Genomic DNA, 144,179 nt, shown 5'->3' on the forward strand with positions numbered 1-144,179 from the left:
CCTCAAAGGCCCTGTGGCACCCGCTTTGACTTGTTTATCATGCTGAAAACTCAGAACAAAACCCTGAAACCTCGTTTCCTCTCAAGCTGCTGGTTTCCCTCTCTTTTGGGGTTTCTTTGGCGGACTGTTTCCCAGCAGGGCTGGTTAATTTCTCTCTCCCCGGCCCCCAGAGGCTTGCGGTAATATGTGGGGAGGGGGAGATGCTATTTTTTCTCTCTCTTCCTCACTTGTCTGACTTCCTTTTAGTTTTATTTTATACTTCTAAAAAGGAGGGGGGGGCGGACTCATCAGCTCTGTCTCTCCAAATCGACAAGAAGGCAGAGCAAAGCAGAGATAAAGGCAGCTCTCTCCGCTATACCCAGGCTGATCAGTTGCAAAGGAAGTGGGTGGGCGAAGATGTCTTCCTCTCACCAGGCCTGCAGGAGTATTTGCGTCTGAACATTTCCCCTTGCGCATCAGGATTCAAGTGCCCCCCCCCCCGGCTCAACTGGTTATTTTGCATCCACTTAGCCAAGGTTCCTTATTTGCCTCTTCGCTTCTTAACTTCAATTTCCTCCTTGACAGAAAAGCGTGCCACTACCTTGTAGCAGGCAGAGGTTCACCTGGTAAAGCGTCTGCTCCATAGGGATAGCCACACACCTGCTGTCTTCAGGCCACACTCGTCACTGACTTTTCTTTGCCTGGCTGGAATAAGTCCAAGATTCTCTCTTGCTGGCCTGGATGGAGGGTGTGAAGGGGCAGATTCTTCTCTGGTCAGCTGTGCACCAGGTTGAGAAAATTGTCTGCGGGGGGGGTGGGCAGGGGTTCCAGCGACCTTTGGTGAGGAAGCTCAGGCAGGGCCTAATTCCACACCTTCCAACTTTTCTCCAGTGAAAATAGGGATGTCCTACTCCATAATAATAAATTTATTATTATTACAGTGGTACCTCGGGTTACATACGCTTCAGGTTACATACGCTTCAGGTTACAGACTCCGCTAACCCATAAATATTGCTTCAGGTTAAGAACTTTGCTTCAGGATGAGAACAGAAATTGTGTTCCAGCGGCGTGGCAGCAGCAGGAGGCCCCATTAGCTAAAGTGGTGCTTCAGGTTAAGAACAGTTTCAGGTTAAGTACAGACCTCCGGAACGAATTAAGTACTTAACCCGAGGTACCACTGTATTATTATTATTATTATTATTATTATTATTATTATTATTATTAATTATTTATACCCCACCCATCCAACTGGGTTCCCCCAGCCGCTCGGAGTGGCTTCCAACACATATGAAAACATAATAAAACTATACAGGGCTACATTCAGATGTCTTCTAAAGGTTATATTGTTATTTATTTGCTTGGTTTCGGCGTCACATAACTCCATATTGTCTAATATTTTTCCGATGAAAATAGGGACGTCCTAAGGAAAAGTGGGACATTCCAGCGTCAAACCAGAAACTGCGATGGCTTCTATAATTACGGGACTGTCCCTGGAAAATAGGGACACTTGGAGGGAGTGTAATTGTGACCCCCTAGGCCTCTGGTAAACCTTCCTGTGGTTCTCTCACCCCTCCTCTCTTCCTTGCATGCTTTTGAGTGGCTGGCAGGTGCCCTTTTGAACAATGGTAACACCTCTTGCTTTCCTAGGTGGATGTGCATAAAAACAAACAAACGCAACCCTCTGATAGTTGCAGGTCTGACCCCTACTGCACTGACCTAAAGATCACATCATTTGCACCAGCCACTTTTGAATGTGAGGGAATGTGGCTCTTGGATGGAAGAAAAAGGTTCCCCCCCCGCCCACTTTTAGGCTGTATGCACACTGTTAACTTTAGATGATATTTGGAGCACATTCTTTCCCTCAAAGAATTCTGGGAACTGTAGTTTATGGGTAACGTGAAATTGGAACTCTTTCTCAGACGGAACTTGCCGGAACCTCTCAGGTGGGCGCCATTGCCATTCTGAGAGAACAAGGAAGGTGTTCCTAGTGATCCCTGGCACCTCTTTTTCTATAAAAATAACACTGGGTCAAACTACATTGCCCAAAATTCTTAGAGAGAGAGAAGGGTGTGCTTTAAAAATTGCTTTAGAAGAATCCCAGCATGCAGGTGTGAATAGCTCAACAACTGGCAGGTCAATATATTCTGTTGCCTGAGGCCAACAAACCCTGACAAGTGCATAGAAAACCCCACAAGAACCTCTGCCCGACTATATAAGTACAATAATAATGAACTAAATATCTTGCTGCCCTCTCACAACATCCCAAATCAGCTGCCTGAGGTGGCTGCCTCGCCCTGGCTAATGAGAGGGCCGGCTCGGTTGACCGTAGTCTACTCTATACTCACTTTGGATTAGCCTCTTTCCTTGGTCATCCCTTACAACCATTGGAAATATAACTGAAAAAAATTAGTTTGGTTAAAATTCTGGATCATTGGAAATCTCACTTAATGGTGCATTCCTGATTGTGTATACTCAGAAGCAAGTGCTGCAGTGAGGCTTACTCCGGCCCCAGGTAAGTAGGGATATTGCTGCATTTGTAACTGAGAGCATTATTCATTTGTAAAGCACTAACCTCACACCAGGCATTGATTATTATGAAAAGTGAAGCAAACAAAAATCAAAAGGCAGTTTTGAAATAGTGGTTAGAATCAGTGCAGTTTTGCATCAATGTGTTGGTCCACTGTATCCAAATATAGACGGAAAGCTTTTCCTTGATCTCAGGAACGATTCTGCAAAATTTGATTAAAATTTTGGTAAAAAATGTTACCAAAATTTGGCAAAAATCAGTGCGTTTGAAGGGGGTAGTCCACCATCTTCGTTCAAAATGGCATCCAACTGTATCCAAACATAAACAAAAACCTGCTCCTTCATCTCAGCAACCATCGTGCAAAATTTGGCTGTGATAAGAGGTGACAAAATGCATAGGAAACAGACAAACCACTTTCCAAAATATATAGTAATGTAGTAGAAATATATTAGCAGAATCCTCTGCTTTTTAGTCAGCGATAGCAGCCGCATCTAAACTACCTGAGCTGCAATATTGTGACTAGTCTGTCTGGACGTCTGGTTTTTGGTAAGGAAATTGTTTGAGGTTAATGTTTCTCGACCTGTAGGGAAATCCAGCATTTTTGTAAAGCTAATGTGGTTTTTGTTCTTGTAGATTTACATTCTTGTTTTCCTGAGCAAACCTCTTGTTTGTTAGTTATCTGTTTTGCTGTGGATTATTCCAAAACTCTAGCTTTTCAGAACGCCACTGTTGTTATAACTTATTAAAACTGGTTTTTAATTTCAAGTAACAAAACGTACCAATACCTGATGGGACCCACTGCAGCCGCAAGAAGGCCCATTAGGGCAGGCTGCAGAATATTGAGGGGGCCCAGCACCCTCCTTGAAAATGGGGGGGGGGTTGGCCCCTTGGCACCCGCAAATGGTACTCCTGAGTAGGGCTAATTTTGGGTCTGGTCGTAACGATTGTCCCATCATTTGATTAATGAACCTGATTTGGCTGCTGCGCAAAAGGAGGAGTGTTGAGTTATTGGGACTAAAGTGGAATCAAAAGATAAATGTTTCAATCAAATCTGATTATAGAAAGAGGTTAGCAATGTCTTCTTGTCTATTTTCCAATAAGAGAGGGAACACATGAAGTCTCAGCCCCTATTAGCCTCCATTTTTAACCATGTGACCTGGTCTGAGCCTCGTAAAATCAAAAGGATATTGTATAAGTGAGCGGAGTCTTTATATCATCCGTTCTTGATCCTATAAAGGCAGCCGTGGTCTCTTGTTAATTTTATTAACATGAAAATTAGGTATGTTTATTGGTAAGACTCAGAATAAGTAAAAGGAAAGCACGGTAACAGCATCATTTTTGTTATAGAAACTCTACCTGCAACCATGACAATGTTAGCTTTGACCAATTTTTGAGCTTAGTTGTTAGACCTTTTGCAAGGGAGTCAATTTCAGTTGTTCTAGTTTAGATAGATTCTTAGGTATATTACAGAGTTTCAGGACAGTTGTTTTGTGCCAGTGCAGGTCTGGCAGGGTGTGTATACACACCAGCTCAGATTAGGTGAATTTAACTGTTAACCCATATATCGTGCCATATATAGCAAGCTGGTGCATAACAGCAGGTAATGAAGTTTCAGGATCAGAAAGGAATAGTGCAGCATTGTCTGCAAAATATTGATAAGATGGGTTTTCCCAAATAATTCAAAACCTTTTATCATCATCTGCTTTCAGTGCCAAAGCTCCATGGCCAGGTACCATGGCCAGGGCAAAAAGCAGAGACCATGGGTAGCTCTGCTACGTGCCCCAGCCAATGGGAAATGTCAAAACCTGGACCTGTGACCCATAGTATAAATTATAAAGCATATCCACACAGGATGCATTAATACCAAAGTGTTGTTATAACTTTTAGGACTATAGAGCTAAGTCAGCCAACTCCTGTGTATTTATTCATTTACTTATTTATTTTTCAAACTTTTATAAGAAAGCACCACATTACAATGCACATTTTAATTGGGATGGGAAACCAAACTGGACTTACTTTTGCATAACAGCAGCCTACATTATGCTGCTGCTGCTGCTGCTGCTGATTTGTTGGTTTTGGTGCTACCTTTTAACTATTTTATTGATTATTGCTATTTTGTTTTATGAGTTATTGTAAATCACTCTTGACGTTTTCAACTGGAGGGCAGTGTAGAAAGGTTTAAAATAAATCAATACAACTTTTATTTATTTATGGTGATTGCATTCAATTTTTCTGATGCATATGAGGCCCTCAGAGTAGCTTATAACCAGGGCTTTTCTTCTGCTGGAGCTCACCGGAGCTCAGCTCTGGCACCTCTCAGGTGGACACCATTGCCATTCTAAGAGAGAAGTTCATGGTGAGCTCCGGCACCTCTTTTTCTTGAAAAGTAACACTGCTTATAGTGCATGCAAGTAATTCCATTGGCATCAGAATGGAAAATATTTCTATTTACATAAAAATGCAAGACTGTTGTCATGCTGTAGTTTGCATGGCTGCCAACAGATGGCCACATCAACTCCAGTTGAAGCGAGCGTGGCGGCCAGGAAAGCTATTTAGTGGGGATGGTGAGCAGAGTCAGGGGTAGACTTTGGTAAACTTTCATAATACGACGCCCTGTGTGAGGCCAAAATTTGGCTCCCCCAAACGCAACTTCTCAATTTTGTGCCCTCTTGGGGAACCACCTGCCCAGTGGCGTAGCGTGGGGGGTGCAGGGGGGGGCGGCCGCACCGGGCGCAACTTTTGGGGGTTAGGGTTAGGGGGCGCAAATCCACGGGTTAGGGGGCGCAAATCCACGGGTTAGGGGGCGCAAATCCACGGGTTAGGGGGCGCAAATTACTTGCCTTGCCCCGGGTGCTGACAACCCACGCTACGCCACTGCACCTGCCCTGCCCTAAATGCAGAGCTGGCAGAGTCTACCAGCCTCTATCAGTTCAAGAGCAATAATCCAGTACAGTAGTTAGTTGATTAATCAACACAGTACCGGGATCAGCTGTTTAATCTACTAGTTAAAATTCGGATTGCATTTTTATCTATTATCTAACAGCAGAATTCTGCACAACTTTATGCAGAAGTAAATCCCAGTTTATTGAATGATGACTGCTCCCAGGGATGCTCATTAACCCAGGAGTAAACCCCATGTGAGTAGACATTCCTAGGGTTGGATTACGCTGCACAAGGCTCTCCAAATTACACCTTGGTTGCAAAAAACAACAACAACCCTGATAATTTCTGTGGCTTCACTGAAATATGCAAAAGACATTTAGGCTAAGCTGGGGGAAAGGGCAATAAATAAAATGAGTCATCTTCTAGAAGGAGGTTTGAGTGTCTCTGCAAAGATAAAATGTGTTAGATTGCAGGAAAAAAATAGCTGCAGTTAAATGTTTCCTCTCCTCCACAACCCAGGTGGTTGTTGAAGACTGGTAACATTTTAATCAGGCTTGAAGTAAATTTAATTAAAACGCTGAAGATAAAAATTCAATTACAAGGAGAAGTGCCCAGTTTGTCCTTAAGCATATAAATATTTCCTCTGTGCTTTTACTGAAACAATCCTATGCATTTTACTTAGCAAAAAGACTACATAACATATCCCAACATGTTTAAAGCACAAAGAATCTTGGAAACTGTAGTTTACTTCTCACAGAGCTATGATTCCCAGCACTGTTAACAAGCTACAGTTCTCAGGATTGTTAATTTTTTAAGCCATGTGTTTTAAATGGATGGTGTGTACACACTGGCTGTGTGTACTCATGTCGCTGTGCAGCTTTGCAGTGTTCTTCTTTTAGCGCCACCTAGTAGTGCCCCATTCTACATCTTCTTAGCTGCCTTCTGCCCTGCCAACTGCAAAGGCGGATCTACACACAGGAAAAAACACGCTATAAATAAGTCAGAAATTAGGTCGTTATAACAAAAAAAATTAAACCCCTTTGGAAAAATGTGTAGAAGGGTCGGATGGCCAAAGTATTGTGAGATCTTAGAACAGGATGGAGAGAAACTGAAATTGAAGAGCCATGAAAAACTAAAACCCAAAGTACAAGATTGGCTCCACTATTATCAAATAATGGAGGTTTTCAAACAAGACAGGAAAATTGGCTTCCAGGTGGAAAAATCAAAACTTGAGACAGAATTGTTAGAACCCAATACTAAGAATTTGTCAAGAATGTATAACTTGCTGTTGAAATGGAATACACAAGATGAAACAGTTAAATCAGCTATGATTAAGTGGGCACAGGACATTGGTCATAATATTATGTCTGCTGACTGGGAAAGGTTGTGGAACACCGGTATTAAATTTACGGCATGTAGTGCCTTAAAGGAAAATGTGATGAAAATGGTCTATAGGTGGTACATGACCCCAGTTAAGCTAGCAAAAATTTACCATTTGCCTGATAACAAATGTTGGAAATGTAAGGAAACTGAAGGTACTTTTTATCACCTTTGGTGGACATGCCCGAGGATTAAGGCTTTCTGGGAGATGATATATAATGAAATGAAAAAGGTATTTAAATATACCTTCCTTAAGAAACCAGAGGCCTTTCTCCTGGGCATTGTCGGCCAATTGGTGCCAAAAAAGGATAGAACTTTTTTTATGTATGCAACAACAGCAGCAAGAATACTGATTGCAAAGTATTGGAAGACACAAGATCTACCCACCTTGGAGGAATGGCAGATGAAAGTGATTGACTACATGACATTGGCGGAAATGACGAGCAGAATTCGTGACCAGGGAAAGGAGGCTGCGGAAGAAGACTGGAAGAAATTTAAGATCTATCTTAAGAACTATTATAAACTTGATGAAGTTTAGATTGTCGAGATTTTACAGAAAGAAAGGGTTGCAGTAATATAAGAATAGATCAAGAAAGGACTATGAGGAACCAGGATGGGAAAAAATATTTATAAGTTGCTATAAAATTTGGACATGAGGATGCAGAAAGGGGAGGTATGGGGAAGTCCGAGGAAAGAAGTCTATGAAAGGATATTTTGAAATTATATTTCTTTGTTTGTCTGTTTTTCTTTTATGTTTGTTTGTTATAAAAACTCTTGTAAAACTAATAAAAATTTTATAAAAAAAAGGAAAAATGTGTAGAAGAACTTAACTGCTTTCTAGCGTCATTGGTGTTGCATGTTTATAGCGCATTCAAATTGTCGTTTCTTTCCTAATTTGGCTGAGTCTCAATAGTCACCAGCCACCACCACTGCCTTTATTACAGTGATGTGTTTTGGTGTAATGGGAAGCTGTTCCTAACAAGACGTGGACGCAGATTTTATTTTAATCCCAGGTCTATTGGGGGCATTGCTAATTGTTTGCTATTTGTATGGATTTCCATGAATTTTTCATTAAACTCAGTAATTTTGGAGGGTTGTTAAATGCATTGCTAATTGTTTGCTATTTGCATGGATGGGCGTGTTGTTTTCATTAGTTTAATGTGTTTGTTTTGCTTTTGCTTTTTTAATGGGATATAAGCTTGTTATATATGGTTCATGGGGCCGAGCATTTAAGAAAGGCGGACTCAGCCTGGTTCTGCACCCATGCACCCATGTGCACCTGACTAGGTCTTTTAATAAACTGTGGCACAAAGGCAGGAGTTGCAGGTGGTGCTGAAAACAGCTGTCCAGCTGTGGAAGATGGCAGTCTCCAAAGACTAACCAGCCTTCCTGTTTGTCTTGTGGTGGCAATTAAGCAGGCGGCCTTCAAAAACATTTTACAGTACTTTGTCCCGTTCGCCTATTAGGTGTTGAAAAGGCAAGGAATGGATGATGCACAATGAGCTTTTAAAGTTGCCTAATTGGCCATAATTGTCACAGAGCTTTTTCTAAAAAAAAAAAAAGCGGCAGCCTTTGGGATGTTGGGCAGATTCCTATAAGGTCAGGAAGTATATTATACTGACTTCCTTGGTCCATTTAGCCTGGTATTATCTCTGTCCCATCCTTCGCCAGCCTGGTGCCCTCAGTATGCTTTGGGCTATAGTTCTGCTGCCAGGATTTTCCCAACCCTACTGGGAGATGCCATTGGTGACTGAACCAGGGATCTTTTGCTTATAAGCCAGAGGCTCTACCACTCAGCTGTGAAACTCTCTCTTAAAAGTAAAGCGAATATTCTAGTCCTCGTGGTTTATTTTATGTACTGTAATTAATGAGAAGAGTCTCATGCTCGACCGACTAAAATGTTACTCAAATAAAATGTGGGGTGTGATAGCAGAAGGTGCCTCATTTGTGGCTGCCAAGTGAGGTTGCCAACTGAGGGGGGGGGGGGAGCTGGGTCTGTTCTTATGCCTTTATGGGCAGCGTGAGATGCAGAAATCAGTGTGTGTGTGTGTGGAGAGATAGCAGGGGCATCATAATGAAATTATTATTTGAGGTGCCAAAGCTACAATGGGCAGCTGAAACGTTAGCAACCACACATATAACAATTAGCGCACAGCAACTTCCTGGTCAGACGTTCAAAAGTAATTGAACCGAGACACTTCTTCAAATAAGCAGAAGTTGTCTTCCGGTAAAAAGTGACTTACAGAAATATCTCCACATATAGCAAGGCAGGGTTGAAGGATTAAACCACCACCACCACCACAACCACCACCTCAGAGAAGCTCTGTAGAGAGGTTTGCGATGGCTAATAATTATTCCCTTATTAAAGGCATTTTCTGCTTGTCTGCAGCTTCCAAAGATTGAAGGGAATATGGAGCAGTAAAGCAGATTGCAAGTGCAATCTTAAAAACATCATAGACAATAAAACCATGAAAGGGGATTGCAGGAGGGGCACAGAGAACCCTGAAGGAAAGCCTGTTGCCTTGAATATAATTACATATTATTTTTTACAGTCCAATGTGTTCTTCATGGATACATATGTAGTGATTTGTTAGATTTTTGTACAGTGGTTTTCAAAATTCCTGGAAGTTGAACGTTTCTGTTTTTGAATGCCGAAAACCCGGAAATAAATGCTCCGGTTTTCGGACAAACCTCGGAAGTTGAACATGCTACGTGACTTCAAGATCTGGAGGCGTAGGTGTTGGCTATTGAGGTTTCGGTTTTTGAACATTTCAGAACGGATTACGTTCAAAAACTGAGGTACCACTGTACACTGTTGATCGAATTAGAGCTGAAAGCTTATGTTGGTCTAATCAGTGGATGCATCAGCTATAGCTGTAGATTAGCATGGCATCTGCCAATGTAGTGTGCACCAGGTGTATGGAACTTCTGTCAGCCTCACCAAGTCCAAAACACCTGGAGGGGCAGCAAAAGTTGGACTGGTTGGCAAAGAGCTACCGTATTTTTCGCTCCATAAGACACACTTTTTTCCTCTTAAAAAGTAAGGGGAAATGTCTGTGCGTCTTATGGAGTGAATGTGTTGTCCCCGGGACTGGGAGGGGAACCTGGGCTTCCCCCTCCAGCCCTGGGAGCAGCGGGCAGGCTGTGTGCAGATGCCCTGCGCTCCTGAGCAGCTCATGGGCTACCACAGAATCCAGAACAGCTAGAGGGAGCGCTGTGCAGCGCTCCCTCTAGCTGTTCCAGCTTCTGCCTTAGTGGCGCGAAGCCTCCGCAGGGCACGGGGAGCCTTCATCCCGCTGCCCTGCGGAGGCTTCGCGTGGCTATCCCTGGCTTTTGCGGGAGGTGGGGAAAGAGACAGAGCGCGGCTCTGTCCCTTCCCCCACCTCCCAGGAAAGCCCCCAAGAGCCGAGCTCCCTTTAAAGAGCCGTGTGGAGTGTGTGTGTGGCTCTTGGGGACTTTTCCCCGAGGAAAAGCCTGAAAGCGCCGCACGCATGCTCCACGCAGCTCGTGAAAGGGAGCGCTGAGCAGAGCCTGGGATGCATACAGGCTCTGCTCAGCACTCCCTTTAATTTTTTTCTCTCTTTCATTCCCCCTCTAAAAACTAGGTGCGCCTTAATGGTCAGGTGCATCTTATGGAGCGAAAAATGCGGTAATTGCACAGTGTTTCATTTGAAATAAAAATGGAGGTTATTTTCGTTCAGACATATGCAGTGCCACCCCAACTGAAAGAGAAACCTGCTAGCAGAAATGGTATTTCCTCCTGACAAGGAATAGAATCTTTCATTTCTTAAACACTGCCTTACACCTTTTTTCAGTTCTGCATTCTTAAAGCGAGGTCATTTTCAGTGTGGGAATCTTCTATGCTGTACTAAGGAGAGTGGGGAGGTATCAGTAGAATACCCTCCTAGTGTCCCTATTTTACAGAGACAGTCCTGGAACTACAAAAGCCATCCCAGCTTCTGATTTGATCCCAAATGCTTGGGGGGGGGGGTTGACCAAAAATGGGAGGTAGAGAAGGGGAGTGAGAAGTGTCCCCATTTTCATCTGAGAAATGTTGAAGGGTGTGCAGCAGTTGCAGCAGTGTGGGTGGGGCCCCAAGGGCCTCAAAATGAATAGCTTATCACTTTAAGAAACTGCTTTGGAACTGGGGCAGGGGACAAGATTTGTGGAAGTACCAAAAATAGTGGCACTTGTGGGGAGGGGAGAGGTCCCCAAACAGGTCCGTTGAGACTGAGCATGCTCCGTGGGCATGGAATGCTGAAAACTCTTTGTGTGGAGGGCAGGGGTCACCAATTTTTCTCGCCAAGTGGGCATATTTTGAATTTTGTGAGAGTGCTAGGAGTGCCTGTCACAAAATGGCTGCCATGGAGGAGGTGGTTAGTAAATGGCAGGTAATGATGATGATAATGATAATAATAATAATAAAAAAATAATACTAATGACACAACAGAGAAAATTATGCACATTTTGAGATTTCGACAAGGACTAGAACCGCCAGACACTTTCAAATATGATTTGGCAATCCTGTATGACATACAGTGAAACCACCATTATTAGGACAACCTTCGTCAGAAGCCTAGCAAATCTGGAACTAAATACTTGGTGATTTGTTAAAGGTGATCGTCTTGACTTCAATTTTAACACGTCTGCAACCACTGATTCTACATGCCTGTTTTCATAGTTTGGCTTTTCACCTTTTATTTTCCATCTGTTATGATTGTTCACTCTGTTTTATATATAATGACATTTAAAAAAATACTAAAATAATAATAATAATGGCGGACATGGGAAGCATGGCATAACAAAGAATTAGAGATACCTGAGGGTATGTTCTACTGCTCATGATTATGGATCTTTTTTGTTTTCCAGTTAAATCTGAGAGTCCGGGACACCTTGTGGGCCCCATGGTGGTAATAGGCACTGGACTGGCAACCCTTCGTAATAGAGGGATGGAATGGAGTATTCTGAAAAAGGGGGTGTTGTCCGGCTGGCACCATCAACAAGAGGACTCCACATTGTAATATTTTGTTAAAGGCCCTACTAGATATATCTAAAAGGCCACTGGTGCTCAGTGTGCTGCATTGAACATGTTTAACAGCTAAAATTGTGCATAAAGTTTTTTTGTTTTTTTTAAATTAATATTGGCAGAGAAAAATCAGATGTTTAAATCGACTCTTCAGAAATCCTGAATCACTCGAACTCTGGATAAAACAGCAGCAATAATATGGAAGAATGTTTTTAAGTGAAAGACGTTTTTTTAAGTGTAATACGTAATGGTTTTCCTAATGTTTTAACCGCTTTAGGACTTTGCTTCCTTTTTCAGACGTTGCATCTCTTTGCCGCCCTGCGTTCCTTGAGGAGGGAAGACAGGGTGCAAATTCAAGAAGCGATGGCAATGCCGCAGGGCGTCCTGTGTGGAGGCTGTTCGGGCCGGGGTGGTTGCCTGGGCTTGAGGGCTGATGGGAGTTGTAGTCCAGAACCATCTGGAAGGTAGCCGGTTGAGGAAGGCTGACCCTGTTGCTTTTGTGCGTGTTGCCTGCGAGAAAAAGTTGTCGGCAAACGCTTCCTGTTGCCGCAGAGACTTTGCAAACGGTCCCTTGGAAAGCGCCAAGCCCAGCCTTCGGGAAGGAGGGGGGTGCCGAAGACTTCCTAGGCCGGCGTTCTCCAGATTCTCCCTGGCAAGGTTTATTTTATTTTATTTTTTTCAGTTCAGTTCAGTTCAGTTCATTTTTATTTATATTTTCGGTCGGCGCCGGTCAAGAGATCCGCTTGCTTTCCTGCCGGGGAAGGGATCATGGATGCTATCCTCAGGTCAGTAGAAGGGGTGGTGGGCGCATCATGAATAAAGATTTGACACTGTATGTCAGCCTCTGCCCTCCCAGGAATCCAGAGTCTTCTCCAGCAGCAGGTCCTACTCGGAGTAGACCCATTGAAGTTAATGGGCTCGGCTCGTTTTAGGCTCATGAATTTCCATACTCTGAGATGGATCGTAGCAGGCGGCAACGCTTGGCTTATTCTGGGTTGTATCCAGCCCTTACTCAGAGTAGACCCTTTGAGATTAATGGGCAAGGCTAGCCCAGGCGCAATACTTTTGAATGGGTGTACTCATGAGTAAAACCTAGCAGGGATGCAACCCTCTGACTTTTATCCTGACTTTGAATTCCACCCCATTCCAGTCCTCCCAATTTAGGAGCACATGATGCTTGTTTTTCTCTGTGATGCTCTTTCTTTTCCTTTTTTGAAGAGGTGGGGACTTTTCTGGACTGAATTTCAGCCCTTGGGAATTGTGTGTCCTGTTACCCAGAGGGGTAAATATAAAATGGAGGTGAATGGAAATCTAGATTAGTTTCTAATGGTTGCTATGTGCACGTATAGGACCTTGAGCTCAATGCCTCTGAGCATGTTCAGAGTGCCCTTAGAACACTGTCTTCTACCAACTCAAACTGTTTATTCAGCCTGGTGTTCTGGTAGAGGATTTTCCCAGCAGATGCTGCTGGATTTATTTTATTTTATTTTAAATTACACACATATACAAAGAATTTACAATCTCATACTACAAAAAGAAAATTAAAGAAAAAACAATTAAGGAAAGAAGAAAATACAGAAAGAAGAAAGAAGAAAAAGCAGATTTACGTGCATAAAAAACCTTAATCTTCCTAATTAATACTTAAATAAACACTTAACTAAAAAGGCTTCTGACAAACTGAGTCTTCCAATCATTCTCATTGTACTGTTTATACTGTTGTTTTTTTCACACAGTTTTATATTGCTGCCTGATTTATTTTAACTGGAGATGCCGGGGGACCTTCTGTTTCTGTGAGCCATTCAACATTTCAGATTTGGCCATGAGAGATGCAAGGGCTCTGTGTCAGAACGTTGTGACGTTATAGGTACCTTTGTTATCCATGAAAAACTTTCAATAAAAACAAATTAAAATAATGATAATAACATTTGCCTGCATCTCAGCATCCTGACCTTAGGTGGGTCACCTCAGCAGGCACACTTATTATCGGATTAAAAAGTGGGTCCCCGAAATCATGTTTGGCTAAACATTTAGCCTTGATCTGAAAAGCTGGAGGACTGTTGCAAAGTACTGGTATATAAAATGTTAAAATTGGGGCTTGGAGGTCTGAAATAAAGGATGTCAATTTTGCAGTTGGGGTGGTAGATATTGTTGCTTTAGTGTTATGGGGAGAGGGGGGGAGTGGTCTTACTGCTGGGGTGTGTATGTCTTTGTATGGAGCAGACTTGATATTTTTTTAAGGATGCTGAGCTCTCTGAAGCTCAAGAGCTATGGGGTTGTTAATCTTCATTGTGGGGCCAACTGTTTGCTTCTTTCTCCTCAACCTTTTGAAGTATGATATGTTCTGAAAATAGTTTTACTTTGATTTTTACGGGGGGGGGGGGGCAGAAGTATTATATGCCATGCTATTCAGTTTTAACCCAGACAAGAAATAAATAACACCACGGGTCGGGTCTGTACTGGTTTGTTTATCTCAGCCTTGAAGCTAATCCCTATTTTGGTGCAAGATCTGGTATTCTGCGAATCTTCTCATTTATTTTAAAGGGGCATGCATTTATAAGACTTTAGTCCTCATTGCTATAGAGAGAAGCTTGACAAACCTAATCCGCACTCCTGTGCAAGATTCGGTATTCTGAGAATTTCAGTACCGTGGTACCTTGGGGTACAGATGCTTCAAGTTACAGACTCCTCTAACCCAGAAATAGTACCTCAGGTTAAGAACTTTGCTTCAGGATGAGAACAGAAATCGCGCAGCGGTGGGAGGCCCCATTAGCTAAAGTGGGAGCTCAGATTAAGAACAGTTTCAGGTTAAGAACAGACCTCCAGAATGAATTAAGTTCCTAACCTGAGGTACCACTGTATGTATTTATTTATAAGAGGGCTTACATTTCTAACGTTCAAGTCCTCATTGTTACAGGGGTTGGGGAAAGCTTGTGAAACATGGGCAGTGTTTGGCTGTTGGAAAATGTTTCATTTTCCTTTGAATTATGTATCAGTATATACAAACATGCATTATATTGGTCTCCTCCCAGCTTTATTAAGTCATCCTCTTCCTGTTATGCTCTGAAAATACCCCTGGCAAATAAATGCCTCATCTTTGCAGATGTCTCCCCCCACCCCCACCCACCAGTGTGGCCTGTAGAGGTTTTTGTTTCATGTGTTGTTGTTGTTTTCTATCCTAAGTGCAAGTTTGCCTGGCATTGTAAGTGCTTGGCAAGTCAGATTTGTAATAACAAAGCACTTAGTGTAGGGCTACTGTGTTATCAAGGGGAATGATAATTTGCTCTCTTAGTTAGCAGAGTAATATTTCTGCCTCTGTGACCTGTAGATGGACAGGGCTGGCTGGTAAACTAGCTTTGCTCCTGGGGTCTGGTTTGTGTGTGTGTGTGGGGGGGGGACTGGATTCACCCCCTCTGAAGGTCGAAGAGAAAAATGCAGGAATGTGGCATAAGATTCCAGAAATGGAATGGGAGGTCAGCAGCCATGGACTCATGATGTCACAGCTACGACGTCACCAGCACTGGCCTTTAGTTCCATGCGCTGCCAGAACAAAACACCTCTCCCTGCGGGGGGGGGGGGGGCAGGACAAGGAAAGTATTTGCTTGCTGTGTCAAGAACTCCTGTTTCTCAGCAACTGTTATTGGCAATCTTGCCTGTGCTGGGAAACGGGAACTTAACTGAGAACAGGCACTGTCTGGACTGATTTTATTGATGGCTGTGGACTCTGCTTGGAAACGACCTGGTCTGTTTTTTTATTTAAAAAATCTCAAGTGACCCCAAACAGCATTACATTCTGCTTGTTACTCAGTGTTCGGCACAAACGCTACTGTCAGGAGGGAACATCTGATTCCTCACTAGTCTGACCCCCCCGGCCCCCCCCAATCATTTGGACGACATGCTCCGAAGCAGAGCTATTTTGAATTTTCATTGTGCAGTATATTTTCAGTGGCATTGGCTGCCTTTGGATGTTTTGTCAGCATTGGAAAGATGAGCTGTAACATTTGTAAGATAAATAATATTCTGAGTTAGGAACATAGGAAGCTGCCTTACCATTGTTCCACCTACGTCTAGTGTTGTTCCACCTGAGTTCAGTGATGGACATGTTTGGGGAGCATGTGAGAAGTCCTAAATTCAGTCCTTATCAAAGGGGTGAGGACCCAGTGGTCCTCTAGCTGTTTTCAGTTTGCTCTAACCATCTCTAACCATTGGCTGGTGGGAGCTGGGAGCCCAACTATGCCTAGAGGGCCGCAGGTTCCCCATCCTGGAACTAGACTGCCACTTACTAACCCTACCTGCCTCCATCACTTGCCTTCACTGCCCTGAGTTTGAATCATAGAATCGTAGAGTTGGAAAGGAGCACAGTGGTCATCTACTCCAACCCCCTGCAATACAGGAATCTTTCACCCAATGTGGGGCTCGAACCCACAACCCCGAGTTTGAGTCTCATGCTCTACCGACTGAGCTATCCAGCCTCAACATTGCCTTCCTCTAAATGTTGCTGGACTGCGATCCCACCATCTCTGACCACTGGCCCTGCTGGGGCTGATGGGAGCTGGAGTTCAGCAAAGCCTCCCCAGCCTGCCATCTCTGCTTAGAAGTGTAGTGCAGTGGTGAAAGAACGATAAGAGAACTTCCAAGTTCAAAATCTACCGCTAGGCTGTCTCTCGGGCTTCTTACCTACCTCACAAGGCTGTTGTGAAAATTATGAAATGCAGTGGATGGGCGGGGTAGAGGTGGAAGAGAGGAAAAGAACCAGGTACTTCATCTGGGAGCCTTGAGAAAATGGGATAGAAAATGTGAAAAATAAAAGCATTGCTTTGTTGACAGGTGACAGGGAAAAAATCCTCTCTGTCTGAGACTCTGGAAATTTGCTGCCAGTTAGAGCAGGCGAATCCAGGGTAGATAGATCAGTGGTCATGCTTAGTTGGCATCCACATTTAAAAACACATTCAATGCACATTGAAAGCACATGGCATCCCTCAAAATAATCCTGGGAACTGCAGTTTGCTAAGGGTGCTGGGAATTGTAGTTCCATAGAAGTAAGCTACCGTTCCCAAGAACGGTTCCCCCAAAGAATCCTGGCCACCTTCGTTTGTTAAAGGCTCTCAGAATTGTAGCTTTGTGTGTGTGTGTGTGGGGGGGTAAAGTAGTTTCCAAAGAATCCTAGGAACCACAATTTACTAAAAGGGCTGGGAATTGCAGCTCTGTGTGGGAGTAAACGACAGTTCCCAGGATTCTTCTTTGTTGGGGGAGTATCATGTGCCTTAAATGTGTCATTTCAGGTGTTGTGATGTGAGCAGGAATTGCTAACTCTCACCCCACCTCTCACCCTGCACTAATGTATTTCAAATACAGCTGGAGTCTCCTGGGGCAGCATCAAATGTGTTTTTGTCCTCCCCCCCCCCCCGGCCACTCACCCCAGCCGAGTCATCCCTGGCTCAGCTTATGCATCTGTAACTCAAAACAAGCAACAGTCATAAATGCTTCTGGCATGCCAAAGCTCATCTTGTAAACATGTCTGGGGTTTGATGTGTGTGTCCCGGCTGCAGAGGGCAGGGAGAGTGTCAGTGAAGCCTCTTCTCTATTTCCTCTACTGAGCCCCCCCACCCTGCCTCACCACTCAGACCCCCAACCCCCCATGCTTATATTTCCTTCCCTTCCTAGGAAGTTGAATGTGTGGTTTGTGGTGGCTGCATCTTGGCCAAAAGGACTCAACAGATAATACTTTTTATTTTTTTTTAAAAAAGCAAGAACCACAGCCTGCATTTCTGGGAATTTTTGCACCCAGCTTAGCAACAGATGAGGAAATGGCACATACGCTCTGAGGGGCTGGCATGCAAAAGTAGTGAAGATTGACAAATGGCACCCGAGGGTCCAGCAAGCTGCATTATTTGGTGTGGGGTGGGATGTTGCTTCACACACACACACACACACACACACACACACACATCCTGCTCTTTCCCAGAAGGTTCTGGTGCCTCCTAGTCCTTTATCAGGTGTATTGTGGTAAGAAAGTCAGCACCTGGCACCGTCAGGATTTACATGGAGGTACTGCACTGGGAAGAAACCTCACCTGTTGAATCTCTGCCTCTCGTGTAGCTCTCTTGGGAAAGGGTGCAAGTTGGCTAATCTTTTTGAGACATGGTACCTTTATATTATTACCTTTCAGAATTAAGCATTGGAAACTTGCAGAGAGGCATAACTATTATTGCATCCATCCCATTCCAACTGAAAGGGAGACCTCTTTCCAATAATTATGGTGGGGTGGAGGTGGAAGTTTGTTTTTGTGTGTTCTAGGCAACCAATGACTTCCCTTTACTACTTATGGGTCCAGAAAAAATAGGATATCTCCCGACAACTGCCACAATCCTGGTGATATTTTTATTAGCATTAATTTCTGGCTAATGATCAGGTGGCGAATCCAGCCTCCCAAACTTCTTGGTATTATTTTGCTCTCTCTTTTTTTGGTTAAGTTTCTAGTCCTTAGGATTGCGTTCCTTCTCATAAGGACAGCAAACTTGCTTTTCAGGAAAGACGATCCAGGTGCTAAATTCTTTGTTTATAAACCCCTAGCTAGTTTCAGCCTGTTTGGGGGCAAAACTGAAAACCATCGCATATCTATCTGTCTTGAGACCTTATAGATACATAAGTTTAACTTGTCCTCTCTGCTTCTCCTTGGTGGCAGGCTGTAGCTGAGACCGGAGCAGGATGCCCCCTGGGATTGCTTGCCCCGTAGAATTTTGGTCCAAAGAAGCGAACCAGAGCATTCAAGTCGACTTCCTCTTACCCACTGGCATTTACTTGACCCTCTCCATTTCCTGCAATGCAAGTCTTAACACCATCAAACAGGTACTCAGCTCTTACTCTTTTTATCTTTCTCCATCACAACGGAGTTGCCAAACTCATTCCACATGTTTTCTGTAAGCAAGAGATTGTGCAAGGTCCCAAGGTTCTCTCATGCATCCCAAGCCAGGGCTGGAAAAATTCCATGAGGCTAAAATGTTGTTAGTGAAAAGAACTAACAATATATTCACCCAAGGGCCAAATGTGGCCCTCCAAGCTTCTCCGTTTGGCCCCCTGGACTCTCTCCCAAGACACACCTCTCAACAGCCCTGCCCTGCTCCCTCCTCACCTAGTCAGATGGGCAGGGTACTACTGCTGCTGCTGCTACTATTACTACTACTGCAATTATTATTATTATTATTATTATTATTATTATTATGCCCAGCTAGGATAGGTCATTGAACTCTGAGCATGCCTCTTGCTTGCTTTCCTGGACGGAGGACAGAGACAGATCTCTCTCTCTGTGTAGTCTACTATACAGAGATGAAATTTGCATTCATTGCCCCACCTACTTTCCCCTCTGGCCCCTCCCACCATTGGAATGCGGCCCCTGGAAAGCTGCCCAGAAGGGAATGCAGTTCTCTTATTTGAGAATGGTTCCCTGTCCACCTTCTGGCTCTTGCAGAGAACTGTATGCACCTTTCACACCCTCCCAGCAGCCGGCATCAAAGGCAGAAATCCTTGTATTTCCCTAGCCTTGGAGCTCAGCAGCTGTCCGTTTTGTTACAGGAGCTGAAGTGCAACCTGGGCAAAGCAGAAAGTCACTCTCTGTTTATCAAATAAAGGAAGTGGCAGTTGACCTGTTCGAGGTGAGGTTGCACTTCCCCTTCTTAAAAGATCCAAGATTGCATCTTGGCAGGTGCGTCTAAGACCTCATCTATTCCAGGAAATGCCCACATTTAGTTTTACTTACCTACCTGTTTCTCTGCTGATAAAAAAAAAAAAAATCCAAGCCGTTTATTTGATTCCCTCACCCCCAGGACTTTTATGTCAAAAACTTGCTGTGATACCTCAGTTAGTGCATTTGAATTAGTTTACAGGACAGGGCAAAAATTTCCGGAGTATGATCCTGATTTCGGGTACCAGTGGCCTGGCTAGCTATGGCGAGGCACCAGAAAGATTCATGAGGTGGGATTCATTGAGCGTTGTTATCATGAAATGTGTCATGTTGCCATGGTGAAAAATTACCACAAAACTGCAACTTACTCGGGGGACAAATTAAAGCAACTTGGTGGCGATTTGGCTTAACTTTACCATATTCCAAGGACACATTCCAGGCAGACAAGATGCTCAGAGTGCAATAAAGAAGGACCAGAGAAGGTGTGGCCTCAGGAGAGGTGGTGTGGTTTGGAGAGAGTTCTGAGGGCCAGATAAGAGAGGCTTTGAGGGCTGGCTCCCCACCCCCTGGCCTGAAGTTCCCCCGACATTATTGGTTAAGCTAACAAAATTAAAACCACAGCAAAGGTCCACTGTCACATGACGCAAAGCTCTGGAAGTCATAAGGCTTCCTATGTTTATACATCTGTTGTTTTCAGAACCGCCTGCAAACAAAACAACATAGGCAGTTCTTTCCCAGAATCTGGGCATTGTCCGAAGGTATGTTTCGTGAACAATGTTCTGTGCAGGAGAAAGAACACTTGGCATTGTTTGAATGGAGAGGAATTCTTTCTTTCCTCGTGCCACCGGTTTTACGCAATTTTGTTGTTTAGTCGTGTCCGACTCTTCGTGACCCTATGGACCAGAGCACTCCAGGCACTCCTGTCTTCCACTGCCTCCCGCAGCTTGGTCAAACTCATGTTCGTAGCTTCGAGAACACTGTCAAACCATCTCGTCTTCTGTCGTCCCCTTCTCCTTGTGCCCTCAATCTTTCCCAACATCAGGGTCTTTTCCTAGGAGTCTTCTCTTCTCATGAGGTGGCCAAAGTATTGGAGCCTCAGCTTCACGATCTTTCCTTCCAGTGAGCACTCAGGGCTGATTTCCTTAAGAATGGATCGGTTTGATCTTCTTGCAGTCCATGAGACTCTCAAGAGTCTCCTCCAGCACCATAATTCAAAAGTATCAATTCTTCAGTGATCAGCCTTCTTTATGGTCCAGCTCTCACTTCCATACATCACTACTGGGAAAACCATAGCTTTAAACTATACCAACCTTTGTCGGCAAGGTGATGTCTTTGCTTTTTAAGATGCTGTCTAGGTTTGTCATCGCTTTTCTCCCAAGAAGCAGGCGTCTTTTAATTTTGTGACTGCTGTCACCATCTGTAGTGACCATGGAGCCCAAGAAAGTAAAATCTCTCACTGCCTCCGTTTCTTCCCCTTGTATTTGCCAGGAGGTGATTGGATCAGTGGCCATGATCTTAGTTTTTTTGATACTGAGCTTCAAACCATATTTTGCGCTCTCCTCTTTCACCCTCATTAAAAGGTTCTTTAATTCCTCCTCACTTTCTGCCATCAAGGTTGTGTCATCTGCATATCTGACCCAACCACACACAATCAAAGCAGATTACAGGAATGATATAAGGCACACCAGAGAAATGGAAAGCAATGCATTTATTTTGCAACAGTGAAAATGCTAGGAAGTTTTAAACACTGCCGTGTGCGTGAATGTAGAGTAATGGGATAGAGCAGTCTGGATGAGTATGTAGTACATAAAAGGCCCCAGGTTAAATTCACCAGCATCTCTAAGTGGGGCTGGGAAGGTCCTTGTGCCTGAAAACCTGGAGAACTGCTGCCACCCAGTGTGGGTAATATTGAGCTCAAGGGACCAGTTGTCTAACTCAGTATAAGACAGCTTTCTATGTCTTAAGGGAAAGGTTTCAGCTCAGTGTCAGTGCATCTACTTTGCACATAGAAGATTCAATCCCTGGCATCTGGGAATGTCTCCTACCTGAAACCCCAGAGAGCAGCCAGTGTAGACAGTAGTGAACTAGACGGATAAATGGTCCTACTTGGCATAATGTACAATATGTGTCGTCATGTTCCTTATGTAACAAACACAACCAGGAATAAGACCCACAGAAATATAAATTATATAAAAATATCAATATATTTATAATGTATATAATGTATAGTGATAGATATAGATAGATAGATAGATAGATAGATAGATAGATGAATGAGCTGGTAGAGCATGAGACTCTTAATCACAGGGTTGTGGGTTTGAACCCCACACTGGGCAAAAGATTCTTGCATTGCAGGGGGTTGCACTAGATGACCCTTGGGGATCCCTTCCAACCTTACAATCCTATGATTCTGTGATCTGTAATGTACTTCAGAATACGAACAACGTATAAGTAGTTGTTCTGTAGTATAATTCTTCATTGCCTTATTTTTATGGGGGTTTTTTGAAGCACGTTTCAAGTATGTTTCTATCTGTGGGTCTTAACTGTTGGCTCAATATAAGGCAAGTTCGTATATCATAAGGGAAAGCGGTAAAACACTTGCTTTAAACACAGAGGATTCCTAGTTCATCATTTAAGTGTTTCCCATCCCTTTCCCCAGAATTCACCCTGTGAACAAACTTGAACTCGGCTAGCTGCCTTGATTGGACTCCCGTCTTAGGGAAGGCACCTGTTCAGATGTTGATGGGGCAACTCAAATGAGGGCCTCATCTGCACTATGCATTTGAAGCAGCATCATACCACTCCAAACAGCCATGGCTTCCTCCACAAAGAATCCTGGGAACTGTAGTTTGTTAAGGGTGCTGAGATTTGTTAGGAGGTCCCATTCCCCTCATAGAACTACAGTTCCCAGAGTTCCCTGGGAAAGGGGTATTGGTTGTTAAGCCACTCTGAGGGGAATGGGGGGTCTCTCTGGCCAACTCTCAGCACCCTTAACAAACTACAGCTCCCAGTATTCTTTGGGGAAGCCATGAGTGTTTAAAGTGGTGTCATAGTGCTTTAAATGTATAGTGCAGGTGGGAGCAAGGGAGAGGGGGGGAATAAGGTGTATACAGTGCTTTTTTTCTTAAAAGATTTTTAGGGGTACTCTCATTTTCCTACTCATATTGAAATACTGCCCTTCAATGAGGCCAAACTTAGATTCACAAAATCTAAGATTCACAGGGGTATGCGCACCCCTGTGTCCCCCCCAGAAAAAAGCACCGTAATGTCAAAAGAATACTAACTTCAGTGGACTTTGAATACCAAGGATCTGAGTACAAATTGCCAGCTGCTTCACCATACAATCTGTACGGCTCAGATCCAAATGTCTTTGCAATCCAAAAATGAAGAGCAAACAATGAAACACAGCATCTGATTTATACAGAGACGCACAAATATGCTACAAACATCACTAAGTTTTTTTAAAAAATAAAAAATAAAAATTGGATGACAGCTCTAATTAGGTTAGATTGTGGTCATCATAGAAAGAAGTGAGGCTGGAAGTGATTTGATCTATTTTAACGGCTGAGAACAGATTTCTTTTCACCCAAAGACTTGTTGTTTAATTGTTCAGTCACATTAGTATTTTAAAAGCATTTCCTTCCTTAGAGGTACAAAAAAATGATCTATTTTTTGTGATTAGCATTAATATTAAACCTGCTGATTATTTGTTTTATGTGTGTTTATGTGTGCCAGAGGCAGCCTAACAATTGCTATTTATTTATTTTTTAAAAAAAGAAAACAAAAAATGGAAATAAAGGGTTGGATCCAGTGTTTGTCCTATTTAGAGCAAGCCTGTTGAGATTAAGTTAGTCATGCTAACTCCTCTGAGTAGGACTAATGTTCAGTACAACCCAGTGCAAAGAAATGGGAACTATTTTCTTTTTTAAAAAAGTTTGTAAAGCAGGAATAGAGTATCTGTTGCCCTCCAAATGTTGTTGGATTCCAACAACATGTGCTGACTGTGGCTGGTGGGGAGTTGCAACCCAAAACAACCCTTGATGGCAGCAGGTTGGTGTGGGCTCTAGAGGGCTAGATATTCTGATCCCAGAATAAAACATCATCTCCTTCTCTCCCTGTGTTTCAGATGGTCTGGCACCATGCTCAGTTTGAACCCCTCTTCCACATGCTCAGCGGCCCAGAGTCCTACGTCTTCACCTGTGTCAACCAGACAGCCGAGCAGCAGGAGTTGGAGGACGAGCAGCGGAGGCTCTGTGATGTCCAGCCCTTCCTGCCGGTCCTGCGGCTTGTGGCCCGTGAAGGCGACCGAGCTAAGAAGCTGATCAACTCTCAGATCAGCCTCCTCATCGGCAAAGGTGAGGCGCAACCTTGAGGGATGGTAACTGGGGTTGGATTAACCCAGCCTTGCTCTGCCTGCTGCCTTCCAGGTGGTTTGGACAATGACTCCCATCAGCCCCTGGTGCCAGGGCCTTCAAATCCCATCAGCCCCTGGTGCCAGGGCATTCAAATCCCATCAGCCCCTGGTGTTTTGGACTCTCGTCAGCTGGATAGTAGTAATAATTATATTGTTGTTGTTATATAGTGGTACCTCAGATTACATACGCTTCAGGTTACATACGCTTCAGGTTACAGACTCCACTAACCCAGAAATAGTGCTTCAGGTTAAGAACTTTGCTTCAGGATAAGAACAGAAATCGGGGGCAGGCGGCGCAGCAGCAGCAGGAGGCCCCATTAGCTAAAGTGGTGCTTCAGGTTAAGAACAGTTTCAGGTTAAGTACAGACCTCCGGAAAGAATTAAGTACTTAACCTGAGGTACACACTTTACTTATATCCCACCTTTCCTCTAAGGAACTCCAGTACAGTGGTGCCTCGGGTTAAGAATTTAATTCATTCTGGGGGTCTGTTCTTAACCTGAAACGGTTCTTAACCTGAAGTACCACTTTAGCTAATGGGGTCTCCCGCTGCTGCCGCGCGATTTCTGTTCTCATCCTGAAGCAAAGTTCTTAAACCGAGGTACTATTTCTGGGTTAGTGTAGTCTGTAGCCTAAAGCGTCTGTAACCCGAGGTATCACTGTATATAGTTTAATCTTCACAACAGCCCTGTGAGGGAGTTCAGGCCAAGAGAAGGTGACCCCCCCAGTCAGCTGTATGACTGAGTGTTAGGAGACACTGATGTGAGAGCACTTTCAAAAGTTGCTCAATCCCATCCGTTGTTTTGGTTGCCCCTTTCTGAACCTTTTTTTCCAATTCTATGATTTGTCTGAAAACAGGGGTTAGGGCAGTGGAAGCAGAACCCCTGTAAAGCTTAAAAACAACATATTAACTCATTCTGCATGCCTGCTTTGTAGTTTGTTTTCCTCTTTTATTTTTCATCTGTTGTTATAATTGGTCTTCGTTTTATATACATTATGAAATGAAATAAAAAATATTTACAAGAACAACAACTTAGAACTCTAAGAATTCCAATTCCAAAATCATTTCAGTTTATGACTCTTCTATGGGTGCTGGCCATCCATTTTTAAGCACCCCCCCAATGCTTTCATAAGGACTGGAAACTTAAAGTTGAGAAATATTTAAAGGATGCCATTCTTATATTAGAGTGGTGGTGTTGCCTGGTTCTACATCACAGATGGCATCCCCCACACTCAAAAAACTATTATTATTGTTTTTATTTTTTTTAAAAAATATATCTTGGGATTTACTATTGTCAGGCCTGCACGAGTTTGACGCCTTGTCTGACCCGGAAGTGAATGACTTCCGCACCAAAATGCACCAGTTCTGTGAGGAGAGAGTGACCAGGCGGCAGCAGCTGAGCTGGAAAGCCTGGATGGAGTACAGCTTCCCGGTGCAACTGGAACCCTCGTCCAGCAGTCTCGGAAGAAAGAGCCCCCTCCAAGTCCCCAACAAGAACATCTTTGTCAATGTCAAATTCGAGTCTGGAGGGGTAAATCCACAAGCCTTTTCAATCTGAGCAACTTTTTTTTACTTAAAAATAAATAAATACTCGTATGCATGCAGCTTTTGCAGTTTGCTCGAGGACAGATCTCTGCCCTTACAGTATAAGATTTGGCATAAGAGGAAACAGAGAGAGGGGGAAGCAGGGCATAAACAGTGAGGAAAATGTGCTTCCTATGCCATAAGTGGTCAGGCACCTGCTTTTGCATGCAGAAGGTCCCAGGTTCAATCCCTAGCATCTCCAGGTTGGGCTGGGAGAGACTCCCTGTATGGAATCTATAGATTAGCATAGATAACACTGACCTAGATGGAGTCTGTCTTGCATAATGGCATAAGTCAGTTTTATTATTATCATATTTATTTGTTAGTAACTTTACAAAGAAAGAAAAGCCTCTCAGAGCAACTTAGCATGATAAAATGCAACAGTAAATAACAATTAAAATCAGAAAATATAAAACAATGTATAAAATATGGGTAGATAGGGCTGTCTATAAGATAATCATAAGATTCTTGTTTTCATTTTGTACTTATTTTTATTATGTGTTTAGTGTTTTTAATATTGTAATTTTATGTTGTGAACTGCCTTGAGATATATGGATGAAGGGCAGTATACAAATTAATTAATATTACTACTAATATAGCCCTGGCATTTTACTGAAAACCATGAGGATTAGAGTCTTAATTTTATTTTGCAGGGGAATAGGCCATAATTCCCTGGGAGAGCAGCTCCCTGTGTTTTGCTCATTATATTTCCTTCCCTGCAGGAAAGTTTCACCTTCCAGATCTCTCCCAAGGAATTCCCCGTGACACTGATGAGCTATGCTGTCAAGAAGCAAGCCACAATTTTTCGGCACCAAAGAATGAATAGCCCGGAGGAATACGCCCTGCAGGTTAACGGGAAATGTGAATATCTGTACGGGAACTACCCTCTGTACCAGTTCCAGGTGTGTGCTCCCCTCTCCTACCTTTTGTCTCACTGACTAGCTGGGAAAGGACAGAGAAGGCAAAGGATATTCGTTCCCTGAGTAGAATGGGCTTTTCGCTTTCTGGGAGGACCCTGTTTGGAAAGCCACTGGGCCAGACCAGTGGTCTATTTAGCTCTGTACTGTGTACAGCGACTCTGCATACTTTCCCAGCCCTATCTGGCAATGCCAGGGATCGAACCGAGGACACCTTGCACACAAGGCAGATGCTGTATCACTGAGCTACAACCCCTCCCTTAAAGACCTAGGAACATAGGAAGCTGCCTTTTACTGACTCAGACCACTAGTCCATTGAGCTCAGTGCAGTTTACACAGACTGGCAGCGGCTCTCTAGGATTTAATATAGGAAACTTTCCCAGCCCCACTTGGCCTGCCTTTAAAAAAATATAAAAGTCCAGTTTATTTTATTTTTATAGCAAGGCAAGCCTCTGATTTATTCCTATAGTCTATCTATTTTTAAAATTTATTTTGACATGTACATGCTGCTTTGCCCTTCGCACAACTTAAAAATTGCATGCCAAAGTGATCACAAGGAGAACCATTTAGTTGACTGGGGGACACCGGGAAGGAGACCATAGAGAGGAGTGCAAGCTCTTTCTGTTCTATGGATACCAATGCACACGCACCCATCATTCTCCATCATTCTGTCATTTCAGGAGTGGGGTAGTGGATTGGAATTCAGCGTTTTTCTCATATGGGCTAGAAATGTGGTGGTATATATATATATATATATATATATATATATATATATATATATATTCATATATTCTCTCATATACAGTGGTGCCCTGCAAGACGAATGCCTCGCAAGACGGAAAACTCGCTAGACGAAAGAGTTTTCCGTTTTGGAGGTGCTTCGCAAAACAAATCTCCTATGGGCTTGCTTCGCAAGACGAAAATGTCTTGCGAGTTCCTGCGGTTTCCCCCCCCTTTTTCTAAGCCGCTAAGCCGCTTATCAGCTGATCCGATAAGCTGATAAGCCGCTAAAAGCCGCTAATAGCGCTAATAGCGTTAATCCTCTAATCCGTCAATGGGCTTGCTTTGCAAGACAAAAAAACCGCTAGACGAAGAGAATCACAGAACGGATTCGTCTTGCGAGGCACCACTGTATATATATATATATTCTCAGGATTTTATACTTACTTTATCTTTTCTCTGAGAACATACCGGCAATCTGGGCCTCCCACCCTGACTTGGCCCCCGTTCCCAATTCCTGTGGCCTTGCACTCCTTTTCTCCTCTCATACATTTCGCGTTTTGAGCTCCTGCTATATGTGCTAATGTCCTTTGATCCATTCCTGCAGTACATCCGTGACTGTTTGCACCGCGGCCTCCTGCCACATCTCACAATGGTGCACTCCACTTCCATCATGGCTCTGTGGGAAGAACAAACCAATGGGATCACTCACCCCTCAAAAGCATCCCCCAAACCTCCTCCTGTCCCTAAGAAAAAGGTAAGCTGTGATAAATAAATAAACAAATGAGAAAGGCATGTCCAGACACTGTGGATTTCCCCAGTCTTTGAAACGGAACGTGCAAAGTTTGTAGTCCATATGACGTTTTCACTGGCCCTGGAGTACCTGGGTTTAATTTTTTTTGTACGTCTCCCTTCCACCCTCAGTCGTAGAAATGATACAGTGTTTGCAGGAAGTTTTGAAGCTTCGACCTGCCTCACAGGGTAGTTGTTAGGTTAAAGAAAATCATTGTAAGCTAGGAGTGGCGGAAGCTCAGTCCTGGGTACTGAATGCGGCCCTCCATGCCTCAGCATGTGGCCCTCAGACCTCTTCCCAGGCCGCACCTCCCTCCTTGCCCGCATCTCTCTTGGGTATACCTGGAGTCAGTTCTTGAACTCTGACAATGTGTCTTTCTTGCCTTGATGGAAGGCCAGGGGGCGGGGGGAGAGAAACCAGCTGACTCCACAAAAGTAAAATTCACAGTTATTGCTCAACCCACTTTTGCCTCTGGCCCTGTCCCACCACTGGGGTGCGGCCCCCAGAAACTTGCCCAGGAGAATGTGGCCCCTGGACGACAAAAGTTTTCCCACCGCCTACTGTAAGCCATCCTGTGATAGCTCGACGGAAGGGTTGGGGTGAATAATAATTAAGTCTGGACAGAATAACAGAAATTAAATATATCTCAGTGCTTAGTGTATAGCTTTTCCAGCTTAGCTAACTAAATTGGCTGATGGTTGCCTCCTATGCTTTAGTGGTGATATTTACCTCTCTCCCTTTTCTCCCCGCACCCCAACCCCACATGCTAGCCCAACTCCATCTCTCTGTGGTCACTTGAGCAGCCTTACTATATCGACTTGGTGCAGGGCAGTAAGGTGAATGCTGATGAACGGATGAAGGTACTCTCCCCACCCCCACCCCCTTTCTTTATTTCTTTCTGCTGGACTTTCTGTGGCTGCTTTTCCTCTTCCTGCCTTGTTGTTTACTGCTTGTTGTTTAAAAAATGCTGAGATCAAAAGGCAGAAGTCATGTGCTGACTTCTCCTCCCAACCACCACCAGCCTACATGAGACTTTTTCATTCAGCTCTTAAGTCGCTGTCAGTGGCTTCACACTACAGGAAAGGGGAGGGTTGTTGATCAGCATTCTGCAGAAGGAGAGTTCTTAGAAATTTCTGGCTGCGTGGGAGATCACTGGTTTTTGGGGTTGTTGTTTTTTAAAATGTGCTCCTGCATGATAGAAAGCCCAAAAAAAGGACCAAAGAAAGTAACCCACAAAAGCTGATACCTTCATAGATGTAGAAAAATGGCTCTTCAGGGTGCAGGGAAGGCTGGAACTTTGCTTCTTGAAGGTGCCACCTTTCTGCTAGCAGGGAGGGTTGTAGTTCTTTTTATTAGGTTTGAAGAGCAGTCAAAAAATGACATTATGATGACAATGATGATATAATATATTTATATCCCATCTTCCTCCAAGGCTGGGATTCAAAGTGGCTACCAACGTTTAAAACGACATTCTACAATACAAAGGAATAAAACCAAACTAGCTAGCTGAAAGCATTAATTAAAATACATCAGAACACATCTAAAACCAGCAGTTAAAACCCAGTTTGCCCATTGATCAGCATTGCCTGCACCTTACTTTACAAAGGCCTGCCTGAATAGGAACCTGCAACCTCAAGTACTATTGTTTATTTATGTAGGGTTTTGTTCAGCTTAAGTTAGATTAGACCCATTGGATTGACTGTGCCGAAGTTAGCCATGGCCATTAACGTCATTGGATCTTCTTTGAGTAGGATGAGCACCGGACACAACCGGTTGTTACTTATTTATTTCCATTTCTATAAAACATAGGCAGCTGCCTTGTCTGGAATCAGGTCATTAGTTCATCTAGCTCAGTGCTGTCTACACTGGCTGGCAGCAGCTCTCCAGGGTTTCAGGCAGGAGGTCTCTTCCCAGCCCTACTTGGAGATGCTGGGGATTGAACCTGGGACCTTCTGCATGTAAGCAGATGCTTTACCCACTGAGCTACCATGGTCTGTCCCCATATTGAAGTTATTAACAACCAAAACATAATCATATAACAGCAGAGATTCCTACATTGCAGCGTGTTGGACTACATGACCCTTGGGGTGCTTTGTATTTCTTCTGGGAGCCCGACCTCATGCCATTGACTGGCAGTCAGCACCACTATAGAGCAATATGTTCATTGGGTTTTGCCAGCAGCAACTCAGCTGAAATGCAGGTGTCTCCCCCTGCCTTGTTTACTAAGCAACAGAGACTGATTTGTGTCGTTTTCCTTTGTCCCCTCTGTTCTCTACCTGTTACCTTTGAAGTGCACATGGGTTGAGCACATGGCGCACGCATGCACAGAGCTGTGAGGTTGGATGGCTTTGCTCACCCTTGTCCTGCATCTCCCTTTCTCAGCTGGTGGTTCAGGCGGGCCTGTACCACGGCCATGAGATGCTCTGCAAGATGGTGTCCAGCTCTGAAGTCAATGTCTGTTCAGAGCCCGTGTGGGGACAGAGGCTTGAATTTGAGATTAACGTCTGCGACCTACCTCGCATGGCCCGGCTGTGCCTGGCGCTCTACGCCGTGGTGGAGAAAGCCAAGAAGGCAAGGTCTACCAAGAAGAAGTCAAAGAAAGCTGTAAGTCCCTCCTAGGGTTCACTGCATTGGCCTGGTGGTGCAGTCTTGCAGTGGCAGGGTGGAATGTACCACTTCACTGCTGGTTGTGTTTGAGAGAGTTTCCTCCTCTTAAAAACACCCTGCAAATCGAAATCTAGACCAGCAGGGGAGAGAGCTGAAACCTGTTTCCCTGATGCGTTCGCTTTCTTCTTGCAAGAGATTTTTTTTTTTCTATGTAAGAACCTTCCCCAAATGGTGTATTTCTTCCTTCAGGCACTGTCTGAAACTGTTAATTCTAAGTCTTCAAGATTCTTTCCACTTCCATCCTGTGGAGGTCTTAGAATTGGGGAGCCGTAAACCATGTGGATGAGGAAGATGGGGGTGAAGCAGGTCAATTTCTCCAAAGTGTGGCTCGGGTTGTTTACAACCTGGGTCTGTTATCTATGTTAGGATACAGTGATCACTTTAAAGTGTGATAGCATCCCCCAAAGGATGTGGCTGGGTGGGGCTGAGTAGCTGTAGATGGGCAAGGGGTGATTCAGTGGATGTTTGTTGTTGCCCTTCACTGAGCCCCCCCCCTCTTGCTTCTCTCTCTGCACTCCTCTATCTCCATCTTTAAAACATGGGCCTACAAGCCTTGTCTGAAATCCTGGTCTAACGTTTGGAGGATCATAGGTTCCATATCCTTGATCTAAATGATTGCCCATAGGTAGTTAGCAAGATATATACTTAGCTAGATAGCAAGATAGCTAGGAAGTTAGTTAGATAGCTAGCTAGATAATAGATAGAAAGTTAGCTATCTTATCTAGCAAGACAGCTAGAAGGTTGGATAGTTAGGTAGCAAGAAAGATAGAGAACAATATAGCTATATAAAGCTAGCTAGCTAGCTAGGAAGCAATATAGAAAGTTAACTACCTAGTTAACTAGCTAGTTAGCAGATAGATAGAAAGTTAGCATGTTAGCTAGCAAGATAGATAAGATAGGTAGCCTTATTGGTGCCACTGATCTTTTTGATATCTAGGTTCACAATACAGGCTTAAAATGCAACAAAATCAGTCCTTGCCCCCACTGCTTCAAATCACACTTGCATTCTGTTATACACATCAGTGCAGCAAATATCTTTCCAAGTTGCCACTTCCCATCCACACCAGTGGTTGGAGAGGGAGTGTGCATGTTTTCATATGACTTCAATTTTCAAAGACCAGTAACTAACAATTTTCAAAGTCCAGTAACTAACAGGACAGATGTGGATTGGGGCATTTACAAACCAGCGGAAGCAACGCTGGATGGAAAGTGAGCAGAACTGTGTACACAGCCTTAAATGAAAAGGTGTGTAGGTTTTTTGAGAGTTGCAAATTCCTTACGAACAAAAATCCAGCAAGAACAAGCTTGTAGGAACTGGGCAGGCGGCTTGAACCCTTGGACTGCATCATGCTCTGCTGAGTCATGCTGCAGCTATTCTCCGTTGCTTCCTTGGAAGATGCTGAGTCATTCACTTCTTGGACCATCTCCACCAAAGATCTCATCATTTAGGGCTTGGTCAGGAGCCAGGCCTTCTGCTGTTTTCGCTGAGTGACTCTTCAGAAGGTTTAGAAATTGGAAGAAGGGAGGCAGTTAGAAGTAGAGAGGTGAGGCGTTCTTTCTGGGTATTTCTTTTCTTGGATATGTGCTGGAAGTGAGCATTGCGGGGGGAAACGGAGGAGGGTGTTTGCAGCCAGATTAATCCCTCGGCCCTGTTTACTCTGGAAATGTTTGTTTGCTTGCTTGCTTGTTTTGTTTTTTAAAAAGACTAGTTGAACCAGTTCTAACTGTCCCCCTTCCAAGGCTAAGGGACTGAGCTGCAAATTTCTAATGACAGAAGCACACAGGAGTCAGAAGGGAATCTAAACAAACAAGTCGAAGTCCCAGTAGCAGTTCTGAGTGGCTGTGAAAATGTGGGCCCTGCTTTTCAATGAATGCATTGTATGGGCAGCTTACCAACTCCTACAAAAGCCAACCCCACCCTTGAAGAAAATGTATCGTATTTTTCGCTCTATAAGACGCACCAGACCACAAGACGCACCTAGTTTTTGGAGGAGGAAAACAAGAAAAAAAATATTATGAATTTCAGAAGCCAGAACAGCAAGCGGGATTGCTGCGCAGTGAAAGCAGCAATCCCTCTTGCTGTTCTGGCTTCTGTGATAGCTGCGCAGCCTGCATTCACTCCATAAGACGCACACACATTTCCCCTTTTTAGAAGGGAAAAAGTGAGTCTTCTAGAGCAAAAAATATGGTAAATATATAGAACACATTGCAACTAATAAAATAAATCAGTAGCTAAAGTGCCTTTGTTTTTCTTCTTCTTCTTCTTCTTCTTCTTCTTCATCATCATCATCATAATTTATTATTTGTACCCTGCCCATCTGGCTGGGCTTCCCCAGCCACTCTGGGCGGCTTCCAACAAAATATTAAAATACAGTAATGCATCAAACATTAAAAGCTTCCCTAAACAGGGCTGCCTTCAGATGTCTTCTAAAAGTCTGGTAGTTGTTGTTCTCTTTGACATCTGGTGGGAGGGCATTCCACAGGGTGGGTGCCACTACCGAGAAGGCTCTCTGCCTGGTTCCCTGTAACTTGGCTTCTCGCAGTGAGGGAACTGCCAGAAGGCCCTCGGCACTGGACCTCAGTAGAACGATGGGGGTGGAAACGCTCCTTCAGATATACTGGACCGAGGCCATTTAGGGCTTTAAAGATCAGCACCAACACTTTGAATTGTGCTTGGAAATGTACTGGGAGCCAATGTAGGTCTTTCAAGACCGGTGTTATGTGGTCTCGGCTGCTCCCAGTCACCAGTCTAGCTGCCGCATTCTGGATTAGTTGTAGTTTCCAGGTCACCTTCAAAGGTAGCCCCACATAGAGCGCATTGCAGTAGTCCAAGCAAGAGATAACCAGAGCATGCACCACTATGGCGAGGCAGTCCGTGGCCAGATAGAGTCTCAGCCTGCATACCAGATGGAGCTGGTAAACAGCTGCCCTGGACACAGAATTGACCTGCACCTCCATGGACAGCTGTGAGTCCAAATTGACTCCCAGGCTGCACACCTGGTCCTTCAGGGACACAGTTACCCCATTCAGGACCAGGGAGTCCTCCATACCCGCCCATCTCCTGTCCCCCCAAAACAGTACTTCTGTCTTGTCAGGATTCAACCTCAATCTGTTAGCTGCCATCCATCCTCCAACCGTCTCCAGACACTCACACAGGACCTTCACCACCTTCACTGGTTCTGATTTGAAAGAGGTAGAGCTGGGTATCATCCGCATATTGATGGGCACCCAGCCCAAACCCCCTGATGATCTCTCCCAGCAGCTGCATGTAAATGTTGAAAAGCATAGGGGAGAGGACAGAACCCTGAGGCACCCCACAAGTGAGAGCCCAGGGGTCTGAACACTCATCCCCCCTCCACTTTCTGAACACAGCCCAGGAGGAAGTAGCGGAACCACTGCATAACAGTGCCCCCAGCTCCCAGCCCCTCTAGACGGTCCAGAAGGATGTTGTGGTTGATGGTATCAAACACTGCTGAGAGATCCAGCAGAACTAGGAAACAGTTCTCACCTTTGTCCCTAGCCCTTCAGGGTTTTTAAAAGCTGCTTTGGCCTCCTACTGACTCTTGAACTTGTTTGTTTTCATTTTTTAAAAAGCCACTTTGGGCTCTGGTGTGCTACTGGGTTTTGAATTTTTTCTCTCTGTTTTTTTAAAGAAAGCAGACAAGTTCAAGACCCAGTAGCACACCAGAGCCAAAAAAGCAGCTTTAAAAAAGGGTGGAGTGGGTAATTGGATCTGATCAGTGGGCCCAATCCTTTTCTCCCCCTCTTCAGGCCATGTTTGATGGGTGGGCAGGACCATCCATCTGTCCATCACCTGATGTCATGGTGGCATCAGGTGACATGTTTTCCTGGTGCACGCTGCTTTGAAGGCCCGACTATCAGCTGATTGCCAGGCCTTCAAAGCAGCATTGCACTGGGAAAATATGTCACCTAATAAAGGTAAAAGGTAAAGGACCCCTGGACAGTTAAGTCCAGTAAAAGGTGACTATGGGGTGTGGCGCTCATCTCGCTTCAGGTCAAGGGAGCCAGCATTTGCCCACAGGCAGCCTTCTGGGTCATGTGGCCAGCATGACTAGACTGCTTCTGGTGCAACGGGACACTGTGACGAGTGCCAGAGTGCATGGAAATGCCGCTCACCTTTCTGCCGCAGTGGTATTTACCGTATTTTTCGCCCCATAAGACGCACTTTTTCCCCTCCAAAAATGAAGGGGAAATCGGGGTGCGTCTTATGGGGTGAATGCCTGCAAGCCTCGCGCGCCCGGCAGGAGGTCCCACCGGGTGCGCGAGGCTTGGGGCAGCAGCCTGTCGCCCGCATGCCCCAAGCTCCTGGTGTAGCGCAGCGCACCTGGGGGGGAAATAATTTTTTTCCCCTTTATTTCCCCCCAAAAAAACTAGGTGCGTCTTATGGGCCGGTGCGTCTTATGGGGCGAAAAATACGGTATTTATCTACTTGCACTGGTATGCTTTCGAACTACTAGGTTTGCAGCAGAAACTGGGACAGAGCAACAGGAGTTCACTCCATTGCACAAATTTGAATCGCCAACCTTCCGATCAGCAAGCCCAAGGGGCTCAGTGGTTTAGACCACAGCGCCACCGGGAAAGCAGGTCACCTAATGTCTCTAAAGCACTGCAGACAGATTTTTGCAAGCGCTGAAGATTAGCTGATCTTTGGTCCTTTACAAATAGCTATGGTCATGCTGTGCCCTGCAAGGGTATATGGCCAATGGATGATCACAGTCATTGAATGTTACTCCTGCTGTGTGGACCTGACCCGCTAAATCTTCATCACCCTCCCTGCAGGACTGCCCAATTGCCTGGGTGAACATCATGCTGTTTGACTACCAAGACCAGTTGAAAACTGGAGAGTGCTGCCTGCCAATGTGGTCATCGTTTCCAGGTACATAAGGCAGCTCCCTAATATTACTGTTGTTTTCATCCTGGGTGATAGAATATATGGGAAAGGGACATAACTCAAAGATAGAACATCAGCTTGGAATCCAGAAGCCCCCAAATTCAATCCCCAATGGCAGCTCTTTCTCCCTCTCTCTTTCTCTGTGTGTGTGTGTGTGTGTGTGAGAGAGAGAGAGAGAGAGAGAGAGAGAGAGAGAGAGGGAGAGAGAGAGAGCAGGGGCGGGGGAAACCCTGGAGAGCTGCTGCTAATCAGTGCAGACAGTGCTTAGCTCAGTGGACCTGTTGGGCTGAAAATTATTTACTTTATTTCATAAAACTTACACACCGCATGATTGTAAAAAGACAACCGCCACCTGAAAGCGGTTTACGAAAAAGGATAAAGCGACGAAATTGCTCATATGAAAAATTAACAGCAATACTTTTAAGATCTCTGAAAAGCTAAAATAACAGTAAGCTAAAAACAGAATTAAAAAACGTTTTTAGCTGACTCTGAAAAGAGGTACTTCTGCCTGATATCAATAGGCAGGGAGTTCCAAAGTGTAGGTGCTGCCACACTTTAAAAAAATAAAATGAAGCAACTTCCTATGTTCCTCTGACTGTGACTTAGCCAAATATCACAGTGTATGGCATTCGTGTTCCGTTCTTGCCAAATCATTGGCCGCTAGGTGGCGCCACATTTCTTAGGGAGCCTCATTCTTTCTTTCCAGATGAGAAAGGAGAGCTACTGAACCCAACGGGCACCGTCCGGACCAACCCCAATACGGAAAGTGCTGCGGCCTTGGTCATCCGCTTCCCTGGCATTTCGCTGTACCCGGTCTACTATCCATCCTTTGAACAGGTAAGAAGGTGGCGGTTTGCACCCCTGCTCCTGGCCAGTTTAGTTTGCTTTCTGGGTCAATGGAAAAAGTGGCCACCTCCATTCATTCTTAAGAGGGGTCCGCCTCCCATTACTGAGTGTGGAATCCCATTTCCATATAGGGCTGCCAGTTCAGCTGATTTATTAGGCTTGTATTTTATTTGTTTGTTTGATTTCATAATATTTACCCACTGCTTGATTGGGCAGCCTACAGTGGGAATAAAACAATAACATCAGTAAAAATAACTCTTTAAAACATTGAAAGAGATAAAAATCAGCAATAAACTATGTGTGACCTGGGTTGGAAGCAGGCTGGAAGCTTGCTCTGTGCCTGATGGAGAGGCAAGATCCTGTTAATGTTATGAACCCCTCCATCTTATGCTCAGGTTGTATATATGTGTAAATAAAACCAAATATCCTCAAGACATCACAGTCTCTGCTGACCTAAATTCCAGTTTAAGCATCTGGGACCCCTGGATTCTCTCGTCGCTTGGAGATTGGGGTGGAATGTAACAGTACAAATACACACACACACACACACACACTTATATATTATTCATATGAACCTTTGCACATAACAGTTTCATACATTATTATAAATCACATTGCGTTTACTTTTCATAGGGGGAAAAGGACCAATATGTGCAAATAATGATGATGATGGAGCCTTTACAGTAATAATTAATCACGACGGTGTTTAAATGTCATCGAACACGTTCTGTTTTATCTTTGCGTTTCAGATCATGGAGCATGGAAGGAATGGGCAATGCCCCCGGTACATGTCGGAGGACCCAGAAGAGGTGAGCACATCTTCCCACGCATCCATTTTCAAAACCAGTTCAACATTCCATCACACCCCAGCGTGACCAAGGAACAGGAGCTGGGGCTAGGCAAATAGGAGCCAGTTTGAATCTCAATCGCTTGGGATCATCTGGGGTGCAGGATACAGTTTAGCTGGTGTTTTGCTGATTTATTAATGAGATGTCCGCACATCCCCTTCCTTCAATAAGCTCTGTTGTGGCAATTGTGTCTATTGGGATTATTCTGTTTGATCTTCCCAAGAGCCCTGTGAGGTAGGTTAGGGTGAAAGAGGGAGACTTGCTCAATGCTATCCAATGAGGCTGAGTGAGGCCACGTCAAGTGAGGCCCAGCTAGACCCGATGCCATCAAAAGACAAAACAAAGCTTGTAGGCACTGCTTGTCTTACTCAGAGTAGACCCATTGAAGTGAATGGACATGACTAACTTAGGTCCACTAATTTCTGTGGGTCTGCCCTGAGTAGAACTGGCTTGGATACACCCCAGAAACCTGAAGATAGATGTTATCTTCAATATTATTTTTAAAAACTGGATGGTGTCTCGGTTAGGGTGTTGGAGTGTGAAAAAACAAGTACCATATTTTTCACTCTATAGGACGCACCGGACGATAAGACAATAAGTAGTTGGGGGGAGGGAGGAAACAAGAAGAAAAAAATTCTGAACCCCAGAAGCCAGAACAGCAAAAGGGATCTGGCTTCTGGGATAGCCTCTTGCTGTTCTATCTTCGGGGACAGCCTGTGAAGCCTCCGCAGGGCAGCGGGGTGCCTTCACCTCGCTGCCTTGTGGAAGCTTTGCGCAGCCATCCCCAAGCTAGAACAGTGAGATGGAGCACTGCGCAGTGAGACGGAGCGCTGCACAGCACTCCATCTTCCTGTTCTGGCTTTAGGCTTAGCCGCGCAGCCTGCATTTGCTCCATAAGACGCACACACATTTTCCCTTACTTTTTAGAAGGGAAAAAGTGCATCCTATAGAGCGAAAAATACGGTAGGTTCCCAACTAATAGAGCCCAGACCTCAGTCTCAATAACAGTGCATTTTCAGTTGCCTGCTTGTGCAACACCGTGCTACCCCCTCACAAATGGGCCTTCTCGGTAGTGGCGCCCTCCCTGTGGAATGCCCTCCCACCAGATGTCAAAGAGAACAACAACTACCAGACTTTTAGAAGACATCTGAAGGCAGCCCTGTTTAGGGGAGCTTTTAATGTTTGATGTATCACAGTATTTTAATATTTTTTGGGAAGCTCCCCAGAGTGGCTGGGGAAGCCCAGCCAGATGGGCGGGGTATAAATATATTATTATTATTATTATTATTATTATTATTATTATTATTATTATTATTATTATTATTAGGCTTTAAAAGAGAATTAGTCAAATTCATGGAGGTGAAGGCAGTGTGGTGTAGGGGTTAGAGAGTATCGGCCTAGGACCTTGGAGACCAGGGTTCGAATCCCCCAATCAGCCACAAGGCTCACTGGGTGTGACCATGCACTCTCAGCCTAACCTGCCTCATGGGGCTGCCGCGAGGATAAGACGAGGAGGGAGGAGGAGCCTCCCTGAGGGAAAAGTAGGGTATAAATGTGCTAAGTCAATATTGTATCAATCCCCATGGTTCAGAAGCAACAGCTGAAAGAGATTCTGGAGCGCCGATCTCACACCGAACTCTACGAGCATGAGAAAGACCTTGTGTGGAAAATGAGGCATCAGGTGCGGGACCAGTACCCAGGTGCCCTGGCGAAGCTGCTGGTTGTAACCAAATGGAACAAGCACGAAGATGTTGCTCAGGTGAGAAGTTCTTGCTTGGGAGCCAGGGCAGCCGTTGGCAGAGAGTGAACGTTCAGGTGTTGCATGCAGATGTTCAAGTCAAACATGGGTTCTAGAACCTCTATCTATCTATGCACGTGTATATGTTTTTAAAATGCAGAATTGTACAGAATGGCAGAATATGTGAAACCATGCTGGGGAAAACAGTTTTTTTTCTTCAAAGCCAACAAGTTAAAAAGAATCCATCCTTGTCACAAGGGTGGGTGGCAACTCTGTTACTCCCTCCATCCTCTTTGATCAGCTGCCTCCCCCCCATTGCATCCCCCACCTTCCTGTTTGTGGCAGTGGAGTTTTTGACACCAACTTCCTCTCCCCACAACCTCCTCCAAGCTCTGAGAAAGGGACAAAGGTGATCCCTTCTGCACAAGGTAGCCAGCAGAGTGCTTGAGCTGGCATGCTCTACTGCAGTAGCTAGAAGGATACTTCAGCTTAAGCCTTTTCAGTCACCCAGAAGGCCTTGCTCCTTTCTCATCTCTTTCAACCGTTGTTCGTAAGACTTGGTCCTCACAGGACTTTTTTTGTGCCTGACTGGAATGTGTCTAGTAATGCCTATTGCTTGTCTAGAGAGAGGAAAGAGGGGTTTGTGAGCTGGTGTGGCAATCAAACTAACGTACAAAGGCAAAAGTTTCGATTTTTGCTCCACCCACTTCCGCTGGCTCCGCCCACTGCTGGCATGTGCCCCCTGGGAGGTTGCCCAAAATAGAATGCGGCCCTTGGGCAGAAAGAGGTTCTGGACCCTCCAACAACCTCTGGACGTGTTCCAGTTTGTCAGTCTTTCTTCTTTCCCTCCCACCGCAAGTATTTTATTGTTTTCAGTCTGCCTTTTAAAAAAAATGCCCACTTTGCAGATGATCCACTTGTTACAGTCTTGGCCGGAGCTGCCCGTTCTCAACGCCTTAGAGCTGCTGGATTTCAACTTCCCCGATCGCTACGTGGGTTCCTTCACAGTCAACTCACTGAAAAAGTTGACGTGAGTAAAGCAAAACTCATTTGGCTAGATTTATATGCCATTTGATAACACAAAAGGTGGAATGTAGCCAATGCCCACTTATATTTATTTATTGACAGCATTTGTACCCTGCTCCTCAGCCAAAAATGCTCCTACAGTGGCTTACATACAATCAAAACAAGACAGTCCCTACCCTCAGGCTTACAATCTGGAAAAAGGCGACACGCAAGGCAAAAGAGAGAGGGAGGCAAAATCAAAATCAAAACTCAGGCACCAGTTTCTAAGCAGTTGGCACAGTTCAGGGGGCACAGGAGGTGCCTGATGGAGCTAGGCCTCCAGCAAAGCGGATGAAATGAGTCTTCTGTTTCCTATCTCTCCCACTGAGACAGCTTGGTGGAATGGCTGCCCTGAGATGACAGGGGATGCTTTAAGTGGCTGGCCTGCCACAGCAGAGCCAGTGGAGCGAGTTCTGCTTTCCACCTCTCCCATTTCTGTAATGGCTTCCCCTAGATGATGGCTGAGGGGAGAGTTTGCCTAATTAACCGGGATGACTAAGTTAGGCCCATTAGTACTGGCTTTCTTCTTATATACATAAAAACTTAAGGTGTCGTCATGCTGCAGTTTGCATAGCTGCCAATAGATGTTTGGAAAGTGGGGGCAGGTGAGCCATACAAGCAGCAGCCACAGACCCTATTTTGCATAAAATGGTACAAAGTGCTCATTTTTAAAAAATAGCAGAAAGACCAACAGACTTTAAAAAACAGTGGATGCAATAAAATGACCAAAATATAGATAAAATCAATTGAATTAATTTTTTTTATTTCCTCCCTAAACACCATTTTATTGTTTCCACTTATTCATGCAGTGTGTAATCAGTATTCATTTATTCAATATTTATTTATACAGTATGTAATTAATATTCATTTATTCAATACTCAGTTATGCAGTATGTAATCAATATTCAGCAATTCCACCCTTCCCACGGTATTTATAAACAAAAGCACATAATGAACTTAACAGGGCTAGATAGGCTTGCCTAAACAAGGAAGCTTTTAGCAGGCGTCAAAAACAGTACAGTGAAAGTCTCTGAACCACACCCACAAAAAACTGGGGGTGGCAGGCAAGGAAACGTTGTGCACCCCCTTGAACTCCTTGGTGGAAGGATAGGATAAAAGCATGAGGAGTAATATCAGTAAAACCAATTTGTTACATTCTGCACCTTCGTTTTTGCAATAACGTATTGCCTGGTGTCAGGGTGTGTGTGTGTGAAAACATCAGAGGATGGTCTGTTAAGGCAAATGGGGTGCTGCCCCATCAATCTCAGTATCATCAGCCAGCCCCCCACCTGCTTGCCTTCTCCCAGTTCATCTCCATGCTCCTCCTCAATCTCAGTGTTGCCCTTGTAGAACTCAGCAGGGAGGTGTGTGGGGATAAAACTAGAATGAGTGGGTTCCTGCTGGCCCTCATTCTTGCTTTGCCTCATTTTTCTGCCCTACCAGTCCCAATGGGAACCAGCAAAGGGGTTGGGCCAAGCAAACAAGAGGGCAGAAAGCTAACCCACGCCTACCCAGGGTGGAGTCATGAGTGGCTATGGAACTGTCTGCATAACTCTCTGTCGTGCCCACAAAGTTGCTGGAATGAAAGTTGAAACCTGTGAGAACTGTAACTGAAGGTTGCAGCATGGAACAATTCTGTCCGAGGCACACCAGCCAGCCATACCCTTTCCTGTCACTGGCTCTGGCTCCTCCTGCTGTCGGGCTCCGTGCCTTCTGCCCCAGCAGTCTGTCTCCCTCACCCCCCCCCCCCGAAATAAAAATAAATAGATGAAGGGAATAAGAACAATGGGGAGGAAGAGGTGGGTTTTCTGGTTTACATTAGCCCTGTGCTGCGTGTCAACTGATGCCTCTGCACTTGGGGTGTGGAAATGACTCCTCTGCTGCCGCCTCTCCTTCTGCAGAGATGCTGAATTGTTCCAGTACCTCCTCCAGCTGGTCCAAGTGCTGAAGTATGAATCTTATTTAGACTGCAAATTGACCACATTCCTGTTGGACAGGGCCTTATCCAATCGCAAAATAGGGCACTTCCTGTTCTGGCACCTCAGGTAAGGAAGTACTTTGTGTACAGTTAAAAGCTAACTGCATGACATGGGCTGTGGCAGGGAAGGAATACGGAGTTTAATTCTTTCCTTATTCCACACACCCCCTCCCCGGCCAGCTGTGATCCCAATGAAAATCTCCTCCCCACCTGCTTGTTGTTGTTGCTGTTGCCAAAGACCCAAGCTGTGTCAACTGATTTTAATATTGTATTTTTAATGTGGCTGTAACCCACTTTGGGACTTTCTGGTGAAGGATGGATAAAATCACCAATAAATTATAATTAACCAAGAAGTAATTTTGTGGGGCTTTTAACCAGCATTTTCAACAGAGGCCTTTCTCTGAGGGCCCTCACTTGCTGAGGCGTATTTATATGCTTGAACAAATGGGCAGGGCCTTTTTCTGTGGTGGCTCCCACCCGTCTTTAGAATGTATCCATCCCCATAATCACTGGCACCAACATTCTTATCATTTTTGGCAACAAGTTAATAAGGGATTACCTTTGTCTGTGGCTTGCTTTGTGTTTGTTTTCTTAGGGTTTTTTTTTAATTGTCTTCTGATATTTTGCTTTTATTATATTTTGTTGTTGTACAGTTTGCCCTGAAACTCATTTTGGGTGAAGGATTATTTTTTTTTAAAGATACCATCATCCTAAAATGTCAATTTCCTCCTCTCACCATTCCCGCTTAGATCTGAAATGCATGTCCCATCTGTGGCCTTAAGGTTTGGCCTGATCCTGGAAGCTTATTGCCGAGGTAGCACCCACCACATGAAATCTCTGATGAGGCAGGTAAGCAGCTGGCTTGTCCAAAGGGGATGCTTGCACTTTTTCAAACCAGCAGGTTGGTACAGGGCAGGGCCCAGGGCTGGATTAACCATTAAGCAAAATAAGCATAGCTGTCAACTTCCCCCCTTTTAAAAGGGAAATTCCCTTATTCCGAATAGGATTCCTCGCAAGAAAAGGGAAAAGTTGACAGTTATGGTGCTTAGGTGCAGGGGTCAACAAACTTTTTCAGCAGGGTGCCAGTCCACTGTCTCTCAGACCTTGTGGGGGGCCGAACTATATTTTTTTGGGGGGGGGGGAATGAATGAATTCCTATGCCCCACAAATAACCCAGAGATGCATTTTAAATAAAAGCACACATTCCACTCATGTATAAACACGCTGATTTCCGGACTGTCTACGGACCGAATTGAGAAGGCAATTGGGCCAGATCCGGCCCCCGGCCCTTAGTTTGCCTACCCATGGCTTAGGGCATCAAGGGGAAAAGGGGCACCACAGAAATTTTCCATTGTGATTAGAAGAAGTGGGGGGGGGGAATCAAATATAATTTTCCTTCTTACTGTAGGTTTTGTTTCATTTTGAAAAATAAAATTTTATTTTACGGGTTGTTTATAGTTTGAATTATATATGGAGGCACCAGAATCTTATAGGTGTTTAGGGTCTCTAAAGGTCTGAATACAGCCCCGGGGGATTAAATAGCACGTTTATTTCACGTACAGAGGCCAAATGGACTGTCAGCGGGATCTTATTTGGACGCCTTAAATATTTTGAATAGAACGAAATGAGCTGACTTGGCTCTGGTTGTGTTTTACATTATGTAATTTTTCATTCTGCTTCCTGATGCAGAGTGAAGCCCTCAACAAGATGAAGGCCTTGAATGGCATTGTCAAATTAAGTGCCCTAAAGAACCCCAAGCCTCAAACTAAGGAGTTCATGCACACCTGTTTGCGGCAAGAGACCTACCTGGAAGCTCTCTCCAACCTTCAGTCTCCCTTGAACCCCAGTGTCATCCTGGCAAAAGTCAGGTAAGGCAGGGCTGGCGGTGCTCAGGCACGGGGCTGGATGTGGCCCTCCAGACCCCCTCGGAACTCTCCCTAGGCCACACCCCTTCTCGGGCCACACCCCTCAGCAGCTCTGCCTTGCATCCTCCCAGCTAGAATGTGTTGCTAAATGCTGATATCGCTTGCCTGGAGCAAGGATAGAGTAAATTTACCACATGTGGCTCCGCTCCACTTGGCCCCTGGGCTGAAAAGGATTTCCCGTTGCTGACACAAGGGGGTACTTTGGATCACACCAGAGCTTGCGGTCGCTCAGAGTGGGCCGATTTCATCTTATCGATTTCAGCAGTTTGTACTGCCCAGGACCCGACAAAGATGAAAAACACGTTTTAAACAGCCCAAGATGCTGTTTTAAAACATCAAGTCAGGGAACTCACAATGCCTGTTGGAATAATAGGGTTCTTTATCAGGAGTCAGAAGTTCAACAGGGAGAGGGGGGTCTGTGTGATCTCTGCTGGGAGGTTGCTCCTCAGAAGTGTTTCCCCAAAACCAAACCCACAGATATGAGCCATTCATCTTGAGCCTTGCGGGGGACCATTGACAGTGACTTCCCTGAAGGGCTCAGTAATCAGGCAGGGATACAAGGGGTATAAGCAGCCCCTTGGACCCAAGTTGCGAAGGGCCTTATAAATTAGTACAAGAACCTCAAATTTGAGCAATCGTGCAGCCAATGCAAGCTTTTAAGCACCAGAGTTAAGTGCTGGCAGTCATCTGCCCCCACCAACTGTTTGGCTGTAGCATTTTGCACAATCTGGGCCTAGGATGGTGTGGATCCAGGTGGGCTCTGAGCTCAGCTGTAGAGCATCTTCTTTGCAAGCAGAATGACCCATTGGTGTTTCCAGGCAGGGCTGGGAAAGATTCCCTGCCTGAAACCCTGGAGAGTCACTGCCAGTCATTGCAGGCAGTACTGAACTAGATAGACCGAATGGTTTGACCCTGTATAAAACAGCTTCCTTTTGTTCTTAACGCCTCAAGGGAAGGGCTGTAGGTCACTAGCAGAGCACATGCCTTGCACGTAGAAGGGCCTGGGTTTGATCCCTAGCCTCTCCTTTTAAAGCAGGGCTTCCCACACTTCGGTCCCCAGCTGCTTTTGGACTACAGTTCCCATCATCCCTGATCACTGGTCCTGCTAGCTAGGGATGATGGGAGTTGTAGTCCAAAAGCAACTGGTGACCCAAGTTTAGGAAACCCTGATTTTGAAGGACCTGGCAGCAGGTGTTGGGGGGAAGATCTCCCTCCTTCTGCCAGGGATCCAGCAGAGCAGCTTGACAACACAGCATGGCTATGTGGAAAGAGTCTATCTTGCACCATTTAAAAGTTTTATTATTTTCACCCCTTCTTACCTCCAAGCTTCTGCAAGTGGGTGGAGGTTTTCAGTTGGTTTTCATATATATATATGTGTGTGTGTGCAATTTTTCTAGTGTGGAGCTTTGCACTTTCATGGACTCAAAGATGAAGCCTCTGTGGATCGTGTTTAACAATGAAGAGATATGCGGCACCAGCAATGTGGGGATCATCTTCAAAAATGGAGACGGTAAGGAAGCCACACAACAGCTTCTTGCTGGGTTGGGGATATAGGAGGAGCCTCTTTGTCCCAGGGAGATGCCTCTCCCAGTAACCGTGGTCGTGTTAACTAAGAAGCACGTAGTTAAACTATGCAGCTGGCTATCACTTCTCTGTTTGATGCTGTCTGTGTGTAGTGTTTTTACAAACAGCGATATGGCAGGTCCTTGCCCCAAGCTGCTTACAGTTTAAAATAGACACTGGGAAAGAGCAGAGGATGTGGGAAATTAGAAGAGTATGTGATTATTTCAACTACGTTTACTCTGGCTTTGTTACAATAAAGTAGGAATAAGGCGTTTGTTGTCCAGCAACATCTGGAAGGCTGCATGTTGCCCATTCCTGGACTTAAGGCTCCTGGGACCACCTTTCAGGAAAGAGGCTGCCTGCAGTGTCTCTGCATGAGTGCCTGCTCTGGCTTATTATTGATTAAAACTAGTGAGTTTTGACAAGGGAATTAAGAGGTGTGGTTGCATAGAGGCTGTTCTGGGGCATGCACATATCTATCTACATCCACATTTGTGACGGTTTGCAGGGTATTTGCTTTTAATGTGGATTTTTTAAAGCAACCCTGGAATTTTATTTCCACTGTTGACACTGTAGGGTGTAGATTAAGTAAACAACATGCCGGCTAACATACAAAAAACCGCTTTCCTAAAGAAGGTACATATCTTAAGTTGGCATGCTAGTTTCCTAGCACAAAGATTGTGCATTATGCTGGTAATCTTTTTACAACAACCTTGTATTATGATGCCCAATGAACAGGCATCAGTTTTCCTACTGCTAAGTGAGTTCGTGTTGACAGAGGCAAGATGTACAACTTAGGAGACTCCTCCCTAGGTCTCATCAGGCTATGTTTTGCTAAGTTAGCCATGCCAATCAGTTGCACAGAGTGTACTCTGAGTAGGACTAATGCTGGCTACAACCCTTAGTCTCTTAGTCACAATGCTACCCCAACTTTCCCAGTTTTAATCATCAGAGCACCCTAAAACACGGGAATGCACAAATCTGCATGCTGTTAGTGCCCCATTGTGGCCAAATGAAGAACACACAAAGGCAAACGTTCCCATCATCATAACCACTGATGAAATGGGAGAAATCATGGGATGAATAGAGAAAAAAAGAGAAATGTTTCTTAATTTTTCAGATCTCCGTCAGGATATGTTGACCCTGCAGATGATCCAGCTGATGGATATCCTGTGGAAGAAAGAAGGGCTAGATCTCAGGTGAGTTCCAAAATAAATAATTATGATGTTTATACACCCCCCTTTCATCCAAGGTCCTTAAGGCTGCATACATAGTTCTTTCTTCTCTTCTCTCCCCCCGCCCACAAATTTTACCTTCACAACAACCCTCTGAGGTTGATTAGGGCTGAGAGATCCATTTAGCTACTGGTCCACAAAAGAGCAAGCCATTGAGGCTGGTTTGGGTCTCTCGCTCCTGTCTCTCTTGATATTTGCAAATTAACCCTGGGTGTTGGGGTGTGTGTTTATGTGTGTAGGGCAATGGAGTGAAAGTCTCAAACTAGGCTGTTAATGGTGCGCTACCTCTGCGGCTGCTGCAATCAGAGCAGACTGGTAGCCCAGCATAAAATGGCACTTTTAAGGCACAAACTCTACACTGTCCAAGCATTCTGTCAGCTGACTGCCCAACAGCCAATCCCGGTATTCCAGGGTATATAAAAGCCCTTGCCTCAGGGCTTGCTCCAGACTCTTCAAAATACCTCTCTGGCATCAGGACAGCCTTGAGTCCCTGCTCTCTTCCCCCAACAATGACCATGGCTTGGGCGACACACCTTCCTTCCAGGCCTTTTAAGAACTTGGGGACCCATGCCTGGGTCTGGTTTTGGGTCTTTTAGGCCATGTACCTGCCTCTTGCCCACTTGGGCTGGCAATGGCTTCCCTGCAAAACACCCAGAATTTTTTTAAAAGGGTCCTGACATCTTCCCCTCACTCTTACCTTCTTTAAGGATGACTCCTTATGGCTGCCTTTCCACGGGAGACAAGACAGGGCTGATAGAAGTGGTCATGGACTCGGACACGATTGCCAACATTCAGCTCAACAAGAGCAATATGGCGGCCACTGCCGCCTTCAACAAGGACGCCTTGTTGAACTGGCTGAAGTCCAAGAACCCAGGGTAAGTTTTTGTATTATTGCAGGGGGTTGGAATAGATGACCCCCTTCTAACTCTACAATTCTATTTCCTTACTATGACTACTGCTATTTTTTAATTATTGTGAGACCAAGTAAGAACAGTAGGTTGTATCTAAGGCCTCTTGTTCCATTAGTGCAAGGATTTGAGTTCACACATGGGAACTTCTCTCTCCGCCTCCACTCCACTCCACCCCCAGATCTTCTCCATAGGAAGGGAGGGAGATTGTGTTGTGCCGACATATATGCTTGCATGAATGGAATGAGGAGCTTAGTGCTGCTGTACAAGCCCACAAATACAAATCAAATTGCAAAATGGTTCAGTGAGGGTTAAAAAAACACCCCACGACTTCCCAAATAGATGAAGGGTCACCAACCTTTGATAGGCTTACTGGGCACATGCAGAATTTTTAAGCTGGTGCCTTGAGTTCATTGGGAGCTTTAAAAAGTACATAAAGCTGAAAGAGGAAGTGGGAAAGAAAGTCACTTACCCAACTTCCTCCTCCAGTCCTATCTACTTTCCAAGGGAAAAAAATAACCACCCTCAGCACCTCGTGAGTGTGGGAAGTTGTGCGCATCACACTAGCAGCCCCAGCAACAGATCATCTAAATACCTGGATAAATAGAAATGTCTTTTAAAAGATGGCTTAAACCCATTAAGGTTGGCACCTGCCAGATCTGTGAAGGGGAGGCTGTTATGTAATGAGTGCTGCAACTGAGAACATCCCTTCCCGCATTGACACAGTATGTTTGCTGTTTGGGGCTGGGTTAAGGTGTTTTACCTGGTATATATGGGAGAAGGCAAACCCCCCCCCCCCCAGCACCTACATTCTATTTGTGGTTGTAACAAATGTATGGTGCATACACACCATACATTTAAAGCACATGGTTCCACCTCCCAGAGAATCCTAGGAACTGTAGTTTTTACCCCCATAATTCCCAGTACCCATAACAAACTAGTTCCTGGGATTCTTTCGAGGAAGTTGTGCTCTTTAAATGCATATGGTTGTATGTGAAGCCATGGAGACGTTGGCCATGTTCTCTGACCTAGCTCACTCCAATGTTATTTTCAATTATTTGATTTACGTCCCACCAAGGAACTCGAGGCGACAGCATACATGGTTTCACCACCTCCCCATTTTACCCACCAACAACCCTGAGAGGTAGATTTGGTATGCATCCAGCGAACTTCATGATGGACCAGGGATTTGAACCCTGGTCTCCCAGGTCCTAGTCCAGCACTTTAACCACTATACCACACCGGCTGCAAGGTTACGTTGCCTTGCAAGGATGAGCTCCAGCTTATCTTCAGTGGGTTTTTGTTCCCTGCCTTTCGTGTAGCGACGCGCTGGACCGAGCCATTGAGGAATTCACGCTCTCCTGTGCTGGATACTGCGTGGCCACCTACGTGCTTGGCATTGGAGACCGCCACAGTGACAACATCATGATCCGAGAGAACGGCCAGGTATCGGCAATCTGATACGCCTTCAAGGGGCAATGCAGCTGGTTAATTTCTTCCCACCTCTTTTTGAATCCTCTCAACACCAGTGAAATAGTTTTGTACCGATAAGGAAGGCTTCTGCAGTGGCTTTCAAACTCTCCCAGAAGGAGGTTGCAGCATTAGGGACATCTTTAAGAGAAAAGGGCATTGAAGAGGCTACACATTAGCAGCTTGTAAATTTATGCATGGCATGAAGACAGCAGCTAGATAAAATCCCCTCCCCCAATAGAATTTGCTTCCGCAGTAGGTAGTGATGGCCACCAACTTGGATGGCTTTAAAAGAGGATTGGACAAATTCATGGAGGGGGCTGCTAATGGCCACTAGCCATGAAGGCTCTTCTCTGCCTCCACTGTCGGAGGCAGTAATGCTTCTGAATACCAGTTGCTGTAAACGGCAGATTTGCTTAAGGTTTGCACTACCTAGTGTGTAATTTCTTAGTGCAGAATTTGTTGGTTTTTAGAATGGTGCAAGTAGGGTCTGTCTTCAGTGTTGGGAAATTCTAGGCCGTTGGGACGATGCTGCCAGGCTTGCAATTAGAAGCCCTAACCTGCTCTCCCCCCCCCCATTTGTTTCCAGCTGTTTCACATTGATTTTGGCCACTTCCTGGGAAATTTCAAGACCAAGTTCGGGATCAATCGCGAGCGGGTCCCTTTCATCTTGACCTACGACTTTGTCCACGTAATCCAGCAGGGCAAAACCAGCAACAGCGAGAAGTTTGAACGGTAAAGGATGAGCTCTGTGTCGCTTTGAAAGTTGCCCCCAATTTGCTCTGGCAGGGCTCTCCCCTCCCCTCCCCAACTTGCCTGGGGCTTAGGGTGGAATCAAGGGCTTTATTTTGTGTCCAGGGCTGGGAGCGGCTGGTAACTGAGAAACAAAGGCAGAGAGATGGACTATATACAATGGATGTTGTGTGTAAAAGGCATATGCGCATGCACAGTGTCTGTGTGTAAAATCTCTCTGTGTATTAACACCTGCACACGGGAGGAAATTCATGGGCTGCACCCAATGTGAGTCCTACTCAGAGCAGACCCACTGAAGTTAATGGGCCTAACATTGTACACCACCTGTATATTAAAAAAGGCAAAAATACACCCACATATGGTGCTAACACGTAAGTCCGTATACAGCTCAGAACCAATTTACTCGAGAGGCCGCCTTGTGCCTTACACACCCAGTAGATTGCTGTACTCTGCGGGAGGGTTTCTTTTGCAAGTTTCAAAGACTTCTGAAGTGCACTCTGCAGTAGCTCAGAGCAGGGCATTTATTGTGGATGCCCCTTCTGTGGAATAGCATTTCGAGATACGGAAGGAGCCCACTATGTGCACTTTCGGAAACAGTTGAAGACACACACACCCAGCTTGATGAATGGTCTGTAACACGTGTTAAGGCCACTTGCTAGGGTTTTAGTCTTGTTTTAAATTTATTCATTGTTTTTGTGTGTTAAAATGCTTTTAATTATCTTGCATGTAATACACCTTGAGACTATGGCTTAGAAGGCAATTAATAAATCAGTGGTGTAAGAGGTATTACAAATTATCTAACTAATTATACATTTGCTTGTTTTTATAGACGGTGTGTGTAGAGTTGGGTTCTGGCAATGGGCTGTACTAAGCAGTCCACAAAGCCCATTAGTTGCTCTATGTATATGTTGCTGTGTACAATTGTATCTAGTGCAAATCCTAGTGAAATTAAGTTGTGTGATTTATTTATTTATCTGGGAGGGAAGCATTGTCCTCCCTTCCATCCACTTCCATTTCATACCTTTGTCCTTCCAGATTCAGAGAGTACTGTGAAAGAGCCTACATGATCCTCCGATGCCACGGCCTCCTCTTTCTACACCTGTTTGCACTGATGAAAGCAGCGGGGCTGCCGGAGCTAAGCTGCTCCAAAGACATCCAGTATCTCAAGGTGAGAGAGAGATCAGGCAGGTTCCAAGGGAACCTTAAGGTCAGGCAAGGACCCACCTTTACAGCAGGCTGACCCCATTGCCCCCAAAATTCCGCCCCCCACAGACCACTGAATAGTTCTGCCTGTCACAGCAATTGTTAGGTGTTGCACGATTTTCAATCATTTTTTGGTAGCTTCATTTCTTACACATTGTACTGCGTTTAAAATTCCACAGAACACAACAAACTATAATATGTAAGAAATGAAAGCAGCAATAAAAACAGAGTTAAAAATCAATGTGGATATGGAGCATGGACCAGTTTGAGAACTCCTGTCTTAAATTGTTTTTAATACTGTGTTTTTAGTTGCTGGGACCTTACGGTGAAGGGCGGGTAAGAAACTGAACTAAAAATAAAACAATAAATTTAGTTCCTTTTTTCCTCCTTCCTTAGGACTCGTTGGCATTAGGGAAGACGGATGAGGAGGCGAGGAAACACTTCCAGCTCAAGTTTAACGAAGCCCTGCGGGAGAGCTGGAAAACCAAAGTCAACTGGCTGGCTCACAATGTGTCCAAGGACAACAGGCAATAGTTCTCTAAGCCTCTTTTATCTACCTGCCAGGCGCACCGAGTTGTGTCCAACATTGGGGGGGGGGGCATCACATCATACACGTGACCAGCCCCCTCCCCTCAACAGGCTCCCATCTGAGCCTGGCTTTGGCCTGTGCCAAGGCAGCTTCCTTGGAGTGAAGAGTTGGCGGCAGAGAGCTGCTGCCCCTCTCCACAACTGGGCTGCAACTTGTGATGTTCATCCTCGCTGTAGGGCGGGGAGATGGGGCCCAGTAGTGGCACCCCCTCTCAATATTATTTGGGGGTCGGCTGAAGCCCCCAGCACCTGCCCATCCTTTGAAATGGACCCTCCAAGAAAAGGTTTCCCACTTCTTGGCTATTTATGCGACTGCTTGAGTCTTTTCTTGCTGGAAAGCTACTCCTCCTGCACATCTTTGTTTATGTGTGTCTTTGTGATTCCATTCATGGATTACAGGAGGTCCTTGTACAGGCATTCTGTAACTTCAAGATTGCTTTGGCCTCTCAGCAGAGTGAGGACTGGGCCTTTGGGCAAAGCAGTTAGCAGCATCCTTCCAGCACATGCATTTTAAAAGGATGGCTTTGAAAGGGGTATGTGTGGTTTTGTGTGTTGTGTATTTTATACTGATAAGGCGTGTGCTAGATATAATTTACTTGTTCACTGGTTGAACAGAGGTATTTGTAGTGTGAAAACCTCCAAAACCGGAAGAAGAGCTGGGCTCTCTAGGAGGAGGATTTGATGCCTTTCTTTTCTGGATTCTTTTGTGTAACACATGCACCCTCACCTCTATAAAAAAAGAAGAAAATACTACAGGTGACAGTGTCTCCTGCAATGCTTTACTTGCATGGTTGTAGTAAAGATCAAAACTCTTACACTTAAGAGTAGTGGATAGTCACTGTGCTAAGTAATTTTTTTGTTTCACCTATACTTAGCTAATAACTGTAAAGAAAACAGCCTTGAGGTACTATGTACAAGCCGATTCTGAACTGTTTTTTGTACCTATGTGGGGCTTAAGCCAAAGATTTGCATTTATAAAGGTTTACATGTGATTTCAGGTGCTTGGTTTGGGGACTGAAATACAGCTGTTTTTGTTAAAGTGTGTCCTTGTCATTTCTTATTAGCAGTTGGACTGTCTTGTTGGTACGCTGCAAGGGCCACTAATAATAATGTTCATCATGTGAGCAGCTTACAGATATTTGCAAAAGACAGAATGAGCAAGGATGCCTCAACACTCAGGTTCCAAACTGCCTTTTTGCAAAACTGAAGACTTTTTATATACTTAGATTTCTTTTCCTGGGCCCAAAACTTTTCAAAGACCTACCGTATTTTTCGCCCTATAGGATGCACTTTCCCCCCTCCAAAAATGAAGGGGAAATGTGTGTGCGTCCTATGGTGCAAATGCAGGCTTTCGCTGAAGCCAGGAGAGCAAGAGGGGTCAGTGCGCACCCACCCCTCTCGCTCTCCAGGCTTCAGGAGAGCCCCACCGCCAGCCCTGCAAACTCGGGGGACAGCGGGGAGGCACAGCGCGCCTTTCCCACTGTCCCCCGACTTGGTTAGAAGGCTGGCGGGGGGGGGGGAGAAGACTGCTCCTCCCCGTCACCCCCCCCAAACTCGGGGAATAGCGGGAGGTGCAGCGCGCCTTTCCCGTTGTCCCCTGACTTGGTTAGAAGGCTGGTGGAGGGCTTCCCCCTCCTCCAGCCCTGCAAGCTCCCAGAGCGATGCCAAAGCTGCATGCAGCTTCGGCATGACTCTGGGTCCCGTTCTGGGGGCTGGCGTCGGGGGAAGCCCGAGCTTCCCCCACCCCAGTCCCGCGCCAAGGGGAAAAAAAATTAATGTCCCCCCTTTATTCCCCCCCCCCAAAATCTAGGTGCATCCTATAGGGTGAAAAATACGGTACCTTGCTTTATAATAAGTCAGAGCAGGGGACCATCTAGCTCAGTATTGTCAACACGGTCTGGAAGCTGCTCTCCAGGGTTTCAGGCAGGTGTCTCTCCCAACCATACCTGGCCATGCCTTCTGCTTGCAAGGCAGATGCTCTTCAACTGAGCTACGGCCCTTATCTGTACAAGCACAAAAGAACTTAAGAGGATACCGTCATCAGATCCTGCTTCCAAATCTATGTTTATAGCCTCCATAAGCCCTGTCCGAAAAACGCTTCCACATTTTGTTTCCTAAACAGTATAGGATAAAAAAAAATATGCATTCAGTTGCTAGGCAGAAAGAAATCAGCTTAGAGGCCTAACAAAGAGGCAGAAAGTTAGACAATAACAAAAGAAAAATTTAGAACCAGAAATTTATTGTAGCTCAGACTCCCCACCCACCCCAAACTTGACCTATTTACCAATATACACATCTGAAATGTTAGATCCATGATGGCTACATACTGCATCAGAAAAAGTGTACAACCTTTCAGCATTAGCATTTAAAAGAGAGAGAAAGAGTCATGATCAGGTTTACAGTCTCTAAAATACAGCTGCTACAGTGATGGTATCATGAAAAAGAGGGTTAAGGAGTCTTCTCTACACAGTGACATTTAAAGCACAGGGCAACTTGGACATAAGTTAAAAGTTTTCCCGTTTTGTTTTGTTTTACTTCAAACTAGCACTTGTAACAAGTGGTCAAAACCAGCTTCCTTGCCCCTTAACATTTTGCAATTAAACAATCCCCCCCCCCAAAGGGAACAGGAATGAGCCAAGTTGTTCAGGGCTTAGCCTTTCTTTCCCTATCGTCAGGTCCACCCTATTGTAAAAGGCACTCCAGAGAGACTTTCCTCTAACTGAGAGATGGGGACTCTGCCCCTGCAGACACAGCTCCCATCATCCCTGACCACTGGTCATGCTGGCTGTGGGGCAGGAGCCCAGCAACATCAGGAGTGCTGCCAAGTCCTCATCCCTATGCAAAAGCAAACCCTGCTGCTAGGTAGTAAGAGATTAAAAATGCCAGGTCCAGAAGCATCTTGCAGGAAGCTGCCTTATACCAAGCCAGCCATCTAGCTCAGTAATATCTGCACTGACTGGCAGTGCCTTCCCAGGACTTTCAGGAGGGACATCCCTAGCTCTACCTGGAGATGCCACAGGGGATTGAAGCTGCAGCCCTTCTGCATTCAAAGCAGACACTCTACCAATGAGGGGAGGTCTCACTCTATTTCCTCACTGCTGTCTCCAACCACCTGGATCAAGCCTTCCGCCTCCCCACAAACGGACATCCCAGCAGCCAACATTCTCCCCCGGCCCTGCTGAATCCAATGCTCAAACTCCTAAAACTGCAACGCAGCCAGATTTTTTTTCCCTCATGCAAAGCAGCCGGTCAGAACTTGGCTCACCTTAGCAGGCAACCCACGCAACAAAGAAAAGCTTCAGCAGAACACCGCTTCAGGGGAATAAATCAACTGTAAAAGCAATAAACTCGAGGCTCTCTCAAGGAATAGTGATTTCTAAAAAGTTAAACCAGAGGAGGGAGGACCACATGCCTAATGAAAAGCCCAGCACTCACCACTGCCATCGGGGTCATAACTTGCTTTTCGGAAAACCACTCCGGTCCCTTCCAAATTGGGGCGAAACATTTTACTGGGCATGGTCTTCCCACCGACAACCCCCTGCCCTGTCTCCAAACATTGTGGACTAAACTGCTTAATTAAAGAGTATTCACAAGGTCACCACTGGGAATAGCTTATGCCCTAGTTTTGACAGAAAGGTAGCGCATATGTTCAGTGTAAACAACGACCAAAAGAAGAGAACGGAAGCTTAATAAAAAGAGACCCAACATCCCCACGTTAATTGTACCAAAGGAGCTACAGGGAATGGACAGGAGTGTTTGTTTGTTTTAAAAAAAACCAACAGGAATGATGCCAGCAAGGAAAGTCGACCTGACCTCCTCCTCTCCAAAATGTATATTCAAGTTCACGACTTAAGACAGGCAGCCAAGACAGAAGCACCCTTCCTTACAATCAACCGAGCCACCTGCGTGACTAGTAGTGTGCAACCCAGAGAGAGCACCAGGCCCAAGTGGTCCAACTGGGCTGTCTCCCTTTGTGCAAAAGAAATTGTGTGATCTGGCCAGCCCACCTTACTGTCCCTAAAACTGAAACAGACCAGGACCCAGAATGCAAGAGGCAGGACAGTTGGACCCAGAAAGAAAAGGGTCATGCCTTCATGGTCAAATCGTTTTTTGCCACCACCCCCCACAACAATAAAATATAAAAAAATAAAAAGGGGAGAAACCCATCAGTAGAGTTGTGCCAGAGAGAAGATGGCAGTCTAATCCAATGCCATTGGATCATCGTTAGCCTTTCCTCTACGCTAATTAAACTTGCCCCATGCTGCTGCTGCAGGAATTTTTTGGGGGGAGGAAAACCCAAAACCTTATTATTACATCATGCGGCATGATTTTTTATTTTAAAACCCCAGCATGGCTTGTGTCCCCCCCCCCCTTTCCCCGTTTTCACTACCACAAATGACGTAATTACATAATTCCAAGATTATTTACAAAATATTAAAAAGTCTGTTAAATCTTCTAACATAGTTAACCTCATTCTGCCACTTTACACATGCACTAGAGTTCAGGAGGAGGAATAGAAATGCATTTAAAAAGAAGAAGAAGAAGAATCACAGGGATGTTAACAAGCCACAAAATAATAATAATAAAAATAATAATAAATCCGACCCAAAAGTTTTAAAAAAGTTAATCTTTTTGTGAGAGAAGGATCCTGGCATTATTATTATTATTATTTTACACTCAACCACCCCAACAAGAAAGCATGAGAAACGACGCCAGAAGCCTAGTGCCGGACCAAAAATAAGATTAAAAAAACCTCAAAATCATGGTCTAGCGTGTGCAATGACTAGAGGGCTGGTCACGTCCCTTAAATGAGATGACACAAGGAGTGTGTGTGTGAGCGAGAGACAGATAGCACAAGGCAGTTCCTTGCAGAGTAGAAATAAAAATAATCCAGTCATTGTGAGCCGAGGGAGAAATAGGTACTAAATAAATTTCTAGAGGTGTGAGATTTTGATTGGCGAGATTAGCCAGGAAAGAAGAGACAGGACACCAGGACAGGGGGTCTAGGAAGGGGGGGGTGTTGGTCAGCTCTGGGGGCCTAAGCGACTCTGTTCACGCCATGGATTCTCAGGAGCGATGGAGTGGTTTTGCCGCGGAGTCTTCTAGGGCAGAAGAACAAAGGAGAGAGACAGAGAGACAGACAGAGAGAGAGAGACATACAACAGCGGAGGGAGCTGGGATCAATAGGTGAGCGTGGAGTCATCCCATTCTAGCTGCTGCTGCCTGTTCACGTTCTGCTGGTCCTCTTCCCGCTCCCCCTCCTCTTCGTCACTGCTCTCGGACTCAGCGCTGGTGATGTCGTCCTCCTCCTCCCCATCCTCGCTCTCCTCCTCCTCCTCTTCCTCCTCCTCCTCGCTGCTGTGCTGGTCCTCGTATGTCTGTGCAAGGAAAACAAAGACACAAAAAAGGATGAATGGCATTGCAACCAATGCTAGTTCTACTTGGAGCTGCCCCCGCTGACATTAAGAGAGGCCACTGGGCAGGGGTTGTTTTTTAAGGAACAGCGCTCTGCTTGTTTGCTATCTGTATTTTAACAGATTTACCTTTTATACCATTTGAATCCTATTAGAGAATGATTACTTTTCAACTTACTGCCTTTTATATTATTCTAGCTTTGTTAATTTTATCTGAGTTGTTTCAGTTTGTGAATGCTGCCTTTAGTCCCAGTCAGGGAGGAAAGGCAGGAGATAAATAAGTACAGTAATAATAAAAAAATGTGTTACTTCCGGGTTTCGCCTCTTGCGCACGGGCAGACGGTCAAAATGACGTCACGCGCATGCGTGGTGAATCGCGACCACACGCGCAGACGCAGGTTGCATTCGCTTCTGGATGCGAATGGGGCTCTGGAACGGATCCCGTTCGTATCCAGGGGTACCACTGTACTTAGATCCAAGGGGTATATTCAGAGTAGATGTTTAGTCGAATACGACATAATAATGCAAGGCACCTTTTGTTGCAACTTTTAAATGCCTACTGAAAACTTTTCTATTCTGTCAGGCTTAGGCAGGCAATGAAGAATCCATATTTCCACAATAGTTAACTGATACCTGTTTTAAACTTTTGTTTTACTGATTTCACGCATTTTTGTTGCAAACCACTTTGATAATTATTTTTTTACTGAAAGAGTGGTAAATACTTTATAAATGGGTAAGAAGGGTCATGCTGTTCTCACAAATGGGAAGCCCACAAGCAATGACCCATTGTGATGTTGTTGTTTTTTCACTTCTGAGGCTTTCTACCCAAGTCCTTTCTTCTACCAGTCTCCTCTGGCTTGCTCTTCCCCACACAGGCAGAAAACACAAGCCCATGACTCCAGCCGAAGACCAACGCAGCTCCAAATGCAGGCAGGGTGATGCACCCCTCCTACAGAGTTCAACAACAGGCGATCTCTTGTCCAGGGGAAGGAGAGAGCAGTTGAGTTCCAGAGACTGGTCAGCCCAAGTAGATGTTTCATGCTGGCCAGAAGCCAGGAATGTTCAGGGAGAGAACGAGCTGAGGGGCACTTTTGGAAAATTCAGTTGGCTCAGGATACAGCAGTTTAATGGATGTCTTGTGTTTGAGAGACGTCAATTGCTGGTGTGTTTGCCTGTACAGCTTCCAAGAGCTGGCTCCCTTTAGATTGCATTCCATTCAGGGATAAAGGCACTCAGGGAGAGCCAGTGAGAGGTGTGGCTTGGGAAGAGTCCTGAGGATCAGCCAGAGAGGTCTGGAGGTCCAAATGATGTCCCTACCACCACCACCCTTTTTCAAATCAATTAGTGAAGGGTGAAATGCTTCATAAACTTTAGCATCAGGCCCGCCTCTCACATACAAGGCCTTTAAAGAAAAGCCAGAGGAAGATGCTGCAGCACTGGTGGCAGAGGAATGCCAATAATAATAATAATAATAATAATAATAATAATAATAATAATAATAATAATGCGTACTCAGTCCGCTCCTTTATATTCTCTACACGTACGATTGTGTCGCTGCTCACCCTAGTAATAGGGTTGTCAAATTTGCAGATGACACAACCGTGATTGGGCTCATCTCTGAAAGGGAGGGTGAAACGGACTATAGAGATGAGGTGGAGCGGCTGACAGAGTGGTGCAGAGCTAACAACTTGCTCATAAATACAAGGAAGACAAAGGAGCTTGTGGTGGACTTCAGGAGACAGAAGAGCAATGTCCAGCCACTTTTGATTTTTGGGCATTGAATTACAAGAGGATCTGTCCTGGAGTGTCAACACAAGGGGGCTTGTGAAGAAGGCGCAGCAGAGACTGTACTTTTTGAGAATTCTAAGGAAAAACCATCTTCCGCAGAAACTGCTGCTTGCCTTCTATCACTGTGCCATTGAGAGCGTGCTCACTTATGGCTTATGTGTGTGGTACGGAAGCTGTACTACCCGGGACAGGTTGGGGTTGTGCAGAGTTGTTAAGGCAGCAGAGAGCATTGTTGGCTGCCCACTCTCCACCTTAGAGCAGATTTATGCCACAAGGTGCCATAGGAAGGCACTGGACATAGTAAAAGATCCATCGCATCCTGGTCACTGTCTCTTCGAGCTCCTGCCGTCGGGACGGAGATACAGGACGATGAAGACAAGAACGAGCCGTCTTAAGAACAGCTTCTTCCCCAGAGCGATCTCGGCCCTGAATGGGAAGCCTGGACTTTGAAAGTCATCTAATCTTCCTTGCTGTATTATATTGTATTGTTTTAATTAGTGTTTTTATAGTTGTTTTGATTTTGTGTGGAGTGCCCTACCTGGGTGGATGGAGCAGCCAAGTAATTTCGTTGTCCCCGAGAGGGGGCAATGACAATAAAGATATTATTATTATTATTATTATTATTATTATTATTATTATTATTATTATGAGGAGGGGAGGGAACCCACACAGAGAAACCCACAACACCGCACAAGCCTTACCTCCATGGGGTTGACAGTAATGGTCAAGGCTGAGTCGTCCCAGTCCATCTCGTTCTCCTTCCCAGAATCCTGGTCCCGCATTGTCTGCTGGTGGGCAGCTCTGATCCGGAACACGCCCAGGATGATCATGAATACAAGGAAGCTGACGCAGACCACAATCACAACAGTGGCAGTACTGGGGACCACTAGGAGAGGGTTGGAAGACGGAGGCAGATTGCACAGTTAGATGGTCACAGAAGAGGAAGAAGCAGGCAGCACATGCCATGTGCTTCCTTACCCAGAGTGGAGAGGAGATCAGGGGAATATTTCTAGGACTACTCAGGTTTTTTTGGAGAAGGAAGCACTAGAGAATCACACTATGTGTGTGATACAGGAAACCACCCCCTAAAAATGATGCTTGCTCAGTTTGCGTGTTTATCACATGTAGTTACAAAAAGGTATACTAGTTCCCAAGCAACTGTACAGTCAGCTCCTCTACATTTCTGAAGCATAAGCTGCTCCTAACCGCTTCACTCCAACTTCAAAGGCTAATGGTTCTCATTGAGGCCTAGCCTCATGACAAGGCTGCTAAGGGCCAGAGGTCAAAAAGTGACTGGAACCCACAGTCTCTGGTTATGAATGCCCATCCTGGGCTCCCTTCATCGGTTTGTGAATTATTCTGCCAGCCTCTTCCTGATTCTCCATTATTGAAACTGCCAAACAAATTGTGCTCTTGTTCACAAATGGCAGAGAAAGCTTAGTTCAGCTAATCTGATGCCCTCTGGATCTTTTGGACTACAATTCCCATCAGCTTCCCCCACCCCTGGGGCTGATGAAGGCTGTGCTAAGTGTGTTGGGGCCAAGGAATGCCCATAAGTAACTCCACACAATGTAACCTTTCAGTGAAATCCCAACATCAGGCTTGGCAATCATTTAAAAAAGGAAAGGAAAAGCTCCCTTTCCCGAGAGCTCAAGGAGAAACAGGCTGTAATTCCTTTTTTCTTTTTTAAAATAAACGAAGGCTACTTTTAAAGAAATCTAGCAGGCTATCTGTGCCTCATAGGGAGACTTGAATTTCATATCCCCCAAGACATTAAGTGCTGCTCGGATGCAATTAGACTGATATATCAGCCACCTCTGGGAAGAGAGCCAGAGATCTGCCTCTCCTAAGTGGCAAAAGAGCCTCTCTGAAGAGGATTTTATCTGAGTGGGTTGGAGGGGGCAGAGCAGTCGTCAAAGGAGGTTCATCCAAGGCAGGAAGAGCCCTTACCTGAAAATCCTGGGTGAGGGCTAGCCAGGTTGTGGCCAGAGAGGTCAACAAAGGAATGGTGGACGGGCTGGACAAACTGAGGCTGTGCTGCAATGTGGCTGGCATGGTCCACAGGGTTGGCGGTGTGGATCACGTTTACCTGGTGAAACAAAAGACAGGCAAGTGAGAAGAGAAAAGGGAAAATTAAATTTGGGATTAGCTGAGTGAGAACTAGCCCCCTCATTTCCGCATCCAATTTTCTACATACACACGACTCATAATAGTAGGACCCAGTAGGGTCACCCAATGAAGAAGAATGGTGGAAAATTCAGGACCAAAGGAAGGGCTTTGTGGATCTGACCAACTCACAAGGAAGGATTTCAATGGCTATGAGCCACAATGACCATGACCCATTATTGGAAGGAGGATGCCCCTTAAGGCCAGCTTTTGGAAATCGCAAGTGGGGAGAGCACTGCCATTATAGGCCTGTGGTAGGCTACCGTGGGACCAGGATCGTAGAGCGAGTGGGCCTTTGGCCAGACCCATCAGCAAGGCTCTTTTCATGTTCTGCTGTAATCCTACAGAGAGGATCCACTATAATTTTCTGTACGGCAGCTAGATTCTTCATAAAATGAGCATCACCAGGACTGTGACAACTGCTGTTTCAATTGACTAAAAAAGGTGTTTCTGAATCAGTTAGCAGCTTCTTTTTTTAAAAAAGGATAAAAACCATGACTGACAAAATGCCATGTTAAGGGACACCCTCTCCTTGCAGATGGACTAGCAGTTGGACTCTGCGTGAGGCAGCTTTATATTTCAACTCGCGGTGCGCATTAGCTCTCTGTGTGGCATTAGCTGGTGTTTCAGCTAATGGGCCCAGTTCCTCAAAACACCCCTAGGAGTCCCTGTAGACCTCCTGAAGCCAACATTTGCTGACATACCTCCACTTTAAATTCATTGCTGACGTAGCGCCCATTCAGCTCCGAACATACCAGCTTGAACTTGCGGTCAAACAGAGACACTGCGTGCCAATTGCGGTAGCGAATCAAGTGCAAAACCTCCTCATAGCTGGCCATAGTATCAACCCCTGGAGGTAACACAAAATGCTGGTGAGGGAACTTGGGGGGGGGGGAGAGCTGTCTCTCATATATATGAAAGTTGCATTTTTATACAAAACATCCAAACTGCTACCTAAGTACCCCCACCCCACCTGAAATGTAGCCGCCGATACCGGTTACAGCAGAAATCTGTCAAGAATATGAAAAATATCAAAATTCTGGGGAGGTAAAAATGCCAATATAAAACCTTCAGCTACATAAGGTGCCTTAAACATTCCATATTGCATGTTAATTGAGATGAAGGATTTACATCATTGTCTTTAATAAATTATGGTTTAAGAAATATTTTTAATAAATTAATGGAATAAACGAGGAAGTATTCCATTAAGCATAGTTTCCTGTTTAACCCGAACTGGGAAAGTATAGCAAATTATGGTTAATAGGTTGAAAACAAGCCAAGACAGTAAGCTGTGGTTTGACGTTGCATGTTCCAAAGCTGTTGAACCACAGTGTTCCGGATCAAATGAAAAGGGGAACTACAGAGAATAGCATGTTTCCTGGCTTGTTTGCAGCAGGGTTGGGGAACCTGTGGCTCTCTAGATGTTACTGGACTTGGACCCTGATTCCTGGCCATGCTGGCAGGGGCTGATGGGAGCTGGGAGTCCAACAACATCTGGAGGTTCACAGGCTTCTCCATCCCTGGTGCGAAAGGGGTCAACAGAACTGCCCTTTGACATATCAGAATCATATGCCTATCTAACCAGTACCAATGCTTTAAACATCCCAGCTAAGTAGAGAGGAAGAGGGGACAGACAGTCCATGTCTGGCCTAACAAAAATGCCCCCTGCGCTTATTCTGTGGCGATTCTTGTGGCACTTGAATGCTGCCATTAAGGCAGAGCAGTCTTGGCTGATGAACAAGTGAGACACTATGCATTATCTCCAACTAAGTCTAGACTCCTTGAAATTAATGGAGCCAAGTAAGTTGTGTTCATTGATTTCAATGGGTCCACTCTAAGCAGCACTGACACTGGATGCAGCCCACTGTTTCTCTGATGAGAGATCAAGCCACCTTTAATAGGAAGCATGGATGCCTTATTCTTGCTTTCACACAAGAGGAACAAAGCACAAAGATACCTTTGTAAGAGAATGAAGGAGCTTAATTTTGCCTACAAATTCTCCTGAAAACCAAAGACCAGCTCCAAAGGTTTATGCAAACTTGTGGATCACTTAAGAATGTGTTTTGCAGATGGATATTGTTAAACGTTTATGTACAGGAATGCAGGTTTTCATAATGTATTTTTGAGGGGACCTCCAGGGAAATTTAAATAACATTTTTAAAAAGCTTGCTTTCAGTTTTGTAAATACCAGCCAGCTCAGAAAATGGTTTATCACTGTGACTCTAAACTGAAATATATTTAAGACTTTAAGACGTTCTCTTGGTATCTCTGGGGTCTTTGCCTTATTAATGCAATTAAGATTTCAAGCACATTCAGGTACAGAGGAAGAAAGTGCAATACCGGTGATGATCATGCCCAGGTTGGAAGTGCTCATCTCCATCCCCTTCTGCTGCAGCCGGACCATGTCGACCTCCAAGCTCTCTTGCTCCTGGCTGAGCTCATCACCAACCACTGTAACCTCGCAGGTATCCAAGTTGTGCATGATCTCCTCAGACACCAGTGATTCTTGGACTGCAAAGGAGAGGAAAGAGGAGGAGGAGATCAGGAAGGCAGGAAAACAGAGAGTCTTCTTTGCTTCCAAGCTTTTGCCAGACACAGGGCTCACCCATTTGCCTAAGGGACTAGAATCTTGAATATTTCCTACATTAGGAATCTGCCTTAGACTGAGTCAAGCCACTGGCCCCATTGAGCTTAGTACTGCCTGTATGACTGACACTGGCTCTCTAGGACTTCAGTCTCTACTAGCCCTTCCTGGAGATGCTAGGAAAGGAACACAAGATCTTCCGTATGCAAAGCAGATGCTCTACCACTGAGCCACGGCCCTTCCTTTAAGACACAGGGGGTGCCTTACACTTAATCAGACCATTGGTCCATCTATCTCACTTCTGCCTGCACTGACCAGCAGCAGCTTCCCAGGGTTTCAAAGTCAAGGAATCTTTCCCAGTCCTACCTGGAGGAGCCATTGCCCCTTCCCCCCAACATTGACTGTTTCCCCCACCTTGTCTCTACTACTCTCTGCCCACCCCCATCCCAGCCTCTCCCCCAAATCCAAGTTTTTCTGATAATCCCTCGAAACAGGGGCTGTATCAGACCCTGCCCCCAGGCCACTAGCCCATGTATGTGTTGCACAAGCTAGGTGAGTGGGCTTTACCTGTGGGGTCCTCATCTCCCTCCCCCTCCGGCTCAACCTCCCGCGTGATGGTGCTGATGATGCGAAGCTCAGGGAAGAGGGAGACCCCTTCGGGGCTCTCGAACTCCGAAGCCGAGCGGGCAAAGTGGTTGATGCCACTCAGGCTGATCTTGGGCTCTTCAGGCTGCAGGACCATGATGTAGCCGTCCACAAAGGGGATGGCGATGCAGGCTTCGTCGTTGGAACACCTGCCAAAAAAAGGGGGAAAGGTGACAGGAGCTGGTTGCCATCAATGCCAGAGAGGTAGGTATCCCAGGAGGACAAGACACACAGCACAGGGCTAACTGTAAGAAAGAGGGCCTGTCTGAAATGTGGGCAGTGATCATCTTAGAAGCCACACATCAGCTCTGCCTCTGCCCCTGAGCTGTCTCTATGCCAGATGGCGGTTATAACTACTATTTAAGAATTGGTGCCTGAGTTTGCTTTTTCCTCTCCTCCCTCCCTGTCCCTTTTGCAGATTGGAAGCCTGCAGGCAAGGACTATCTTGTTTTAATTAATTGTAGGTAAGCCACGGTTTGGATAAAGAGTGGGGCACAAATGCTCTAAATAAAGATAAAACACGTGGGCACATTCAGAGGGTTCTCCTCTTAAGGACAGGGTGTGTGTGCCAGGCCCAAAGAACAAGAGTGCAGCATCCTCCATTATGGAACTCCTTCATTCTCTGCTCAGTGGTGGCTCCTCACCTGTGGAACGCTGACCCCAGGAAGACACGCCTGGTACCATCCCTTATGTGCTTTCAGTTGCTTGGCAAATATATTTTTATCCCCCCCCCCGGACCTCAGTTTAGGAGGGTGGCGTATGTTTGGGGGACCCTCTTCTTCCCCTCATCTTTTCAATAGGGCAGGCAGAGTTGGGTCTGCCTTTTATGCATGCTGCTAGCGAGTAATTTGGGTTGTTTTTATTTGCTTCCACAAGACGCCTCGAGTCACTTTTCTGAAAAACTGGTTGGCATCTGTCTGTCTTGGAAGACAATGGAAGAGTGTTCCTTTGGGGGAGAAGTCAAACTGTTGGAAGATTGCAGTGCCTGCTGTGGCTGTAGAGACCGATACGGGAGGGACATGTTTTGTTGCAGCTAGGGCAGATGAAAGCATCTGGTTGTGCTGCTGCAGATGCAACATGGCGTTTCTTTTGATAACCATAATAATCTTACCCCTGAGATGTGGAGGCATCTTCAAGACAACCGAGTAGAGTTGGGACCACGAGGGTAATCTAGTCCAACCCCGTCTATGGAATGCTCTCCCCTGGGAAGTTTGCCTGGCGCCTTCATTCTACACCTTTAAGTGCCAGGCGAAAACGTTCCTTTTTAACCAGGCCTTTGGTTGATCTTATTGACATCCACCACCCTTTTAGAATGTGGCTGGTGGGGGGGGGGAGGTTACTGGGTTACTGCTTTTGGTTTGATGTTGTGGTCCTGTTGTGAAATGCCCTGAGACCTCCGGGTATAGGGCAGTGTATAAGCTGAATAAATAACAACAACAACAACAACCCCCTTCAATGCAGGAATCTTTTGCCCAATGTGGGGCTCAAACCCACGACCCCGAGTCTCATATGCCTTGCTCCCAAAGGGAAACTCACTTCACGGTGCTTGTGATCTTGATCCTCCGGATCCCAGGTGTAGGGAACTGGCGGGAGTTTAGGTAGGCGATGTGCTGCATGGCCTTGTCAAACCGGTCAATGTCGTCTCCTTCCAAGCTCAACACTGACTGGCTCAGGTTCATGTGGATCTGGAAGATCAGGCAGAGAGAAGTGAGAAGGGGCAGCAGGGGCAGGAAAGAGATCAGATCCAGGAAGTGCTAAAATAATGCAGTTCTGTGCCCAAGACTCCCCTATGCAGAGACAGGAAGGGGAAGGACAGTGGCTCAGTGGTAGAGCATCTGCTTTGCATACAGATAGTCCCATTTCAATCCTAAACATCTCCAGGTAGGGCTGGGAGAGACTCCTGCCTGAAATCCTGGAGAGCTGGTCCATCTAGCTCAGTATGGTCCACACTGACTGTGTCCCTAGGTCTTTAGGGAAGGGCCAAAAGTCAGGGATCACAGAACCTGATTCTCCAGGTAGGACTGGGAATGTCCCTGTCTGAAATCCTGGAGAGCTGCTGCCAACCTGTGTGGACATTACTGAGCTAAATGGGACTGATGGTCAGACTCTGTATAAGGCAGCTTCCTCTCTATGTTTCTTCAACAGTTACTGCTTAAAGAGTAATTTATTAACTGGGATTTGCCTGCCTGCCCCCAATTAGCTTGAAAAGGTAGCAACACAGTAACTGTGGGTGTATTTCACCATCCAAGAAAACATCTTCAGGACCGGGCAGGTTCCTAAATCTCCAGTAATCCATCTATTTCTGCATACATATTTTCCATGCTGCCGCAACCCCCTTATCACTGCAAGGTCGCAGTTCTCCATGCCTCAGCAAGTAAAGAGAAGAAAGGTGTATGGGGGCGGGGGAGAATTCTTCTCCCTCAATTTGCTTCTCCAAATACAAGAGAATTCCAAGCAAATTTATGGGATGATTATTAATCCCAGGCACGTAGGGAGCCATTTCATCTAGCTCTGTATACACTGACTGGCAGCAGCTCCCCAATATTATGGCAATTAAAACATAAATAATCCGAATGCATCTTCCATATTTATTTAGAACATTTTTACACTGCTTAATATATAAGAAGTGCCTCTAAGTGGTGTACAGAAAACTGAAGCGGCAACAAACATTACAGTAATACACAATACAAGTTAAAAACAAATGCGTGCAGTGCATGTGCTGTGTGTGAGTGGCAAGTGTGTACCCATGTATGCACTGAACACATCCTTCCTAACCATGCCCAAGGCTTGAACGCAGTCCCTGGGCCAATAGGTTATGTCATTGCTTCTGTATACTGCCTTTCTGCCAAGGCATCCAAGGCCAAAATTAAAACGCTAAAATAAATAGACGGTTTACAATACAGAGCAATCGGGTCCTTTCAGGCTGATTGGTGGCAAAAGCCCACCCACACCCTCCCAATGCCACTCTTGAGCATTCTGGATCCTGGCTTCCTGCAGGGCATGCAAGTTTTAAGTAGCCCCAGGGAAGATGGAGGAGTGGTTGCCCTAGCAGATCAGCTTTGCTGGGAGCCCATGCTATCTGCTCCCTGGCCTTGATTTCCTCCTTTTAGGCACCCCTGCTTTAGAGACACCAGGCGGTGCCGGGAGAGACATCATTCCTGCTCTCATTAGAGAAAGGAGAGGGGGATGTGTGTGTGAGAGAGAGACACATAACATGTCATCCTAATTGTTCTCTGTTCTGCCAATGGATCAAGGGTCCCTCTGCTGCACAAGTTTACCTTCAGGCCTTTGCCGACGCCGTCTGAGGTCTGTAAATCCAGTCCTTCCTTGCAGGTGTAAAGGCAGTCAATCACCTTCTTGTTCTCCAGTTTACCAGAGCGGATCATTAAGCCGGCCAAGTTGCCTCGGAAGAACTGGGCCATGCGGAGCTCTCCACCTTTATGGAGCAAAGGAAGACATCTTGAGCATCATACAAGTTTGCTCTGGGAGGGTGCGTGCGTTTGTTTAAAGTGCCAACTGTGCTTTTGTTCTTAAAACTGGCATGCGGGTTAGTTTAGTGCCCATTCTTGTGTTAACCTTGCAGGTATGTTCAAGCACAAGGAGGGGGTAAAGAACTCAAAAAGAACGAAAGACGTCCACTCATGCAATAAATATGGCTTTTGAGGCGAGGATGGAATGACCCTACTCAGTGCTGAAGGGGTACAATCCTTTGGTCATCACAAACAGGATTTTTTCCCTTAGAAGCAGTCTCTTCAAAAGGCCAAGGCTACCTTCGTAGCTGCAGTATGGAAAATGCACTTAAATAAAATATTTACACAACAGTCCATCCAAGAAACAATTGCCACTCAATTAGACACCAGATGCAGGAAGCTACCTCATTCGGAAGCAGTTTCCTTCTACTGAACGTGAGAAGCTGCCTCATACTGACTTGGAAAACTGGACCTTCCAGCTCTGCATTGACTAGCAGCAACTCTCCAGGGGTCTTTTCCAACTCCATTTGGCAATACAACAGATTGAACCTGGGGCCTTCTCCATGCAAAGTAAATACTCTACCACTGAGCTACTGTCCTTTCCTGAAGCTATGGGGAGAAGATGAAGTTAGGAAGACCAATCTTTGCATGGGCTATTCCAACACACCTCTTCTAATATGATGTTAACCATGACACACTTCTACAGTCTAAAAAATAATAAAAATAGGACGCATTTTACCTTTTGGAACTATTGCTTTCATATGCACATACACAGAGTTAACCTATCAAGATCCACATAAATTAATCTAAGATTTCTTTAATTGGATGACAGCCTTCTTCAAAATTAAGTATTAGTTCTATTATTTAACAGTTCTCAAAAGCTAGTTTTTAACTTCACCGTTCAAGATGAGAATAATTAGAAGGTATTCTTCTACCCTGTACAGCACTTCATATAAAAGGTGCCATTTAAAATTAACGAAAGTCTTGGTTTAATTGTCTCAAGCAGAGATGTTAAATCCACCGAACCGTTTCCAACAGACCTGGAAATATCAGCTGCAAGTCACAAGAGTTTTACAGCAGTGTATGTAATAGACCCTCCCCAAACATATCGGCTGGCAAGTCATTCCAGCGCTTCCTCCATCCTCTTGTTATGGGACATGGAAATTTATAGAAGAGGCAGCTCTTCTGATTGACCATTCGATTCAAGGGAGCAATTTGCTGCCCAATGAGCACTCCAAGTGACCGCAACAACCTGCCCTCACTTTGCATGCAGCAAGGGCTGAACCATCAAAGCAATTGACAAACTGTCTCATTTCAAAGCAGCCTTTTAAACTGCTTTTAATCTTGCAATTATCACCAATGGGAGATAAAAAGAAAAGTGAACATTCAAGAAACAACCAAGCAATAAAAATGAAAAAAAGCACAATGGAAGAAAACAAGCCCAGCAACACAATAATAATGTAGCTTCGATGGCCATAATGCAATGCTGGCATGTCATGCTATGTGTGAGATGAAGCGATATCTCAGCTTAGAAGTGAAACAGGGGGAATAAGTAAGAACACCAGCAACCTGCAGGGGTCTCGGTCGCTTTTTCTGTGTCATTCTCATTTCCTGTATATTCTGCAAAAAAGCAAGACGAAAGGATAGGAACAAGGAGAAGAGAAAAAGGAACCGGGTGGTTAGGACCTGGAGGTTTCTCTGACGCAGTGCACATGCCTTGGAGGACGTGCTTTGTTTACCAGATGCCCATCTCCCTCTCTGCATTCAGTACTATATATATATATTTTCTTAAATTCTCTCCCCTTCCTATATTGGTCCTCCCGCAAAGGAAACCCTTAGCCTTGTATCAGGGAACCGCAAGAACACTGCAGAAGGACACTTTCCAGAGAGCACACTTGGAGATGGATCTTCATGTGCGGCAGAGTGTAGCAGGGATGATGTGAAGGAACTCAGAAAGAACATAAAGGAAAGGGACAAATTCGACTGCAGGTTTCAGGTGGAAACCTCTCCCAGACCTACCAGGAGATGCTGCAGGGGGTTGAACTTTGGAACCTTCTGCATGCAAGGCAGGTGCTCTACATCTGCACTAGGACCCTTCCCTTGAGACACAGGAACACAGCAAGCTGTCTTACACAGTCTAGTGCTGTATTGCCTATGCAGATCAGCTGCAGCTCTCCAGGATTTCAGACGGGGACATTCCCAGCCCTCTGATAGAGATGCCAAGGACTGATGAACCTGGGAGCTTCTGCATGAAAAGCAGTTCCACCACTGAGCTACGGCTCTTTCCCGCGGAACAGAAGTTTACACACAGGGAAGCATACAAATCTCTGTTCTCCTCCATAACGCAATAGAAGGTGGTGCATTTGATCTTACTACCTTCCTCATTCCACTACAGGTGTAAGCCTGAGCCACAGCTGGCTGGGGCATGACCCGCCAGGCCTGCTAAGCCTCACTGCATAAGATGAAAGTGCAATCGCTTAACACACCCAAGGGGAACAAATAATTGCCTCTTAGGGACACCCAAGTGCCATTTTGACCTTCCAAATCAGGAAGCACAGAGAAACCATACTGAAAACCATCAGCACATGCCGACATTGCAGCGAGAGTGCTTCTAGGCATTCAGGAAGATTCCTCTGTTCTTTATATAATTTTCACATTTAAAATTACATTTCAAAAGCTTTAAATATATGCCAGGAAATAGTCTTGCAGGATACAATATAGTTAGGGATTGTATTCTGAAGCTTACCCTGTTCAGAGTAAATCCACTGAAACTAATGGCCATGACTAACTTAGATTTATTTATTTTAATGGGTCCTACTCTGAGTAGGACTTAGCTGGATACTAATCCTACGAATAAATATGCCATTTATGGTGCTAACTCCTCCCCCCCCGCCCCACTTTTAGCCTAGATACAGCAGGTGCCTTCATTTGGTGATCTACATCCCTTCCTCTGCTCTTGGGATGAATCCCGGAATCCATTTTCTCAAGATGCTGACGAGGGAGAGCGTCAGTGGCCTTGAAGGCTGTGATTCAGCAATATGCATCCTCGAGGGAACGGCCGTTTAAACCTGCTTTGCATGTTAAAACCTACAGCTACTGCTGTGTTTCTTTTTATAGACATAAGCAGCAAAATCCTCCAACACACAGACACAGAGGGTAAATGACTCCGTCAAAATCCTCAAAACCAAGCGTGTGGCCCCAGAGGGAGGAAAACACAATAAATTTAGCATTCATGTAAATTCTAACCAAGTTCAAAAGCACAACTTCTTCATTCCAAGGTGAGGTTTTCTCCACTGATGTTCTCAAGATTTGCAGCAAATGTTTTGCTTTTATTTAACTCTGCCAACAGACTGCGAGCATGCCAATCACCTGGGCTTCACAGACATCCCAATATAATTAGGAAGAGAGAGAACAGGCTGCACAATTAGCTCCTATGCATTCCCCGTTGAAAATGCATTGCTATTTTCAATCTCCATCTGTTCTCTTGCACAGTCTCACTGCAGAGATGCAAACTCAGTGGAGTTTGCCCACAAACTAGAACAACAAGAGTTCTGGACAAATGACCTACAACTATTCTGCCATCTTTGAGAAGCCTGTAGCTAAAAAAAGGTAAGCTACCTTGCCAGCAGGCTCCGACCACCAGCTGGGATTCTATTTTGGAGGGATGGAGCGGGTAGTCTTCCGTCACTGATAGAGGGTCAAACGAAACTCCATCCACGTACAGGGTCACTGCTGGAAATTCGACATTGAGGACATAGTGATGCCATTCCTTGTCACACACCTGTAAAAGGTACAAGAGTTTTGAAATGGAGGGAGGGAGGGAGGGAGGGAACCTCCACTTTGCGCCGGATAACTTCCTTTCACATCCAGTTCTTGATAATAAAAACTAAATTTTGTCAAAGATACCGAAAGCAGGAGTGTTACTGTATCGCTACACCATTACGCTTCCATAACGAACACTTCACAGAGGGCTGGCCTTTTCCTACTGCAAATTGACATACAAAGACTGGCTATTGATCCGTCTAATATTACACCCAGGGTTTGCCTCCTCTTATAGACCCACCTGGTTCAGCTTCCAGTGGAATTCTGCTGGTTTGTAACTCTGCCCCTCCGAAGGATCTTGACGAAAGAGGAACCCGAGACGACAATTGTGCACGTAGAGGGAATAGTGGTGCCGGTTCATATCTGTCCCAAGAAAGATCAGGCATGTGTTACCATTTCCCTTTCCTCCATTTGTAAAGCTAGTGAACGTTTGGATCCTGTTATACATGTTACAATCCAGCACATTCTTGTCACAGCATAAGCATGGGGTGGGGAACCTTTCCAGCAGGTGGGCTAGATCCTCAGCTCCACACCCCTTCTGGGATAAATCTGATGGGTGGGTGGAGCCCCCATCTGTCAATCACCTGATGTCACAGAGACATCCAGCAGTGCTGTGCTTTGAAGCGCCGATTGTCAGGACTTCAAAGCTGCCTGAAAACCCTTTTGCAAGAAGCCCCATGCTGCTGTTTAAATTACAGAAAACTGCAGGGTCAAGAGTGGGGCAGGGTTGTTTGCATGAGGGCTTTTAAACAGCCCTGCACTCTGCTTTTCAGATGGTTAAGCAGCAGTGCCAGGAGGGAGAACGCTGCTGCCTTACTCCAGCAAAGGAACAATCAGAAACTCACTTTAAGCTCTCAAGTTTATCTTTGACGCTTTGCCCTTACCTGCCCCACACCTGACGTCCAGTATGACGGCAAGGTGTAGGATGGATAGGCGTGGCTTGCCCCAAAATACCATGGCCTGGCAGGCCAACTCTGCACCCTTCAGGTCGAGGGTTCCCTACCCCTGCAGTAAAGGGAGGTGCTTAGCAAAAAAGGATGCAGGAGGCCTAATCAAAGGGAGACCATTTCCATGGCAGAAATGCTTCCCCTTAGGGCAGTTCCATAGTAATTGCTCTTTGACAGTCCAAGACATTTCAGGAAAATGTCCGCTTCTCAACTAATGGCTCAGCCAAATTTTGCACAGAGGTGCAATAAGAAGAAATAGGCCAGCATTGAAGTGAAAGAATAAATGGCAGTATTCTGGTTTGCTAGTCTCATGACAGCCTTCAGCCTGGAATTCGGAGCCGGGGTGGCTTTTCACACAAGTGCACCCCTGCTTCCCCATTCAGTGTGAAAGGGACCCAGAAAAGCAACTTTGCTGATAAGGGTGCATGGATTTAATGACAGTTCCCCTGTGCTGAAAAGCATGGAATTAGTTTCTGGGAAAGGGTCTGAATTACAATGGATTTCAAGAGCACAGACTTGCTTGACAAGCTGCAAAAAAATCCAGATTGCTCAACAATAGTTGGCCATGGAGTTCAGGGGTTTTTGGAGCCCTCTGGGAGGAAGGGGCAGAAAAGATTCACAACGCCCCCAACACCAACACACACTGGGGGATGCGTTCACATGAATCCATCTTTAAGCCACTACCACCAAGATAAGAGAAAACTGTCATGCAAATCTGCTGTACTCAGGAATCAAATTCTCTGTGGCCGAGAGCATCCTTCTGCAGAACCACATCCAAGAATGAATGGAATAATTCACCCATGTTTTAAAAGCTTCATCTCCAACCTAATTATTTTCAGGATCCCAGATGATCTCTTTTTAATTAAGGGAAACATCTTAAGTTGGCCTTACCCCAATTCTTTTAAGTGAAAGCATGGAAGCTTCTGCTTGAAGAGAGCACTTTTGAACACAGCCAGCTTTTGACTGATATGCCTTGATCTTTCCCTCTTATTAAGTGGAGACTGATCAAAAAGGAGGAAGAGGCCCTTTCCCAAGGTGTCCTCCAGATGTTGTTTGCTAGACTGCCTGCGGCTGATGGGAGCTGTAGTTCAACTACGTCTCAGGGAAGGCTAGGTTAAGTTTTGGGAGATCAAAGTTTTAGGTGCTCAAAATGGCTGCTTCAGCCTCAAGATGACAAGACATGCAATTCCTTACTGCACTGTTGAGGTGCAATGTACAAAACCCAAATGATCGCATCTCTTTTGTCACAATACCACCTTCCAGAGTACTGTTGGTATCGTTCAAAGACTGATGCTATCGACAAAGAAATTAGGGAGGGGAAACGCAGGACAGAAGAGAAAAACATGTTTTCCCAGAAAATGTCAATCAAGACTTTTGTGCACACAGTTCATTTTTTATGAGCATACTGAGGGATCCTATTACAACACCTGCTGGAGAAAACTGGAATGCAGCAACTTCCACACTTCTGACTGCCACTAACATGAAGAATCAGATACATTTACCCACCACCAACAACCCTGCCCCTGCCCCTCACCCACACCAAACACACAAAATCAGAACAGACTGCAGCATCCTTTGCCACATTACAATAGAATAGCAATGGTGAGCACTGGGCAACTATTCTTACACAGATGCAATCAGGTTCTCCCTCCCTCCAACTCACAGAACCTGGAATGTTTGCTAATGTTCTGTGGCGTTGCAATGGTTCAGCCAGTCCTAAAAGCCCCCATTTTTTAGCCCAAGGGTTCCCTTCCCCATCCGTTCCAACCTGTCTTGTCTGAGTTGCAGATGATGGTCTCCTTCTCCCTGGCCCCAGGCCCATGCCTCATCCACACGGAAATCACAAAAGGCTCTTTCATGTTGACGGTGACAACGTTGTCTGGGACCTTCACGGCTTGGGTGCCATTGAACTCGAAGACCTGGTCGCTGTCATGGCCGTTGTCAGTCGGAAGGCCTATTGTCCAGTTTGCCGTGCTGCTCGGAGGAGGAAGGAGCTCAGCTGTGCCAGAGGAAGCACCTGCAATTAAAACCATCAACTATGTCACAGCAGACTGCCAACAAAGGAAACACATTTATTTGTGAGTGTGTGTGTGTGTGTGTGTGTGTGTGTGTGATATCTGTTGTTAGGGGAAAATGCTAGGCTTTCACAGAATTAGCAGCAAGAATTCAGAGTCAGCATTGCTTCCTGAACTTCCACTGTAGTGGAGCTAGACAGACCCCCACCGCTTTAAAAATGCCCCCCCCCCTAACCCACTTGCAAATAACCAGGTTCCACTGCCTTCAGCATCTCTGCACTTTGTGTTGAGAACTGCATTATGCTCTAATGGCACTTCTCTTGTTGAGTTCTTGTTTCAAATTGAAGAAGGCTCCATCACTATTTACAGCTCCCTCCTCTCATATGGGTTCTGTCATCCAATCCCTCAAGCTCAGCCTTCCATGAGCCATCACTGCTGCTGCACTCAGAGGCTGTTTAATTCTCAGGAGCAAGGGAAGGGACCAAACCCTGCCCTAACAATTGCCATTGTTGCTCGTTCCCTTGGAGAAATGTTCAGCTGACAGGAGCCATGGAGGAAGACCAAAGCCATCTCTCAAGAGCTTGCACTGGGAATTGTTTGTAAAGATACTGACACCATGCTATGCAGCCAAGATTGGCTCCCAAAGGAGCTTACAGTTAAGAGAGAATAATATAACACTATTAGGGATATAGGTGCAGGTTTGCACCTGCCTCTTCTGGCCTTCTGCACTGTTTATGGCCTAGTTCTGGTCTTTCCCAGAGGAGGCAGACAGCAGAAGCTGTGAATAAAGACTTGTGGGCTAGCTGATGATGAAGAGACCGACTCACACGCAACAGATAAAGACTGCTATAATTTCACACTGATATTTCGGGCCAGTGGTGATGTGCATTCGCCACTTCCAGCACACCAACAAAAAAGGGAGGGTTATAAACCAGTAACACAAATAAATGAGTTATCCTTTGTGTTTTAAAGGCCACATGCTAAAGGGAAGCGCCCACCTTCCTCCACCTCTGGTCTGTCAATGCTTACAACAGGGATGGGGAACCTCAGACCCGGGGGGCCAAATGCAGCCCTCCAGGGTTCTCTATCTGACCCACAGGACCCTCTCCAGGCTATCTGTCTCACTGGTTTTGCTTCACACACTCACTCAGCGTTTTTGCCTGGCTGGAAATGTGTCTTTTGACTCTTTGCTTGCATGGAAGGAGGACAGAGAAGTGTGCATTTGTGTGTTTAGAAAATAGCATACTGTACAAAGCACATGAAATAAATGCACTTAAAAGAAAAGCTGAGGGCTTCAAACAAAACGAAGAACAAGTTACAGACACCAGATGAAGTATCTGCTCCTTTTATTAAGAATAGTTACTTCCATCCATATTTATTCTAGTTGTATTATAGGGGCAGATGGGGCTCGTCAACCTGGGAAAGTAGCCTATTTAGGAGAAATAAAACTCTGATCCTATACCTCCGCTGCCTTGTGGAATATCTTCAGGAGAAGAAAAGACTATGGAGTAAACTCTACAGAAATCAGAAGTGCAGTCCCTAAGATGGTTGAATGGTGCCTTGTACTTCTGGCAAGTCCTGCAGCTAAGCTGGTGCCAAATGCATTGCTCTGCTTTCCTTTCAATCACACCAGCAAGGCCAAGAGGGGGGGGTCTTGTTTTCTGGGCATCCCAGGTCTCCCAGGCTTGCACCCCATGGAGGTCACTTTGGTGCTGCTGACTCAGCAGTCTGACTTTAATCCTGGAAATGCACTCTGTTGTCTCTCGAGAAGACGGATGACAACAACAGCAAAATAGTTTAATTTTATGAAGTTTTAAGATTTTAAAAATACTGATTTGTGGGGGGTGGGTTATGCAGATTTTGCACTGACTATTTGAAATGAGATAAAGATAAAAGGAAGGCGTGGATTTTCGATAGGCCTAAGTCAGACCAAAGGAACTTACCACAGAGCCTGTGAAGGGATTTCTCAGAGTAAGTATCTCGGTCACAGCCCTTCCCGATATGGTTGGTCTCCAGCTCAACTATGGCCTGCACGGAGGTGATGGGCTCATCACATGTCTCCAGATGGATGTTGGGAAAGAGAGCGAGAGAGCCAGTTCCAGGTTCGTACTCCATTCTTTTGCTCCAGCCTGAAGTCATAAATAGAGGGGGTAGGGGAGAACAGTAAAGATCCATTAACAAACCCTCGTACCTCAATCAATCCAATTTTAAAAGAAAGCAGAGAATATAAAGAAGTACAAAACCACAGCCTCAGAAGGACAAAGGTGATGAGTTAGGAACTAAAAATATTTTACTTCCTATTACAACCGGGCCTGAACTGAGAACTGGAATGGGTCCAAATGATCTTTTTCTTCCAAGAGTAACTGCAATTACTTGCCACAACCCTCTCAAACACCTTTCCTAAAGGGAGGGATGGGTAGTATTGGGAACTGGGTGGTAGTTGTCACAAACCAACAGGCTTTTCTAGAGTAGGAAGGGACCCTAAGGGTCATCTAAGTCCAACCCCCTGTAATGCAGGAATCACAGCTAAAGAATCTCTGACAGATGACCATCCAACCTCGGTTTAAAAACCTCCAATGAAGGAGAATCCACCACTTTCCCAGGAAATACATTCCACCGCTTAACAGCTCCTACCCTCAAAAAGTTCTTCCTAATGTTTAGTCGGAATCTCCTGCATTGTCATTTGAATCCTTTGGTTCGGGCCCCACCCTCTGGAGCAGCAGAAAACAAGCTTGCACTGTCTTCCATGTGACACTGCCAGCCCTTCAGATATTTGAAGGTGGCTATCATATCACCTCTTAATCTCTTCCTCTCCAGACTAAACATACCCAAGTCCCTCAGTTGTTCCTCACAAGGCTTGGTTTCCAGACCCTTTATCATCTTTGTTGCCCTCCTGTGCACACAGTCCCAACTTGTCAATATTGCTCTTAAATTGTGGTGCCCAGAACTGGACATGAAACTCCAGGTGGGGCCTGAACAAGACAGAACAGAGCGGTACCGTTACTATTTTCAGGAGTGGTTAGATCACTGCCTCATTCAGGATGGCCAGAACCTCACTCCCCTCTGCATGGGTTGACTAGACCCTGGATCCACCATGCCTAAACCTAGATTGAAGTGGATCCAAGTAGGAAGTGTCTTCCAGGGACACCTACAGCTGCTTGGCCAACACTCTCAACACCACCTTTCTCCCAAAAAAGGGTACTGGTATTATGCACTGGAAAGCATTTCACTGCTGTAACGCTGCATTGGGTGGGTGGGGAACAGCACTAACCTTGCCAGCCTGGCTTGCATGTAGGTTTAATGGTGATCTTCACCAGCACGTCCTCGGCAGCTCTCTTCTTCCCGCAATCATAGGCCGTCACGGTGAGCTTATACTGGTGCTCCTTGCCGTAGTTCAGCTTCTCTGTGTTCTTAATGTAACCTGACAGCGGGAGGAAAGTGTTTGTGTTTTTTTCAAAAACAAACTGGTGCACTGAAAAGGTTGAGGGGGTGGAGAAGTGGTGAATAAAAATTTACTTGGGATGCCTATGCCAAGTTATAGGAGAATTTTCTTGGTGAATGGGTTCGAGAAGCAGGGGGAACGCGTAGAGAATCAACAGAAAGCAAACAAAAAATGCACGTAGATAATCCAGTATTTATTTTCCCATCAAATCTTCTGTGCTAAAGAGTGTTTTGCAGTGCTCAGCCTACAGTGTGCTGTAGTGCTTAAGAGTGCTGGACTAGGACTTGGGAGACCAGGGTTCAAATCCCAGCTCAGCTATGAAGCTCACCAGGTGACCCTTGGAGCGTGTCAGTGTATCTCAGCCTAACTTGCCTCACAGGATTGTTGAGGGAATTAAATGAGGAGGGGGAGAACCATGTATACCACTTAGAGCTCTTTGGGAGGAAAAGGTGGGATATAAATGCACTAAATAAACAAGACACTAACCAAGCAGTTGTGCCTCTTGCATGAAGTGAACTTAAAGAGTCCAGGGTACTCTAGAATGACGGTTCTCAAAAGTTGCTGCAGACCGCTCACTGGGAACCTCAAGAGATAACTTAATGCACTTTTTTTGTTCCATAAATCAAAGGATGTGTGTGTTTTAACAATGTTTTTCAGTCTACAGCTCCTGTGTCACAATAAAACCGCTGAGAAAATTGCGGGCACTAGGCCTCTTTAGCCTCTTCAGCGGTTTGAGAACCTCTGCTGTGGAATGTGTCCATCCCTCCCCTGTGACTTTTCATCACAGGGCAGGATGGGCAGCAGAGAGACATTAAGTCTTTTTCCAACTTTCCTTAGACACACCTGATCTCCTATAGTAGCCTATGACAAGCACACGACCAGCTCCAAAGCTTTCGACAACAAAGTTTGAAATACTCCTATTTTGTAGGCTGAAAATTTGAAGCACCAATGAAAAGAGGTATTTTCTTCTGTTGCATCAGGGATGAGGAAGGTGTGGGTCCTCCAGATGTTGGACTATAATATCTATCATCCCTGATCACTGGCCACACTGGCTGAGTCTGATGGGAGCTCGTAGAGGACAACAGATTCCTCATCTCTCGTTTGTATCTAATGTTAGTCCTAGTATAGGGTTGCCACATTTCCAGACAGTTGTTGAGCTTTTTTTCCCCCCTTCCAAAATCTCAAAAAATAAAAAAAGCCAGATTTAAATGCTTTTATGGAGCAGGGTGAAATGGACACTACCCCTGTATAAACACACACATAGTCAATGGTCCTACTTACCATCCTTGTCAATAGCAAAGGGAACATCTGGTGTGACGATTTCATAGCTGCAAATCTGGCTGAACTGGGGAGAGCAGTCGGCATCCACTGCTTCCACTTTCAGGATGTTGTCGTACCTCTTGCCCTCAATAACGGCGGCTTTGTAGGACTTCTCTTTAAACACCGGGGCATACTCATTGACATCATTCACCTGGATATGCACCGTTGCTCTGGAGACAGAGTAGCAGCCAATTATTGGCATTCAGCAGAGTCAAAACAAAAAGTGAGCCAACTACATTCTCTAGCAATCAACCAGTTATGGCTTACAGAATAGTATTAGTGTTCTAAAAAGATTCTGCAACTCCGAACCTGCATGTTTGCCTTTCATCCCTGCAAGACCACCATTATTCCCATTATTCAGATAGCCCTTAGAAAACTAAGATGCAGAAGATGCTGACCACTGGGCCGCTGTCAGGGCAAACTGTATTTCAATGCTGGTTTTAAATGTGCTTTAATGTATTTTAACTATTGCTTTTCAACTAGCTCACTTTTATTACTCTGTATTTTATAGTGATGTTTTTAAATGTTATAAGCCACCTTGAATTCCGAACTAGGAGAAAGGTAGAATATAAATACATTAAAACAACAGCTATTATTATTATTATTATTATTATTATTATTATTATTATTATTGAAACACGGAGGCTACTAATGTGTGGGTAGATAAGGAGTCCAAGTCCGAGGTGTGATTTCAACCAACTGCCTACTTTATCTTTCTAGCTATTCCAGTACACAGGAGAGTAATCAAAATGAAGCTTGCTTATTTTTTTAGATCAACTCACAGGAAATCATCCACTGATCCCACACTCCCCAGGGCTCTTCTATCTACTTGGGCAAAAGCAGACAACATGCTGCCCTCCATTCAAGCTGGTGGCCATCACTGCCCCCTGTGGCAGGGGGCTGCATAGTCTAACTATGCACTGTGGGTTCCTTGCAGAGCCAAGTTGCTAAGAGTCTTGCTGCAATGCAACATCTGGAGGACACAATGTTGGACTACCTCTTTACTAGGGAGGAAGACACAGATGGGAGTGCTATCGTTTCCCCGTCAGAGGACGAGCAACACAGCTGTCTGGAGTTTTCAGCTTCAAGCCCCTAGGAGTTACATGCCTGGCAGCAAGCAACGTAGCAGTTTCAAGAAGGCACAATGGGGCAAAGGAACAAGTAATGCCTTGCATCTCTAATGCACATTAAACAGAGATAAAGAAGAATAGGGTTTGCAAGGCACTCGCTGTCCCTCCATGGAACATCCAAAGCTACTCTCATGTCTCAGGCTTTGCAAATGTGGTGCCGGTCATTTATTTCCCCTACTATAAATGGCATCTAATGAATCACGGGAACTGAATAAAGACAGGGCAATTGGCCTGGTCAGCCAGATTTGATAGCTTTTATTACAACTCAAGATTTATTGAAGTAAAGGCCAAGTGAGCTCATTTCTTAAAGGCATGAAAATTTGCCACTATAAAGATGACTACAATAGCTTATATTTAATAGGAAAACCTATAAAGAATATCTGAGACTCCCTCTTGTACTCAAAAGTTATTACAAAAACGTGTGACCCTTATCAGTAAGCAAAACACAGAATAAATCAATAGGGAATTGAGCTTTGGAAATACAAACGCTGTCTGGAGCACCAGTTTCATTTAAAAAATAAATAATTTCATTTTAAAAATAAAAAATTATTATTTCATACAATCGAACAGCAATATTTAAAGCCTTTAATTTCAAAACTTGCATAGAATTAAATAATTTTACTATTACAGAGCTAGAATAAATATAAGAGTTAAAAAAGGATACTTGGGGCTGATGTCTGACTTGTTCTTCATTTTGTTTAAAGCTTTTGACTTTTCCTCATTTGTATTAATTTTATGTCCTCATAAACACATGTAATAAATTCCCTGTCCTGAAATTCCCATCTCTCTTTTGAGATATTAAGTTACTTGGTTCCATGGATTATTCTCTCTCTCAACTTCTCTACACCCATAGCATATCTGTTAGCTTACCAATATTTACCTGCTCCCATGCTTTATTAGATATAGTTTATTAGGCTTCCGTTTTCCACCCCACGCTTTTGCATAAAGTATTCTAGCCACTGAAGTTATGATATACAGAGCATCAGTCTCATTCACACAAGAGTTTTCTTTTCAGCGGGAGCCTAAGTAGGTGTACAAAAAGATCCACTACATATTTTAGATTCCTTGAACCCACTGTTTTGTTTCCCATCAATGAACAAATGCTTTTGGCCAGCTTTGCGGACATGTGAAAGAGAACAGTGTGTATAAAGACTGCTGTGTGCTGGAGAGGGGGGGAATTTTCGCATGCCGGGAAAAAATGGATTATGTATACTGCACATCCAGGACGGGCCTGTTCCATACAACATATTAAAGGGTCTACAGTATCATGGCCCACTTCTGTGTATTGGAGAAGAGCACTGATGCTTTCATTCATCCATTCCATTCTTAGGCTGCCCATCAACCAAAGCCTTCTGGACCATGTTAAGAGGCTGGAGAGCAGCTGGGTGTCAGCAGCAGCACCCTGCCCAAGCTGTACAAGATATGCACAGGAGCAAATCCAAGAGGTACATCTTGGAGAATGGGATGTGACTACGGATTTAGAGATCTAAACCTTGTTCCAACCCAATACGCATCTGGCTCTTTTAGGCATGACAGGTGTATGTACTGAATCCCTTTAATCTGTCTGGTCCTGCTGTAACCAAGTACTATGAAGAGGCTTTGGGTGTGCTGATGACATTAAGCTCTCTAGGGAAGAGAGTCAGTGGATCCTGGGTGGGAAGGGGAACCAATGTTTTTGAGTTCTGAATACAGCACAGTTTTTATTCTGTATATTTTCTGTGTTTGTCCTGAACCTCAATAAAAGTTATATTTTTAAAAAATGAAAACAAACTGGTTTCATCTATTAGAGGAAACACACAGAACTGCTGTATTTTAAGCACAGAAATATTAGAATTTATGCATTGCATATAGGGAAGCCTGAGGGGAAAAGAAAATCTCTAATAACTTTTGTCAATGCTCAAGCAGTGATAACAATGCAGAATAGACTGTCCCTATTTTCATCTGAGGAATGTTGGGGGGTATAGTATAGTCCAGGCTTCCTCAATCTCCAGATGCTTTTGGCTTACAACTCCCATGATCCTCAGCTAGCAGGACAAGTGGTCAGGGATGATGGGAATTGTAGTCTCAAAACATCTGGAGGGCCGAGGTTGAGGAAGCCTGGTATAGTCCATACTGACTGGCAGCAGCTCTCTAGGGTTTCAGACAGAGTGTCTCTACCTAAGCCCTATCAGGAGATGCTGGGGCGGGACCTTCTTCATGCAAAGCAGATACTCTACCACTGAACATACCTTTATTTACCTCTTTCCCTCCTACCCCACGCTTATTATTAAAACCCAAATCATTGTTTACGACTGCAAACGGCCTTGAATGCACTGGCAAACAGGCAGCTTATGAATGTGGCAGAATGATTTTAATCAAGCAGGTAATGTATAGGCAGATCAATGCAATTTAGGGACTGGGTGCAGCTGGGAACACTTCTGGTACCAAGACCACCCATTGAGCATCTATCACTGTCACCAGCCGGTTTTAATTCATTCATTCAAGGGCAGACTACAAAGAAGAAACAACCGCATCCTGTCAGGAGGGAAAAAAGATCCCTAAATCAGAGCCTCCCACCTCCCTCTCTCCCACGCTGTACTTACTTGTGGGATTTCTTCATATTTGCTCCGTCTGGGCCCTTCCCACAATCATAGGCCTGGATGGTGAACGTGTAGTCCTTCTGCAGCTCACAGTCCAGTTTCTCTTTGGATCGGATCATCCCCTCCCCAGTGGATTTATCCACCACCACCGCTTCAAAAGGGACATTTTGGCCATGGATTTTAAACCCACAAATCTCACCTATGAGATTCAAAGTAACTCTAGTTAGCATTTCCAGGTAACAAAGCATGAAACAGCGGGGTGGGTTTTTTTTGTTTTGCTTTTTAAATGCAATTGTATGTGTGTGCAGCCAGGGGTTTGTGAGGGTCTGTGGACAAAGCAAAGAGGCAACTGTGCTTTTAAAGATGGGTGAGTTCCAGGAACTTTGTTTTTAAAATAAAAATAAAAAGGCATACATTTTGCTTTCCAAGCAACTGGTTTTTTTACTTTGCATCCATTCATGCAGGAATACAAAAAGAGAGAGAAAGAGAGATGTAGACAGGCATTTCACAGGAGTACTTGAGATGCACTCTAGGGCAAAAGAGTAAGAGATCTTAGGGGAGCGAACAGCCAAGGCCACAGGGTGGGGGAGATATCTTCTATGCCAAGCTACTGGGAAATAGCTGGGCAGCTTTGCTGGATTTTGACCAGAGCAGGAGGTTATAATGCGCCGTTACAAAGTCGGGAGAGGGAACAGGGGGAAAAGATGGAAAGAAAAGCTTCAAGATATATAGAAGATTCAGCACCACAATTAACATAAATTCTGTCAATTGATCAAAAGGACAAAGTCTTCCTGTGCAATGTACCTGGCGTTTAAAAAAAAAAGTCAGAGAATCAGAATGAACTACTGAATGAGAAAAGGTAGAAATACCAACTTTTTCAGGCATCCATTTCAACCTACTAACTTAGAACTGTCCTCTATACTCTTACTTTGTGGTTCAGCCCTAAACCATAACATAAATAGGAGAGAGTGATATAGGCCCAGTGCAAGGACAAACTATTTCTACTGTTGTGCCTACGGTTGTGAGATTCAGGATGCCCCACCTGCTCACACTCTCTTTCCCCTCGACTTCCTTCTTGCACATAATTGCCGTCTCTCTCCCCTTTTCAGAGCTAACCATAGCACAGAGTTACATCTCCACTAATACTACAAGCGCAGTTAAGTTTCAGACTAGAGTGTGCAAGCCTACAGTGGTTATACCACTTTGAAACTAACCATTGTTGCTTCAGTACAGATGTAACCAAGCTCCATGGTTAGCTCTGAAAAGGAAAGGAAAGCTGGAAGGCAAGGGAGGCTGAAAGAATAAACATGTTTGTGGGTATCTCCATCTCCAAGATTACAACTATTATACCTGCATGGGCTACAACTGTATCCAGCTTAGTTGTATACAAAGTGACCAACAATCTATACCATGAATTGCTGGTATGCAGTATACAATTCATTGCGTCAGTTCGCAAAAGTTTTGTTTCAATATATCACTAGAACACCCCCCAGAAAGGGAAACTATTAGAGAAAACGCTCAGAAAACACATTTACCAGAACTATACACAGCCTAGGTATTAAACTGCACAGTTCAAATGGATGTCTGATTTACCGATATTTCTAGCCAAGGGTTGGTTACATAACATTTTTCTATCAATATATTTTGAGGGTGGTGGGGTCGGGGAGGAAAAAACTGGGATAATAAAATGGGGTCAAAGAGCATGACAGGATCTTCTGTTTAAGTGCTGATTCCCCATTTCATAACCAAAGTTAGTGGGTTAATATTCATAAAAGGGGGATAGAAAGAACCCTTTATCACCTTCTTTGGTGACTGTCACCTCAAAACTCTCTAAAGGGAGAAAAGATAAACCCAAGTCAGTAATACAGGAAAGACTGAAAAGGGAGCAAATAAGGAAAAGGTCAAAGATGTAGACATTTACACAGAAAACCTTCGAACATTTCTCTTTTAAAAAAATCAGAATCAAATGGTCAGAACCAGGTCTTCATGTTACTCCTTTCTTTCAAGTTCAGAGACACCAAAGATGCCATTTCACGTTAACACATTTTCAACATCACTCATTTCCTTCTTCCAGTACTTTGCAGTTTACATACTTGTTCTGAACTATATCTATATTTAAAAGAGATCTGGGTTGCCATCCTATGCCAATTTACCTAGGACCAAGTCCCACAGCCACCCCAATACATTGCCTATTGTATCAATATCATATTTACTTGTAGCAGGGAAGCCTTCAATACTTGACTGGTTGAGCTGATGTGGCAGTGCAGGATGTGCAGCAGCCCAGGTGCTAAACATTCTGCAGTTAGACTTCTGTGAGGGAAGGTGAAGCTGTCAGTTTGCCTGGGATTAAGAATCCCGGGGGGGGGGGAATCCCACAAGGGGGCAGATGGAGGACTCTGAAAGCAATTCTGGGACACAGGGAAGGTACAAAGGCAAGGCATCCAACATCAGCAGACTAAGAAAGAAAAACTGGAGGTGTGTAGGTAGGGAATGAGGCTTGAAGGGCAGAGGAAATGGGTGTGATTTTCCAGGAACAGCATGGTAGGTAAAAGTTGGCCCACAGGCTGGAGATTAGAAACATAACCTCATAGAAACAAAGGGAGCTGCCACCCCCATTGTTCTACCCAGACACTGAGGTCCAGTGCCGAGGGCCTTCTGGCAGTTCCCTCACTGCGAGCAACCAAATTACAGGGAACCAGGCAGAGGGCCTTCTCGGTAGTGGTGCCCGCCCTGTGGAACGCCGTCCCACCAGGTGTCAAAGAGAATAACAACTACCAAACTTTTAGAAGACATCTGAAGGCAGCCCTGTTTAAGGAAGCTTTTAATGTTTGATGTATTACTGTATTTTAATATTTAGTTGGATGCCGCCCAGAGTGGCTGGGGAAGCCCAGCCAGATGGGCGGGGTATAAATAATAAATTATTATAAATTATTATTATTATACTGAGTTGGTTTGTCTATTGTGGCTCTTTGTTGTCTGCAGACAGGCAGCATCTTTCCAGGATTTTAAGAAGGGGTCTCTCCCAGCCAAAGAATTTAACCTGGGTCTTTTGCATGCAAAGCAGATGCTCTACCCTTGTGAGTTATGTACTCCTGGTCTATCTAGTCAGACACACTATGCAGTCATCTCTTGCTGTCTGTTATGCTACAGGACGGCAAACCACACCATGGGGAACAAATGTGTCAGGTCTTGCCCAACAAGCATTAGGAAGGCACAGCTGCAGAAAAAGCTCAGCAGGGTGCAAAGTGGGCTGCCAAAGCGTTCGCTGAATGTTGAACCATGGCAGCCTGCATCTCTAGCTCAGCTGGCCACCAGGGTGTGCAACTGCTGCTGCCAGAAAGGGTTGTGGAAAGATGAGCGGTACCCATGCGCTTGTCGCAGCTCCACCAACCATTAAGCCTTCTGCTTTCCAAATGCAAGTGAATCTGTGCAGCACAAGTAGCAATGCACTTCACTTTTAAAAATGTTCACTCATTTGAGAAGTTATACATGCCTGTTATCTAAAGGTTGTGTGGGTACCAACAGATGCCCCAATCGGAAGCCTGCAAGCAGGACCTGAGCACAAGAGCAGCTTTCCTCACTTGTGAATCTCAGCAACTAGTACTAAGAGGCACACTGCCTCTGACAGTGGAGGTAGAACATATCACTGTGGCTAGCAACCACTGATGTCCCATGAGTCTATCTTAAAGCCATCCAGGTTGGCAGCCATTATGCCATCTTGTAACAGCCATTATATGCTGTCTCTGTTAAATGTGGAAAAGACTTGAAAGGTGACACATGCTACTTCTAAATGCATGAGGCACTACAACTACCTCTTCCAATAAAAATGACTCTCAAAAGAAATGCATGAAATAGGAATGTCCTATTAAAATTAACTGGACCCAAATCAATGCCGAAACACATGACTTTTTTTTTAAAAAAAGTATTGATTTTCAATTAAGACCCAATTAAGGCCCTCATCGGCCAGGCACAGCAAATATTGCCCTCCTGGGAAAGGAACTCAAGACAGTATATTTGGGAAGTCAATGGGTCACTGAGGGTACAAAACCTCTTGTTGCACCCCTGCAAGCAGACTTCAGACAAGTTCCCCAACCAGAGGGCTGAATACAAAAAGCTCATGAAAATGCTAGAGTACCAATACTGTATTTTTTGCCCTACAGAACGCACTTTTTCCCCTCCAAAAATGAAGGAGAAATGTGTGTGCATCCTATGGGGCGAATGCAGGCTTTCGCTGAAGCCTGGAGAGCGAGAGGGGTCAGTGTGCACCGACCCCTCTCGCTGCCCTGGGCTTCGGGGAGATATCTGCAAGCCTGGGGAGCCCGGCAGGAATTCCCACCGGGCTCCCTAGGCTTGCGGATAGCAGCCTGCAGCCCAAAACCCGGGGAGCGCTCCGCAGCCCACCCCGGCTTCGGGCAGATGTCTGCAAGCCTTGGGAGCCCGCAGGAGTTCCCACCAGGCTCCCAAGGCTTGCGGATAGCAGCCTGTTCTGGGGGCTGGGGTTGGGGGAAGCTCGGCCTCCCCCCGCCCTAGCCCCGCGCCGGGGGGGATATATTTTTTTTTCTTTATCCCCCCCAAAAAAAACTAGGTGCGCCCTATGGGCCGGTGCGCCCTATAGGGCGAAAAATACGGTAGTTCTGACACAGGAATGAGTTTCAAGAACAATTTCCAGAGGGAATGGTAGCTGTCTTAGCTTCTTACAGCAAAAATCAACTGTCTTTTGCTCTCTTAAGGACAAGCTGTGTTATGGCATAAACTTTCATGACTAGTCATGAAATGGCAGACTGGTGACATTTTCTTGAGCATTGCAGAGATGACTGTATTATCACCATCAACGAGAAACAGTACTAGACAGCACAGATATTTGGCACTGGTAAGCTGATTAACTCAAGCAGTTATCTCAATTTAACTCACAGGGGATAGCACTGAACTTCTTGATGAACTGCAGTTCAGCTATTTCACATTGTATTCTTCTTTATTTTAACTGCTTGTGAATAGTTTCCTGTTCCACTAAAGATGTTAATTTACTCAGCACTGGTGAGAGGATCGTATTATCACCAATCTGCTACTGTAACGGATTTCACTATTTAATTTACATTTAAAGTTCTTATTGATTGCTGTTTGCGATTTTTACATCTCCTTGCCGCTCAACTCCTACCTGAATGATTTTCTCCTGTAATAGGTCCAATGAAAAGATTATGTCATAATAAAATTTTGTTACGCCTTTAAAAAGGTGCCACAATACACTCTGTTGCTTTTGCTTCAAAAACACTATGCTTTCTTGAAGCAAACATTCCCATGAAAACATTAAGAGCCTAGTCTATGGCTGCAGGACGGCATGATGGCAAGAAGCCTAACAGCGAAGCGGGGTGGGGAGGAGGAGGGGGGAGAGACAGACAAGAAAGAAGTGTGTTAATGTGACACAGTTGCCTGGGCTGGCTTTTGAAAATAAAAAGACTGCACAGCTCTTGGCCACTTTAATTGGTCTCTTAAAGTCCTTTGTCAATGCCAGTCAATGCCAACCTTTGCCATGAGGCGATTTGAGCATCACCCTTCTTGGCATCCCTCTGTCAGAACTAATCTATCCAGGAACACTCCTTGATTCTCCAAACATTGACTGCGGTACTCAAGATGCACTGAGAAACTCTTTTTTTCCCTTTTTCCACACTGGCCAATCTTCACTTTCATGTGAAGCACATGAGCAAAGCAAAATTAACAGGCAAATATTTGAAATTTACGGCCTGGAGTATTTGAAATAGAAATATTTCTTTGAATTCAACTCAGTTACCCTGTTCTACATCGACCCTGGGGAGAGGGAGGACAGAAACAAGCATTTAGCCAGACAAATTCCAAGCATGTCACTAATTGGGCTTTGAAGTATGGCACTCATTTGGCCCCTCGCTGTTCTACAGAAAGGCCAGGAATTTCACCCAAACAAACATTTCTGAGCACATTAGAGAGTCTTAAAAAACAACACCCATAATCTGGCCAAAAGGAGTGTTTTTGGGACTGTTCTGCATATTCTAATAATTGAACAGACAAGAGGTCACAGTTTCAATATGTGCTCCAGATTTCCAGGGCACAATTAATGGGTATAATGTTTCTGCCAGAGTTGCACAGTCAAGACACTGTTTAAAAACAACAACCAGGGAACCAGAAAATACAGCTTCTTAAAACAATGCTGAAATACAGCAGTCAGCATTGGATTTACCTACAATCAAGAAAATTGGAAGGTCAAGATTGGAGCAGATTCTGGGTTCTCTAACCAATGGACAGTGCCCTCCATTAGAAACAGCTACACTTTTGATGAACTGCAGTCATGCAGGTATATTCCTCGCAGGTACACATAATTGGAAGTGATGTGACCTCAAGCAAAGGTCTTCCACAGAGTGCTCTAGTTTTGCACCTCTGTAGTGCCTTCCCACTCAAACAAAGGTACTTAATACCAGATAAGACTACTGGCCAATCTAGTGCCTAATTATCCACTCTAATTGACCTGATCCAATGAATTGGAGATGCTGTGGAGGCTGGACCTGGAACCTTCTCTTGCAAAGCAGGGTGGTGTACCACAGAGCTATGGTCCTTCTTCCCCTTCTCAGAGGTAAGTGATACCCTCCTATGGTAGCGGCATTCTACTCTATAGTTCTTTCTACCTTCAGATGGAGAAGATGCCCTTTAAGGAAGCTTGCTGACCATTATTTGTCTGCTCAACAGTGGCACCCACGGGACTGGTAGGCCAGAAAGCAGCCAGGCAACGGCAAATAATTCTATATTTCCCCCCATCCTCCTCCCTGCTGAATTCTACCAAAGAGCAACACTGAGGTTAAGGTAGAGGAAACTGACAGGCAGGACCAATCCCTAGGCTGATTGTAAGCAAGAAGACAGGCAGGGGCTGGCTGAGGGCAGTGCCATATTCATCTTAATGGGCCACCCCCCCCCCCACTGTTTAGTAGTGGCAGAGGACAGCCCCACACTTAGCTATCCTAAACGTGACAGTTCCAAGGTTCTGGGGTGGACACAAATAACTGTCTAGTCTTCAAAAACTAGTCTGTTCCATCTGCACTCCAACCTCATCCGTACACAGATGAAAACAAATGACAGCTGGAAAGAAAAACCCAATTTGAAGCCACAGGCCTGATAATTCAAGTTTTTATTTCATTTAATTTTCATTTCACTTTTAATTTGTACACTGTACCACCTTTCTAGGTTTACAAGGCGGTTTACCAGCTGAAGAAATAACAAAACATACAAAAAAGATCACACATCTTATAACACTGCAATTCAGTAGAAATAAGCCATAATAAAATATATGACTTAAAATAAATGACTTCTACCAAGTAATATTCAATAATCCATTAGAATATAACTACTGTATACTGTACTTTAAAATTAACTCTCAAAATATCAGCAAATAGTATTAAACAAAAATTCACTCTCAACAATTGCAATGAATCATTTATTATAATCAATGAAAATAACAGCAAAATTACAATACATAAAATGCCACAATATATAAGAAACACGTATACCAAACCTTTATACCAAGGCAGATTCCTCCTAACATTCCTGCTTGAGTGATGTCAAAAGCTCTCCCTGCCCTGCCCTAAGCCCAATATTACCAATTTACAAATTAGCCAGCAAACCTAGTTACAGGAAATTATCCATTCCTATCTGTTAATTGGAACTGACAAGGCCAACGCCCCTCTCTGATCACTGACTCAAGCAGGGCTATTTGCTTCCCCTCTTTGCCTATCAATTAAACTCCCATACTACACATTTCGCCAGCTGCAGCCCGGATGGCAGCACCGCTCACTGCTCTAAACAAACAAGGGCTGGCAGCACAGCCAGGAGAGACGCAGACATCAGCAATCACTCACCGGAACATGAGCTTCCTATAAACTGCAAGTGGGGAGAGAGGAAGGAATACTGACAGAAGGCTTAAATTTTGTGGGTTATTTTTTAAAAGACGAATCCACAATGCTTAGACATGCTGCATGCAGACTTTTATATCCTGTATGCAAGCACGTCCCTTAAAATGGAGACTTAAATCATGCACAATGGCAAATTCCTACTTTTAACACACCACTATTAATATAGGACAGTGTGGAAAAATAGTTGGGGGAAAAGGTTATAGGCAATGCTAGTCCTACTCAAGAGCAGATCCAATGTATTTAATGTACATGATGAACTTTAGGTCCATTCATTTAAATGGGACACAACCCAAAGTATTTACTTCTTCTTGGAAGTAAGCAAGCTATGCACACACACTATATTAAAGCTTCTGTTTAACTCCAGAGTTTTTATCTCTCTCTCAGATTTGAGACAGCTTATCTCATTACGGTTGCTGAGAATCGCAAGTGAGGAGAGTGCTGTTGTTTGGACTTCTTATGCATGGCCACTGTGAGAACAGGACGCTGGACTAGATGCGACTTTGGTCTGACCCAGAGCCACAGGGCTCTTCTTATGTTCACCGCACCCATGGGAACATTTTTTTAAAAAAACTGTGAGATATAGGTAGAGGAACATGTGAGCTTTGAGATGTTCCTTGACTACAACTCCCATCATCTCTGATCACTGGGCCATGCTGGCTGGGGCTGATGGGAGTTGGAGTCCAACAACTTCCAAGTTTACTTGAGAGATCACTGTACCCCTTATGTACTCAGTAGTTCAGTGCATTATACAGGAGAATCATGCCCCAGAATACCAGTTGATGGGAATCAAAGGTGGATAGGAGTGCTGCTGCTGCATGCATATTCAGCTTGCAGGCTTCACATAGGCATCTTGTTGGCCACTATAAGTACAGGATGATGGACTAGATGGTCCACTAGCCTGGTCCAGCAGGCCTGTCTTACACCCTCATGTCCTAAGAACAAAGGAAGCTGCCTTATACTGAATCAGGCCCACTGGTTCACCTAGCTCAGTATGGTACACAATAACTGGTAGCAGTTTTCTGGGGTTTCAGACTGGGTTCTCTCCCAGCCCTACCTGGAGATGCCAGAGATTGAACCCGGGACCTTCTACATGCAAAGCAGGTGCTCTACTGCTAAGCTACAATAAGGACATGATTTGTCTGCCTAAGTCTCAGATTCAGTTATTTGTAACTACAGATAAAAGGGTCTTGGACAGGGCAGCTATGCCCAACCCTTAGCTCTCCTTCTGAAGCAAGAAGCATAGAAAACACTGAAACAATAAGGAAAATTGGACTGCAAACTGTTCCTGGAGCTGAACAAACTAATCAAAACAATCCCACCCCCACCCCTTTAATCTCTACAATAAAGCCCATGCTCTCAATAGAACAGACTGGTGTGTGTTTGAAAACCAAAGTGTGGCAGGTTTGTACGGGTCAGAATGAAATATAGACATAATAAATGCAATGAACTTGCTATCTTAACATTTTGGCTGGTTGTGAATATTGCCAGACTGGTTTCCCAATCAGGGACTTGGTCCTGTAAAAGATTTTACTTAGCAAAAGGTTTATTCAGACAAACCACTAATTAAAAGCTTACGTTAATAGCAAGGAATAGACTTGACACCAAATGGTCTCCTACACATAATCTCCTTATGTCTGATCAATCAAGGGGCAACCTGTGGGATGTGTTTTTTAATCCCTTTATTGACTAAAGTAGACTTTAAAGCAAGTTGCTGATGATGGTAACAACCTAGCAAAACAAAGTAGTAGCAGAAGAAATTGTCCACAGGTTAGAACTGTTCGATTTCTAAGTTGCCCTTCACCATGAGGTCCCAGGGCAGGCTACAACCATTTAAAATTCAGTATTAAAAACAGTTTAAAACAAATTAGTCAAGGGAATAGGGTGGGTCTTGTACATGTATATATCTCAGGTGTCCAGGGTAAAGAGATGCGTCTTCAGCATTTGATGAAGACTATATAATGGTGCTAGATGCCCCTCCATGGAGAGCGAATTCCACAACCTAGGATCTGCCACAGGGAATGCGCTCTCCTGGGCATCCACCACAAATTTCTGAGGGCAGTGGAATTACCAAGACCCCCCCCCTGCAGTGGAATTACCAAGAGGGTCTGTTGGGAAGAAGGAGGTCTTGCAGATATTTGGTAGTTATCCAGTCCAGCTGCTTAACCCCAACACAGTACAGCCCCCTTCCCTGTACATAATGGTGCATATCCAGCTTTTCTTTTCAAAAAGAACTCCCAACAGCTGCTTCATCCATTGTCAAAATGCTCTTCAAGTTCCCACAACAATTATGGCGAATGTTCTTCTCCTCTCCAGTGTTAGAAACTCACCGATATATAAGCTAATCGCCAAATGGCACCTTAAGCCTGGGCTACAGTCACCACAATGGTATATTTGGCATCATTCCCCCCTCCCCGAAGTATGGTGTTTGTTGTTATTATTAATTTCATTTCTATACGGCTTTATATTGTAAGAAAAAAATCTCAGCGGTTTACAACACATCAAATCAAACAATACAGAATAAATCAAATTCAAGCTTTAAGGAAAATATTTCAGATCCTCCTCTAGGTGCCATTTTGCTTTCCCCATATATATTTACCTACTTAATTTACATAGTTGCTCCACAGCAGAAGTACTCTAGAAAGCCAGTGTGGTAGATGGTTAAGAGTGTCAGACTAGGACCTAGGAGATCAGGGTTCAAATCTCCACTCAGTCATGAAGCTGACTGGGTGACCTTGGGCCTGTCACAGCCCCTTAACCTACCTCACAGGGTCGTTGTAGGGATTAATTGAGGAGCCATGTGCTCCTTGGAGGAAAAGGTGGGATATAAATGCAATAAATACACTCTTCTGCTTACCTGCTTAAAGGAAGCTGGAGGGGCCAGCCAGATGGAGATGTCAGTTGCCAACCTGGCATCCAGAGATCTCCACATGGTTGCAATCGGACCCACTCCAGTCATAAAACATGTCTGGCTAATTTCTAGCACTGCTCCCCTCTACACAATTAGTGTCAGCTCTTTCTCTCTGCATGATTGCTGTGTTTCTTCTTACATTAGCACACTGGAAGTAGCTACAGTTCCAGAAGGGTAACCACATTTGCTGCTTTAGCTGCAACAGACTTCACTGGCACAGATCCTAACTTGTTAACAAATAATCACTGGATATCACATCCAAAACAGCACAGAACCCTGTGGCACCTTTAAAGATTAAAGGGTTTTATTATGGCATATGCCGTCATGGAACAGAGGCAACATCAGACTTGTTTTAGGATGTGGACGCAAACTGAGAAAAGCTTATGCCATAATAGACCTGTTAGGTCTTCAAAATGCCAGACGCCTCTTGTAATTTTAGCTACATGTTGAATCTTGTCTAAATAAAGTGGAACTATTCTGAAACATGCACCCAGAGAACAGAAGATGTATTATTTCTTCAATCTTTCATTTCAATTAATGAAATCCTGAATCTATTAAATCCAACACTTCTGCAGTAGACCATAGACATATGGTCTCAAATCTAGTTTAGATGTTCTTCTCAGAAGTGCTACTTATTAACCAGGTTGTCCTACCTTGCACAGGCAAACTGTGGTTTGTATGTAATGCTAGTTCTACTCAAAGTAGCCCCAATGAATTTAACAGTCTAATTTGGGTCTGTTACTTTCAGTGTGTCTACTCTGAGTACAACTTAAGTCAGATACAACCTTGTGTGTTCCCTCATTCCTGGGTGTGGATTTTTGTACTTGTCCCTGTCAAAGACTGTATTAGTTATCTCCCCAGCTCTGTCTAATCATTTGGAATCACTGGTTTGGCATAACAGCACATTAGACTTTAGTCTAATGAGTGCATTGCCACCTTACATGAGTGATTTCTGACCCAAATTTCTCACACTTTCAAAAGACACGCAACAGTTAACAATAAAATACCAAGATGCCCGTACCTGCAAAACGGAGAGGTGCATCCTTATCCAGTGCTATCAATGGGGGGTCCAACAGTACTGTGTTGTCGTTTTCTGTAACTATGCCATGGTAAGTTGTTTCAATCCACGGTTTGTGCTTGTTAACTAAGACAGAGAAAGAAAAGCAAGGTGAAGAATATATCAAGAAAAAAATTTTATTTATTTAAAAGTGTAACAGATTGTACCCAGTTAAGTCCTACCTACACAGATTCAACCCAAATTAGCCATTTCCATTATTTCAATGGCTCTACGTTAGATACAATGTAATGTTTTGATGCTATACGTCCATTTGGGGACACCATGTTCACCAAAAGGCCCCCATGAAGCAGCAATTCGACAACAAAGATGATTCATTTTGAAGTAGTTTACAGAGTGTCTTCTTCCAGCATTCAAGAACGACCAGATTATGCCAACAGCAGTAATTTTCACACTGGTAGTGTGAAGCCATGCATCAAAGCTAATCTGGCCCAAGCTTTGTGAGAAAAATGGAAATTCTTACCATAAACCTCTATGGAGAGCATTCCTGAAGCTTGGCAAGGGAAGAAGCAGGCCTGTGATTCTGGCCACAAGAAAAGGAGACACAGTAGGTCTCCCTCCTCACATCCCTCCAGCTGCAGGAATGCCCCCCAGGAACCCATGGGAAAGATGGCCCTTCACATGCCCTCTCAAATATCTGCTCACCTAGTGGAATGTTGTTACATGTTATGTTTGCTGAGCCCTGTCCTACATCATTCATTTAAACCAAGGCCACAATCCCTTCTGAGGGCCACATGCTAGTGGCCAGTGGTGGATGGGGCCAGTGGCAAAAGTGGCTTAACAATGAATGCAAATGCTACCTTTTTCTTGTGGACTATTTTCTACACACATTTACCCAGCTCTCTGTCCTCTTTCCTGCCAAGAAAGAGGTTCTTATTGGAGCTAAAGGACACATTCCAGTCAGGCAAAAGCACTCGGGATGCAAAGCAGGGCCAGTGAGGTATGTGGACTGGGGAATAGCTCCAACTGAGGAGAGAGGCCTGGATCCCCGTTGCTGCTGTGAACCTAGACACTCAGTCACAGATAGCAGGACAAGATATGCCCTATTGCTCAGTTTTTATGTAGATTACAGCAGCCAACCAGGAATTTCATCAAGTTAAGTAATGCACAAGGTGTCCCTAATATGGCTTGTTTTTGGACATGAACAGAATGTTAATGCTACAGAGGCAACCCTGCACACTGACTCCAAACTCCACAGCGATGTACTTTCAGTATTTCTTCTAATCTAACTGCAGCGTATAAAAACTCCTAAACTTGCAGGTGAAGACTAAAAACTAAGGAGAAGCTCAGTGAGATTTCTTCCAAAGCATGTATGTGTGGCCTTACAGCCTTAAAAGCAGGCCTTGTGGAAGCTGTGGCTTTCCATGTGTGATTGGACCACAACTCCCATCATCTTTGATAGCTGGTCACACTGGCTGGAGCTGATCGGAAATGAAGTCCAGCAAATATTGGAGGTCCACAAAAGTTCCCTATCACTGCTTAACATCAATGCAATGCTCCATATACCAAACATGAAGTCTACCGTTCTACATTTAAACCTCCAATAACATGCCATATACTGCCTCTTCTACTACATCTTAGCATCTTCAACTCCCACCATAGAGCTACCAAAAAAGAATATTTAAATGCAATTTTGAAACAAGTTTTATTTGCATTATGTTAAATACTGCCATGCCTAGCCATGACATTGTGCTAGGCATGAAGGCCTCAGAGGATGAACTTGACACCACTGAGAAACAGGCAGGGACCCATAACTCCAATGCTGAAGATCCCCTTGAGGGGCCCCCTCTGGGTTAACACCTGAACAAGAGCCTCATGACATCAAATGAGGCGGTGGAGCCACACCCCAGTCCACAACAGCACCACAAGGTTTAGGTCCCTGCAACAGCACAGCAAGCATCTACAGGAATCTGCAGGTTACTCATGCATAAGTAATCCATAATACTCCTTCAGGGCCATCAGCTGTGGTTAGGGTGTGGTTTAGAATACCCAAGTATATAAGGCTTCCTTCTTGAACCTTCCAGTCTCTGGCTCCTGGTACCCAACTCTAGTTATGCCTCCTGGCTGAATTGCACTGTGTGGACTACCTTGAGATATTGACCTTGGATCTTTTTTCCTTGGCCTTGCTTCTGAATTCCCTGTGTATGGCCTTGGTTTGTTTGGACTGTGCTGCACCAGAAACCCTGTTGGTGCTTGTAAGTATTTTGGTGAGAAGTTGAAATTTCTGGGATTTGAATGAGCTCTTGGAGTGTGACAGATATGGAATCTATACGCACCCACCTACCAGTTATATGAAAGTTATGGTGTTGTGCCATACAAAACTGTAGGCCTGACTACAGGTCAGGTGGTCTACAAGCTCTGCACTGTACCACTATCACGTCTGGCATCCAAGCTGCCACTTGCAACTTAGGCTCAATTCAGACATCCTGCTTAACCATGGTTATGGAAGAATCAGATGCTGTGGTTTGACATGGATTTAAAAAACAGTTGGCACAATGTCTGAACAAACAGTCACAGGCATCATTACAGAAGCCCCTGTACTATGGAGAAAGAGATTAATTTATGAAGCTGAAAGGACCGACCATGCAAGCAACTCTAATCCGTGGCTTCCTCATTGTACTTTTGAAAACTCCAGCCACAAAGTGGGTTTTATCTGAACCCTAATCAGCTCAAGCCAAGGTCTGACACAATGAATGAAATGAGTCACAGCAACAGCCACTCTTGAAAGTGCGAAATAAAAATGCCATTTCCCCTTTCACCCATCATGAACAGCAGGAGCCAAGCATTTAAGAGGAGTCAAGTCTTTCATGTGTAAAGAATTATATTATTTTTGTCATTATTGCATAAATTTGTAGGTGGCAGGGTTCCCCACCCCCACCCCACAGAACAAATTATCTAGTTGACGTGACCTACAGGAGAACACTAGAACAATTCTCTATTATGCAGAAACTCTTATCTTGGTCTTACAATTTGATTAATAAATCATCTTTTAGAAAGGTTAATATGATTAAGTGCTTTTCAGGACAGATAATGTATTTAAAAGAACCAGATTTTTTGGTGTTATTGGAATTGGATTATTATTATTTAATCTCTTGATGTTTTCAACAGAAAGCCTGTTAAAATGCAATCTGGATATTAATACAGAGTAGGTTAATTATAACTTATTCCTGTATTTAAAAGGGTAAGGGTTCCAAATTTCAAACTTTAGATGAACATACCTTCTTGCACAAGAAATTAGCAGGAGGGCAGTTTTACATCTGGAGGTCAGAGTTATTAAATTCTAATCCCATCTGCCCACTGGGTTCAGGGTGGGAACTAACCATTTAACAGTACAATAGTAACTCTTGTTTCTGGATGCTTAAAGGCCCTTTAAGCAGACTGAGGTTCTGCAAGAGCAGCTGTGGCAGACCGTAACAAAATTTTGCAAAATTCTTAAAACTAAAACTAGATGTCCTTAGCTGATTTGAATGTCAAACATTCTGAGTGGGAAGGGCCCAATGAAGTCCTCTTATTTCTCTCCCTTGCTGGCCTTTGGTCTGCGCATGGGCACATGGTGCATGCAGTGCACTGGCCAATTCAGAGCCCGGGATGTTGACACATTTTCTTGCATTTCATCATGTTCATGTAACTAGCAAGACTGCGTAAGTGAAGCATGCATGCATGGGGACCCACATTCCTGCAATAAGCAGGTTGCTACAGTATAGGAATCACAGAAATGCAGGGTTGGAAGGACCCCAAGAGTCAACTAGTCCAACCTCCTGCAATGCAGGAACCACAGCTAAAGAATTTGAATCCACTGGATTTGTATGAATGCATACAGGTTCCAAAGGCCAGCTAGGGATGAGCAGAAATTTAAGAGGATTCTACTAGGCCTTACACAGGTCTCTTTCTGCAAGGGGGAAAAAGTTGCGTGGCGAGTTCCCGCCCCCCACCAAGATAAATAAACACACGAGACACCATAATTAAGGTTAATTGGGCAAATTAGGCCACAACTTTATTGAATTCAGGAATGAGAGGCATTGGCTTAGGCATTGGTCCTATCGACTATTCGGCTCCAGCCCATTTGCTGGAGACACGGGGAAGGGTTAACACTAATCGGGGGAGTCTCCCGCCAAGGCACGTCGACTAGGAGCTCCCCCGGGTCACCGCTCTGGGGCGTGCCTTTGGCCCACACCTCCATAGGCTTCAGACAGGGCCACACCCCCCGGAGTCCTTTAACGGACCACCCTTCGTTCACTGGGGGGAGGTGATGGCGTTCCTCCCCCCCCACATCCTCTTAACCCCTTCTTACCAATGCCTACCGCCAATGCCGAAGAGTTGTGACGAGTTGCTACGAGGTAGGCGAAAAACCAAAAGGCTGTAAATTGCCAATTGGGAAAAATTCCTACCATGCCCCTTGCGGCGACAGACCATAGTCCATAGCAAAGTCAGAGACCTACCTAGAGCCCAACTAAAGGGAGGGAGGGTGGGGAAACGTGGGGCTAGCCGGAGAAGAGAGGGTGAGCCCCCTCCGCTAAATAGGGCAAGCCACGCTCCCCTAAATAGGGCAAGCCACGCCCCCCAGCCAGCCGATTGGCTGGCTGGGAGGCGTGGATGGATGGGATTCCCCTGTTCTCGCAGGGGGGCTGAGACCAGCCCCCCCGCTCACTTGGGAAGGGCGTGATGCCCGCAACCCCACCTCCTGGGGCAGGCCTGGAAGTGGCTTTGTGCCCTGAGTCATTGAAAATGAGACAAACTAACCAAATTTCCAAAATTCAATGCTTTTATGTCTACACTTCATTCCAAGAGACCTAGTATCGATAACTGGGCTATCTAGAAAGAAAAACCAAATCAGGACAGCAGGTTGCTATTTGGTACAGAACTATTTAAATTAATGGACGTGAGTAACTTAGGCCAATTACTTTCAATAGGTTTACTATGAGCAGGATTTGGTTGGATGCAACCCAACAGAAATTTGAATTGGTGATATGCTTAAGAATTTCCCTGTTCGGATTCCACCCCAAGCGTCCTCTGGCATATACAAAGGTTGTTGAAACATTTAACAAGAACGTAGAGCTAAAAGCAATCTCTTTCTCAAAAGGCATCAACCAAGTCACTTAGCCAAGTCACTGCTAATCTCCCGTCACATAAGTTAGGATAAATTGTGTTGGTTTGCTTGAAATACAATATTCTGCCCTACCTACGTGAGACCTGCCAGAATCTGCTGCATGTGCCCTGATAAGCTATGACAGCGTTACACCGAAGCTCACATTTAATCCATCTGAGGAAAAGAATTGTCCTTGACACATGAGCTGCCTGCAGCCTGAAATTGACTTTTCAATTGGAGCTGACAATATTGAAAGTAGATTCAAAACCCTAATTGATGAAAAGCCTGGCTTTCTTCTTAAATAAGTATTTGACACATGACTTCAAGAAAAGAGCAAGATAAAAATGTACCCTTTCCTTGTTCTGGTTATTTTAAAACGCACTCACCACGACTTAAAAAAGAATGAGGACTGTGTACAGCAGGCTGACAAACCAACTACTTAGAAAGCCTCCTGGGATGAGTGAGGATCACCATCAAGCACCAAGGAAACAAAGATTTTTGTGAATTGGTAGATGATCATTCTTCCCTGTTCTGGCTAACAGAGTCACATAAAGGCTAAGGTACATACTGATGAAGAAGTAGGCTAGTGCGTCTGACAAGCATGTAACAGCAAAAGCACTTGGAGAAATTGACAATTAAAAGCAGCAGCAGAGATCAGTCGTCCCATTCCAAAATCAAAGAGGCCCTCACAGAATATCTAATTCACCAAAGATGGGGGATCCAGAGAAATGACTTTCCCACAGAGGTCAAGGTTCAAAGTTAGTTTGTATGGGAGATGATGCTCTTCTAGTTATGCTGGACACAGATTCTTATTTAGGACCAACTAACATTCAAGATGCAATGTACAAACTTTACATTGCAGGCTGCTCCTCATGCCTAGATATTTGTGAATTTTTTTTGGGGGGGGAGATGTTTCTTGATCACAGGGCATTTGCCAAGCTTGAAAATTCACTACACAGTGGCCCAGTCAATCAACCCTGTTCAGGAAACAGTGCCCTTAAACGTAGAAACTTTGGGACAACTGCCTAGTTGTTGTTGTTTAATCCATTTGTTGCCATGATTTGTTGTTCTCAATAATAATAGTAATGATTTTATTATTTATACCCTGCCCATCTGTCCTTTGAGTAGCTACAAGTACATATAAAAACATAGTAAGACATCAAAAACATCCCAATACAGGGTTGCCTTCAGATGTCTTCCAAAAGTTGTGTGGTTCTTTTAGATGGGAGGGCATTCCACAGGGAGGGCACTACTGCCAAGAAGGCCCTCTGCCTAGTTCCCTCACTTCTCCTAGTGAGGGAACCACAAGATGACCCTTGGAGCTGAACTTCAGTGTCTGGGCTGAACGATAGGGATAGAGATGCTCCTTCAGGTATACAGGGCCAAGGTCATTTAAAAATGGCTGTTCTTGCCATTTTTATTGCTTTTTAAAAAATGTTTTACAGTTACTTATATTTTGTGTCAGATCTGTCTTACAGAATACCTGGTGTTCCACCAAAATGACTCATGGAGAAAGAAATACAGAAATATTAAGAAAGATGTTACAGTGGTGCCCCGCAAGACGAATGCCTCGCAAGACGGAAAACCCACTAGACGAAAGGGTTTTCCGTTTTTGAGCTGCTTCGCAAGACGAATTTCCCTATGGGCTTGCTTCGCAAGACGAAAACGTCTTGCGAGTGTTCCGGTTTTTTTCCGCTCCCCCCCTTTTCTAAGCCGCTAATAGCCTTTTAGCCGCTAAGCCTTTAATAGCCGCTAATCTGCTAAACCGCTAATAGCGCTAATCCGTTAATAGGGTTGCTTCGCAAGACGAGAAAAACCGCTAGACGAAGAGACTCGCGGAACGGATTATTTTCGTCTTGCAAGGCACCACTGTAATGCCAGAGAATCTTCGGAACCAGCCTCATTAGATAAGCTTGGAAGGAATAGTGGGGTTGTATCCAATATCAGTCCTACTCAGAGTAGATCCACTGAAATGAATGGAAATGGATCACATAGGTTCATTAATTTCAATGCGTCTACCTTAAGTATAACTTGATTGGATATAACCCTGTGTTTTACATGCCTTCTAGTTTTTGATCCTTCTACAATTTTTATCACTATAATTTCTCAACTCTTGCTGAAGATTTGTCAGGCTGAAAATGTGCCCTTCAACTGGTTATTAACATGTAATTCCTACTGATCTTTTAAATTCATTTTTAATTTGATTGCTAGCTAAATTTATTTTTAAGTTGATTGCCAGCTAAATTTAGTTTTAATTTGATTGCTAAAATTTCAATACAAAAACACAGCAAGTCATCAGAGAGATACTTATACACAATAATGGTATGTACAATTCTATATAGGTATATTAAACCTACACATAATTTTGGTGCACCATAGTTCTTTTTTAGGTGCAGGTAATGGTCATGCAGACTGTTACTTGAAATGTAAGATAAAAAGCCCCACTAACTTGCATAAAACTACTCTACTGGTTCTTTGCCTTTCATCATGAAAATGTTACAGGTTATCTTTCCAGCAATTGTGAGGCTTCGTAAAGTTTTATATCACAGCTCAAGAGACAGATTATTTAAATTCCTCCTTTTTTGTGTAATAAAAAGTCTAGCAGCTACAAGAAATATAATTTGTAATTTATAATTATAATTCTCAAAATTATATTTATATTAGTTTGCAGGTATTTTTTAAAAGAACAATTATATTTTTACTGGGTGCTCTGTAAAGAGCAGAGATGATGATTATTAAGCAACTATTAAAGCTATAAAGCCAGGATTCACAGAAGCTGGTCATAAACTCTCAACCCCACTAATACAAGCATCTTTGAACATTTTCAGAAATGGCTTGAGCTCTTGGAAACCTCCCATGGCAGAGAATCGTAAATCAGGGCATTAGTCCACCTGACTCCATACCGTCCACACTGGCTGGCAGCAGCTTGCCAGAATTGCTAATAGGGGACATTCTCTGCCATGCCTGGAGAGGTTGGGGATTGAACTGGGGGTCTTCTACAAACAAAGCAAATGCTCAGCTACTGAACTATGGCCTTTCCTATAAGGCACAGGAAGCAAAGAAAGACAATTTGGCCCTGCCAGTTCAATTCACTGACTGGCAATTGCTCTCTGAGATTTCAATGAAGCAGTCTTTCCCAACCTTACCAGGAGATGCTAGGAATGGAACCTGGAACCTTCTACATGCAAAACAGGTGTTCTACCAATGAGCTTTCCATGTTGCAAAGAAATGTAACATGATGCTACAGCAACCAGGACCAGTGAAGAAAAAGCTCTAGCAGGGGTCAAAAGATGGTACAGGTTTTTCAATACGGGGCACTTAGACACCACCACATTACAGAAGATGAAATATTTCTATACACTTTGAGAGGACTTGATGATGATGCCCCCCCCCAATGTTTTCAGATACAAAGCATTTTAGAGTAATCAGCTCCAGTAACCAGCACAGGTTTCTTTTCAGGAGGGATAAAAAATACAACTTTAATATGACATGTCAGCTGAAATACTGCAGCTTTTGTTAGCAAAGTAGTCCTGAGATTAAAAGCAAAAAAAAAAAAAAGCCATCTCATGCCCGGCAGATATGTTCTGTAATTAAGATCCAATGACAACTTTTTCTCAGCACACTGAAAACAACACTAGCCTTTGTCTATTCCCCTTTTTTCTTTTAAAAGGTTAATGCAGCTCCTCTGGAAAGGTGAAACCCTTATTGATTAGGTTAAATACTGGATGGCTCTCTGGTTTTTACTGGCAATCAAGGTATGTTATTTCACTCCCTTGTGGTTGTTTTTGTCAATATGCAAGGGATAATCCTCCAGCAGCTTGCAAATCCTGCTTCGGGAATTGGATCCTGCTCTGTCAAGCTATCACATTCTTCCTCCACCAATGCCTCCTTTAGAAGGTCAAATATTCCTGGACCCTTATTCCTGGGTTAACACTTTGCTTAGCAGATCAAAGGCAGTGGAGAACCTTTACCACTGGCTGGTCAACCTTCCTTCCCATCTACCCAAATCCACATGCAGCTCCTCCTGGAGGTCTGATATTTTTTTTCTTTTGGAAGCAAAAGCAGCTGGAAACCATCACTTGAGGAGGCAAGCTTTCCACCCAGCCCTGCTCCACAGCTACCTGCACTCCTTGCTCCCAAGGAAGCTGGCCTTTTCCCACCACTGGCCAGCAGAGAGAAGTCTCCCCCACCCACACTATTTTGTTGGAGGGGGAGAATAGTCTGGGGCTCTGGGGAAAGTATACATGGCTCTTCTCCCAGCCACCATTTTATTCTTACCAGTAACACAGTGAGATGAGTTAGGCTATGTGCATGGAACTGGCTCAATGTCATCTAGTGAGATTTATTACAGAAGGGAGATTTGAACATGGGTCTCCTTAGTTATTGTTGGCATCCTTCTGTCTTGAATGGAGTATGCCTCCAGGGGTGCATTAGCAGCACGTGACCTCCCTGGGGCAGTATGTCTGGAGGGTCAGGGCTGTATAGACAACAAGACCCCCCTCCCACGGCCTCGCTGATGTGGTTCAAAGGAAAGCATAGCAATACATTTGACACCAGCTTGGCTGCAGGAGCTCCTGGAAGGAGGAGTACATGGTGCCATCCAACCACCTTAGAGACTCCACCTCAGTACTAGAGCAGCATACTAACTACTATGCCAAACTGTCTTATCATCCTCTAGGGCAGTGTTTTTCAACTTTTTTTGGGCAAAGGCACACTTGTTTCATGAAAAAAATCACGAGGCACACCACCATTAGAAAATGTTAAAAAATTTAACTCTGTGCCTATATTGACTATATATAAAGTCATTCTCTTGAATAGGAATCAAATAAACACAAAGAAAGTATTTTATAATTACTTTATAATGAAATAGTAAGTAAACAGAAATATGAAAAATTATAAAATACTTTATTCAGTGCGCAACTGGCTGAACACAAAGCTGATATTCTGGTTGGAAGCAAACGTTGCGGACCGGGGATCGATCTGCTCAGCGGGGATCGATCCGCTGATCCCCGCTGAGCCGGCGGATGACAGCTCCGTCTCCGCACTGTGTGCGGAGAGGGAGATGTCAGAGCCCCGCTGCTCTCTATGGGCAATCGGATGAGAGCGGACCGCCTGTCCGCTCTCATCCGATCCCATCCGATCTGACCCTCACCCAGGACGGATGGAAAATAGGGTGGACACAGTCCGGCGCCCGCCTAGTGGGCGAAAATTTGACATTTTTATTTTTTAAAAATCTTTCGAATTTTTCAATTTTTCCCACGGCACACCAGGCAACATCTCGTGGCACACTAGTGTGCCGCGGAACAGTGGTTGAAAAACACTGCTCTAGGGTGCCCTCCAATGCAGCATCCCCCAGGTGTCCCTAGGACTACAACTCCCCTCATCCCGGCTAACTGACCATGCCGACTTGGGCTAATAGATGTTGGAGTCCTACAACAATTGCAGACTCCACATTGGCTACCCCTGCTTTGGTGACTGGGAGGCTGCTATATATACCGCCCCCACCCCAACATATCCCTGTTATAACTTAACTTTTTATTTAGCGTTTTAACTTTTTATTATGGATTTTAGTTATCAGCTGAGAACCAGTCTAAGTTGAAAAGTGGGGTGTGGTACACACACACAATCCGCCCCATTTTTTAAAATCCTGCCCACTTGCTTTCCCCTTAAACACAATTCTACCCTTTTATTTTTAGGGACGCTGGTGGCGCTGTGGGTAAAACCTCAGTGCCTAGGACTTGCTGATCGTATGGTCGGTGGTTCGAATCCCCACGGCAGGGTGAGCTCCCGTCTTTCGGTCCCAGCTCCTGCCCACCTAGCAGTTTGAAAGCACCCCCGGGTGCAAGTAGATAAATAGGTACCGCTTTATAGCGGGAAGGTAAACGGCGTTTCCGTGTGCTGCGCTGGTGCCGGTTCGCCAGAGCAGCTTCGTCACGCTGGCCACGTGACCTGGAAGTGTCTTCGGACGGCGCCGGCTCCCGGCCTCTTGAGCGAGATGAGCCCGCAACCCTAAAGTCGGTCACGACTGGCCCGTACGGGCAGGAGTACCTTTACCTTTACCCTTTTATTTTAGATTTTGATTAGCACAAGCAGCTAACTCAAGTCAAGGAAAGCAAGGACAGTCCAATTTTGCCCAACCAGCTTAAAATTGCCCCAAAACATCTTAATGCAGTTAGCTGCCAGGGCAAAAACACCTCAGCTTTATGGGAACAAGGACTCACCCATCAAACCACTGACTCCACGCACACAGGATTAGGCCACTGCCCAAGTCGGTTAAAAAGAGACTCCTACTACTATTAACACTTGGCTCTGAGAACAAGGGCATGGATAAGAGACCAGCTTACACCCACCCGGCTAAGAGTTGCTGATTATTACCTCTCTGCATTTTCTTCTGCTGTCACAGCTATTCTGAACATCCCATGCAACGTTACTGGACAGGCAGAAGCACTGCCTGATCTAGTTCATCACAATGGGTGCCCATATGCCTTTCCAAGCTTTGCAGGTCCTGTTTGTTGTCTTCCAATGATGTACACCCAGTTGGCCACTGTGAGAACAGGGGGCTGGAATAGATGGGGCACTGGTTCTAAACTCCATTGCCTGTCAGCCTTAGGGAGCAATCAAAAATTATGCAGATTATATAAGCTAGTCTATTGGCTGAAAGTAAGGGCTCTTCTAAGACCCATATGGGTCAGTGGTGGGGAATCTTTTCAAATTCAAGGGCAACCTTCCTTCAAGGGCAACCTTCCAAGAGCCACATACTAGTAGTGAGTGTGGCAAATGGATACAGCACTCACCTTAGTGGCTTTTGTACTCAACACCCCCCCATCCTGTCAAACAAGTGGTAAAAAGTGTTTGTGGTTAAGATTAAGAAACCAGCCACCAGTGGAAACCACATGAGTTGTTCATAGTCCACAATGACTTCCTGGGCATGACTAACAGACTAGCTTTTGGCCCCAGTCTGTGATGGAGAGAGCCTAAAAAGTAGAAACTGGTGCCCATTCAGCTAAATCAGCAAACAGTTCCAGTGCCCTACCTAATCTATTAAATCACTGCTGAGCCATTTCAACATGAAGTGAATTATAAAGCGACACTCACTTTTTAAAGTTTTGCACTGTCCATTGAAGCACCTGAAGGTTGAAACTGGGCTTCCACCCCATCAACAAACTTCTAAAAAATAAATCTCAAAAACTTAACGTTTAAAGAAAAACACAGCTGAACACCTAAGTTCTAAAATTGGAACGGTATGGATAAAATTGGTCCCTGTGCAAAGTTCTTCCCCACCCCCCAACACATGAATAAACACACACGAAACATTTGATCAGCCTACCATGGGCTTAGCCAGGATTTATGTCAGTGGTGCAGGCTTTATGCTGGGGGGGGGGGGGAGGGCAGAATCTCAGTTAAGTATTTTTATTGATTTACTTGATTGGAGGGGCACCTGCCCCCCCCCCTGGCTACACCCTTGCAGCCTATTCAGAAATATTTGCCTAAGAATGTTGTTGACGGCCTTGAAATACTTTTCTTTTTATCTCCTTTTCTTGCCTGAATTTTCCTTCCATTGAAAGTAAGATGAGCCTGTGGTGTAATTTTGATATATATTTTCTTCTTTCCCAGTAAGCATCCTATCCCAAGCACCTCTATCTGATCCCTCTTTCTTCTGCTTTTGTATGAATGTTATCGGTGAAGCTTGGGATTATATGCAACTATGTCTTTACTTGGAGCAGGTCCATGGAAATTAATGGATCTAAATTTTATATATTAATTTCAATTGGACTACTCAGAGCAGGACTAGCATTGGATACTCAGCCACATTGGGCAAAAAGTTCCTACACTGCAGGAGGTTGGACTAGATCAGGTCCTCCCAATCTTGAGTCTCCAGTTTATTTCTGACTACAACACCCATCATCCCTAGCTAGTAGGACCAGTGGTCAGGGATGATGGGAATTGTAGCCCCAAAAAAGCTGGAGGACACCCCCCCCCAAGTTTGGGAAACCCTGAACTATAGGATCCTCAAGGTCCCTTCCAACTCTATAATTCTACACACCATAATGCTTCATATTGCAATGTCTGTAACTGAAATACAAAAATCATTTAATGCAAAGGTATTAAATGAAGCTCATTACACAGCCATGGAAATAATCCAAGACCTGTTCGCTTAGTCACCCATAGCAAATAAAGAGTCCCTGCCAGGCAACCAGGCAGTGATTGCTTGAGGAGTGTTGTCGCCTTCCTTTTTCCTACCCCCATATGACACAAGTGAGTTGAAAAATTTATTTTTGCATCGGCTTTGGCTTTATTGTATGTCTCATGGGGACAGATTTCTGCGCATATATATCCCTCCAGATTGTCCCCTTTAACGTGCAGTTTGAAAGAAGTTTCCCAGGCCAAACAAAAGCATTCTCCTACCGTATTCATGCTGTGCTAACAAATGGAGGACTGAAAGAGCAGAAACAAAAAGAAGCAAACCTGAGTAGAGCTGCTTTCATCACCACAAAGCAGCTAACAGTGAGAAGCGTTGTCCATTTTAAAAGCACGAAGGGCCCTGCCAGTAATTTAGATCCAGCAGCTTCGCAACATTCTTCAACAATGCAACAGACAGGGGGAAAGTGTTACTGATTCTGAAAATGGAAGCTCTCAGGTAGATGTACAGCCCTCCTCCAACTTGGTGCTCTCCAGATATTTTGGGCGACAATTCAGCAGCCTCTGGCTGGTAGTCTAAAACATCTAGAGGGCACCAAGTTAGTGAAGGCTAATATAAAATGTAAAAAAGAAAAGTAATATAAAAACCCCTCCTTGTCGGATTGGAAGCCATGAACTCTTTGTTAGTTCTGTGTAAGTTAGTTCCTAGGATTGAAAAGCAACACACACATTTCCAAGCCTCCAGCTCTCCATTGCATCCTGGACATAGCTATAAATATATGTGGATACCACTGCTGGGTCAGGCCAAGGGCCCATCTAGTTCATCAGCCTGTTCTTACAGAGGCCAATAAGATGCCCTTTTGGAAACCCGCAAGCAGGACCTGAACACAAGAGCCCTCTCCCCTCTTGTGGTTTCCAGAAACTGGTATTCAGAAGCATCATTGCCTCTGACCATAGAAACAAAGGCCTGCGTTTGTACAAGAATATGAATTAATCTGTTTGGCTTTAAATAAGCCAAGTAAACCTCCAAAACCAGACATCTAGGAAAAGCATAAGTAGCTGCCTTCTACCGAGTCACAGCCTTGGTCCATCTGGCTCAGTATTGCCTACACTGACAGGCAGTGGCTCTCCAGGGTTTCAGGCAGTGTTCTCTCCCTGCGCAACTTGGGAGATGCCAAGGATTGAATGTGGGATCTTCTGCTCTACCACTGAGCTACAGCCCTTCCAAAATATCCTTCTGAAATATTAGAGCCTTTCCAGATGATGGCAGCCATATGAAAACAGTGATAAACCACACTATGCTAAATGGGAAACCAGAGACTGTCACCAAAGAAAATCCTTTCACAGCCTTGAATCTCTTTGCAGCAATAGCGCTTCCATCACTTCCGGGTTCGCAATAAATAGCACAGCCAATTGAGAAAGGCAACTGCCATCTGGCCACATTTAAAGTCAGGCTATAAAAACTCAGCAACTGTGCTCTATTTCAAGTATATATAAAATCAACCATAGGAAAAGAAACATTTACATTTTAACAGCAAAATAACTCCCAAATCACATTTTTGGAAATTTGAACCAAACAAGCAAGAAAAAGCCAGATATAGGACCATGTAGCTTCAAGGTACATTATCTACAGATGAGCAATAAGGCAGGCAAAAAGATCACACAATCCTAGCACAGTTGCCCACATATACCTATTGCTAGTCATTTGTGACACACTGTTCATCTCAATCAACTCTCCTATACAGAATACAACACTAATAGCAAATCACAGGACATTCATCTTTACATATTTGTCTAAGCATATTGCTAGGGGTGAAAACTTGCACAGAACTGAGCTGTAAAATTGTTTTAAGAATATACCAAGGGGACAGCAGTTGTCCCAGAGTTGCAAATAAATCCAAGAAGTTTACTGGTCCACAATAAACCCATACTAGCAAAAAAATAGGCTTGATGCAGTTTTCCATTGGCTACTATGGAACGCTCCTTTCAAGTTTAATTTCAGAGAGGGGAGGTATGAGAGGACAAGAGCCCATGGGTGCCAAGGAAGGCCTTTCTGGGCAATTATGCTCCCATAAGCGCTGTGTTGTGGACGCGGGTGGCGCTGTGAGTAAAACCTAAGCGCCTAGGACTTGCCGATCGCATGGTCGGCGGTTCGAATCCCCGCGGCGGGGTACGCTCCTATAGAGTGAGATGAGCGCACAACCCTAGAGTCTGTCGAGACTGGCCCGTACGGGCAGGGGTACCTTTACCTTTAAGCGTTGTGTTGGCAACCCATGGCATAAATCAATATGCAATGGGGCAGTACTAAACTTCCCCACTCCCTTACTAAAGCTTTCCCACCTAGTTATCAGTAGGAAATTGTTGGTGATTTCCAGTGGCTGTTTACTTGTCCATGTTATTCCAAATTAACACGGTATGAGTGATCATGTGCATATAACATTATTACAGAGAGAGTCCTTCTGGCATAAGGATGCTCAACCTAAGGTCATTTCTCATCAGTCCCAGGCTTTTTTGTCTTCTCGCTGTCACATACACACATGCACGTGCACATACTCTAACATAACTGCTTTTCTGGAATTTGTCTTCATATTTATTCTAGCAATAACCTTTAAAGCAAGACAGGGTTCTAGTGCAGCTGCACAAAAGATGTTGTTGTTGTTTAGTCATTTAGTTGTGTCCAACTCTTCATGACCCCAAAGAGCACAGCACAACAGGCACTCCTGTCTTCCACTGCCTCCCAGTTTGGTCAAACTCATGTTAGTAGCTTCGAGAACACTGTCCAATCATCTCATCCTCTGTCGTCCCCTTCTCCTTGTGCCCTCAACCGCTCCCAACATCAGGGTCTTTTCCAGGGAGTCTTCTCTTCTCATGAGGTGGCCAAAGTATTGGAGCCTCAGCTTCAGGATCTGTCCTTCCAGTGAGCACTCAGGGCTGATTTCCTTCAGAATGGATAGGTTTGATCTTCATGCAGTCCATGGGACTCTCAAGAGTCTCCTCCAGCACCATAATTCAAAAGCATCAATAATTAAACATTCAGAAGACTGTCACAGGAGGAAGTGTTGCCCGTTGAATAGAGTACCATAGTTCAGTGACAGAGTTTTGCATGCAGAAAGTCCCAGGTTCGCTCCTCAATGGCATCTCCAGACAGGACCGGGAAACTCCCCTTGTCCAAAAACACTGCAGAGAGCGGCTGCCAGTCAGTGCGGAGTAGACATTACTGAGCTAGAAGGACCAATGATCTGACTCAGTATTAGGCAGCTTCTTGTGTGCCTTTTTAAAATAAGCCCTTTAATTCAAAACTATGGGGACTAAAATCTTGCTTTTTAAGGAAGGAGGCATAGCTCACTAGTGTAGCAACTTCTTTGCATGCAGAAGGCCTCAGGTTCAATCTGCAGTAACTTCAGGTAGGGCTGGAAATGTGCCCTTGTCTGAAACCGTGAAAAGCTGCTGCCAGTCAGAATAGAGCAGGCTTCCTCAAACTTGGCCCTCCAGATGTTTTTGGCCTACAATTCCCTAGCTAAAAGGACCAGTGGTCAGGGATGATGGGAATTGTAGTCTCAAAACATCTGGAGGGCCGAGTTTGAGGAAGCCTGGAATAGAGGATACTGAGCTAGATGGACCAGTGGTCCTGTTCAGTATTAGTCAGCTTCCTATGTTCTTAAATATGAAGAACAGGAAGCACCATAAAGACCAACATGTTTATTGTGCCATAAACTTTTGTGGACTGGAGTCCACTGATCCAATAGAAAACATGCATGGTAATAAACATGTTGTCTTTTCAAGATGTCGGAAGACTTTACTGTGTTGTTGTTACGTTGCAACGCACCAACCCTCTGGAAATAGCTACAGTGAATGAAATTTAAGAGACAAGCACAGCTGTAAATCCATTGGGATGAAAACTAAACCTTTCCACAGATGATTGAAAGGTTCAGTTTTTATCAGCAAAATACCCCAACATCACCTGTACCACCTTAAAAATAAATCAGTTTGAAGTCAAATGGGTTGTGTCCCATGTTAGTCCTACTCAGTGTAGACCCATTGAAATTTAGACATGACTAAGTTAAACTTCAATGGGTCTACTCTGAGTAGGACTTAGTGAAATGGATGTCTATAAAAACATTTTAAACGGCACATGTTTTAAACAGCAATTAAGCCATCTCACAATATGATTGGGGGGAGCTCCGGCTCCACATTTAGGGAAAGAAACATTTGCAACCCCAGAAACACAATCTGCAATGCGTCCTTACTTCCCAGCTCAAGGCCCAGCGGTAACACAAGAGCTGCAAAAGGTTAAACAGCTAGAAAGGTGTGAGAAGGGATTGTGTTTGCTTTAAATGACATAAAGCACTCTCAATGAAATTGCAGAGGTTTAAGGTTCCCAGAGATTCAGTAAGGTGTCCAATTCTCTGCATCTATTCACAGCTGACGATCAAAAAACCAATTCCACCATCTAAAATACCATCGCTGCTTGGAATGGGGGGGGGGAATCATACTCTCAACAGAGAAAGAGCTTTTTGCAAGCCTAGAGACAGACAGTATTTACACCATTGTTAATCTCATCAGATTGGTCCAGTTTAACCTTGCCTTGCCACAAGCAACAACACTGTCTCTTATCATCAAAGGGACAAACAGAAGTCTAGTTGGGAAATAATTTGCGGAGTGTGAGAGAAATGATTTGCATGACAAAAACAAAGAAAGTGTGTGCCCGCAGAGAGCTGCTGCGGACTCCCTCCCCCCACTCACAAGCAGTGCCATTATACCCCCCCACATTCCATTCCTCCCTGCTAACCCAGATTATGAGCCAAAGTGGGCAGCGGAGGACACAGCCTGGGCAGCCGGAATCACCCGCCAGATAAAAACACTGGCAGTCTCTCTATCTGGGGAGTAAGCAGGTTTTCTTTCCATCTCCAACATGATCAGGTTGCCCTATGGAATTTTTTTCTCACTGCCAGAAAAAGGAGGGAGGGGATTATACCAAAGCAAAACAAAGCAAGAGGGAGGGGGGCACTGCGGGCACTGTGTAAACATTCTCCCCGACCCTGTAGGACAGCATATATAGGGGGCACCTTTCTGTCACCTTCTAGAACCGATACATAAGCTTCCTCCATCTGTTCCATACGGCACCATATAGACTTGAAGGGATAAGAAGCCAATCACCACCAAGGACACTGCTATTTCCTTCCTCATTTGCACTCTGATCCAGATACACAGAGCATATGATTTGGGGACGTGATTAAGCCTTGTTAAATCCCTATAGGGGAAAGGAGCTCAACATACAGGAATGCAAGAGGGGGAATGGCATAGGGTGGTATAAAAGAGGCATCACTGGAGAAAAGAGTGATAGATGGACTTAACCTCAGAGATAGATTCATGGGCACAGGCGATTAAATTGTAAAACTACAGAGTGAGGAATGCTATCCATCATCCCCTTTCCTGAGGGGGGAAATAGTGCCCCCACACACTAGAAAGATGTATCCTCTTAAAAGAGTGAAAAGGTGGGAGGAGCGATCTTCTTAAGCCCCCCACCTCTTATCAAAAGATGCCCTTGCATGAAGGACTCCACACCTCCAAAGTCAGATATATGGAGGGAAACAATTCCTTTGGCAGGGTCCAGAATCTGAATCCTTCTAACACATGTGCCTTTCTAAGATGGTTTAAAACCAAGGGAGAGGAAGGAGGAATAGAGAAGGCAGAGAATAGTTTTTATACAGAATGTGGAAAGGCCAATGGTGGTCCAGAAAGTACATTTGGATGTAAGAGCGTGGGGTGGTGGACAGAATACTAATAATTAATAAGCACAGTGGGGAGGCAAACAGTGGGGGGGGGCAGAGATGCAGGAAGTACAGGCCCCCTAAGAGGAAAGCTACAGGAAACAGCTTCAAAAGGACAGGCTGACAAATGCATGTTCGCCAAGCCATACTTAGAGGTGTCCCTGAAGTGGGGTGGGCAGTATAAGGTAAGTATCCTGTGCGTAGGAAGGTGCTGGTTTGGGGGTCTGGGAGAGTGCTTTAGAAAGGGGAAGAGTAAAAGAAACAGGCAAGTGTCTGTATGAAAAAGGTATTTGTGGGTTTAGGAAGTTTGTGTATCTATGTGTGCTTAAGGGAGTGAAATAGACAAATATTGGGGTGGAGAGATTTACTGCTAATGGCATGTTGGTGTTTCCTATGTAAGTACTATGTTAAAAAGAGGGGAGGTATTCTGCTTAAAGGGGAGGAGGTGTTGCTATGAGGTGGGGAAGATGGGATGAAGTGGAAAGGGAATCAAACCCACCCACCCCAAAAAAAATACAAGAAAGTGAGTGCATGTATGGAAAAGAGTATTAGGTGTATTATGAAACAACAATGCTATATTCTTAATATAAGGAGGGATGTAGTACAGTAGGGTTACATCATTTATTAAATAATGGAATGTTATAATATCCTTGTTAATCAGGGACTATTAATGATGCACTGTATTATAATGGACAATATAAGTACAAGGATAAAATATTGCATTATCAAACAATGCAATATTAAGCACTATACTCTATTAGGTATTAATAGTTTTCTGGCTGAAGAGTGGAACCTAAGTACTTTAAATATATACTTTATAAATTATTCATTTTATTAATATATTTCTATTATTAAACAGCTGTGGAAGATTACATATAAAAGTATGAATATGCAATAGTGCCTATATCACTACTAAACAAAGCAATATTAAAATATCCTTATATTAATGGCTGCAATATTAACTTGTACATTCATACATATACATACATACATACAACCATTGTATTTATACATACAGTATTACATCAGATATTATATATTACACACCTAATCCTATACATATCCACTCAGAAGAACATTGAACTGACTTCCTTGGGGCTTAGGATGAATATCCATCTTAAACGCATACACACCTATGAAAGCATACTACAATAATAAAAATATATAACATTATCAAATCATGCAATATTTATACTATGCACTGTCAGACAACTGCACTTTACAGAAAAGGACCCTTAAAAATATCTCCTAATACAAATGCAGCAAGAACTAATAAATAAGAACACTGGGTGATATTCACAGAGGGTACACTCTTAGGAGAAATTAATGAACCTAAATTGCCCATGTTCACTAACTTCAACGGGTCTACTCCAAGTCAGACTAATGTGAAATGCCACCCGCTGTTATCATATTGTGTGCTGCAATAAGCATCCCAACACGGTTAAACAGACATCTTCCCATTAGGAATACAAAATGAGGCTAACAAATAATTACAATATCGCATGTGCAAAAAAGGGGCCCAGTACTGTTTCAAGGCAGTTCTCCTAACGCAAATACAGCAAAACACAACACATGAATAAACCACCACCACCAATAAAACAAACAAGCCAACAAATCACGATATTGCACAGCGCGGTAAGTGACCCACAGTAGGTTCTAAAGAGCAATGCAATCGCAGCGCAGGCACAACAAACGAAGCAGCAGCATCACCTTCGTCGTCCTTATTGATCCTTTCCATACGTTATCATCATCATCATCATTATTGCAATGTCACTGCTGTCTATATTAGGGCAATGCAAATCTTTATATACACATATATACATGCGTGCATAAAAGCACGCATACCTGTATCTATCCATATACAGAAAACGCGCGCACAAACACAGATACGCGTCTATCTACATATGCGTATGGATAGACATTTCTGCAATAAAAAGGGAAAACGCAAGCACTGTTACGAAGGTCTCCTTGGCGTGCCTAAAGTGCTATCAGTTAAGTGCAACGCTAAGACGTTATCCTCCTATGGAACTAACCGGGTGGGGTTGGGTGGCTGGAGACCTGGACACCCCAACCTATTTTTTAAAAATTTATCTCACACACACACACACACACACACACACACAATATTAATTGTTGTTTTCCTCCCCCACCCTCCCCTCCGCCTCCTGGCTCACCTCGGGCAGCGCGGACCCGTCCGCAGAGCAGCGCAGCCAGGAGGAGGCAGGCGGGCACCAGCCGGGAGGGCAGCATCTCTGCTAGGCCGGGAAGGCGCTTCTCCGCCTCGCCTCCTCCTCCTTCTCCTCCCCGGCGCCCCCCGACCGACCCCCCGTTGAGGGGGAGGGCAAAAAAAAAGGGCTAAAGGAAACGGGGGCGGACGGGTATTAGCGATACTAATAACGACACATTAATAAATAATAGCAACGGTAGTAATAAATAAAAAGGGGGGTGTCCGGGGGCGGAAAATAAAAGGGAAGGGAGGAGAGGCAGCCGTTCCTCTCAGCCCAGCCTGGCCGCCGCGTCTTCTCTTCCTCCTCCTCCTCCTCAGCCCGGCGCTGGCTCCGCTGGCTTGCGAACTAAGATGGCGGCCCGCTCCGCTCCCTTTCGCCGCTCCCTCCCGCACCGGTTGCCAGGCGACGGAGCGGGGGAAGGAACCAACTGGGAGGGGAAAGGAGGGTGGTGAGGCGGAGGGGGAGGAGATACCATCGGGCGGAGTGGGGGGGGGGAGGAAAGGCAGAGGCCGAAGGAGCAGCCTAAGCCGGGGAGAGGGGAATGGTAGGAGAAACCGTGATTCAACACACACACGCGCGCTGGAGGAGGAGAATAGAATCGTGGGTTTGTAGCGTTGGAAAGGATCCTGTGGGTCATCCATTCCAACCCACTGCAATGCAGCAATATCTGGGCCCAACGTGGAGCTCCCTTCCAGCTCTACATTTCCATGACTGGATTAATCATTTTGCTGGGAGATCTCAGGTGCAGGTGAAAAGCAAAAAAAAAAAAAAGGCGTGGAGCTGAACTATCTGCAGCAGGAGGCAGTGATGGCCGTTGGCCACCTGAACCAATAACTTTAGAAGAGAATTCATGGGGGGGGGGTCATAGCTGTCAGCTTTCAGATTTGACAATAAGGGATCAGCAGCCTCACCTGTCCCGGGGACAGTCTACGGCAGGGGTCTGCAACCTTTAAGACAAAAAGAGCCACTTGGACCCATTTCCGAAGGAAAAAAACCTGGGAGCTGCAAAACTCGTCATTATAAAAATAACTTTTTTGTCACTTTTTTATTATTTCTTTGTTTGACCCCTCAGAATTACTCCTCCTCATAGAAATAAACGTTAAATTAACAAGTTACCTTTTTGTGTGTGTGTGTTCTTCACTCCCCTTCAAAACAGTGACCAGCGTACATGCCCCTTACAATGTAGCGGGTGGGCGGGTGGGAAGGTGACGTTGGGACGGTGCATGACTAATGCACGCACCGCCCCCATGCGATGTCACAGCCAGTACAGCGCCCGCCACAGTGGGGAGTGTCGGGGTGCACAATGTGCCTCCTCCCCTCGCTAGTATCCGCCCCGGAGCTGCGGCAAAGGTGTAAAAGAGCCACATGTGGCTCTGGAGCAGCGGGTTGCAGACCCCTGGTCTACGGGATACCTAACAATCCGGCATAGCAGCAGGAAGCAGCGGGAATATAACAACAACAACAACTTATTATTTATACCCCGCCCATCTGGCCGAGCCTCCCCAGCCACTCTGGGTGGCTTCCAATCAAGTGTTAAAAACAATACAGCATTAAATATTAAAAACTTCCCTAAACAGGGCTGCCTTCAGATGTCTTTTAAAGAGAAGATAGCTGCTTATTTCCTTCACATCTGAAGGGAGGGCGTTCCACAGGGTGGGCGCCACTACCAAGAAGGCCCTCTGTCTGGTTCCCTGTAACCTCACTTCTCGCAATGAGGGAACCGCCAGAAGGCCCTCAGCACTGGATCTCAGTGTCCGGGCTGAACGATGGGATGGAGACGCTCCTTCAGGTATGCAGGACCGCGGCCGTTTAGGGCTTTAAAGGTCAGCACCAACACTTTGAGTTGTGCTCGGAAACGTACTGGGAGCCAATGTAGTTCTTTCAAGACCGGTGTTATATGGTCTCGGCGGCCGCTCCCAGTCACCAGTCTGGCTGCCGCATTCTGGATTAATTGCAGTTTCCGGGTCACCTTCAAAGGTAGCCCCACATAGAGCGCATTGCAGTAGTCCAAGCAGGAGATAACTAGAGCATGCACCACTCTGGCGATACAGTTCACAGGCAGGTAGGGTCTCAGCCTGCATACCAGGTGGAGCTGGTAGACAGCCGCCCTGGACACAGAATTAACCTGCACCTCCATGGACAGCTGTGAGTCCAAAATGACTCCCAGGCTGCACACCTGGTCCTTCAGGGGCACAGTTACCCCATTCAGGACCAGGGAGTCCCCCACCCCCGCCCACCCCCTGTCCCCCAAAAACAGTACTTCTGTCTTGTCGGGATTCAACCTCAATCTGTTAGCTGCCATCCATCTTCCAACCGCCTCCAGGCACTCACATAAGGGAATTTCCCGCAAAAAGGGAAGGTTGACAGCTATGTGGGGGGTGAGGTTATTGATGGTTGATAACTGCAGTGGCTAAGCTCTGCCCCCACAGCTGGAGGCAGTCGAGCTTCTGAATACCAGTTGCTGGAAGCTGCAAGAAGGGAGGGTGCTCTTGTGCTTGGGTCCCAGTAGCTAGTTCCCCACAGGCATAATATGGGTGGCCACTGTGAGAACAGGACCGCCAGCCTGACCCAGCAGGCTCTGCAGGGTTGTTGTTGCTTTAAAAAGAGGCATTCACCCTGCCTCACCCCCTTCTTACAGTAAAGTGGGTTTGCATCTATCTGATGCTAGTCCTGCTCAGAGTAGACTCATTGAAGTTAATGGCATGTAGCCAATCTGTACCACCAGTGATGGGAGGAAGCGGGTGTATGATTATTCTTACAACAATTACAAAGAAATTGTGATCTTTGTATAGCTGATAAAAACGTGGAAAGCGGGGGGAAAGAGAGACGCTGATGGGCATGGCCTAATTTAGGACCATTAGTTTCTATGGGTCTACTCTGAGTAGGATTTTGGTGGCGGACAACCCACTGTGAGTGCTGCCCCCCAACTGGAGAACCAAGGAACTGCGTTTCTGAGAATTTGGGAATCCAAACTTGGGACTTTGCATGTGTTATAAGAATTTAAAGGTCTCAAATATAGAATAAATATTCCTAAATGCACACATACCTAAATATATGAACCATGGGAGAGCACTCCTGGAGCCATTTTGACTCTCCCAATGACCTCAAATATTCCTCTGCAGTAAGGGAGTCAAATGGGGAAAGCCTTCCCATTGCCTCTTTGCTTGCAAATCCTGTCTTAAGGGCATATTTGTGTATGAATAGGGTGAGCCTGCGACCTGGATTCAGGAATTAAAGCATTACAATCACAAAAGAATGGCCAGGGTGCCCAGGTAATGCAATCAGTGACCATTGTTAGGTATCCTGGCAGACAGGATTCCTGCTGGAGACCGGCTCCTTCTGTGATGTACTGTATGTATGATGATGTATGTATGTATGATGTTTTAGAGGAGTTGTCTTGGGCTACAGGGTGGGCAATTTCAAAAATCTACATAAGGGCTTGCCACCATTGTTCAGGGTTCTCCTCCCTCCTGCATGTGGTGAGTGGGGACCCTGTTGCAACTATTTGTTTCCTTTCATAAAGATCAGGCTTACTAGCCGCTTTGCTTCTCAATATACTCTGGTTAGCCTCTGTTTTCTCCTACCAATAAGGAACCCATTTAAGGACTCTATACGGGCTCCGGAATACCCCATAAGGGAAAGGGAGCAGGCTTTTTTTTCTTATAACACATTAAAACCACTTTGTTCTTACTCAGAAGTCCCACTTGAGTTCAAAAGGATATAGGATCGTAATATTACAGTTGTAGATCTACCTGGGGTAGACCCATTGAAATCAATAGGCATGACAAAATGAGGTCCTTGCTATTTTCAATGGGTTTACTGTGAGCAGGACTTAGTGGGAGAGCCACTGCCAAGTGCAGACAGTTCTGAGCTAGATGGACTAACAGTCTGACTAGGAGTCAGCTGACTTTCCATGTTCCAGAATGGTTGTGGGAGAAACCACAACAAAAGTGCTCACATCCCACTCCACCTAGAAGATGAAAAACGCCCCTTCTAGACCTTTGGCTCTATTAAATATTTGAGCAAATCTCTGCATTTTCAGAGCAAGGTTGCAGGAGACACTTTTCCTTGGAAATAACCTCACATTTCAGTTGTGTTGTGTTGCATTCCAGCAGGTCAAGTAGTTGTTAATAATAATAATAATAATAATAATAATAATAATAATAATAATAATAATGCAATATTTCCTCCCGTTTGCAGATCATCTGGAAAGGAGACGAAGGGGCACTGTCAACAAGAAATTCCAATGTCTCCATCCATTTTGCATGCCCTTGCAAGACCACGTGGGGTTTGCTTTGATTGAAAGGCAGGAGCGGAAGGGAGAGGGAGGCAGAATAGAACATAGCAACTGATGCACTTTCCATTGAGCACAGCTTGTGTGTGAAAAGTGCACACAGGGGTGCCCGAAGAGGAGACAGCTGATTGCAAATCACAAATGCGTTCCAAAACTCTTTATTGGGTTAGTGAAGGATCGCAGGGAATATTGGAAGACACACACAGCGACATCCCACGTTGCATTGTGCAGAATTTCCCTGCGGAACGCAACCCCTGCTGAAAAGGGTTCCTTGCATACATGCCACAAACTTAAAGGCCCCCCCCCAAAAAAAACACCTTGGGATGAATCTTGGGGAGTATAGATTGTGAAGGATGTTAGGAATTGCAGCTCAGGGAGGGGTAGACTACTGATCACGGGTCACTCGCTCCCTCTCAGCTTCCTCACAGGGTTGTAGTGACAATAAAATGGCAGAGGGAATACTGTGTTATTGAGTTATGATGTGCGTTTATGTTTATGAATACGTGTTTGTCTTCAACCCTATGCCCACCATAAGTTCTTGAGATGAGCAGAAGAAAGATAGTATCTGAATGCCATAAAATGTACAGTTGACAGGTAGCAGCTCTCCAAAGTTTCATATACGTAGGGGATATTCCCAGCTCCTCTTGAAGATGCTGGGGATTGAGACTGGGGCCTTCTGCATGCAGAGCAGCTGCTCTACCACTGAGTTGTGGCTTTTCCTCTAAAAGTTAAGTAAGGTCACATCCCCACTACGCACATTTAAAGCACTCTTATACCACTCTAGCGGTTTGTAAACGGTATCAAGAGTGGTTTGAAGATCTCTTGCAGAACTATAGTTCCTGGCACTATATTTCCTATAACTAACTATAGTTTTATATATATATATATAACTAACTATAGTTCCTGGCACTATTTTCAAGAAAGAAAAATCACAAGTCAGGGATGAGCAGCCAAGGGATGGAGGGCTGAGGAGCAGCCCAGAAGACTGTAAATAAGTAGCACCCTTAACTGTGTGTCCCCCTTTTTTTCTTTTGCTGGGGGGTACTGGCTGAATTTACAACTGGCTAAGAACCAAAGGGACGCAGGTGGTGCTGTGGGTTAAACCACAGAGCCTAGGATTTGCCGATCAGAAGGTTGGCGGTTTGAATCCCCGCGACGGGGCGAGCTCCCGTTGCTCAGTCCCAGCTCCTGCCCACCTAGCAGTTCGAAAGCACGTCAAAGTGACAATAAATGGGTACCACTCCGGCGTAAAGCCTGATATAAAGCCTGCAAGCAGGATTTGACTTAACAACACTCTCCCCATTTCTGATTTCCCAGCAACTGGTATTCTGAGGCACAACTCCTCTGACAGTGGAAGTAGAATGTGGGCATCGTGGCTAGTAGCCAATGAGAGCGCTGTTTGTTTGTTTGTTTATTTCTATCCCACCTTCCCCCCCCCCCAAAGAGCTCAAAGGTGGTGGACACGGTTTCTCCTGCTCCTCATTTAATCCTCCACAACAACCCTGTGAGGTGGGCCAGGCTGAGAGAAAGCGACTGGCCCAAAGTCACACCCAGTGAGCCTCATGGCCAATTGGGGGATTTGAACCCTGGTCTCCCAGGTTGTAGTCTAACAATCTAACCCCTACGCCACACTGCCTCCCCCTCCATGAATTTGTGTAATCCTCTTTTAAAGCCGTTTTTGAGGGGGTACTGCAGCAGAAAGCATGGAATGAAATGCATTGTGCCGGCAGGCAACCAGAAATCCAGTTTTATTGAGACTCAGGCCTGGGCTGTATTAGTAGGAAACCATCTTGTTCTTTTACACTCCGCCACCACCAAGCTCACATCAATAATTAAGGTGTCTACAACTTGTTCATTAGCAAATGAGCTCTTTGTCTCCCCGTCTTCTGTAACTATTTTCTAATGAGGAGCCAAAGGAGGCAGGAGGGGGAGAGAGAGGGAGGGAGAGAGACTCAGTTAGGCTTGATATCTAGAGACCAACATCCACCTTCCCCCCTTTTTTTCTCCCTGATTGGATGCCGCAAAGCGAGCAGGCCAAGATTATTTTTAGAGCAGCGAAATTATTCGCCACCCTTCCCCCCCCTTTCCACAAGCACACACCTACGAGCTGTTTCTCTCCCAGTGTTAAATAAATAAATAATGCAGAATATGCTTTAGAGCCTCTGGGATATTATTGTTTCCAGTCGGAGTTTTATTTTTAAATTTGTCACGTGCTGCTTTCCTTGCACTGGGGAATGGCAGATGGGCCCCAGGCAAACTTTTTTATTATTAAAAAAAGAAATCAATATAACAGATAACTTCCTGTGGCTGTCCTCCCAAAGTATCTCACCCTCCAGCGAAAAATAGCAAAGCAAAGCAAAAGGGAAAGGGTGTTGCTCCGGTCCTATCCATGCTAAGTCTGGGTCTTGCTGCTTTCTTGATGGAATGCAGAGGAGCCAGTCAACGGGAATATCGTTTAGGTCTGTTGATTTATTTACCAGCGTGCATAGCTCAATTTGCCATGCAGATGCTCCCTGAAGGTGCTGAGTGCATTTCAAATAAGAAATAATACAAAATGGAAAGCTGAAAAAAGAAAGGGTTTTGGTTTTGTTTTTTTTACAAAGAAGGGACCACTAGATAAAATCTATAATGAAACAGCAACAAAACAAGCTGCTTAAAAAACAACAACCCCAAAACTCTTTGCAAAAATAACGTTTGGCAGCTGGATTAGGCCAGTGGCCCATCTAGTCCAGCATCCTGTTCCCACAGTGGCCAATCAGATGCCTCTGGGAAGCTCAAAACCTGAACCTGGGTGCAACAGCAACTTGTATTCAGATGGATACTGTGTGCCGATGTGGAGGTAGCCTTTGGATTGTCAATAATGTTCTCTCTACTCAGAGCAAACCCATTGAAATCAATGGACATGATTAACTTAAATTCTGATTTAAACATGTCTACTATGAGTAGGGTATGGGACGCAGGTGGCGCTGTGGGCTAAACCACAGAGCCTAGGGCTTGCCAATCAGAAGGTCAGCGGTTTGAATCCCCATGACGGGGTGAGCTCCCATTGCTCGGTCCCTGCTCCTGCCAACCTAGCAGTTCGAAAGCACATCAAAGTGCAAGTAGATAAATAGGTACCACTCTGGCAGGAAGGTAAACGGTGTTTCCGTGCGCTGCTCTGGTTTGCCAGAAGCAGCTTAGTCATGCTGGCCACATGACCGGGAAGCTGTGTGCAGACAAACGCCGGCTCCCTCGGCCAATAAAGCGAGATGAGCGCCACAACCCCAGAGTCGTCCGCGACTGGACCTAATGGTCAGGGGTCCCTTTACTATGAGTAGGGTAGCTGGCAGGTCTCGAACCCCCAGGGAGTTAGCGACTTCCCTTGCATGCGAAGACTGGCTCTGGCGGATTGAACGGACAAGACAAATAGTGGGTCCAATGGTCAAGAAGGCGGCTTCGGCATGTGCTGTAGAGGGAAGTGAGGGGCAGATGGGACTCGTCGACCTAGGAAGGTGGCCCATCTAGGATAAATAAAACTCTGGTCCAAAACCTCTGTTACCTTGTGGTATATCTCCAGGAGAAGAGGCTAAGGAGCAAGGGGGCTAAGGAACAAGGCTAGATTTTTGGTAAGGGAAGTTTAGCTGCCTCTAATGAATAAAATACTAAAACAGCCTTTATATAACATTTCCCAAGAGTTTAAAGCAGTTTGCATATCTTGTACAGTGGTACCTCAGGTTACATACGCTTCAGGTTACATACGCTTCAGGTTACAGACTCTGCTAACCCAGAAATAGTACCTCGGGTTAAGAACTTTGCTTCAGGATGAGAACAGAAATCATGCCGCAGCGGCAATGGGAGGCCCCATTAGCTAAAGTGGTACCTCAGGTTAAGAACAGTTTCAGGTTAAGAACAGACCTCCAGAACGAATTAAGTTATTAACCCAAGGTACCGCTGTAGTTATAATCCTTACACCATGTATCTCAAGCCCAAGGGCTGAGTGCAGCTCTCCAGATCTGTCTGTTTGGCCATGCCCTCCTCTCCCTAGCTTTATTCTGCTTTATTCTGCTTTATTCTGCTTTATTCTGCTTTATTCTGCTTTATTCATACCCTTCCGGAGTGTTTTTGCTTAGCTGGAAAGTATCCTTGGACTCTAGCTTTTGCTTCTCATGGGTGTGCTCCTGACTGATTGAATTTTCATTTTATCTCACATATTTGGCTCTCAGGCCGTGGTTCACAACAGTAGCCAAACATACTGCCATCAAACATAAAAATCATAAAATCATAAAACGATAAACAACAGCAAAGAGTTTTAAAAGCACAAAGCCAGAAGAAATTAAATTAAAAGGTTTTTTCAAAAGGCCTGGGGACAATAAAAGGGTCTTCCTTTGGTGTTGAAATGATATCGAAGTGGGCACCACACTTCTATTTACTAAGGCCTTTGGCAGGTTTCAATTTATGGACAATTCTGATTTCATCCTCTGCTTTTCTTGATTTATATTGGACAGCTGATGTGCCTTCCTTTATTTTTGCTTTTGTGCTGGCCTCAAAAAGTTGATGCAAGCGAGCTTGGACATTAAATTAACAAAAAGGCAAGAGAATGAAATACAGTGGTACCTCAGGTTACCGGTACATACGCTTCAGGTTACATATGCTTCAGGTTACAAACTCCGCTAACCCAGAAATAGTGCTTCAGGTTAAGAACTTTGCTTCAGGATGAGAACAGAAATCGTGCTCCGGCGGCACGGCAGCAGCAGGAGGCCCCATTAGCTAAAGTGGTGCTTCAGGTTCAAAACAGTTTCAGGTTAAGTACGGACCTCCGGAACGAATTAAGTACTTAACCCGAGGTACCACTGTATTCAGAGAATGAAATATTCTTCTAACTGGGGACTCATGTAGAAAATCTAAGAATGTAAGTGGAGCTCTGTGGGCTTACAGCAAAAAAACCCCCAAAACCCAGCATTTAATCCAGCATCCAATTTCCAGCAGTGACCAATCTGATGCCTCTGGGAAGCCTCCAAGCAGGGAAGTGGGTTTTCCCTGTAGCTTCTCCCAGCAGATAAACGTGTCTCTGGTCATGGAAGTTCCACTGAGCTCCCATAGCAAACAGAAATATCCTCTGTAAACAACCAAGAGTCTTGGGGCACCTTCAACACTGACACATTAACTGATGCCACAATAAATTTGTGAGTCTTTTAGGATGCCTGTTTTTGCTGCAACAGGCTAACTCACACACCTGCTATTCTGGAAATTACCCTCCATAAATCTGCCTGATTCTTTTGTCCAAGCCTTTATGCCATGGGTCGCCAATCTTTTTAAGTCCCATTGGTGCATTGGATTTTTTAGTGAGCTGTATGGGTGCCCCTGGCTCTGGTCACCTCTGTCCTGCTACAGAGAAAAAGTGTGTGCTTGCACACTTCAAGGGGACCTGGCTTGGGGTCAGATTCAGTAGAATTAACCTGAGCCTTGAAAATCACAGAGGTGAAAGAGGAAGTGGGAAGGAGTGTCATTTTCCAACTTCCTCTTTCAGCTCTATGTGTTTTTCAAGGGAGAAAAGGTTAACCACCTTCACCACCTGCCCCAACCAAGGGCTAGGGGGAGAGGGACAAGGACACACAGATGCTTTGTGGGCACCAGGGGAAGACCACAAGGCTACCACTGTACCCTCAGATGCCACATTTGTGACCCCAGATGTAAGAGTTCTGTCTGGTGAATGAACACACAAAGCTGCCTTATGTGTACTAGGCAAGATTTTGGTTCCAGGTTTGTCTATTGAGTCATAACCGCTCTCCAAGGTGCTATATGACTTTTTTTACTTTTTTAAAAAAAAGCCTGATACAGTGGTACCTTAGGTTACATATGCTTCAGGTTACATATGCTTCAGGTTACAGACTCCACTAACCCAGAAATATTACCTCAGGTTAAGTACTTTGCTTCAGGATGAGAACTGAAATTGTTCTCCGGCAGCGCAGCAGCAGGAGGAGGCCCCATTAGCTAAAGTGGTGCTTCAGGTTAAGAACAGTTTCAGGTTAAGAACAGACCTCCAGAATGAATTAAGCACTTAACCTGAGGTACCACTGTAGTTTATTAGAGAATCCTCCTTTTTAAATAATAACATACTTCAGTCTCCCTCATTCTCTCTCACTCCATGAACGCTCTAACTGGAGATGTTGGAGGCTGTGCTTGGAATCTTCTGCATGCAAAGCAGTTGCTCTAACCACTGAGCCACAGCCCTTTCCTTAAGAAACAGGAGCATCAAAAGCTGCCATAGCAAGACCGTTGGCCAATCTGGTTCAGTATTGTCTACACTGACAGGCAGCAGCTTTCTGGGATTTTGGGCAGAGGACGTACCCATTCCTACCTGGAGATGCTGCCAGGAATCGAACCTGTGTCTCTCTGCAAGGAAAGCAGGTGCTCTACAATGGAGATCAGGTCTTTCTCAAAGGTGAATCACACTGCCTCTTTTGTTTCAGATGGAACAGGAGGGTTTTTGTTGCTGTTGTTCCTGTTGGTCAATAAGTCACTATGCAACCTATGCAGCAACTTTAGACTCTCCCAGGAAGATTTGATGGGAATAGAGAAAGGAAAGCAAGGAAGCGAATGGATCCTAGCTGTTGGTTTTTGAGTGTGAAACAGACACAGAGAAAAGTGTCAGTCTCAAAAGTATTTTTCTCCATTTTCTTCCTCCATTGTTCCTTATGCTTTAAAGTTGTCTTCATCTGTTACTGAGTGAGTGGAGGCGGGGAATCTGTTGTGTTAAAGAGGATTAATCCTGCCCCTCACAACCCTCCCTTCTCCTTTTCAAAAGTTTCCCTCTTCCTCTTTGATCATGTCTGCGGACTGTGTTAGAGGATGCAAATGAAGGCCTTGGCAATCGTGTAGAAGAAAATCATCTCCCTTGACATTTTGGAGAGTGTGTAGGGAATTCTCACTAAGCCATTGAAGTACAAGCTGATCAGAAGAAAGGGGGGGGGGGAATAAAACAGGAAAATTCAATAAGGCAGAGACCAGAAAAGAATAGAAACAGACAACAAAGAATGTGAAAAACGATGAGTGTTTGCTACGGGGTGGGGAAATCGAGGCGCAGCACCCAGACCTGCTTTTTGAAGCCTCTGTTCTACAATACTGCATTGCAGGGTGTATAAATATGTAAGGGCAGGATATGACATCTGGTGGAAAAATGGAGATCCTAAGCAGCAGTGACAAATTCAGAAGTGCAGGGTCCCTTCAGGATGGTCACAGCCTCGTCATCTCTAAGCTTACACAATAATCATATAAATATGGATGCATTGCAACAGTCATTGCAGATCTCCATGTGCTGCCTTTCAGCTAGATCCACTGTTTTCCATGCCTCATAAATGGGCAAATACAGGTAAAACTCAGAAAATTAGAATATCGTGGAAAAGTTATTTCAGTAATTCAGCTTAAAAGGTAAAACTAATATATGAGATAGACTCATGACATGCAAAGCGAGATATGTCAAGCCTTTATTATGTGATGATCATGGAGTACAGCTGATGAAAACCCAAAATTAACAATCTCAGAAAATTAGAATATTAAATGAAATCAGCAAAACAAGGATTGCAAATAGACCAATATTGGACCTCTGAGATGTAGAAGCATGCATATGTATTCAGTGCTTGGTTTGGGCCCCTTTTGCATCAATTACTGCCTCAATGCAGTGTGGCATGGATGCTGTCAGCCTGTGGCACTGCTGAGGTCTTATGGAAGACCAAGATGCTTCAAAAGCTGCCTTCAGCTCTTCTGCATTGCTCGGTCTCATGTCTCTCATCTGTCTCTTGGCAATGCCCCATAGATTCTCTCATATATTAGTTTTAACTTTTAAGTTGAATTACTGAAATAAATGAACTTTTCCACAATATTCTTATTTTCTGTGTTTCACCTGTAATTTGGGAGTGCTCCAATATCTCCTTTCAGAGTGGCTTAAGCTGTTTTACATTAAGTTCCTTTGTATGTAACAGAACATGTGCAGCATTCTCTCAAAACGGAAGCACCTTTTGTTTTCAGTGTTTCTAAACGCTTAGCTTCAGAGCACACAGAACTTGTTTTCTGAATGCTTTCTCCAAAGTGACCCTAGGAGCCAATCCTCAGCGGCTGTTTGGTTCCAATCAGCAAAAAAGGGTGGGAATACTTTTTCTCAGTAGCCAAAGTCTATTATCTATGTTTATGTGTGCGCATGTGCAAGGAATAACAAGTTATGACAGTATCATCAAACAAATGACAACCCATAATTCCTACCTACCCACTTTCCTTTCCCTGATTATTCCATTGTATTCAAATATTACAGAAATGCTCTTAGGTTGGTCCAGATCTTGACCTGCACCCCCCTTCTTTTTCAGAGAAGGGTATGTGGCACAGGTTTTTATTTTTTATTTTAAATCCTGCATCCACTGTTAATCCTACTCAGGGTAGACCCACTGAAAGGCATAGGCATGGACATTAAGTCTGTTGGTTTCAATGGGTCTATTCTGAGACAACTTTAGCTTAACTACAAAATTAAGCTATGATTCCTGCATTGCAGGGGGCAATTATTATTCATTATTTGTTTCATTTCAATGCCACTTTATATTTTTAGGGGGGGAATTGAAGTGATGTACAATCTATTATTATTATTTATTAAATTTTTATATCACCCTTCCAAAGAACACAGAGCAGTTCACAACTAAAAAAGACAAAATGAGAACACAAAATACAAAACACAAAAAACCAAACAAACCAATACCCCCCCCCAAAAAACCCCACATTTAAAAGCCTATAGAATGTAAATCAGTCAAAGCCCTGGTTATAGAGAAACATGTTTGCCTGGTGCCTAAAGATAGGCAATGAAGGTGCCAGGCAAGCCTCCTTGGTGAAGAGGAGACAATCCCACAAATGGGAAGCCTACATTAAAACATCAGATAAAACAATCCAAATAAAACATTACAGAAAAAAGTGAAATATAAAGTATACATTCAAAGCAACATAATTAACAGGAAACTTAAATATTACTTTAAAGATTTTGAAACAAAACATTGCAAAGGAAGTCAAGTACAGAATGCACGTTTAACACAGCAAAGTTAACGAATACACACACACACACACACACACACATTTTAAAAGAAAACATTACTATAAAGGAACTCAAATATAAAATGCACCTTTAAAACTGCATAATTCTCAGGAGAATAATATATTATCTTAAGCAACATTGCTGCTGCCGCCAGTCCTGCCAATGGTGGTTCATGGCAGGTGGTGGGAGGCAGCTGTGGAAGCTCCATGACTTAAGTCTCCACTAAGAAACAGTCAAGATGCTCCCTGGCCTCTCCAGCAGCCACAGCTTTTGTAGTTGGAGTCCGTCAGGGCCCCACCCTCCCAGGCCTGGTGGGAAAAGGCCTGCAGGGCAGGGAACGGGTCTTCCAGGACTCACAGCCAAGGGTTGGACTAGATTATTTTGGGGGTACCTTCCAACTCTATGAGGGACGTGGGTGGTGCTGTGGTTTAAACCACTGTGCCGCTTGGACTTGCCGATCGGAAGGTTGGTGGTTCGAGACCCTGCGACAGGGTGAGCTCCTGTTGTTCGGTCCCAGCTCCTGCCAACCTAGCAGCTCGAAAGCACACAGTGCAAGTAGATAAATAGGTACCACTCCAGTGGGAACGTAAACAACATTTCCGTGCACTTAGTCATGCTGGCCACATGACCTGGAAAAACTGTCTGTGGAAGCGGACAAACACGGGCTCCCTTGGCCTGTAAAGCGAGATGAGCGCCGAAACCCCAGAGTCATTTGCGACTGGACTTAACTGTCACGGGTCCCTTTACCTTTACCTTTCCCAACTCTATAACTCTATTATTCTAATCTATGGACATATAGGCGGCCACATGGCAATGTGGGAAAGAACTCCATCTCAAGGCAGAAAGCCTGAGAAAAACAAAGGAATCTTCTTCCAGCAGGAACAAGGGAGGCGAAATGGAACCAGAGTTAGCTGCCAGAGCTGGAGGCTGCAATCCGTCACCTCCCCCCCCCCCAGCTTGTTTTGAGAGAAGCACATTCCTCATCAGCTTCTCTTAAATAAACCATGGAAAACTCACAGGCAGCAGCCTCATGGCATCTATTAATAAGCTGCCTCTTCCACGTCTCAGCATGCCACCTGAGAGAGAGCTGATCCCTGAGAACCAAGCTGATTCGCTGGCTTCTACAGAGACGTGGCCCCCTGCCGTCACTCCAGGGCGACAGAGCCTCTTGCAAGGGAGGTTTCTCCTGTTTCCAGGGAGGCAGGCTGTTGTTCTCCTTCCTAGGGATGCACTCTCTCTGTATACATGGGTTTGCATCTGAATATATTAAGGTGGGGACCCTTGTTCTGCCTGAGGGCCACATGCCAGGGGTGGGTGGGGCCAAGAGGCAAAAGGGAGTTGAAAACTTGATATAATGTTTGCCTTTGTACACTAGGCTGGTTTCTTAACACATTCATACACTCCTTTCTCTCCTCCATCCCAGGCAAGCAAGAGGCATGTCCAGAGTTCAAGGACATTTTCCAGCCAGGCAAAAATACTCAAGCAGGGTGCAGAGTAGAGTCCAGAGGGTGAGATGAGAGAAGCTTAGAGGGCAACATCTGGTCCTGAGGGTTCCCACCCTTATTGTGTGTGCATACACAAACACACAACTACCGTATTTTTCGCTCTATAAGATGTACCAGATCATAAGGCGCACCTAGTTTTTGGAGGAGGAAAACAAGAAAATAAATATTCTGAATCCCAGAAGCCAGAACAGCAAGAGGGATTGCTGTGCAGCAAAAGCGGCAATCCCTCTTGCTGTTCTGGCTTCTGGGATAGCAGCACAGCCTGCATTTGCTCCATAAGACGCACACACACTTCCCCTTACTTTTTAGGAGGGAAAAAGTGAGTCTTATAGAGCAAAAAATACAGTACATATAAGCTTATTTAGGCGCTAATCTTGGCATAAGGTAAAGGGACCCCTGACCATTAGGTCCAGTCGTGACCGACTCTGGGGTTGCGGTGCTCATCTCACTTTATTGGCTGAGGGAGCCGGCGTACAGCTTCCGGGTCATGTGGCCAGCATGACTAAGCTGCTTCTGGCGAACCAGAGTAGCGCACGGAAACACCATTTACCTTCCTGCCGGAGCGGTACCTATTTATCTACTTGCACTTTGACGTGCTTTCAAACTGCTAGGTTGGCAGGAGCAGGGACCGAGCAACAGGAGCTCACCCCATCACGGGGATCTGAACCGCCGACCTTCTGATCGGCAAGTCCTAGGCTCTGTGGTTTAACCCACAGCGCCACCCGCGTCCCCTAATCTTGGCATATAAGAACATAAAAAGAGACTGTCTTCAGGATCAGGCCAAGGGCCCATCTAGTCCATCCTCCTGATCTTGCAGTGGCTATTCAGATACCTTGTGGAAGACCACAAGGAGAGCCTGAGAGTGACAGCAACTCTGCCCACTTTTGATTCCCAGAAACTGATATTCTAGCCTAATGCAGACTACTTGTTTCCTAGTTCCAACACGTGAGATTTGGGAGCGCCTGGGCCAGACCTGCTTCTCATGCACAGCCTCAGCCCAACGTATTTTGTAAAACGGCCATGATGTCCGGCCCTGACTACAAACAGGAGCCCACAGGGTACAGCAGACTCTTGGACAAAGAAAGGACAAGAAAGTGCTGTGGGGCTGGATTTCAGGACCTTGGAGAGCACCCAGGAGATCTCTTCCTCCAAAAAGGTCTGGCACTTGGTGGAGGTCTTTTATCCCTTTGGTGGGATTCTGCTGCCCCTTTCAGGCTCTGCCTGCTTCCTGAAGAGTGGAGAGTCTTAAAAGGGGGGAAGTCTTGTGGCCCACAGCTTAGCCCTCCCATAACATCTCACTCAGCTCTTCCCTTGTGTTTCAAGCAGGCACTGGGTAGTACAAGTCCTGCAGCATAAAGAGAGGTCATGGAAAGCTGCCAGACCCTTAGACCATCAGTATTGTCTACACGAACTGGTAGAGAGAAGAAACGCCATGGTGCACCTGTAGCAGCAAAACCGGACACCTTTATCTGCCCCAGCTGCAAAAAAAAGGTCTATCCTGTATTAGGCTCTACAGCAGGCGCTGTAACTCTCCAATGGTTTGACTTTACCACCTCCCCAGACACTACTCTTCCATGGTCTCCAGAGACAGATGGATGCCAACAAATGTGACTGGCACTGACTCAGTTTCAGGTGCTGAGAGTTGTTAAGAGACGCCTACAATTCCCAGAGTTCCCTTTGAAGGGGGATTGATTGCTAGATCACTCTGGAAATGGTAGCTCTTGGAGGGGGATAGGGAATCTCCAACAACGTTCAGCACCATTAACAAACTACAGCTCCCAGAATTCTCTGGGGGAATCCATGACTACTTAAAGTGGAATCACAGCACTTTAAATGAATGGTGTGAATATGTGTGCGGCCAACTCTCTTGGCCTTAGAATCGGAGTCAGAAGAGATCTTGGAGGTCATCTGTAATCTCTGCTCAGTGCAGGGTCTGCAATGCAGAATGTACCCATCCATACCATAGAATCATAGAGTTGGAATAGACCACAAGGGCCATCTAGTCCAATCCCCTGCCAAGCAAGAAACACCATCAGAGCACTCCTGACATATGGTTGTCAAGCCTCTGCTTAAAGACCTCCAAAGTAGGAGACTCCACCACACTCCTTGGCAGCAAATTCCACTGTCGAACAGCTCTTACTGTCAGGAAGTTCTTCCTAATGTTTAGGTGGAATCTTCTTTCTTGTAGTTTGGATCCATTGCTCCGTGTCCGCTTCTCTGGAGCAGCAGAAAGCAACCTTTCTCCCTCCTCTATATGACATCCTTTTATATATTTGAACATGGCTATCATATCACCCCTTAACCTCCTCTTCTCCTCCCTACATTTAAAGCAGATTTAAAGCGTTTGATTTTCCCCAAAGGACTCTGGGAACTGCTGTTTACCCTGCCCCCAGCTACAATTCCCGGTACCCTTCACAAACTACAGTTTCCAGCAGTCTATGGAGGAAGCAATGTCACATCATAGTGCTTTAAATATATGGTGAGAATGTGCCCTCCTCTCTCTTCCTCTTCAAGAGCTACGCAGGAACTCAGAGGCATTGTCTGCCTCCGCAGCTCTGCTTGGAGATGAGCTCTGCTCATTTGTGGGCATTAATTTATTCCTTCTTGCTAATTTGAAATGAAGCATAAACACAAGTGCGCCGCTGTATAGCCCATGACCGAGGGTGCAGTTTAAACCCAATTATGCACTATCATCAGAATACATGCCCTTTTATTCCGGTGGCATATTAATTGTAGCCCTCCTTGCGCTGCTTATTAGCACAATTATAGTCTTTCTTCCCCTCCTCTCCCCCTCAAGGCTCCCCCTTCATCAGCCAGCCTGCCTTTTCTTTCTCAAAAATTGTTATTATTCTATCAAAACAACATTCTGCTGTCCCAAGGAGGCTTCAAGCATTATTATTAAGAAATAATGGGAGAATTTGCCTGGGCCCTTCTCTTGCAAGGAAAGAAAGCAGCATTCATCATCAAAGTGTGTGTGTGTGTGTGTGTGTGTGTGTGTGTGTGTGTATAGCTCTGTATCTCTATCTATCTATCTATCTATCTATGGAAGAACATGAAACTCATCCTCTTTTATAAGGCCTGAACACAGCTATCTGGCTCCAGAGTTTCCATGTAGCAGGTCAAAGGCCTTGAAAGAAAGTGCCTAGCCTACCTCGTAGGGTTGTTGTGAGTGTTTCGACTGGGTGCCCAAAGTGGCCTTCCAGGTTTCTCAGCCTGGCCTGGGAGGCTCACACTGCTCACCCTCCTGACTCTTTAGATGCTCCTTGATTATCTTGGCCTGGCTGGAATGCCTCCTTGAACTCAGATCATGCCTCTCGCTTGTCTGGATAGAGAAGGGCGTGTGAATGGGATTTAGGAGAGAGAGGGCATGTGAGCATGTGTAGAAGCTAGCCTATTGCAAATTTTGAATTTGATGCTCCACGCACCTTTGCCTCTGGCCATGCCCACCATCTACATGTGGCCCCTGGAAGGTTTCCCAGAGGTAAACGTGGCCCTTGGGCTGGCAAAGGTCCCCCACCACTGAGCCAGCCCCTTTCGGCCTGAGAAACCATATGGCTGACACCGATCAGAATAGACTATGCTGGGCTAGGAGGATCAATAGTCTGGTTGCTGCCCTGCTCTGGGCCATGGCAAGGCTCAACAGGAGAGCAGGACAATATTAGGACAGAAGGCAAGGTGGGACAAGGTTCTGGCTGGATGCAAGGCACAGGCCGTACTCTGGGAAACACAGAGCTCAGAAGTTCCTCCAGCAAAGAACAAGCTGGAACTGAGTCCCCTTGCAGCAACAGCACCAGGTGCAGGCTAGTTCTGAACACCACCTGTGCTGCAGGATGCTTCTCTACTTCAAAGGGCCCAACCTTCTCTAGGAATCTCCAGTTTCAGGCTTGAGTTTTCCAGGGTCTTCTATGGTGGAGTCAGAAGATGGCAGTGCCATACCCCCAGGACGTGGGGGGCAGGGAGGACTGGTCCCACAGAGCTTGTAGGGCAGGCCTTGTTTGCCCCCGTTTCAGGAGTCCTCACCTTCATCACCAGATAATAATAATAATTTTATTACAGTATTTATACCTCGCCCATCTGGCTGCGTTTCCCCAGCCACCCCGGGCAGCTTACAGCATATATAAACATAATAAAACATCAAACATTAAAAACTTCCTGATACAGGGCTGCCTTCAGATGTCTTCTAAAATTTATGTAGCTCTTTATCTCCTTAACATCTGAAGGAAGGGCGTTCCACAGGTAGGGTGCCACTACCAAGGCGGCCTTCTGCCTGGTTCCCTGTAACTTCACGTCTTGCAGTGAGGGAACCATTAGAAGGCCCTCGGAGGAGGACCTCAGTGTCTGGGCTGAACGATGGGGGTGGAGACGCTCCTTCAGGTGCACTTGGCCGAGGCTGTTTAGGGCTTTAAATGTCAGCGCCAACACTTTGAATTGTACTCGGAAACGTACTGGAAGCCAGTGCATAAAGAGGAATCCAACTTTTGGTCCCTGACACCTTCCTGGGCACCTGTTTGACTGCATTAATTTGTTTGTTTATATCTAATTAAATTTATTGGTTGCTTTTTTTTTGTTGCCAGTGCAACCCAAAGCGACTTGCAGCAATAAATAAACAACATACATTAAAACTGCCATAAAAGGAAAAATAGAAAATCTAAATCACAATCATATTTTTCAAAATATCCCACCTGCTCAAGGAGGTGCCAGGGAATTAAAAGCCAAAGGCCTGGCAAAGAGGAAATGTTTTTACCTGGTACCTAAAGGTATGGAATGATGGTCTCAGGTTAGTCTCCTGGCAAAGAGCATTCTATAAGCTTGGAGCCACCACTGAAAAGGCATGTTATTCTGTTGCCACTTTCTGCACATGAAGAAGGGCCTCAGATGATCTTAGGGCTGGGTTGGTTCACATATGGAGAGGCAGTCCTTGAGGTTGCATTATGCTTTAGAGCTCAAAACCAGCACTTTGAATTGGGCCTGAGAATTGGTAGCCAGTGCATTCAGACAATCTGCTCAAACCCTCTTGCCCCGGTGAGCAACCTGGCCACCAAATTCTGCCATCTGAATTCCGATGGCATTGCAATGCCTTTGGGCTGGTGGGGTGCACAGATAATCGAAAACTATCCCCAAGGGAAGGAGAAAATGAACACCCAGCAGGTGAACAAAATAGCAGTGACAGAAGAGATGGGGAAGAATTGGGCTGCCTTTTATTGAAAAACACCATCTGGGATGACTTTTCCTGCCGCCTTTTAGATGATTGGCCATCCGCCTAGGCAGTGTGTGAGAATAGCATGCTAACACACACACACAACCACTGAACGGATATGTTTGCCGTTTCAGTCTCTCTGGAAAGTGCATCAGCACATAGCCACTGCCCTGAAAATATATATTTAAAAAATAATAATTGTGAAAGTCACAATATGAGCTTGAAGGGCACTAGGTCTGTGGAGGAACCAGCTGATGCCAAGCCTGTGATTCATTCTCTTCGTCTTTCATACTCGAGGTTTTGAAGACATCCGTTGGCGCCGGGTAAGGTGCCCAAACAGGTGGGATCCTTGGAGAAGCAAAACAGTACCACCCACCCACATTCAGAGTGAATCAGCAGGCCTGAAGGAAACCCCAAAGTTTCCAGAAGTACAAAAGAACTTTACCAGGTGGGTACGAAGGCAAAAAGTAGCCAAGTGAGAATTGGGCAAGCTCAGCGTGTGCATAGGCTGCTAATAATAATAATAATAATAAATTTTTATTTATATCCCGCCCTCCCCAGCCGAAGCCGGGCTCAGGGCGGCTAACAACACTAAAAAAGTGCAACAATATAAAAACATCATAAGAATTAATTAAAATCAAAATTAATGGCAACCATAAACTAAAGTATTGTAAAGATTGCTGAAGGAGGGAGTCAGGCTGTGCCCTAACCAAAGGCCTGGTGGAACAGCTCTGTCTTGCAGGCCCTGCGGAAAGATGTCAAGTCCTGCAGGGCCCTTGTCTCTTGTGACAGAGCGTTCCACCAGGTTGGAGCCGCAGCCGAAAAAGCCCTGGCTCTAGTTGAGGCCAGCCTAACCTCTCTGTGGCCTGGGACCTTCAAGATGTTTTTATTAGAGGACCGTAAGTTCCTCTGTGGGGCATACCAGGAGAGGCGGTCCCGTAGATACGAGGGTCCTAGGCCGTATAGGGCTTTAAAGGTTAAAACCAGCACCTTAAACCTGATCCTGTACTCCACTGGGAGCCAGTGCAGCTGGTATAGCACCGGATGAATGTGATCCCGCAGCGAAGACCCCGTAAGGAGTCTCGCTGCCGCATTCTGCACCCGCTGGAGTTTCTGGGTCAGTCTCAAGGGCAGCCCCACGTAGAGCGAGTTACAATAATCCAGTCTGGAGGTGACCGTCGCGTGGATCACAGTGGCTAGGTCAGGGCGAGAGAGGTAAGGGGCCAACTGCTTAGCTTGGCGGAGATGAAAAAATGCCGCCTTTGTTATAGCTGCAATCTGCGCCTCCATAGAGAGGGAGGTATTGAAGATTACACCCAAACTCTTAACGGACGGTGCTGGCACTAATTGCACCCCCGCAAGAGATGGGAGTTGCCCCCTCAATCCCATATCGTCCCGTCCCAGCCAGAGGACCTCTGTCTTCGAAGGATTTAACTTCAACCGGCTCCCACGTAACCATCCAGCCACAGCTTCCAAGCATCTGATCAGTGTGTCTGGGGCCGAGTCAGGATGGCCATCCATCAACAGATAGAGTTGGGTGTCATCGGCATACTGATGGCAGCCCAGCCCAAAACTCCGGACAAGCTGGGCGAGGGGGCGCATAAAGATGTTAAAAAGCATCGGGGAGAGAATCGCACCCTGAGGCACTCCACACACCAAGGAGTGGCGGGATGACAGTTCCCCCCCAAGCGCCACCCTCTGTCCCCGACCAGAGAGAAACGAGCGCAGCCATTGAAGGACTGCGCCCTGGATCCCCACGTCGGCGAGGCGGTGGTCCAAAAGTTCGTGATCGACCATGTCGAAAGCTGCTGACAGATCTAGAAGAATCAGCAGCCCCGACCCGCCTCGATCCAGCTGTCTACGGAGATCATCTGTTAGGGCGACCAGAGCCGTCTCGGTCCCATGACCAGCGCGGAAGCCGGACTGGAATGGATCCAGAGCCGATGTTTCATCCAGAAACCTACCAGAAACCTGAGAGAAAATGGGGTGGAAGTAGTGGAACGTATTTATCCTGGAAGGAATGGAGTCTCCTGGAAGGGCTGGCTGGTTCCGTGAACAGGAGTATTCTGCGCTGCAACATTTTGTTGCAGTTCCTACTTGCAAAGATTATAGCAGCCACATGAACTCAGCATGCTGGCAGACCACGTACCATTGGTTGCCGAGGACGAGACTGTCACTGCAGCTGCACTGCAGCTGTTGTGCCCTGCTTGCAAGTGGCAACTACTGGAAAAAGTCCTGGATTTCTGACAATGGCATCACCTGATTCACAGTAACACACAGGAAGCATTGACTAGACAGTGGCTCTCCAGGATATCAGGCAGGGGTCTCTCCCAGTCCTACCTGGAGATGCCGTTGAGGATTGAACCTAGGAACTTCTGCATGCAAGGTGAATGCTCTACACTATGTTATGGCCCTTATCCCTGAATCCAGATTGAACAAGAGTAAATCCAGATTAAAAACCATTTGAGGTTTTTAAGCAGAGCTTGGATGGCCACCTGTCATGGATGCTTTAGTTGAAAATTGTGCGTCGCAGGGGGTTGGACTAGATGGCCCTTGCGGTCCTTTCCAACTCTTATGAGTCTGGGAGCACCCTGGGAATCAGGACTTTTCATTTTGAAAGGTAACACACCCACCTTTGCTGCTCTTCACCTGAAATGAACAGCTACTGCATTTTTTGTTTTAAAAAGAGGAAGGGCAAGCCCTCTTTTTGTAACAACGTAAGAGGAGGCCTGCTGGATCAGGCCAGTGGCCCGCTTGGTCCAGCATCCTGTTCCCACAATGGACAACCAGAGACCCCAATAGGAAGTCCGTAAGCAGGACCTGAGTGCAAAGGTGACCAACAACAGCAGAGGTAGTGGAGGGAGAATATAGCCATCACAGCAAGTAGCTGTCTATAGCTCCATCCTCCATTAATTTGCCCATTCTTATTTTCAAGCCACCCAAGATCATCTCTACAACAAATTGATTTGTAAGAAATTTACCATTTATTGCAGGGGGGTTTAACACACGCATGCGGCCCTCATGCCTTTTTTTGGCAGCCCTTGGCAACATTTGACAAGCTACTCCCGCAGCCCTTGCACTTCCTTCCCAAAGGTAGGTAAGCTTGGGAAGGAGGCTTGAGGGCTCCGACAGGGTCCTAGAGTTCCACAGTCTCTTCCCAAAGCCTTGTTAGCACTTACACAGCTTTGGGAAGGAGGTGGAAGGGCTCCAGGACCTTGCTCTAGGTGCAAGGGCTGCAGGGTGTGCGCGCCAGATTTTGGCCTTGCTCCCCGCGGGTTCTATGTCAAAGTACTCTTGCAGCCCATTTGGTATGAAAAGTTGGACCACCCTGTTTTAGTGTGGCATCCACACTTTGGAACTCCCTCTCTATTGAACAATAGGGTGAGCTCCCATTGCTCGGTCTCTGCTCCTGCCAACCTAGCAGTTCAAAAGCACGTCAAAGTGCACGTTGATAAATAGGTACCACTCCGGCGGGAAGGTAAACGGTGTTTTTGTGCGCTGCTCTGGTTCGCCAGAAGTGGCTTAGTCATGCTGGCCACATGACTAGGAAGCTGTACGCAGGCTCCCTCAGCCAGTAAAGCGAGATGAGCGCCGCAACCCCAGAGTCATCCGCGACTGGACCTAACGGTCAGGGGTCCCTTTACCTTTATGAACATCTTAGTTTTAGCAAGATGAAACATGCCTGCATGTTTTCAATAGTTGTTTTTAACTGGTATTTTTAACCGGTAATTTCAGTGTTTTGTAAACTGTTTTTAATAATCAAGTGAAACATTTTGTGAAATAAGAAATAAATCTGGTGGGATCAAAAGTGCAGAGCTGTGTGAAGAAGCCAATTCATTGGTCAGCTGTGACACTTCTGACATTCAGCTTGAACGGTTTATGGGATAGAAGGGGGAGGGAGTCTCTCCTTATCTGCTTTCTTCACACACATATTGTACACACCTCTCTCTATCATGTCTCTCTCCACCATCTGCTTTAGAATTTGGGAAGGTCAAAGCAAGGTCAGGCAGCAGGGGGCAGAGAGGAAAAAACAGGTGGATTCCACTAGATCCCCATCTGGTAAAACAGCAGCTCAGAATGACTGTAGACCAACACTCGGCTCACAATCCCTTTCAGATGGGTGCTTCTGCTGGTGAGGCTTACCAGGCTGTCCAGTCTAATTAGTCTTTTCCCTCCATGGCTCACAAGCGGCTTATAGAAAAGCTGCAGCACAAAAGCATTTTTTTAAAAAAGGGGAAAAAAAGTTCCCCCACTTCCTAGTGCTTCAAACAAGATATAAGAATGTTAAAATTCTAAAGGAAGGAGCCAAAAAGGAGCAATGGACCTCAAGCTCTCCTTGGAAACAACCAAATACTGTTCTAGAGAGCAGAGGTGGGGAGGTATTTCCAGAGGGCCACATTCCCTTCTGAGCCACCTTCCAGGGGCCGCATGCTAGTGGTGGACAGAGCCAGAGGCAAAGGTGGGTGATGTTACCTTTTGGTAGAGCAGGCTGGTTTCTACACACGCTGTTCTCTATCCTCCATCCAGATTAGCAAAAAGCTTCATCAGAGCTCAGGGACATATTCCATCCAGGCAAAAATGTTCATGGGGGGTATGAAGCAGGGTTAGTGATGGGGGTGGGGTGGCCAGGAGAGTCTCAAGGGCCAGGTAGACAGACCTGAAGTGTCAGATTTGGCTCCAATCAATAGAGGTACTGCTTTGTTCCAGAAGGTTTCTCTGCTTTGGCAATGAAGGGGTGTTCTAAACTGGGCCTGGGGAGGTGGTGGGATCAACTAGAAGCAGGGCTAGAGGTCAGTTTCTGCTCCCAGATTCAATGAAAGGCTGGCCAATGCCCTCTGCTGTCCTTCGTAGCCCCTCCTTTCCTTGAGACACATGGGTTGTTTCATTAATCTCTTCTTTGCATTGTTCAAAATGGGACGTCGTTTCATTTTCCACTTACATTATTGTACGTTAATAGGCCATAGCGCACCTTCATTTCATTCTGTATTCCTTACATTTATAGCCCTTCTGCTCCCCAATCCAATTTGAATTTTGGGGTGTGTCCATTTAGGAACGCTGTATATCTCCATTTACCATTCTGGGTGTCAGTGGACAGATTTATGTCTTACTGCCCTCATTCGCTGATTTGTACAGGTAAAAAATGAAGCGTGCACACACATAGCTCATCTGAAGTGCTTAAGATAGGGAAAAATCTCCCCTCACCCACCTACAGAGCTGATTAAATAGAATTGCACATTACAGTATATTGTTTTAGGAATTGTTTTGTTACAGTCCAATATGAGCTCTGATGGGGCCTTTTCGGTGCTGGTGCCACAATTATGGAATGCCCTCCCTAGCATGGAGCCTCTCCCTCCTCATCATTAATATTCAGAAGTAAATTAAAAACATTCCTTACCTGGACATTTGATGACTGAATATTCCTGGCAACCTTAATATTATTAGCTGTGATTATGAGTTTTAATTATATAATTTGTTATCCGGTGGTTTCTGGCCTGGGGCTCCTTTGGAAGAGAAGGCAAAATACTGAACAAATGAAACACGTTTTTCCTTTTGGAATGTAGGCAAAGGGGGAAGCTGGGCCTATCACTACTGTTGAAAAGGTCCTAAGACAACAGAGCTGGAGATGGAAGTTGGCGGGCAGAGCACACAAAACGAGCTTAAACTCTGGTTATCTATTTCATCATATGCAAGGGTATTTTTCTCAGTACCTTCAATTAGGTGTGTAACACCGAGAATAGATTACACTGCATAGTTAGCAGGGGGGGGGGACCTGGCTTCCATTTCATGCCACAATGAACCGTTCCCTCTGATGCCACATCTCCTGCTGGGTGTCAATTCTATCAAAAGGCCACCTCTGATTGTAAAAGTAGCCTTGCATCCTGCTGTACAAGCAAATCCCATTTCTGGACTCTCAATTCCTCCCCGCCTCGCTTTACAGTAATGGCCTACTTGCTGATGTAATGATAGGCATCTAACTCTAAGAGCACACAAGAAAAAGTGACTGGAAACACCCGTGTCCATTTCAGGCAGCAGCTGGGAAGTAGAGGGGGCACATTTAGTGAGGCAGAGAAAAGCTGAGCGGTTGAGGGCAGTTATCACATGATAACCTTTGTAAAGCCACTGTGTTTATGATGCCAGAGGCAGAGCTGTCCAAGTACATGAGACACAACAGTCCTTCGGTCAGCTGCTCATCATGGAATAGGCCCATATTTCAGATCATGTGACTCAGATACTAAACCATGTTCTTGCCTATCAATCCTTTTCCATGTGTATTGACAAACCAAGCTAAAAGTGCTGGTTATAATCTTTAAAGCCCTAAAACAGCAGTGGGGAATCTGTAGTCCTCTGCACACTGCTGGACTCCAACTCCCATCATCTCTGACCACTGGGTCTTGCTGGAGGGGGCTGATGGGAGACTGGGAGTCCAACAACAAATGGGAGGTGACAGGTTCCTTAACTTTGCTTTACAGACTGTATATTTTGCTTATACTGCTATTGTTTTGAAGCTGTGAGTTGCCTTGTGGGGAAGAAAGCATATGATTGTGTAAACTAGGGCTGCGTTTGAAGACAGAGTGAGATGGCTGCATTAACAGCAGAAACCCATGGATGCCTACTCCAACAGTCCCATTGAGTTTGATGGGGTTTTCAGCCAGGTAAGTGTGTGCAGGGCTGCAACCCCAAACTATTTACCTCCCTCTTGGCATAAGGAGGGCGTGTGCTTTAAAAATTTGAATCTTGAACTTGAAATCTCACCCAAGAGCAAAAAAAGGACTTTTTCATGTTCAGTTGGATAAATATAAAACAAGAAGCAAGGAACAGCTCTTACAAAGTGTATTTCCCTCAACCCTTTCAAGTTACATTTTTAGCCCTCCAAAAGTTTAAAAACCACAGAAACATGTAAGTTTGCTTCGTTAGAAAGATGCAACAGCTTGGAAATGCCATATATCAATGGAACACAGGCCAAAACCAAAGAACAAGGCTGTGACAGTGTTGCCTGGTTGACCCAGCAAGCTACCAGTTAAACTTGTTCACTGAATATCCAGCGGATGTTTTAGTCGTCGAATCGGCCACAAATTGGGCAACAATCCACTCCTGTGCAACAGAGGTACATATGTAGTGCAGAAGTAGCACAGGGTGGAATAGCCTTTCTGCTTCTTCTTTAAAAACAAAAAAAGAAGTGGAAGATCTGTGGGGGAGCATAGGAAAAGAAGATTTCTAGGAGGCAAAAAAGATTAATGAAATGTTGGGGCGATGCCACAGCAGGGATAGAGAAGCCTTAATGGACCACAAGAACTTCTTTCTGTTAACAGGGGAGTGTTCAGCCTCCATTGCAGTAAAACACAAAAGAGAAAAATAAGTTAATAAAATTCATCTACTGGCAAAAAGGTGGATGGACAGGGAAATGTGACCCAGACACTAGCACATCCACTAGCCACTGCAAATGAAGTGACAGCTTGGCGCAGGGGAATCTCTCAGTGACAACACACTTCATTTTGAGATTTAGAGAAATTATGACTTCCCTATCATGGAAGTGTTTGGGTGAGGGAAAGCATCAGGATTCTCTTCAATGGAGCAAAAGCTGCACATTATGTCATGCTACAAAACAAAACAAAACCCTGATAATTGGGATGAAGAGCTGTCCTTTCTGACACATAAAAAAACCGGTCATGGGGAATAAAACCTGAACGGCAAGGGTGAACTGCATTTATTGCTGGTTTTATTTGAACAGGTGTCATCATCAGCCCCAAGAAACTGAGGCTTTTCACATTGGGAACTTTCATGAAGTTGCAAATCAAAACTCAAGTATCATTTCCAGAGAGGGAACACCTGCTCTTTGCAGGTAGACTAATTAATTTGGGATCACCTTTATTCCTCTTTTCTGTATATTATCTCTTATCATTTGCTATTATTCTTGGTATCTCTTCCTCCTCCTCTCCTCTCTCTCTCTCTCTCTCTCTCTCTCTCTCTCTCTCACACACACACACACACACACACACACACACACACAGATAGCAATAGCACCTGGACCCTCATAGCCAAGGGCACTTGGAAACTCTAGTTTGCCGCAGCCAGGCTCGCAA

General features: G+C 45.0%; 2 protein-coding genes across 6 annotated transcripts; one reads left to right on the forward strand and one right to left on the reverse strand.

Moving 5' to 3' along the window:
- Nucleotides 1-2,470: 2,470 nt before the first annotated feature.
- On the forward strand, nucleotides 2,471-52,638 carry PIK3CD (phosphatidylinositol-4,5-bisphosphate 3-kinase catalytic subunit delta). Of its 3 annotated transcripts, none has more exons than XM_082229893.1 (23): nucleotides 2,471-2,491; nucleotides 18,478-18,641; nucleotides 23,600-23,828; nucleotides 25,185-25,417; nucleotides 26,193-26,372; nucleotides 27,715-27,864; nucleotides 28,671-28,760; nucleotides 30,283-30,504; nucleotides 35,368-35,464; nucleotides 36,186-36,316; nucleotides 37,075-37,134; nucleotides 38,765-38,932; nucleotides 39,820-39,941; nucleotides 41,878-42,021; nucleotides 42,704-42,803; nucleotides 43,644-43,822; nucleotides 45,277-45,389; nucleotides 46,563-46,641; nucleotides 47,385-47,552; nucleotides 48,908-49,031; nucleotides 49,645-49,790; nucleotides 50,844-50,976; nucleotides 51,408-52,638. In XM_082229893.1, the coding sequence occupies exons 2-23, from the start codon at nucleotides 18,501-18,503 to the stop codon at nucleotides 51,543-51,545; spliced, it is 3,147 nt and encodes a 1,048-aa protein (XP_082086019.1). In that variant the 5' UTR covers nucleotides 2,471-2,491; nucleotides 18,478-18,500; the 3' UTR covers nucleotides 51,546-52,638. The 3 variants fall into 3 exon arrangements, with proteins under 3 accessions (XP_082086019.1, XP_082086017.1, XP_082086018.1); XM_082229891.1 differs by lacking the exon at nucleotides 2,471-2,491 and adding an exon at nucleotides 12,155-12,580; XM_082229892.1 differs by lacking the exon at nucleotides 2,471-2,491 and adding an exon at nucleotides 13,626-13,647.
- Nucleotides 52,639-53,817: 1,179 nt separating this feature from the next.
- Nucleotides 53,818-116,424, reverse strand: CLSTN1 (calsyntenin 1). Of its 3 annotated transcripts, XM_082229934.1 has the most exons (19): nucleotides 116,003-116,424; nucleotides 94,779-94,901; nucleotides 84,722-84,751; nucleotides 82,925-83,120; nucleotides 79,174-79,382; nucleotides 77,722-77,871; nucleotides 76,394-76,579; nucleotides 74,204-74,452; nucleotides 71,730-71,851; nucleotides 71,285-71,447; nucleotides 69,236-69,286; nucleotides 67,475-67,632; nucleotides 65,733-65,881; nucleotides 64,119-64,345; nucleotides 63,308-63,478; nucleotides 61,672-61,817; nucleotides 60,752-60,890; nucleotides 59,503-59,687; nucleotides 53,818-56,977 (listed from the first exon to the last, which is right to left on the reverse strand). In XM_082229934.1, exons 1-19 carry the CDS (start codon nucleotides 116,076-116,078, stop codon nucleotides 56,780-56,782), a joined length of 2,928 nt encoding a protein of 975 aa, XP_082086060.1. In that variant the 5' UTR covers nucleotides 116,079-116,424; the 3' UTR covers nucleotides 53,818-56,779. The 3 variants fall into 3 exon arrangements, with proteins under 3 accessions (XP_082086060.1, XP_082086062.1, XP_082086061.1); XM_082229936.1 differs by lacking the exon at nucleotides 69,236-69,286; XM_082229935.1 differs by lacking the exon at nucleotides 84,722-84,751 and having other exon boundaries at nucleotides 116,003-116,423.
- Between the last annotated feature and the right edge of the window lie 27,755 nt (nucleotides 116,425-144,179).

This window comes from Podarcis vaucheri (genome assembly GCF_965113315.1).
Source record: "Podarcis vaucheri genome assembly, chromosome: 7".
Taxonomy (NCBI): domain Eukaryota; kingdom Metazoa; phylum Chordata; class Lepidosauria; order Squamata; family Lacertidae; genus Podarcis; species Podarcis vaucheri.

Coding starts and splice junctions, on each gene's coding strand:
- PIK3CD (XM_082229893.1), top strand. CDS start 18,501: ATGCCCCCTGGGATTGCTTGCCCCGTAGAATTTTGGTCCAAAGAAGCG. Junction 30,505..35,367: donor AGAAGAAGTCAAAGAAAGCT/GTAAGTCCCTCC, acceptor CCCTCCCTGCAG/GACTGCCCAATTGCCTGGGT. Junction 42,804..43,643: donor TGAAATCTCTGATGAGGCAG/GTAAGCAGCTGG, acceptor TTCCTGATGCAG/AGTGAAGCCCTCAACAAGAT.
- CLSTN1 (XM_082229934.1), bottom strand. CDS start 116,078: ATGCTGCCCTCCCGGCTGGTGCCCGCCTGCCTCCTCCTGGCTGCGCTG. Junction 77,872..79,173: donor CTTTGCTATTGACAAGGATG/GTAAGTAGGACC, acceptor TCCCGCTGTCAG/GTTACATTAAGAACACAGAG. Junction 76,580..77,721: donor ATGCAAGCCAGGCTGGCAAG/GTTAGTGCTGTT, acceptor TTATGACTTCAG/GCTGGAGCAAAAGAATGGAG.